We start from the raw sequence: 144,179 nt of genomic DNA, 5'->3' as shown, positions 1-144,179 counted from the left end.
CAAGTGGGGAGCAAACCAAACACCTAAGTATTTGATCTTAGATGGTTGCCACGAAAAACCTGAATGTTCAAAGAGATTTTTTTGACAGAGAAGATTTAGAGGCAACATTTCGACATTAAGACGGTAGCCAGAAACATCGGAAAAGTAAGAAACCTATTGAAGGAAGGAAGGAAGAAAGGAGTGCGAATCAGAACAATAGAGAAGAATGTCATTGGCATAAACCGAAAGTTTAACTTGCTGGGAACCAAAATGAAAACCGGAAATGGTATTGTCCTGTCGAATCTTGGTGAGAAAAGGTTCTAGGGCTAGAACAAATAATAGAGGAGATAGTGGACAACCTTGTCGAACACCTCTTTGAAGTGCAAATAATCTGAAACCATACCATTAACAAATATTGACGCGTGAGGGCCAGAATAGAGTAAGAAGATAACAGAAATAAATTTGGGTGGAAAACCTGCCCATTTGAGAGCCTGGAACATGAAGTCCCAACTAATCCTGTCAAATGCTTTCTCAGCATCAGGAGAAATAGCGACCAGAGGATGGTTTAGTGAGGGCGCCTTACTTAGAATATCAAAAAAGACACGCAAATTATCAGAAGAGAGGCGTCCTTTAACAAAACCTGATTGTTCAGGGCCAATTAAATTAGGTAAAAGGGGATCCATTCTAAGAGCCAAAATCTTGGCAAGAATCTTATATTCAGTATTAGCCAAGGAAATAGGGTGGTAGATCTTGCATAAAGAATGGTCCTTATCGTCTTTAAGAATTAAACAAATCAAGGCTTGCTGAAATGTGCCACTTGAAGAACCTTTGTCAAGAAAAGATTGAAACAAGAGTAAAAGCTTTGGCAAAAGAAGTGAAGCGAATTTATTATAAAATTCAATGCTGAAACCGTCAGGGCCAGGGGCTTTCCCATGTCATAACACCGAGACGGCATGAGAGATTTCTGCGAGAGAAATATCAGAATCGAGAGCACCAAAATCAACGTGATCAGAAGGAGGTGAAGGAATAGATCGCAAATAGGAAAGAAGGTCAGATGAAGTAGGAATGGTTTCCAGAGTGTAAAGTGTTTTGTAAAAAGTGACAAACTCATTTAAGATGTCTTTATCTTTGAATAAAGAGGCACCAGAAGAATTCTAAATGGATTCAATTTTCGTTTGTTCTTTCCGTATTTTCAAGTAATTGGCGAGTAGTTTCCCCATTTTATTTTGACCCCCATAATAAACGGGAATTACTTTTTAATAAAAAATTGGAAGCAGCATTTGTGGTTAATTTGTTAAAAGTAAATTTGGCCTCAATGATGTCTTTAAGGGAGGATTCAGTATTGGAGGAATAATATGTAGGTTCAAGTTGTTTGATTTTAGTAAGGAGTTGAGTAGATTGAGCTTTCAAGAGCCTTTTCTTCTGTGAGACAAAATTGATGATAAAACCTCTATAAGCTGCTTTAAAAGAGTCCCATACCATAACAAAATTGTAATCAGGGGTATGATTAATCAGAAAGAATTCAGTGGCAAAAGCATTTAATTTTGTACATAAAACGGGTTAAAGGAGTAAGGAATTATTGAATCTCCATATGCCTGAATGGGGGGAAAAAGGGAATGAGATCAATATCAACATGAACAGGGAAATGATCCGAAATTAAAATGGAACCAATGTCAGAGTGGATAGTATGTTGAGATAAAGATTTGCTAAGAAAAATGTAATCAATGCAGGATTGTGAGTGATGGGAAGGAGAGTAAAAACTATATTCTCTAAGGTCGGGATGGCATAATCTCCAGATGTCTACTAGTGCATTATGATGAATAGAAGTAGTGAATTGGGAGTGCATTCTAGATGGTGAGAATTTAACTTTGGAATGTCTGTCTAGGATAGGGTCAAAATATGATTGCAATCACCACCAAAAATAATATACTCATCATTAAGCGTAACCAACTTATGAGAAATGGAAGGCCAGAAGAATTTGTGAACACCAGTAGGAGCATAAACATTGAATTTAACAATAGGAATCTTATCTATAAGCAATTTAACAATCACCCAACGACCATTGACATCTTATTCATGAGAAACTGTAGAAACATTTAACTTTTTATGGCACAAAATCACAACTCCATTTTTCTTACCCGCAGCTGGAGAGATAAATACATGTTCCACCCAACAACGTTTGAGTTTCAAAGCTTCAGTCTCTGAGAGTTGGGATTCTTGAAGAAGGGCAACATCAGTTTTTAGTTTGGCTAGGTGTGATCACACCCGTTGCCTTTTAATTGGGTTATTTAAACCTTTAACATTCCAAGTGGTAACCAGGAAGGTGATTTAGAGAAAAAATGTAAGCAGTAGTATGCTTACTAGTACAAAAAAGATAAGTTGTAGAGAAAAATGCAAGAATAAAGAAAAAGGAACTGAGATAAAAAGTGAAAAAGAGAAAAAAGGAGGGAAAAGAGACAGAGTAAAAGCGAAGAAGAAGACGAAAAAAATGAGGAAGAAAGAAAAATGGTGAAATGACGGAAGTAGAGTTACAAAATAAGTACAGAGAGTTAAATTGATGAGAGCCAACAGTAGAAGTTGGTGGATGAACAGGTGAAGAAAGAAAAACAGTAGAATAGAAAAAAGAAAATATGAACAAGGAAAACAAGAAAAGTAAGATAGCATTGAAATGCGTAAAGAAGAGAAAGAGCATAAAGGACAAAAAGACAGTACAAGTTAAAAACAAATAACTGAGAAACATACCTACAATACAAAACGAAAGCGAGGGTGACGGCATCACAAGACGACGATGACAACAGCAAGAACAAACAACACCGAACAACCGCTACACGAACGATAGAACATCACATAGCAAATGGGGCACATCGGGAGGAATTGAAGGAGCACAGTACCTAGAAAAGGAGAGAGAAAAAGCAATAAGAGTGGAGAGGAAACATGGGGAAGGCTTACATAGAATATAATTCACATCACAACCAAGGGAAAACATATCAGCAATCAATAAAAGCAAACAAACAGAGTAAATGGCGAAGGAACTCTTGTAGGGCCGCTGGGTCTTCAAAAGTAGTAGTTTTTTCCTTGTAAGTAACCTTGAAGAGACATGGGTCGAGTAAACCAAACCTCGCATTAAGAGCACGTAGCTGTGGGCACATATCAAAAAACTTTTTCAGACGATCAGCTGTTGCTTTAGCTACATCTTGTGAGAGAAATAAACGATGACCTTCCCAAATAATCTGCTTCTTAGATTTGGCAGCTGATAAAACTTGTAAGAGCTCAGTGTATTGTAGAAACAGCATAATGACACCTCGAGGTTTGTTGGAAGTTTTTGGACCAAGTCTATGGGCTCTTTGAATGTTGAAAGAGGAGGAGGCAGATAAGTCCAGAATTTGTGGAAGAAAAGATTGAAAAAAGGCAGTCGGATTTGATCCCTCCAAAAATTCTGGAAGTCCATAAAGGCGGAGGTTGTTTCTGCGATTACGATTTTCCAAATCTTCCGCTTGTCTCTTGAGCTGCAATATATCTGCCTCGATAGAAGGTATACAAGAACAGGAGGACTGAAGAGAATCAGTTGATTGGTCCACAAGAAGAATACGAGAATCCAGTGAAGACCATTTGTCATGCAGAAATTGTAAGGTCTTAGTGGTGCAGGAAGGCACTCTGGCATGTCCAGAAATGCAGCCTACTAATTGTTCTATTGATGTTGCTAATCTACAGCCAACACAATCTATCAATAACAGTAAGTCAGCAAACGCCCGCAACCTAAAGGAACTAACTAATAGTCAAGATCTTAAGATTTTAAGTTGGAATGTCGCTGGCCTCGAATCAAGACTGGCAGACACTGATTGGTTACATACATTATGTGGCATAGACATAATAATGTTCCAGGAAACATGGGCTACAGGCGACCTACACATAGAAGAGTATCATTGCATTAGCGTGATAGCATCTAAACCCGACCTTGGCCACTCATCTGGCGGATTATTAACTGGCGTCAGGATAACCGCCAGAGGAAGTATTAGGGTAATACCGAACAATAGTCTAAACATACAGATAACAGAATATAAGAGGCGGGTACCCCTATATCTAATAAATTTTTATAATTATGATTTTAACTCGGTTCCTAACAAGAACTTTGTTGAACTTTTTCAAATTATATCAGAGCTAGCCCAACAACATGCCATGGGCGATGATATAGGGATTCTCATTGGAGGAGATTTTAATGCAAACATTTTAGGGGCATCTCAAGGCATGGACAAACTCCAAGCTGAATCAGTAACACAAAGGAGCTTAGAACTAAAGTGTTTTATTGACGAACATATTCTTACTAATGTAATGGATTTGCACCATATCCCTGCAGAAGAACAGATACCGACCTTTAGAGGTAGATACTGCTCATCAACTATTGACTATATCTTTACGTCCCATGCCTAGTAGATCGGGTCACAGAGGCTAAAGTTCTACCTACAAGCTTTGGAGACCATAACCTGCTATTAGCAGCCTTATGTGTAGGAACTAGCCCCATGTACGCCACCGCTCATGGGGCAAGAGACATTACTCCCTCAACAAATAACTTAAGGCTAAAATGGAGGGGAGTAGACAGCGGTGGTATATTAGAAACCGTGCTAGCAGAACAAGGGCTTCTGATTAATTCCTGCATATGAATAGATGGGAGTCACATAAGGAAAATTGATGAGTTCGTAATATTATGTTCTGTAATAAAATCCCTTCTGTCAGTGCCATCACACAAGGTAGAGAGAGAACCTAGATGGTTTGATCACAGCTGTTCAGAGGCAAATAGGGCCCTACATTAGGCTTTGTCCTCCAAACCTAGGTGACCAGTGGAGATAAGAGCGGCTAGGAAGACATATAAAACCAAGATGGGTGAGCGAAAGCCCACCCTTTTGACGGAGCATTGGGAGGCTTTAGTTGATTCCGCAAGGGGGAAAAATGGAAAATCCTTCTGGCCTGCGGTTAGAAATATGCGTATCTCCGGCCAACATTTGACAACAATTAGCTGCACTGTTTCCAGCGACTTATGGTAGAACCATTTTTCCAAAATCTATGCTGCACCCTCAGAAAAGGAATCCTGTAACACACCAGGACAATTATGTTGTCTACAAATTACGCTACATGAAGTAGAAGTAGCCATCAAACAGAGCCTTGGTAACAAGGCACCTGGTCCTGATGGCCACCCAATAGATATTATTAAGTGGAAAACGGATCTTTGGGCCCCAATTTTATTAAATGTTTTTAATAGTGTGCCCCTAGCACCCATGCCCGATACCTGGTCAACTAGCATCATCGTGCCGATATACAAAAAGGGAGATAGATCTGACCCGATCAATTATAGGCAGATCTCGCTGTTGGACAACACGCTGAAGATCCTGGGGAGGGTACTTTATAATAGGGTCTTGGAATGGACTGAGGATAGCGAGATATTGGATCCGTGTCAGATGGGATTTAGAAGTAAGGTTGGCATGGTCGAGCTGTGTCTAAATCTCAAATTAGTAATTGGTAAATATAACATTGCTCGATCCTCACCGATCTACCTAGCTTTCATGGATTTATCGTCCGCATTTGACTTAGTCAACCGGGCGAAACTCTGGACCATTCTGCTGGACTATGGTCTAGATGAACCTGTGGTACACTTTCTGGCATTTTTACATACTGATCTTAATGCACGAGTAAGGATTAGATCGGGCGGGGAAACCTTGGGTGTGATTAAGGTGGGACGAGGTGTTAGACAGGGGTGCATTTTAGCACCCCTGCTTTTTATTATTTATTTCAATGGGCTGAGTAATTCCCTAAGGCAGGCCACTTCAGATGTACCAAAAATTAAAGGGAAATTATTCCCAGCATTACTTTACGCAGATAATGCAGTCCTTATGGGCAGCACCACTAATTCCCTGCATATCCTGGTAAGAACCTTCATTAAATACATGGATGACCTGGACCTACGCGTAAATTTTAAAAAATCTTTTATTATGTCGTGTGGCCCAGGGAAGCGACAGCTTAACTCCATTTCAGTGGAGGATAATAGATTATATTCTACCAGCTCATTCCCATATTTAGTGATGGTCTTTGCTGTGAACGGCTCGTGGACTGGCCATTTGGCCACTCCACGAGCAAGTTCTCAAAGGCCATCAACTCAATCCTCAGCCTACCACGCCCGAGGAAAATAGGTGCCACTAAGGCCATTTAATTTCTTTTAAATTACAGTGTGCCCGAGTAGTCACCTATGAGGCAGAGATATGGGGACTGGCAAAAAACCATTGCATCCAATTAGAAGAAAAACGATTTTGTAGGAAAATCTTGGGTGCACCACCTTCCACTTCAGAGTATATATGCCATAGGGAACTCAATATGCATTTTATCTGTGATTTTATTGGGACAAGACCAGCGTTATTTTGGCTAGAAATGATATGTGACTGTCTCAGTTGTGATAAAGGTATGGAGATCCCTTGGCTCTCAGGAGTTTATAAAAGCTTAAGTAGTGTGGGCAAGGGCCATCTTTCTTGGATGCCACTAGAATTGTGCCCAGCAATAAAATGGAGACACAATCAGCAATATATGCACTTTACTACACAAAGAGGACAAATAAGGCACTCAGTAAATCAACTGTGGTAGCATATATGAATAAGGAAATGTATAGGTATCCTTTACCTCTTTACCTTATCTTACCAGTGACTAATTGGGAAAGATCACTTCTGTTTCGTCTAAGGGCTGGAAATGTTAGGGTTTTGCTATTTTTCCCCCTGGGTTATTGTCCAAAAGTGCATTGTAAACCCTGTCCGTGTGACGGAGTGAGCACACCAAATGGTTTGCACTTCTTCTTCTTCTTCTGTAAATTTTATTTAAAATATGTTAAATGGTTTTTAACTCCGTATTTTAGAAAACACCGACCCCTATCCTTGGGAGAATCATATTTGTTGTTGCTCTCTATGGACACTGAAGAATTAGTGTTCCGCAACAGCACTTTTCTGAGACTCATTATCCGCACTCGTAAAATGATGGAAAACCCATGAACTGTTATCTTGTCTTAATTGTCACAATAATCTGCTGTAAATTTTGAAAATCTGTATAAGTTTTTATTGGGATTTTATGATATTTTGTCACGATTTGACTTTTATGATTTTTTTTATTCGAATAAAGAATCTTGAACTTGGTCTCCTCCATGAACGGTTTAAGGGCACATATTTCCTCTAGAATAAAATCCATGGATGACGAGGCTGAAGAGGAGCCTGGAGAGGGAGGGTCTTTCTTCGAACGCTTTGTGGACGCTGTCGTTGCGGAAAGTTTACTTGAAGGCTGCATTTTCGAAGTTGTTCCTGAAGAGGAATCCAATTTCTGTGGGGGAACGCCCTCCATTTCTTGAGAATTGGAGTCAGAATCAGAACCAATAGTAGGTTTACAGGAGTAGAAAGCTTAAGGTTCCACAATTTCCCCATAAATATGCAGCAATATATCGTAAACTAGACTCGCAATAACTAGATATGAACTGCAACCCAGCGCCAGAAAATAGTGTCAGTTAGTGAGAAGGAAGCGCATTCAGAAAGTGTGCAGGTTGGTGGCAGTCATAGGGTCAAAAAACAAGAGAGCAAAACACATAAAGTTCATTGAAAGGCATATGAAGTAGTTAAGGAGTTGAAACTCTGGAGCCTCGCCGTAACAAACAGGCAATACTGAGCAGAGCAAAGGACATAAGCTTCATTGAAAGGCATTCAAAGGAAATGAAGATCTGTTGCACTGGTATGACGCTGCATCAGAGAAGCGCTTATGAGGAGGTTAATGCCCAGAAAGGTCACTAAAAGGCAACAAGAAACAAAGAGTCAAGACTCCAGGGTGCCTTTGCATCAAAATAGGTAATTAAAGTTATTTATTAGGAGAAAGAAAGTATTTCACACAGCATCGCGCCTCAAGCTAGAATGCCGCGAAAAAGAGAAACAAAGAAACACAATGGCGGCCGAAACCGGGGTGCCGAGTTTCACCGAAAAAACGGAGCAAGGAGGTCAAAAAGTCTCCAAAGGCACAGGGCTAGGCTCACCTCATGTCCAGATGCCCAAAATTAGTCCGTGGTGTGTGAAACGCCCGAAAATGCCTCTAAAAAGCATTCGAGAGCGGAGGTCGCCGACGGAGCTCCGCAGTTATGCCGCCATCTCGGATGCTTGATTCCGTTCTGGGAAGAACATGGCTTTTGTAGTTCGGACTGGACTGTTCCCATGGGGCACAGGGTCAGAGCTGATTTGCATATCGCCATTTTCTAACCCAGGGTGGTGTGGAGTGCAAAAAAACGATGGATTTGGGCCCAGATCTTTGGACTGGGGTGAATGTGTGACATTGATCCACATTCGGTCCATCACCTGTTTTGTTTGCCATCTTGTACGGCGCGCAAGCAACTCCCCCGCTGGCGATATATATTTTTTAACGCTAACAGCGGTCAGCGATAATTTTCGCTGCCACTTGTTAATATGCTCCTTGGCTCCTTAAGCAGTGGCAGCTGCAGAGCTTTGAAAGGGGTGGGGCACATGAGATGTAGCGACTGAGTAAAGTGAGGGAAATGGGATTAAAAAAGCACACTTTAAAGCTGAATTCTCATATATATTTGCTAAAAAAAGCCATAGGGTCTGAAAAGACATGTATCAAATACTTACGTATTTGCGGTGTTTACTAAGCACCCCTGCGTTTCCCGTAGTGCTGGCGCTGAGTTCAGCTGCCTAGTGCCTATGCAGGCACCCTTGCACCATAGTGCAAGGGTGGCTGTATTGGGGGGAAGATTGTTTATGTGCAGGAAGGTGTGCCTTCCTGCACATAAACAATCTTCTCATGTTCTGCTTAATGCAGCACACATCTAAGTTGCAAAAAGCCATTTTTTTAAAATGACTGTTTATGTGCGGGACGGGGAACCTTCCTGCACAAAAACAGTCATATGAATTTTTTTTTTATGATTCTTTTTATTTAACAAACAAGAATCAGCGCTGAAAGATGAATCATGTGGATAAGTTATGGATAGGAGGTGTTCATTTGGTGACATTTTGACAATACATAGCAACCATCAGAATAAAGCAGTGGTACATCAGGGGGTTACATTCCTTGTGGTGAGTAGAAGACATCTAAGCTAACTCATAGGCAATTTGCTGTTTCTATGTGTTCTGCACAAGGCGGCAGACATGGAAACAGCAAAAATGAGGAGAAATACAGCATTTATCCTCGTTTTGGCTGTTTAAGACTAGGTTTACCTGGTCTTAATTTTGGCGCTGCCTCCTATTTACACCACCCTTGTAAATAGGGGACAGCGTCAAAATCAATAGGTGTTGCGGTGAAATGCCCACCATAACCGCCATTTCCCTCCGCTTTCTTGCTAAATACAGCTGGAAATGGTGCCTTATTTACAAGGCAGCGTTAAGCCACGTTAAGTGGCTTAATGCTGTCTTGTAAATAAGGCGAGGCCCCTATCGCCATCACAACGTCATTGCACATTTGCCCCTGAGATTCCTTGTGTTACTTTGCGTCAGGTATGTGGTTGAGCGGTGTAAGGGGACAGGCTCCTAAAAACACAAATGCTTTGTTGTTTATTTATATTTCTAGATCAATAGACCATATCTCTATCAAGCTGGGCCCAAGGGTGGAGTTTACATACAGAGATTTTGCATCAGGTTTACATTACTCTTTTAATGCAGACCTGACACAAAATCCTGTGTGGTTATTACAGAGAAGAAAATAATGCAACAGACCACAAAGTGCTACCTTGTGTTACTTTGCATCTGGAATGCGCTTCGTGGGAGGGTCTTCTGCGTTCCTGTGAACCCACCACGAATTTTAGAGCGAACTCATATCCACAAAGACTCCCTGAGGCCGGTGTGATGAGGAGAAATATCTTTATTGCTCCTTGTTATGTCATCTGTGCATTTGTGCTGCCATGCTGCACCTGCATAGAAAGAGGATGCAGCCTCGAAGGATAGCTCTCCGTCTTGAAAAAACAACACTGAATACAACACAAGCACCCTGGAGCTATGAAACAAGGAAGCCTGTGTTGGCACTAGGCACATCAAGATAAGTGCACATTTGTCTCACACTTCTGTAAGTTGTGTGCTTCTCACCACATACAACTCACACCTCCTGATTGCTGCAGTGGTGAATGTGCATTGAGTTAAACATTGTAGTTCATATTTGACCCTTCTAATGTCCAATCAAAGTCTTTCCCGAGTCATACAACTTTTTCAGGACTTATCTTTATTTGTGTTTGATGCAGTTGGCAAGGTGGGAATAATGTCAGCTCAAGCAACTTATCTCTATTTCCATATCTTGTTTTGTTTGTTTTGTATTTGTACAAGATATTAAGGACTATTGTTGTCTTTTCTTGTAACGGTTAATTATTTTATCAGAAATGTTAAAAGACACTGTTAGAAATGGGGTTGCCAATTCTACAGGGGGTAGCATGTAGCAGAGCGGGTAGGCTAAACTTCAGAGAACATGTGTGAAGCATCCGCACAGTACCCACAGACGACACACCAGGCACACCACAAAAGAGACACAACACTGCTTCTGGTTAAGTGTTGTATTATCTCCAACCTGCAAAGGTCAAACACAACAATAGCAGTAATCACAAGGGGGCGCCAACTGGCGCCAGAGCAATGAATGCAAGGGGGAATATTTACAAGAGAAAATGGGCAGGAATAAAAGGTTAAGTCCGTGAGTCCATGGCTTAAATAAAAATGTGTTATCATTGGCATGAAACCTTAGGAGAATACGTGAGGGAAAGAAATACTAATGCTGAAACCCAAGGTCAATATCGCAGGGCGAACTCCGGCCTTAATACTTGACCTCACCTAGACGTAAGCTGTAGGCGTAAACTAAAGCATTAGACATAAAATACACACTAGGTATGGAGGCATAGCCACACAACAGGGCCTGCATCCGCGTCTCATGTGAAAAGAAACAGGCTGCACCTGGCCTTAACAACTGGCATAGACATGCAAATGTAATATCAGGCCTGGGCTTGCATAATCACGCCCACCCTGGGGCACATACCTTTGGCACAGAACATATCAACAGTGGGCATAACACTAGGTATAACACAGCCGGCCTGGCCTTAGCACCTCCTGCAAAGAAAGAAACAATGGGTGCATAACATTGACATCGGGCCTACAACCTCAGTAGAAGGACCTCGGGGCGTCAGGCAGGAGCCTTATCCATGGGCAGGAATCATGGTGCTCATAAGAATGGCAGAGCACACATACACACTGGCTCAACTAATCATGAGTAGGGGCGCAGTGACCTAAGCACCCAGCCTTAACCGAATAGGGGATTAAAAGCACCTCCGGGTGACATAAAAACACTAGGCACCCAAGACCGGCATTCCCCCCCCCCCCCTTAACAGTGGTATCACACATGAGGCAGGACCATCTGTAGCTAAACTTCCATAGCCTGACTTTCCCTATTGGCCTGGAATCAGACAACTCACTACTGCAGGCACAACCCAGGTCCCTGAACCACCCGGGGCCCACACCTCTGAGTCTCTGTCCTGGGTCTACTGGCCCAACGTTGCAGGTGCCCGCTGCCAGGCGGGGCACCTGGAGAACAATACTGTTTCTGGGGGCGGCAGTTCACCACAGAATGCTGGCACAGAGGGTTGGGCATTCTGTCCATCACCTGTTGTTTTTGCATTTGTCACCCCGAGTGGGACGGGTATGCTCAGACGTGAGTCCCGTGCTCCCCAGGCCACTGGAATCAAGCTACCCAGGCTGAAGAGGGCTGAAAGCCCAAAACCGGTCCTTGGATGCTTGTTTTCAGTCCAGGGGGGACCTGGCTTGGCAGTTTGGGCTGGACTGTTCCCATGGGGCATAGGGTCAAGACTGAGTTGCATATGGCTGGGTTCAAACTGGAATGGCATGGTGAGCAAAAAAACAATGGCTTTAGGCCCAGATCTCTGTACTGGGGTGAATGTATGACATTGTTCTGCATTCTGTCCATCACCTGTTGTTTTTGCATTTGTCACCCCGAGTGGGACGGGTATGCTCAGATGTGAGTCCCGTGCTCTCCATGCCACTGGAATCAAGCTATCCAGGCTGAAGAGGGCTGAAAGCCCCAAACCGGTCCTTGGATGCTTGTTTCCAGTCCAGGGAGGACCTGGCTTGGCAGTTCGGGCTGGACTGTTCCCATGGGGCACAGGGTCAAGACTGATTTGCATATGGCTGGGTTCAAACTGGAATGGCATGGTGAGCAAAAAAACAATGGCTTTAGGCCCAGATCTCTGTACTGGGGTGAATGTATGACATTGTTCTGCATTCTGTCCATCACCTGTTGTTTTTGCATTTGTCACCCCGAGTGGGACGGGTATGCTCAGACGTGAGTCCCGTGCTCCCCAGGCCACTGGAATCAAGCTATCCAGGCTGAAGAGGGCTGAAAGCCCAAAACCGGTCCTTGGATGCTTGTTTCCAGTCCAGGGGGGACCTGGCTTGGCAGTTTGGGCTGGACTGTTCCCATGGGGCATAGGGTCAAGACTGAGTTGCATATGGCTGGGTTCAAACTGGAATCGCATGGTGAGCAAAAAAACAATGGCTTTAGGCCCAGATCTCTGTACTGGGGTGAATGTATGACATTGTTCTGCATTCTGTCCATCACCTGTTGTTTTTGCATTTGTCACCCCGAGTGGGACGGGTATGCTCAGATGTGAGTCCCGTGCTCTCCATGCCACTGGAATCAAGCTATCCAGGCTGAAGAGGGCTGAAAGCCCCAAACCGGTCACTGGAATGGCATGGTGAGCAAAATAACGAGGGATTTATACCCAGATCTCTGTACTGGGGAGAATGTATGACATTGTTCTGCATTCTGTCCATCACCTGTTGTTTTTGCATTTGTCACCCCGAGTGGGACAGGTATGCTCAGACGTGAGTCCTGTGCTCTCCATGCCACTGGAATCAAGCTATCCAGGCAGAAGAGGGCTGAAAGCCCGAAACCGGTCCTTGGATGCTTGTTTCCAGTCCAGGGAGGACCTGGCTTGGCAGTTCGGGATGGATTGTTCCCATGGGGCACAGGGTCAAGACTGATTTGCATATGGCTGGGTTCAAACTGGAATGGCATGGTGAGCAAACAAAAAAATGATGGATTGAGGCCCAGATCTCTGTACTGGGGTGAATGTATGACATTGTTCTGCATTCTGTCCATCACCTGTTGTTTTTGCATTTGTCACCCCGAGTGGGATGGGTATGCTCAGACGTGAGTCCCGTGCTCTCCATGCCACTGGAATCAAGCTATCCAGGCTGAAGAGGGCTGAAAGCCCGAAACCGGTCCTTGGATGCTTGTTTCCAGTCCAGGGAGGACCTGGCTTGGCAGTTCGGGCTGGACTGTTCCCATGGGGCACAGGGTCAAGACTGATTTGCATATGGCTGGGTTCAAACTGGAATGGCATGGTGAGCAAAAAAATGATCGATTTAGGCCCAGATCTCTGTACTAGGGTGAATGTATGACATTGTTCTGCATTCTGTCCATCATCTGTTGTTTTTGCATTTTGCACCCCCAACACAGTCTGTTTGAGCCCCACACTCAAGGGGCTCTTGGCAATGTCTCCGTGCTTCTGCTCCTCGCTCTGGGCTTCCTGGGAAGTAGGGTGGGAGGCAGGCACCAGACAGACACAAACACTGCTCCCTGAGCGGAGGTGGGGTAGGCTCCTGCCCTATTTACAAGGCTGAGAGGCGGCAGGATCTGGCGCGGTATTGCTTAGGAACACAAAAGCAGCCTCTTCCAGCTGCGCAGCGCTAGCCACCACACAGCGCTTCTCCTCAGCCCAGCTCCTCATACAGCGCTTCTAGATCACAGCGCTTAGCAGGCAGCACTTATCCAGGGCCAGGCAGCCCTTCCAACAGTCCAGCGCTTGGTTGAAGCGGTGCTCTGCAGGCACACACAGCAGGCAGTACCGTTCAGGCACTTCAGGACTACCCAGGGCTTCTACAGCACAGCGCTTCCAGGATTATAGCGCTTGGCATGCAGCGCCTCCTCCAGAACCAGCACGTCCAGGAGCACAGCGAAAGGGGGGCAGACAGTCCCAGCAGCAAAGCCCCAGGGTAATACCCCTCACCTCCAGGGGGGTCCCAGATGCTCCTTCTCTTCTGCGTGATTCTTTGCACAGCACAGGGACCCGGCAGCTCCAGGGACCTAGGAGGGCCCTCCTTCTTTAGGGGCCCGGGGGACAGAGCAGTAGGCACTACTAGGCCAGGTCAGCAAGTAGTGGGGGCATCATCAAAGCAGGGTGGTAAGCTCTCACCATCCCCACTGCAGCGTGGCCCTCCTCCTGCACAGCAGTCTGAACTCCTGAAGTGGGGTTTCACAAGCCCTGGGGACAGTAGGGGGGGTCCTAGATGGGTGCAGGGCCCAGCACACAGGTCTAAGTGGCGGTATCCCCTGGCAGCAGGTCCCCTCACATTCCTGTCCCAGCTCTGTCTCTGCACATCACATCTCTACTGCTCTCCCTATACCAGAAAGGCTGGAAGCTTCTAGAAGGTCCCTCCAAATGCTGGGATTGCTGGGTACCAGACAACTAGACCACTAGCCCACCTCAGACAGGCGAACTAGTTCTAACTGGCTCAGGGGGAGGAGTAGAGAACCCTGGGTGCCAGGCTTTCCCTCCAAATGCAGGGGTGGCTGGGTACCTGACAACTAGAATGCTAATCTCCTGCAGTCAGGTGGCACAACGCATAGCCATGGCAGCCATTTCAAATGCAAAACACAAATGCAGCATAGTTTTTAGATCCCATTGCGCAGTCTGATCATTGTCAAGCACCTGATTTGAAGGATTCATCTTAGAGGTATTTTCCATGATTGCCTGAGGTTGCTCTTGTGTAGTCTGCAGCCTCATTGCGCCTATTATAAGGGGCTGGGTGGCAACTGCGAGAGCGTAGGAGTATCCTTTGAGAGAAGGACGACTGCATATTGGTTTCTTCTATACGAACAGCATGTACTACAGAGGAAGCAGCAAACTCCAAATTTGAAGTTTGCTCGTTGATGGACAGTCCCACCAACATAGCTACTGTCAGTTTAAGTTTAGTAAAAAGAGAGTAATCTTTCATCTTCTCTAGAGATGAGGACATGGAATCTTCAATCATGAAGAGATCTCCTTTTTCCCACCTTGTTTTTAAATGCTGCTTTTAATACCTCTTCCTTGTCTCCCCCAGACCCCATTTCACCATTGGATAAATTGGACAGTTCACCTTGCGCCAGGTCCTGCGAGATATTCAAGATTAGCGTCATGGTTTTCCCAGCCGCCTGTCCCTGATCCAACAAATCTTCCTCGGAGCTTAAAGGGATAGTAACTGCTACTGAATCACAGCACGTGTTTTGACTGCACTGTGCCAATGCCATCTTCATTTGAGTAGTTTTCAAGCCAAAGGCTGTGTCTACATTCATCATAGGATGTGAAACCTTGAGCTAACAGTTTTTTAAATTCGATGGGGACCAGCGACCGACCCACTGCCAAGGCGCCCTTCTAACTATGACACCCTTAGGAGGCTACCACTGGTGTGAAACCAGGTTGTTCCTTGAGGCAGACCTGGAAATCCTTAACTGAAGCCCAAAACAATAGAAAAGAAAGCCAGCTTCAAGGTGCTTAACGAAATGACAGCCGTTAGGATAGAGACTGGCCGCCGACTTACTCAAGCCAGCTGATCCTACCAGACGAATGAGGTCATATGAAGCAGGTGAGTCTTCACAGGAGGCTGCACACTGCTGATATATGCTCAAGGTAGCTGGGCACTTATGAAAGAACAGCAAAGTTTTACTCTGAATTTTTCCCTGAAGTCCTCTCAGAAGAGACTGCCAATCGTCATTGGATTTATAAAGTAGAGAGCGCGTGTTTAGTCAGGAGATAGTTGCTTTCTTTATATATCAAGCAACACAGGAGGCAAGCAGGCACACATGGCTCCAGTCAATAAATTGAAGCACAACGGGTCTATCACATCCCAACAACAAAAAGAAAATATGCAGTAAAGATCCATACTCTCCCTCAAGCAGAGAGAAATGCAGAGAGCAGAGAAAAAAGTAGCCAAGTCATTGCTGCTAATCGGGCAGTCGTCTGCCGATGTCCTCTTCTGTAAATTCCAAAGCCAAAAAAGATGAGAATCGGGAACAGCCGCGACCAGCATGGCAGCAGCATCATGCCAGGTTTCACATACCCAGAAGAGATGAAGCTGAGGTAAGTTGTGGGAAGATGGTGGAGCACACTAGCGGCAGAGATTGTCCATTGGTTTGCCTGCCGCCACCTGTCTGGTGGTGGTAGAATGAGTTAAGTAGTGGTACACTGTCCACTGGTGATGTTAGCTTTTTCTTTGAGTGTCTGGTGGTCGTTGTACAGGTTGTGCAGTAGGGGAACAACCTTTACAATGCAGTTGTTATACCGACGTACGTTTACATCGCTGCCATTACAACGCAAGTCGTTACAACAACTTGGGCTGGATGGCGCTATACACAAAGGACTAGTATGATTTACTATTCCAATATCTTCCCGACTGCTACGTAGGCTGGAGTTGAAATAGTAAATCATACTATTCCTAAGTCCAGCGCAAGTCATTCTAATGACTTGCGTTGTAATAACTGTGATGTAACGTACCGCGGTGTAATGACCTTGTTGTAACGTCACATATTCTAGGCAATATTGCAATTTTCCACTGATGCTGTTAGCTGTTTATGAGCAGGTCAGGTGGTGGTTTAACCAGTTATGTAGTGTTACTATGTCCACTGGTGATGTTACCTGTTTCTTTGAAGGTCTGGTGGTGGATGAACCAGTTGTACAGCATTACAATATCCACTGGTGATGTTACTTATTTGAAGGACCAGTGGTGGATGAACCAGTTGTGCAGTGTTACAATATTCACTTGCGATATGACTTCTTTGAAGGTCTGGTGGTGGATGAACCAGTGGTGCAGCATTACAATATCCACTGGTGATGTTACTTACTTCAAGGTCTGGTGGTCGATGAACCAGTTGTGCAGTGTTACAATATTCACTTGTGATATGACTTCTTTGAAGGTCTGGTGGTGGGTGAACTAGATGTCCAGTGTTACAGTTTTCACTGGTGATGTTACCTCTCTGAGGTCTGGTGGTGGATGAACCAGTTGTTCAGTGGTACAATATCCACTGTTGATGTGACTTCTTTGAAGGTCTGGTGGTGGATGAACAAGTTGTGCAGTGTTACAATATCCACTTGTGATATGACTTCTTTGAAGGTCTGGTGGTGGATGAACCAGTGGCGCAGCATTACAATATCCACTCGTGATGTTACTTACTTCAAGGTCTGGTGGTCGATGAACCAGTTGTGCAGTGTTACAATATTCACTTGTGATATGACTTCTTTGAAGGTCTGGTGGTGGATGAACCAGTGGTGCAGCATTACAATATCCACTGGTGATGTTACTTATTTGAAAGTCTGGTGGTGGGTGAACTAGATGTCCAGTGTTACAGTTTTCACTGGTGATGTTACCTCTCTGAGGTCTGGTGGTGGATGAACCAGTTGTTCAGTGGTACAATATCCACTGTTGATGTGACTTCTTTGAAGGACCAGTGGTAGATGAACCAGTTGTGCAGTGTTACAATATCCACTTGTGATATGACTTCTTTGAAGGTCTGGTGGTGGATGAACCTGTTTTTCAGTGGTACAATATCCACTGGTGATGATACTTCTTTGAAAGTCTGGTAGTGGATGTAACAGTTGTACAGTATTACAATGTCCACTGGTGGTGTTAGCTGTTACTTTGAATGTCTGGTGGTGGATGAACGAGTTATGCAATGTTACTATATCCGCTGGTGCTGTTAGCTGTTTCTTTGAGGGTCAGGAGGTGGTTATATCAGTTGTGCAGAGTTACTATGTTCACTGGTGTTGTTAGATGTTTCTTTGAGGGTCTGGTGGTGGATATACTAGGTGTGCAGTGTTAATATGTTAACTGGTGCTGTTATCTTTTTCTTTGAGGGTCCGGTGGTGGTTGACCCAGTTGCGCATTGCGACTATGTTCACTGGTGCTGTTATCTGTTTCTCTGAGGGTCAGGAGGTGGCTGTATTAGTTTTGCAGAGTAGCAATATTCTACTTGTGCTGTTAGCTGTTTCTTTGACGGTCTGGTGTTGGTTGTACCAGCTGTACAGTGTTACCATTTCCAGTTGTGATGTTAACTTTTTCTTTGAGGGTCTGGTGGTGGTTGACCCAGTTGCACATTGTGACAATGTTCACTGGTGCTGTTATCTGTTTCTTTGGGGGTCTGGTGGTGGCTGTAGCAGCAGACTAGGATTGGGTGGAATTTGCTGTATTTCATAAAGTCTCAATGTGATTCTGCAGCGTTCTCCCAATAGGCAGACAATGCACATCGAACTGCACTTTCATGCCCGTAATGTGTTCTATGCTGACCATTATGTATTATACAGCCTGCACCTGTTTACTTTTCTCCTGTACTGCTTTTTGTTCTGTCCAAACCAATCCAGCTCCTCTGATCACTAATTCATAATCCCAACTCTTCTATTCTATTACTTTCTGACTTTCCCTCTGTGTTATTTATGTTACTATGTGTTTTGTTTTTTTGATAACCAAATCTTATTCTCACTTTGCCATGACAAATAAACAATCGTACCCCATCTAGATTTGCACACTGAATTCCAAATCTAGATAAACAGGAGAAGGATTTCCCCTCACACAATCAAATCAGAGCAGCCAAGTTCAGAATAAGTCCAACATCGATCCCATATCTTGGCATACTTACGGCAGCAGCCCCTTGCCTGGTAAATGGGCTCAAGTTTGGAACACCAGTCTATTGCCAAGTGCAAGTCCTCAATCTTGGGAGGGTTTGTGGTATTCTAGTAGCACGCTATGTCAAGTTTAGCAAGCAACATACCCATGCCCACCAACATGAGCTTTCACCAGGTTTCTGCAAAGTTCGCCAAGATTCCCGGTAGCGGTAGTTTATGGGAAAGTTTGACTGGCCTCTCTAATACTTCGGTCAGTACCCTGCCATGGTGTTGTGTGGCATTTTAGGCTCTAAGTGAACTTTCCCGATTCATGCCCTTATATAAGTACAATTCACATTGCCCTTATATAAGCATAGAAATCACCCCTTATTTAGACATAGCCCATGCAGACCATATACAGGCATGGCTACTTTCGCCCGTACCAAACGTCACAACAATTTCTTGGAAAATCGGTTTAAGCAGTTAGGGAATTTCCCCTTGCTCGAATATTGATTTGTCCAAGAACTCATGCACTTTGCAAAGAACAACTATTCCCTAGGGGTTCTTTCCTGAAGTTATTATGCCCGACTTTACGTCAAACTATGACATTCCTAGACACCTTCAAGGTATAAGCATACCTTCACTTGCTCTAGCAAGACACAGTGGTTCGGAACAGTTTGATTATCTACTTGCCCGACGCAGCTCGCTACAGCAAGTACCGAAGGAAGCCGACCCTCCAGCTGACGCACTGATCAGGAAGCTGTCTCTTCTCCTGCCGAGAATCCAACTCCAGTGTTTCCAAGCTCCCCTTGCGGGGTGTTAGGAAATCGAGTCCCGAGACTGAGATACCAGACCTCCTTCATTCCACCTGAGATATGGAGCTGATTAGAACCTAGAGAAATCTTGGATAGATTCTTGGCAAGGAACACTAAACCTAGGCTACACAATACTTACTCCTTCCCGCGTACTAGACTCAGGTTAGGTAGATTGAGTAGGCATATTTTAGAAACACCAGTTGAGTATTTTTTGTCATTGTTATTTATCTATGTATTTATATGGCTTAGAAACCATACAATGCTCTTACAGTATTTTTTTTTACTATTGTTCGTTGTACACATTATACTTTGCAGACTGCATGACGATTGTAGCAGTTAACATTTTTTCATTGAGAAAGAAGACTGTTCAATAACCCCTTTTTATTGAGAACGCCTGTCTCTCTATTTCTCTGCAACTCTGTAGAAATGAAGCATGCATGATTGACTGAGTGAAATACTTATCTATTGTTTCCGTGACTCTAGAGATATATTTCCTATTTTTGGGAAACAAAGTTGTCATGTTTATGCAGTTGTCAGAAACGAATCCCTTCTTGTGAATTCAAGAAAGTTTCTAGTGACCTCTGAGCTAGCTGGCACTCACTATTAAGTTTAATATATTTGTTGGAGACCTAGTCGACCGCAGTCCTACATCTAATCTATAGGGTATTATTCCAATGTGCAGAGCCTATTGGGAATATAGGAACTACACTACGATGGTACAACTAGTACTAGTCAATACTGGGACAAGACCACACCATACCACATGGTAAACATCAGCGTTTGAGCATTTGAGCCTTCACACAGGATACATTGTGAGGTGGGTCCCCTACCTGACTTTCAGAGGCACATTGGGGTAAGGTTAATAGCAAGCAGATAATGGAGCTGGATGAGTCGCAGGCAGAAGGAGATGATAACTGTTCGGGGGCATTCATGTATCTCTTCAATCTGCATTACCAACTAGTCTACCCAAGCTTCCTATTTTTGTTTGGGGAGACAACATTTATCAGGGAAATTGATGATCAGTGATTTACATAGCTGTGAAATCCCTTACCTTGTGTGTCCTGAAGCAGTTTGGCCTTGAGTGGGTTATATTTGGGGGGGGGGGGGGGGGGTACAGTGGTCACAGCTGTCGGTACTTGTGGAACTCTGTAGCGGAAAGTGAGAATTGTGCTTGCAAATCTTGGAATGTTAAATGGATAAAATGTAAATGGATACTTGTATAGCGCACTAATCACCTGCAAGGGTCTCAAGGCGCTTGTACGAATACCGCTGTGGAACCCATCCTGGCTTTCCCTGTGAGGCGTCCACTCCTGGGCACCCCCAAGGTGGAGGCCAGGCATCCTTAGCGTTGTGGGGGCCGTTGTGGAGATTAAGCAAGCTATTGCCCAGAGTTGCAGAGTGGGTCTCAATGATTGGAATAGGCACCGAGGTGAGAATTATCAGGTCCGTGGAATTTTGAGTCCAAGACCCGCCGAGGCGGGGAATTGAACCCTGGTCCCAGGCTAGACCTCTCAAATCACCCAGGTATGGAATATCAATTCTGTCCCATTTCTGAAAACCTTCCAGGCACGACACTTGTAAGTCTTTGCCTCCTCCGTAGAGGGGTTTGTTGGGTGGTTCTCTTTACCCAACCCAGTTGTTTCAACGCCATTGACAATGTAGAAAAGAGCACCCTGGTAGGTTCTCGGAGGAAGCAGGGGAGAGGGCCCCTGTAGAGCAAATGACGTACATTGTACGGACCAAGCAAGGAAACCTCTAGTGTTTATGCTGGGTCTCCCCAGCCTCCATTCATCCAGCCATTAATAACCAACAGTTGCGAGGCCCACTAACACAAGTGGAAGTCAAACACGCCCAGGCCCCCATTGACGATTGATTGCCAACATTTCTTTCAGGCAATGTGAGGGGGAGTGCCCCACCAAGAGCAAGGATCAAATTATTGCCATCAAATCCTGGGACCATGCCACTGGGAGATTATATTGGCAGTTTGGCAGAACATAACAAAATCTCATCAAAACAGTCATTTTGAATAGCGCTACTCCGCTAAAAACTGGGAGCGGGAGGTCCATTTCAATTTGGTCAGAAGTCGGGGGAGATTAAGGGACCAGGTCAGGGTGGGATTCACTGAGGCACGCATACCAAGATAGCAAAGACATTTTGACAGGGATTAGGTGTGACTTGGCCCTGTTAGTGTGTAATCCTGAGACCTTCCTGTAAAGGGACAACATTCTCATCACTCATGGAGCTGAGTCATATACGTTCATCAAATAAAGGAGGATATCACCCCCTAAGGCACTATTGTGTCCTCCCCTCCCCCTCACTAGCATTAGCCCTGTATCTGTGCAACAAATCTGACAAGCCTCGCTAGTGGCGCGAATATAAGGGTGAAGAGCAACGATGATTAGGGGCAGCCCTGCCGAGTTCCTTTGCAGATGGGAAGGGATCTGATAGATCCCCATCGGCTTGCACCTGTACAGAGGGGGAACAGTATAAGAGTTTTACTTTTTGTGTGAAGCTCGGGATGAAACCAATGCGTGGCCATTCTTAGTCTAAAAATGTCCAGTCACCAGAATCAAAGGCCTTCTCGAAATTGATAAGCAAGAGGGCGTGCAACTCTTCAATCTCTGTGTGTCCGTCCAGCACCATAGACAGCCGTCTAATGCAATGCCTCATGCTGCACTGTCGCATTAAGTCGCGCTGATCAGGATGGATGAGGTCCATGATAGCACTTTAGAGCCTGCAAGCAAGCACCGTTTCGAACATTTTACAATTGTTATTAATAAGAGAAATCGGGCTACAAGAGGCACAGTGTTCTGGGGTACACAAGGGTTTGTGTAAAATAACTATGGTGTCTAGATACAATTCCGGAGGGATCCTGCTCTAGTCCTCTAACTCGAAATAGAGATCTAACAACCGGGGCATGAGAACATCTCGATATTTACCAAAATATTCCACCTGGAAGCTAAGTGGGGTGGAGGTCTTATCAGGATTCAGCTTGACCAGAGCTTCTCCTACCTCCTCCAGTTTCAGAGTGGTGTCCAATTCCGCTCGCTGGAGCAAGGAAAATAAATGGCGGGAGGATATCCGCCAATATTGAGGAAGCAGTTGGGACTGTGGTTTGGAAGCATACACTGTCTGATAGTAATCTGCAAAGGCTCACCAAGGCCTCGGCAATGGCCGCTGCCATGTGGTGCTTCTCACCCCCATTGCCCATGACTGCGCGCACTATCCTAGAGGGCATATCACGGTTGCCAGGCTAATGAAGTAATTTACTAGACATACCTTAAAGCTTATAGACCTGATGGAGGGAAGCGAGCCAACATTATTGGGCCTTTACCAAAAAAAAGGTGTCGTAGGAAAGACCTGGATACCTCCAGCTGTCGAGAGTAGGTAGTGTGGGCTTGTTGTGCATCACTTCACAAGTTGTAGGGTTTGTATTTCTAGAGCAATTATTTGGCAACATTTTTCATGTTCCTGGTTACAGATAAGAGATTTTGCCCACCCCCGTATTGTGGCTTTGCCCACAGCTCATAGTATGCCTGTGGAGGAGATAGATCCCTAGTTGGATTTTAAATTTGCTGTAACCTTCTCCCCAAGGCATTCAGAGTACTGGGTATCAGCTATAAACTAGGCATTAGCTGCCTAATAGGTCTTCAGGTTACTTATGAGTTGCCTATGTGACGATGGACTTGGAAATGATCAGACATACCGCGCAGAAGAATCTCCATCAAGTGATAATAAAGACATCCGTCACTGGAAGCAGCACCAGATCAATAGGAGTGAGGGTTTTGTCGGTTGTAGACATATGTACAAATGTCCTCTCCCCTCCACCCATCGCAGAGGCCTAATGAGGTCATCCAGGATTACCAAAAATTGGAGCCACTTATCCGGTGCACTGACGGTGGTGGAATCGTGCTCAGGATTCAGAACCGCAAGAACGTCACCCCTATGATGGTCAACTAGGGGAGAAGCCCCAGGAACAGAGCCCAGCAGTCATCCAAAGCTCCCTTGGGAGACTGTGGTGGGATATAGACACTGAGGAGATTTTAGTGGGATCCTTCCAGGATCCCCTGCAGTCCAGATTAAGGCCCCACCTCGGGAGATGCGTCACGTTGCATAGCCCTGCGTCACATTATACCTGCGTCAGGTAGGCATTTCAACGCAGGAAAGTCTCATAAAAGTGATGCAGTGAAATCTAAGATTACACTGCGTCACTTCTAGGATGCCACTGCTTCAAAACCTTAAGCCTGCTTGAAGCAGGCATATGGAGTGACATAGTGTAGTGGGAATAGGCCTCAAAATGCCTTGCTGGAGTTGCGTTGTCCTTGCGACACAACTCCAGCAATGCGCGACTTTCTCCCCAACAGATGTATCAGAATTTCTGACGCATTGGTCAATCCTTGCGCCATTGTGGGCCGTATTGTTATTATGGCCGATCCATAGTGGCACAAGGGTTTCTCAGAGTGGCGCATGGAAAGGGACGCATCTCAACAGATGCGTCACTTTCTTGTAATTCAGCCCCCTATTTTGTAAATGCGATGAGGGCAGGGTTCCGAGGGTGCATCAGAGTGGATTAAGTTCACGATGGTTGTGATGTCTTGAATCCAGAGCTGTTTCCATACAGATAGCCGGTGGTGTTGGTGTGTGAGTGGAGGTGGTTGAGGTTGGTTGGGGGTCAAAGTTTCTGTAGATATCAGTGAGCTTTTGATGAAAGTAGTCCACTAGGGTGTTGCAAAGAGCTTGGGAGGGGTGAATCAATGTTTGGACAGAGGTCAGAGAGTCTGTAGTTGAGGGTTTCTCCAATGGTAGTCTTTGAGTCAAGTCTGATCCAAAAGTTGAGGTGTTCCATGATCGGCAGGGTGTTGTCTTCTGAGGGGGTGCATTGATGGGTGTTTTTCTGCAAGATGGCGATGCCTCAGCCGTGTCTGCCAGTGCGGTGTAGCAGCTTGTAGCCGGAGGGCATCGCAGTGACCATGTCGGATGCCTCTCAGGGGCTGAGCCAGGTTTTAGTGATGAACATGACATTGGGGGCGAGGGTGGTTATGGTGTCCCAAACGTCCATGGTGTGCTTGCACAGGGATCGAACATTGAGTAGCGTGCAGTGCAGTGGAGCATCAGGTCAGCAAGACACACATCACTGGAGAGCTGGTTTTGTACATAAAGCTGCAGTTCTGACATGTGAAGGGGCCTTTTGTGGTTCTGTGTGTTATGATGCAGCAGTTGGTGTCTCTCTTGGGGCTGAGGGACTGAAGTGCATTGGAGGTATATCAGAGAGAGAATCAGGGGTCCTGGCGCTGGGTGCAGTAAAGGCATGGAGGGGCACAGAAGGGTTTGCCTTTAGCGCGCTGGTGGAGCACCTGCTACCCGACCAATTTGCGGCCTCCATTAAGTAGTTCCTGGGGTGGGAGGGGCACTGAGAGGCAGCAAATAGGGAAAGGAAAACAGCGCGAGAGCCGGTGGTACAAGGGGCACACTAACTATGCAGGAACCACAAAGTTGAATTGCCTGGGGAAGCAGGGGACCCACAAACAATAAAGATAAAGGGCTGACTAGCGGGGAACGGGGACACACAACTATACAAAAAGCAACTAACTGATGGGGTGATGGGGGTACAGAAACTAAACAAAATAAGGTAGACTCGGGGGCACTGACACACAGGGCAACATAACACAGATCAAGGCAGCAGGTAGAGAGCTGCAACAGCGATAAGAGGGGTAGCTGGCGCAGTTGAAACGGAGCAAGTGATCCTCTGCAGAGGAGGTTCAGATGTGAAATCTGTGTGTACCGTTATCTGTGCTTTCATCGATAGGCAAAGCCATTCATGACTCCTCGGCAATCTTGGGGAGCACATCCATGAAGGAGCAACCTCCTCCTTCAGAGATGCTGATGGACTTTCCAGACCTGCCTCTGGGAAAGGGCCCAGGCCTCCTGCTTTCTGAAGACTCAACCATTTGTGATTGTAAGGGGAAAATATTGACCACTTCATTGCTATCACCATTGCTGATGATATTAGCCATCTGAATGTGGTCTCAGTAAGAGCCAAATATCCCTTTAAACCTGCTAAAGCACTTATCACAAGGTAAAGCTCTGGGACCATATCTGAACGGCTTTCTTTCTCCTTTCGGAAATGTTCCATATTTTGTAACAAAGCTGTGATTGCTGGAACACTAGCAGTGCAGCAATTTCCAAATCCTTTGGCAGAGGAAGAGATTTGGCCAGTGTCAAGGAGTCCCAAGGGCTCTTGGGGCTCTCAGGTGCACCAGAGGAAGCTGGAGGATAGAAGAGCCATACCAGCCTGGGTGAAGACACCAAGCTGAGCATTGTCCATGGCGTGCATGAAGCTGCACTTCTCAGGTGACCCTGAGTTATGTTTGGGTACCAGAGGCAGATGTAACCTCATCTAGTGCCGCTCAACGTCTGGCCGAGCTAGCTCATCCAATCCTTGTTTTCACTTTGCATTCTACCGCTTGTAGTCTTGTTGTTATAATGTTGTGGAATGCATGTTATGCTATTGCAAGTATCACCATGACAGGATCAGCTAATCAGAATTACATGGGAAAATCTAAGCGCTCCGTTTAATGCTCTCTCGCACTATTCAAATAAAATTTACTCAATGATACCCACATTCGAGTTCTGTCATCTTTGCACCTGTCAGGAGGAACTGGTATGATCATGTTAGTGTCTGACTCAAATATGAATATTACCCGATGTAGGTAAATCTGATTTACCGACTCTAGAATACCGAATTTTACTGATTCGGAATTCTAGATTCGGTAAATCAGATTTACCTACATCGGGTAATATTCATATTTGAGTCAGACACTAACATGATCATACCAGTTCCTCCTGACAGGTGCAGAGAATCAGATGTAGGAAAAAATTCGGTAATTTTTACCGAATCGGTATGATTCGGTAATTACTGAATCGGTATCTACCGACTCGGTAATTGCCATTGATTCCTATGGGCCTCAATGTCAATTACCGAATCGGTATTTACCGAATTGTCAAGGGGGACAGGGTGTAACTTTGACACCCTGTTGCAACCCTGATTCTGTATGTGTGCCACATGGCACAGGTGTACATGCACAGATGTGCATGTACACAGGAATTCGTTATTTACCATGAAATACTATTTCATGGTAAATAACGAATAATTAAGAGCCTCTGGCACTGTATTCAGTGCCACCTACATCTAGATTTACCGATTCGGTAAATTTACCGATTCGGTATTTTACCGAATCAGTACATTTACCGAATCTGTAAATTGTGAGTCCCCTACATGTCAAAAACCAAATACCGGTCGGTAATGGCCGAAATCGGATATTGCCGACCGGTATTTGGTGCCCTACATCGGGTCCTTAGATTGAGTTAAAATGCACCTTTCACAGTGCAGTGGCAGAACATACTGACTTTGGTAGTTCATGCACTGTGATTGCTTGCATAATGAGTTTTTGCAAGCCTTCAATGCATGCAGCCCTGGCTGCTGTGCCCAGAGAACTTTTATTGCCAGACACAAAAGAAAAGATTTAGGGGGAACATTGATTCCTATTCGGTGAGCAAATTACAACCTCTTCTACAGAATTCATTCTTCTACACCCCATTTAAACAATCACAAACTCTAAAAAAATATATGTTTTAAGGGCATATTAACTAACCCTGGGCAAAGCACTACAGTGCACTGGCAGACTTTGCGAAGTTTGCGCAACTTCGCACTACGCGTGCTGCACGTAGCACAGTGTAAACACGCGAAGTGCAGCGTAGCGTAGTGCAGCGGTCATTTTTTGCTTGTTCGCGGTCCTCAACGTCATGTTCGCGACCGCGAGCAAGCAAAATGACATCCCGGCGAGATTCTCAATGCGGGGAGGTCAGGTTTCTTATTGTGAGTGGTTGCGCATGCTCGCGACCACTCTCAATGAGAAACTACCAGTTCGCGTTGAGAAAGCTGCCGCTCGAGTAATAATCTACTCGAGCAGCAGAAAACTACAGCTCACACTGTGCAAGATGCCGTTTTCAAGGATTGCACAGTGCCGGATGCTTGTCCGCACTGTGCAATCATTGAAAACGCATCTTGCACAGTGCAAACATGCTACTACGCAGCTCGCGTAGTGCTACGTGAAGTTTGCTTAGTGCGAAGTGCACTTCGCGTAGCGCTACTTTGCGAACTATGCCCACCCCTAATTATTACCAGGGCCATGATATAAAATATTGCTGCTTTTGCGTAAAATTGGTGATAATTTTATTGCCTTATCAGCAAGGCCACAATATCACGTATTTTGCTGATTCTGCTCCCGTTTCCATCACACCTTACTTTGCATCGCTAATGAGATGCAAAGTAGGCGTGTCTGTGGAAACGACACGGGTAAATATCGCAAAGGCAGCTTCGCGATATTTACAACGCGGGGAAGTGATTATTTTAATGGCGCTAAGTATGCCTTAACGCAGGAATTCAACATCTGTTAATTTCCTGACTAAGGCATACCTAACATGGGAGGTGGATTCATGTGATACGACCACAGGGTCGTATTATCAAGCATATCGCCGTTTTACATGGAACATTGCTGAACAACCAGCGATGTTCCATGGAAAAAGGCAATATCGCTGGAATATTCATCGCCATGGCGCTAAACGTTGTTAATACTATACTAGCCTGGCGAAATATTCCAGCGATAGAAAATAATTCGGTATACAAGGTCAGCGATATTTATCGCTGCCTGTTGCAAATAATACCCTTAGTTTTCAATTTTTGAAATGAAATCTTTGTACATGAAGGCCCTGGCCCTTTGCCTGGTCTAGCAGCAGAAACCACGTACTCTGCACTTTGGAAGAAGTGTTGTGTGTATGCACACAGAATGTGCGGGATTCGTAAACCTGGTGTTGACACTGCTCACTTGCCTCCACAGAGTACACCCTTTCTGAGTGCTTCTGGCCTTGTGCATCACCCTATGCTTTTCTTTCAATGTTATCTCTACAAAGTAAGCACAATTATTTTAACCACTTATCCTTATCAGTTTTCAATGCAGCTGCCAAGCTGAAAAAACCTGCAAATTGAGGCACTAATCTGAGTTCTTTGGACTTTCCCTGTTTTTTATCTGTAAATGGTATCAGAGTTTAAATAGTTTATTGTGACTTTGCTGTGGTATATTTTATTACAAATCGATAAGAAATAGAAAAATCAGTTGCCTAAAGTTTTGATTGAAACATACACTGGATTTTGAAAGATCAGTGGTTGGATTATTTACAGGGGGAAGCAAGTGGCCCCTTAAGTGAGACCATTGATGCCCCTGAGGACCAACCAGGGGCAAAGATGACCTTTGTCTTCTTGAGAGATACAGCAAGGAACCAACACACCCTCTTTGACATTAGGACTGGGCGGAATGTGTCATTACACCTTCAGAATTGGTGGAATTTGATGACTCCACAATAGCCGTGTAATGTGGAGTTCTGGCCCAATCGGCGCGTGGCTGAAGTGCTTCCCTGCGGGTTCCAGAAATGTAAAAAATGTTTGCCAAGCGGGTGGTCACAAGCTGTCACGGTCAGAGGGCTGCTTCTGCAGTAGAGTTGCTGCTACTCGAGTAGATTTGCCGCTTCTCAAGTAGATTTGCTGCCACTGGAGTAGATTTTCTACCCGAGCGGTAGCAAAATCAAATTGAATGGCCACATGCTCTTGTGCACTTCATGCTGCCATTCACGCAGATTTTTTAACTGATGCTCAAGCCAATGGAACTAAATTGCAGCGTGACATGCAAATTTACACCCATTTGCGGAGTTCCGCAGAATTTTGAAAAGTTTTAATGTAACTCAACAGACTTCCACGGAGTAAAACTTTGCAAGTTCAGCCCACTCCTATTTGTCATAAAAAAAAAAGAAGGCAGGGTAGGAATGAGTATGGGTGAAATATGCTGTACAATCGGAAACTGATGCGCCATTTGTGAATTTTGTTAAATATGAAGTATACTAATATGGTGGTGTTTCCTTTAGCATTAATTTTTTCCCAATTATTTTGAGATGGGAATGACTGACTCGAGCAGAGGAAAGTTTCTCCTTGCACGACTTTCAGACAACAAGTATGCCCTCATGTGTATCTTTCATGGGAGGTGGCGGCCAATGAAATTTTACACCAAGCTTTCATATATTTTGTGCAAACCTTTGCAAACTTCGCAGACACTTGCACAGGATCTTATAACGTACAATGCTCAAGTTCGATTTTCTAAAGCTATACGTGCAGTAAAATGCAACATTCCACAACTCGTTAGTCTGTTAAAATAACCCACTTCTTAGAGCACATTACTCACCAATATCCGCATTGTACATCAAATACTGAATACTTTTCACCTGTTAAATTCTGGAATATATGACCTGCCACTATTTAATGAAAGGTGAGTTATTTTACTCACCCAGTGATTACTGGGAATGTTAAATAACAGTCAACTTGTAATTGCTACCCCTGTGCAAAGAAACAGGATATATCATAACTGAGTGACATCTTGGTGTAAGGTACGTCAATCAAGTAACTAACATGTGAAAAAAGAATATTGGGAGGGACTGATATCCATTTGCCAGGCCTCATGTTCTCAAAAAATATGTGTCCCTCTGAGGCCAGAGGGTGTCCTTAGTTATATTATTTTCCAAGACTCATCACTACAGAAGAGCCTCACTCAGCAGAGGGGTCACCTACACACAAGCATTGGCAAAGGGAGATATTCAATAATCTGCACTATACACTTTGACTGATTCATTTCACTAGCCCATTTCTGCCAGCCAGGGGCCCCCCTCTTTTGGTCAAGTCTTTTAGAAATGCAGCAGTTGGGACTCAACTAGGTAAACCTCAGGATTACCTTGGCAAGCATCGTAAATTGGCACCATATCTGAGATATGTCTACCACTGATGAGCTGCTTTGACCTGAAGTTAATGATCTTGAGTTGGAGATTTCCAAACCAAACCCCAGATCACAGGGTAACATTAGTTCCTGTTCTAAATACTAATGCAGGTATAGCATCTTTGAATCTATGTGCGAAAGTAACTGTTTCGGTCCTTTCTCAGTTATGACCTTGTAAATTTCGCTAGTAACAACTACATCTGTTAACAGTTTAATGTGTTCCACAAGCATTTCACTGACAGGACTTTCCATCTTTACTGGTTCCAGTTGGTTGTCATAGTCTATCTGGACCCAAAGCATTACCCTTCCTTGAGTCAGTCTTTGCTTCTCGGCTGTGTTACCAGTGGAGACTCAAATGTACAAAGAAGCCTTGGCAAATTATTAAGAAAAGAGTTCACATGTATGTGAGACATGATTGGAAAACAAATACACCAACCAAGGAAAATGCCCATTGACCAACAGCTGCTTCAAAACCTTGAGAACAGTCCTCAAAGTTATGATACAAGTGGCCTGAGGCACAAGGCATTTTTTAGGTCCTTAATGCCCCAATATTCTTTTTGTTTTATGCAAACATGAATCTAAGAATTTGCAGCATCACAATTTAGGTTTGCAATATGGTCCTTGAATGGGCTGTGTTCGGGTGCTCTAACAGTCTTCTTTTCTTTGTTTTTTGTATGTTTTTTAGACTGATGTGTAGAAATACATTGTTCAATACTTATTGAAACATCCTTGGCTTGTGGTGGTGTGCACTTTTGTTAAGGGTTGTCTGTTAGTGTGAAGGGAGCTAGGTATCTTATAACAATGATTTAGATATTAAATGCAATTAGTTCACTCCTTTGTTGTTTATTAGGATTCTAACTTTGCTTTGTAGCATGTCATTCATGCTACTGGATCGTTTACACCCTCTCGGGTGATTGGTGCACTATACTAATCAGCGTAACATAACTTATTTAGGTTTAATGTGGGTTACTGAGTGCCCAAATCTTAGCTGTTGGTTGCTTTGTTCTATTTCTAGGGCTTTCATGATCTTGAGGGTAAGTTAGGTTCTTCCGAGGGTGGCTGGGAAAGCATACCTCCATTCATCTAATGTGTTGTTGCTTTTGACTTCTTGAGCCATGGCGCTTTCATAGACATTCCACCATGGCATTTGGAAGTTGGGTTGGCATCTGTGTCTGGAGCGGTGCAGTCTGCCAACCCAAGATTCTGTAAATTAGTGAAATAGGGGACTTAGTTTGTGTTCTATCAGTGGACTCCGTATAAGAAAGTTGTAGTGAATAGCTACCTTTGTTTAGAGGCACATAGGCTGGTGTGATTAATTTCTTTAATACACAGGCAAACTGACTGTTGCATATGCTACACTTGATGCATATTGCTGGAGATGTCTCTAAGTGCTTTGATTAAAGGGGTGGTAACCACCTTGAATGGCTGTGTAGGTATAGTTTTAGTATTGTTTGTACCAAAGCTTGTTCAAAGTCTATTATTAGTTTGTAATAATGTATGTGGGGAGTAGTTGTTTGTTTTAATTTTCTTGTTTTTTAGTAGTTTGCAATATGTGCCACTTTGTTTATTAGGTAGCAAGGCGTATGTGAGGGGTATATTAGTGATTTGATATCTACCATGCATGATATAGATCTGAGTGAATGGTTTAAGACATATTTTGGGCATAACATTCAAAATGTTAAATGTTATTGGCTTAGGCTTAATAGGATATTTGCTGAAGCAAATATAATAATGCATTTGTCATTATTTAGGTTCTCATGTGGATTAAGGGTTCATAATTATGTGTTGTCGTTAAGTGTTCAGGAATTTGGATGTCATTATTTTTTTTACAGGACAGCAGGAGTGTCACTTGTGCCTTTTTTAGTTATTATGCATTTTAAAACTGATATATCTGGTAGCTCTCCTGTGATTTGTAGAGATACTTTAGGGATATATTTTTGAGCATATTTTTTAGAATTTTGATTGTGGGCTCTTGGCAACTAGTGTTTGCCTGTTTTAAATCTTAAAACACTAACCTTACTTCAATTTTGGGTGACATTTAGGGGTGGTTGTGTTCTCTCATGTCAATACCATCCTTTTTTGTAGAAGCCCTCCAATACCATGAATTGGAATAGTATTTTGTACATGTCCAATTAACATTTTCGGTGCTTGTTCTATCTTAGCTAAATAGGAACCCATTTGTTTTTGGTGTGGTAGGTGTTAGACTGTTCTGCTTCTATTATATTGTATATTAATTAAGTTCCTATTGTTCTTGAATAATTTACTTTATGGTTGTTTTAACTGGTTAATGTTCTTTTAGTTGCATTGTTTTGCATAATTTATTACCTTTTATTGTGGATGATAATTAGTGTATATGGTGAAGGCTGATTTATATTTCTGTGTTCTTGTGCTATTTTGGATGCATTTTTTTGTTTAATTGTATTTAATAATGTTTATGCTTTATATTACATTAAATGTTGAAAGCATTTTTGTTTTTTAATTATTTGGACGTTTGAAATGTATTTTATTGTTTAATTTAAATAATGAAGTTAGATGATTTATTGATTTATGTAGAATTTAATTGTATGTGTTGTGTTAATAGAATAGCTTTACTATATTATTGTGTAATTGTTTGTGCTATTAGTGTAGAGGATATTGTGGTGATCGATATTTGAGATGTTTTATTTATAGGTAAGAATATTTTTGTTTAGGATATTTGTGTTTTCGATATTAGTAGAAATTGATATTTTTAGCTGCCATATTTTAGTCATCGATATATGTGTTGTTGGTTATAAAGCATAGGATAGCAAGAGTTTTGTAAATAATATATTTTGGGGGATTTTTTGTGAATCAATATTGTTTTCATCGAAGTTGTCATTGATCCTACATTTGTCACCTACATCATTGTAAGTTTCAAAGTAGTTCCTTATCACATTCTGCAAGGTGCCTTAGTTCTGACAATGTGACATAATATAAACACATTCCATTGGAAATGTGCATTTATGTATTGATAGATTAGACTGCCCTTGAAAGTATGTTCACGTTCTTCCTAAACTTTATCTGACCTATGCTACTGACAAAAGTGTGCTTGCGTCACTAACATTACTTAAAGTTACAGAGATTAGAAGTGTTGAAAATGGTCTCTTATCTGGGCTTTTGATAAGATTTTTATCTCATATCTCACTCAAACCTTCTTATCAGGCTGTGAAGGTTGTGTGAGGGGCACCCACAGCAGTATATTAGGGACCCTCTTGACTTTGCCCTTCACAGCTGAAAGCCTGTGTCTTGGATTCATTCTGATACTTTGGACAGAAGTGAGAACCATGAAGTGGCTGCTGCTCCTGGGGCTGGTGGCCCTCTCTGAGTGTGTAGTCAGGTGAGTAGTTACCAAAAAGCTTATTTCAGCAGAGGGTTCTGTGGGAGGAAGATTGAGATATTCAGTCCCACAGTTCAGACTGAAAACTGTGCCACAGAGACTGAAAGACTGACATAGAAGCCGCCCTCAGAAGTTGTTCAACTAAGGGCACATTGAAAGGGAATTTGGCCATGGCTGTGCTGTGACATTTCTGTATTGCTGATCGGATTTCCATGAAATATGTAGGGTGAGAACACGTATGTTATATACATGAGATACTTTCTCTATAGCAATTCATGACATTTCTTTTGCAGCTTCTAAGCAGAGTGGGTTGCAGGTGCTACTATTTACATTTTAATTGCTGTCATATGATGATTGATCGAACTTGGAAGAATACGTGGCATAGTTATTCTTTTGTATTGTACACAGCAGGGCTCAGATTTAATAAAAATCATGCAACATGGCACAGCAAGTAAAGTTCCTGGGCTGCATTGCATGAACATGAGAGAGCAGAGCTGTTCCATATCTACTAAGAGGTGGTGCTGCTCTGACTTTGCTAGGCCCAGAGGCTCTTTTAGCTGCCATGTGCAGATTCAGACACCCTTGCACCATAGTGCAGAGGTGCATGTGTTGTGGTAAGCATAGATGTGAATGGGATGGACCTCCAGCACAAATGAAAAGTGGAAAAAACAAAGACATATGAAAACATTTATATATTAGCACAAATCTCTGTGTACAATGATTTGTCCATGGGTATGTATGTCAACACCCATAATTGGGTGCATGGCAAAGCCGATGCACCATCCAAGGAATGCCACCTTTACTCAAACTAATTAAAAAAAAAGCATTGTGCAGCTTTAGATTACTTTTGATTGTTATTCAAAGCAGATCACAATTTGTGTTGAATTATAAATCCAACACTACACTTTGTGTCAGGTTTATGTTTTACAAAATAGCACAACCTCAAAGCAGTGGAGGGATATAAAGTGCTGTTTGTTTGCAAAATCGCTTGACACCCAGACCTGACAGCTGAGCTACAGTGTATAGTGATATTTCTTGTGTTCTTGTCAGGCAGCGATTCAGGTCGTTAAAAATAATGAATGCAAAACGTATATGAATGAAACCTTTGCATTTCTAAAATGTGCCCTAAGTAGTGAGTTTGGGATTAGTGCTTATTTGTACAGCTCTGAATTTGGGGTTACCCATACTATCAAGTGATTTAGGCAGCCTTTTCCAAAATGTGTTCTTTAATGCACACTAATTTGCATTTAGAGGTCAAGACCTGACAAAATTAAATTGATAAAATAAATGTTCTACTATGCTATATTCCCACACTTGTCCTGATAAAAGCAGTACTCACGTGTGTGGGTGGACCTGTCACCTACAACTTGAAAGGATGAAAAAGCAATGTGAAGACATCAAGGTTTTATTTACAAGCCCCTTGCACTGCCTAAAAGTGTTGCACCGGTGGCGCAAGGGACTTGTAAATAAGCCCCAACATTGTTTGCCTTGCAAATTGACTTATTTGAGTGATGTGTGTAGCTGTGGTCGTTGGGCCTGTTTTAGACCAACACCCAGGGAAACCTACTTTCTCCTGACATTTCTGAAAACTGGATTCCTAGAGGAGTGCAAAGTGAAGCAAACCCTCTACATTACTACCCACAAAACCCTGTAAAAGTCAAACTTTGGATACAATCTCTGTGACACAATATTTCGAAAATGACCTCTATACTGCTGATCTGAGCAGAGGAAGGTGCTTTGTGAGTCCATAACCCCTGTACCCCTGCACTGCCGATCTGAGCTGAGGTAGGTGCTTTGTGTGGCCCATGACCCCTGCACTGCTGATCTGAGCAGAGGAAGGTGGTTTGTGAGTCCATCACCCCTGTACCCCTGCACTGCTGATCTGAGCAGAGGAAGGTGCTTTGTGAGTCCATAACCCCTGTACCCCTGCACTGCTGATCTGAGCAGAGGAAGGTGCTTTGTGTGTCCATAACCCCTTCACTGCTGATCTGAGCAGAGGAAGGTGCTTTGAGTATCCATGACCCCTGTACCCCTGCACTGCTGATCTGAGCAGAGGAAGGTGCTTTGTGAGTCCATAACCCCTGTACCCCTGCACTGCTGATCTGAGCAGAGGAAGGTGCTTGGTGAGTCCATAACCCTTGTACCCCTGCACTGCTGATCTGAGCAGAGGAAGGTGCTTTGTGAGTCCATAACCCCTGTACCCCTGCACTGCTGATCTGAGCAGAGGAAGGTGCTTTGTGAGTCCATAACCCTTGTACCCCTGCACTGCTGATCAGAGCAGAGGAAAGTGCTTTGAGTGTCCATGACCCCTGTACCCCTGCACTGCTGATATGAGCAGAGGAAGGTGCTTTGTGAGTCCATAACCCTTGTACCCCTACACTGCTGATCAGAGCAGAGGAAGGTGCTTTGTGAGTCCATAACCCTTGTACCCCTGCACTGCTGATCTGAGCAGAGGAAGGTGCTTTGTGAGTCCATAACCCTTGTACCCCTGCACTGCTGACCTGAGCAGAGGAAGGTGCTTTGTGTGTCCATAACCCCTTCACCCCTGCACTGCTGATCTGAGCAGAGGAAGGTGCTTTGAGTGTCCATGACCCCTGTACCCCTGCACTGCTGATCTGAGAAGAGGAAGGCGCTTTGTGTGTCCATAACCCCTGTACCCCTGCACTGCTGATCTGAGCAGAGGAAGGTGCTTTGAGTGTCCATGACCCCTGTACCCCTGCACTGCTGATCTGAGAAGAGGAAGGCGCTTTGTGTGTCCATAACCCCTTCACCCCTGCACTGCTGATCTGAGCAGAGAAAGGTGCTTTGAGTGTCCATGACCCCTGTACCCCTGCACTGCTGATCTGAGAAGAGGAAGGCGCTTTGTGTGTCCATAACCCCTGAACCCCTGCACTGCTGATCTGAGCAGAGGAAGGTGCTTTTTGTGTCCATAACCCCTGCACCCCTGCACTGCTGATCAGAGCAGAGGAAAGTGCTTTGTGAGTCCATAACCCCTGCACCCCTGCACTGCTGATCAGAGCAGAGGAAAGTGCTTTGTGAGTCCATAACCCCTGCAACCCTGCACTGCTGATCAGAGCTGAGGAAGGTGCTTTGTGTGTCCATGACCCCTGTACCCCTGTACAGCTGATCAGAGCTGAGGAAGGTGCTTTGTGTGTCCATAACCCCTGCACCCCTGCACTGCTGATCAGAGCAGAGGAAGGTGCTTTGTGTGATAACCCCTGCACCCCTGCACTGCTGCTCTGAGAAGAGGAATGTGCTTTGTGTGTCCATAACCCCTGCACCCCTGCACTGCTGATCTGAGAAGAGGAAGATGCTTTGTGTGACCCATGATCACTGCCCCCCTGCACTGCTGAGCTGAACAGAGGAAGGTGCTTTGTGTGTCCATAACCCCTGCACTGCTGAGCTGAACAGAGGAAGGTGCTTTGAGTGTCCATAACCCCTTCACCCCTGCACTGCTGATCTGAGCAGAGGAAGATGCTTTGTGTGACCCATGATCACTGCCCCCCTGCACTGCTGAGCTGAACAGAGGAAGGTGCTTTGTGTGTCCATAACCCCTGCACTGCTGAGCTGAACAGAGGAAGGTGCTTTGTGAGTCCATAACCCTTGTACCCCTGCACTGCTGATCAGAGCAGAGGAAGGTGCTTTGGGTGTCCATTACCCCTGCACCCCTGCACTACTGATCAGAGCTGAGGAAGGTGCTTTGTGTGTCCATGACACCTGTACCCCTGTACAGCTGATCTGAGCAGAGGAAGGTGCTTTGTGTGGCCCATGACCCTGCACCCCTGCACTGCTGATCTGAGCAGAGGAAGGTGCTTTGTGTGTCCATAACCCCTGCACTGCTGAGCTGAACAGAGGAAGGTGCTTTGTGTGTCCTTAATCCCTGTACCCCTGCACTCCTGATCTGAGCAGAGGAAGGTGCTTTGTGTGGCCATAACCCCTGCACCCCTGCACTGCTGATCTGAGCAGAGGAAGGTGCTTTATGAGTCCATAACCCCTGCACCCCTGCACTGCTGATTTGAGAAGAGGAAGGTGATTTGTGTGACCCATGATCTCTGCCCCCTGCACTGCTGAGCTGAACAGAGGAAGGTGCTTTGTGTGTCCATAACCCCTGCACTGCTGAGCTGAACAGAGGAAGGTGCTTTGTGTGTCCTTAATCCCTGTACCCCTGCACTGCTGATCTGAGCAGAGGAAGGTGCTTTGTGTGGCCCATACACTGCATCAAACGTTCCTTGGGTATTTGGCAATGACATGTTTTTTTCCACCTCATGGTTTCAAGTGGCACCATCATGAACCTGCGCCTCACTGTTGACCCCTATCTGAAGTCCTTTGAAAACCTTGATGGAAAATGACCCTGTTATCAGGAGAGATCCTCAGACCTATATAGGCCCGTCACTTCTTAAAGGGAATCCTTGAATGGGTGAGGTGCTCCTGTACTATCTGTCTTCTACTTACTTTGTTTTCCTTTCCCTCAGGATCTCACTGACGAAAGGGAAATCCCTCCGGGATCATCTGAGGGAAGAGGGAAAGCTGAGGGATTACTTGAAGACGCACGAAGAAGTGGCCAGTAAATTCTCACAGACCGAGGACGCTGTAGTCACCTATGAGTCAATGTGGAATTACTTGGATGTGAGTAAAATCGACCATTTCAGCCATAAAAACCCTTCCTTTAAAGGGCCCCCGGAACCTGCCATGAATGCATGCATGCATCTTTTTCTTGTGGACCCTATGAGCTGTAGTGTCTGCCCATAGACAATGAAAGGCCCAGAGGTGTCTCAGAATTTTGGGGAAAAGATGAGGGTAGAGGTGATTTACTTGTCTGTCCATTGTACTCTTGTGTTTATAGGAGGCGGTAAAGATGATCAGAAGGAGCAGATGGGGGTGTGGTGGTGGGGGTGGGCCTGTGCGGGATAGGGGTGAGTGTGTGGTGTGGTGTGGTGGTTTGTGTGGTGTGTGTGTGTGTGGTGGGTTGTCAATGAAGGTGCAGGCTACACTTATAATACATATGCATGAAAAGTGACATAACTCCATGTGTGGCTGTTCAGTGATCATTGTTAACACTTTTGGATCATAACACTCTGTACTTCCATAAATGTAGGGTACCTGTCTCGTGTTCCTGCAGACAAAAGGGCAAAGAGTCTAAAAAGTGTTTGGCAGACTATATGATGCAAACCAAAGTCTGCCTAGAACTTGGGTGCAGTCAAAGTCAGTAGGGACCCACATTAATGGGGAGAGCAAAATGTAGCATGTCCACCTAATGTAGAGGTGAAAATATAAAACAGTGTAGCATGCCTTGTATCCTGAAGCGTAGGTGGTATGAAACAACTTGATCGGATAGTAGTGGGTTGCTGCCACGATGAGCCACTGGCACCGCTCTCTGATGAAGAACAGCGTGTGAGGTCCCTGCTTCTGAGAACCTGCTCCAGGGAGTTCCACAAGCTGTGTATGCACAGCACTGCTCATGTGTTCCACCAGGTGTGCACACAGCACTGTTCATGTGTTCCACCAGGTGTGGACAAAGATGAAGGCACACAGCACAGCTGTTTTGTTCAAACAAGTGTGCTTGCACAGCACTGCTCATATGTTCCAGCAGGTGTGTGCACACAGTCCTGCTCATGTGTTCCAACAGGTGTGGGCGCAGGTGAGGGATGCAGAGCACTGCTCATGTGTTCCACCAGGTATGTGCGCACAACACTTTCATGTGTTCTATCAGGTGTATGCACACAGCACTGCTCATCTGTTCCACCAGGTTTGGGCACACAGCACTGCTCATGTGTTCCAGCAGGAGTGGGAGCATGTGAGGGTGCACAGCACTACTCATGTGTCCCACCAGGTGTGGGTGCAAAGCTCTGCTCATATGTTCCACCATGTGTGGGCACATGGCACTGCTTTTGTTTTCCACCCGGTGTGGGCACACATTACTGTTCACATGTTCAACCAGATGTGGGTGCACAGCACTGCTCATGTGTTCCACCACGTGTGGGCAGACAGCAATACTCATGTGTTCTATAAGGTGAGGGAATATAGCACTGCTAATGTGTACCCACCAGTTATGGGCACAGAGCACTGCTCATGAGTTCCACTAGGTGTGGGTGCACGACACTGCTCATGTGTGCCACCAGGAGTGGGCACATGGCACTGTTCATGAGTTCCACCAGGTGTGGGAACAAAGCACTGCTTATGTGTTCCCCCAGGTGTGGGGAAGCAGCACTGCTCATGTGTTCTAACAGGTGTGGGCACGCAGCACTGCTTATGAGTTCCAGAAGGTGTGGGCGCATGGCACTATTCATGAATTCCACCAGGTGTGGGCACAAAGCACGGCTCATGTGTTCCCCCAGGTGTGGGGAAGCCGCACTGCTCATGTGTTCCAACAGGTGTGGGCACGCAGCACTGCTTATGAGTTCCAGAAGGTGTGGGCGCACAGCACTGTTCATGAGTTCCACCAGGCATGGGCACACAGCACAGCTCATGTTTTTCACAAAGTGTGGTCGCACAGCACTGCTCATGTGTTCCATCAGGTGTGGGCACACAGCACTGCTCATGTGTTCCATCAAGTGTGGGCACACAACACTGTCCAGTCACCAGAATCTCCTTTTACAGAGTCCCTGTTTGGGAGCACTGCTTCCATGTTGACATGTTGCATTCTAAGAATGTGGTAGTTCCTCTTTCTTATGGGTAGCATTGTTCAAGTTCCCTCCTCCTCTTTACTTATTGTGTCTTGCATTGGCACCAAACTCTGAAATAGGCTTTATGGAAGAGTGTGTGCATGGTATGTTATTTTCTCAAAGAGCATACCATGCTGCCATAGGCGGTCGGTGGTGTCTTCAGGCTTCAGTATACTCCATACAAGGATTTAGGGGCTCAATTGTGGGAATGTCACACAGTGAATGACATCAATTGACCTTTCAGCAGCGTCTGACAGGGAGAGGGGAGGAATGTGCCATATTTAAGGCAATGCTGACACATTCATGTCCTATCCCTTGTGCTAGCACCCTTTTGGCAGCCTGGTGGTAATGCAGGATTGTTTTGGGGCAGGAAGGGACACTTTTCTTCTTAAAAACAATCATTGGAGGCATATTCCCTTTTCTATGTGGACTGCAGAATGCAGCCTGCATAGAAAGAGAGAGAAACACGGAGAAATAGGTATGTTTCTCCTTGTCATGGCTCCCCTGGAAAGATTTGAGATGTTGGCACATCCCAAGGTTTACAAGTTCTTGGAAATCCACGGAAGCATGGGGACAAGCGCAACACTCATGGAATGCCTCCCCAAGGCAGAGTCATTCAATGCAGTGATTTGTGCTGTGTTGCATTACTCCAGATTTTTGGAGCCACTCAGAGCCACACATGCCTTCAGAAATCTGTCTTAAAATTTGCTTCGCTCTTGCACCATGTTACATGGTGCCAGAGCGATGCAAGCAGTTTCATAAATAGGCCCGGTGTATTAATTTTATTTGGTGTTTTTGGAAGGAGCGACCCCTCCGCCTCAATTTGTATGGACACTTTACATTTATGTCTCTCCTTCATGTGTCTCTTCTCCAATAGTGGCTGCCTCTCATAAAGGGTTGTAGGGCGGGAAGGCAGTGCGCTGGGGGAGGGCAGGAGGGGATGATGGGTTACTAATCATTTTTAAAACGTATCTGACGCCGTAGTCCACCTTTGTCGTCGCACCTGCAGGCCTTTTCCTGGATCCCAGCAGCCCTGGGGACGGATTCCGAGCCAATCCTTGAGGTGCAGCGCATCACAGGTTTTGGTCTGAGTGGGCTGAAAATATGTCTTGCTCAGACCAGGGAGAATGTGGGGATTTCTCCAGTCCGGCTGCTGAATGCAGCCATGCTGGAGAAACCTAAGTGCGCATGTTTGTTTTTGTTGGCCTGAGACAGCTGCCCACACACAAATGAGCACTTTGGGAGTGTTGAAGATCTCCTTCTTCACACTCCCATGCCCCGCCCCTCCATGCACAAGCTAGCAAACTAAAATTAGAACCATGCCAGAGCATTGTTTTATCTTTCATTTGCTGGCTCTGCGCCAGACAGTTGGGCTACCCTTCTCCGCCATTGCAGAGGAGCCGCCACTGCTCTTCTCTGCAGTGACCCTCCCTAGCGATCCTTCGAAAATCTGTATTGAGTATAATTCTCTTTGTGATGGGGCTATTACTCAAAGATGTATTAAAACATAATTTAAGCCTGAGTAATGACATCACCTCTACTTACAGTTCAGCACGACTGACGTTAAGATTATAACCCTGGCCAATGTTCCCACCTTTTTTCTTTACAAGAATTTGAAAATAAGCAAAATATAATATCCTTTGGTTGGAAAGAGCACATTCCAAATGACAGACTCAGATCTGTGGATACGTCAGCTTGCGCAGGGCACTTGCCTCAATGCTACATCTTGCAATATTAGGGTGGGGTTCAGAGTGAGGACACAGATGTTCCAAAGAGAAGAGCGACCTGGGCCATCAGGACGTTAGTAAACCCCCTGGCATTGGTCACTCTCAGGGGGTGAAGGCTGGTACAGAGTACCTCCACCAGGAAAAACAGCGTCTCTGAGAAGAAGCACTTTGATGCACTAATACCTGTTTGCGCTGACCTTACACCTGCGCATTGTCCATCGTGGAATATGAAGCACTGGGACATCCGCCGAAAATGCACTATTTGCCAGAATTATGTGAATAATGATGTGGGATGTTGTGAACCTCAGAATGTTGTGACTTTACTTAACCCCTTCCATGCTGATGACGAACCCCAGCCGTCATGCACTACGGTGCTCGTGTGCTGATGACGGCTGGGGTTCGTCACGGCCCGCCCCTGTTCGTGCTGTTTACAGCACCCCAGGGGAATCGCGGCCGCATGGAAAGGGTTAAAGATAGAAGGAAACCTCATTGAGAATATTTACAAGTTTTAGAACAAAGGGGCACATGCATCATTCTAAATACCGATCGCAAAGGGGCAGATTCACTGAATCTGCCCCTTTGCGACCGGTGTTTTTGGAAAGGGGCGACCACTCGGTCCCCCCGAACGTATGGTGGAGTGCCTCGATCCCCCCGGGAAGCCATTTTTGGGCGGGAGGCGTGTCTCGGCTGGTATGCCCGAAGCGGCGTAGCCGGGGCGCGCTTTTTCCCGCCCTAGAGTGGGCTGGCCTAGACACCGACGTAGCCAGCCCCGCCCTAGGGGCGGGCAGGGGCGGGTTCTCGCCCGCCCCGAAGACGGATAAAAAGAGACGCAAGACCAGAAGACGTCCTCTTGTTCTTGTGCTCCGAAGCTGCACCTCCTCGCTACACGTGAGCTCGGGACAGAACGAAGAGCCAATTTTGAGCGTTTTGATCCTTTTCTTTGTCTTCTAGATACTTCCTCGGGGAGATGCCCCAGAAAGGCGCGAAGAGAATGACGACCGACCAGATGGTGCGGGCCCTTTGCAAAGAAGTGTCCGACATAAAGAAACGGTTGGCAGAACGGGACGGGGAGGAGGGTACGGGCCCTGCGCCGGCTGGAGGGAGACCTAAGAGGCCGAGAAGGGTTCCAGCCGGTGGAGACGTCCCGGTTCCCTCTGCCCCGCTCGAGGCGCCGACCCCAGTACCGATCGAGGGGAATCCAATCCCTGTTGTCGTCACCCCGACACCCAAGGGAGACATGCCCCCCGAGCTGGCAGCACAGCTAGCAGCATGGTTGGGGGATAGTAGTGATGGCGCCGCGGCTGCCGAGGCACAGGCGCTGATGAAAGGACTTCGTGAGAAAAGGGAGGCGGCTAAAGACAAGCCGCAAGCGGCAGAAGTCGCGTCCGGTTCAGGTAAGCGGCCATTGCCGATTGCAAGGGACGAGTCAGCACCCTCTCGTAGAGAGAGACTGGGACAACATGTGCCTTTGGCTATAAAGGAAAAGATCTGGTCTGGGGAGTATGTGAATATTTTCTCCTTGCTTGTTGACCATTATGATATGGAGCATGTTAAAAGTCAGAAGGACTTAATGCATCCGAGTGTTTGGCGCGCAAAAATGGCCGCCTGTAAGGTGAATGAGAATATTGGCAACTGGGGCAATGCGTGGGGTATTTTCACATCGATTTTGGGGGGTCGTAGGCCCGAGTTGCTTCCTGAGTTTCCCGTTTATCAATCACGAATTATGGGGTACTCGACATCGTATCAAGGTAACCATTGGTTTTGTTATGACAACCTGTTCAGGAAAGAGAAGGAACATAACAAGAGTTTGACTTGGGATTGTTACGATTCTATAACATGGGATAAAATGAAAGAATCGGGAATGTTAAGAATGCCATTGGTTGGGAGCAATGTTATTGATTACTCCCGCCAAAATGTGGGGACGCCCTTTCGTCCAAGTACGAGCACCGACGACCAGTCAAGGCCCGCAGGCAATACAGGGAGAAAGGGTTTCTGTTTTAATTTTAACAAAGGGAAATGTACCAGGCCTCCGGGATTGTGTAAATTCAAACACGAATGTAGTACGTGTGGGTCGTCCCATCCTGAGTCATCGTGCAGAGCCAGAACGGGTGAGAATGGGGGTAAGGGGGGCGCCAAACAGGTCTAAGCTTGGCCGAGGGGCGCCGTTACCAACCCCGATTGATACCTTGGCAATGATTCCCTGGCTCAGCGAATACCCGGATCGTACTTCTGCCGGGGTGCTGCGGAACGGTTTTTCACATGGTTTCCGCATCCCGGTGGGGGACTTTCAGGGGGTAGGGATGTGCAAAAATCAACTTTCCGTGTTGCAACATACATCTGTAGTGCATGAGAAAATTCAGAAAGAGGTTAGCCGGGGACGGGTTGCCGGCCCGTTTAGTGTACCCCCGGTACCGAATTTTGTTTGTTCTCCGTTAGGGGTGGTCCCCAAGAGGGACCCAGGTGAGTTCCGTTTGATCCATAATCTGTCTGCTCCACATGGTCTTTCGGTGAACAACGCAATTGATCCGGAAGTTTGTTCGGTGCGATACGCATCGTTTGATGAGGCAGTAGCCATCTTGAATCGCCTGGGGCCCGGGACGTTGATGGCGAAATCTGATATCGAGTCAGCGTTCCGGTTGCTCCCGGTACACCCAGACGATCAGCGTCTTTTGGGATTCGGGTTCCAGGGGTCATTTTACATGGATAGGTGTATGCCAATGGGTTGCTCTATATCATGTGCTTATTTTGAGCAATTCAGTACTTTCCTGCAATGGGTGTTTACTAAGAAAACGGGTTTTCGAAATGTAATGCACTACCTTGACGACTTTTTGTTCCTGGGCTCCGCCGGAAGTCCCGAATGTGCCCAGGCCTTAGATGAATTCTGTGTGTTGATGGGTCATTTTGGTGTGCCATTGGCAACGGGTAAGACTATGGGTCCCACGACTTGCCTCGAGTTTTTGGGGATCGAGTTGGACTCAAGGGAGGGGTGTTTCCGTTTACCAGCTAGCAAAGTGTTGAAATTCAGGACAGCCCTCCAAGTATGTTTAAATGCACCTAAGGTTACACTGCACCAGTTGCAACAATTAGTGGGAAAGTTGAACTTTGCCTTGAGGGTGATCCCAATGGCTCGCCCGTTTTCCCGCTCGATTGCCCAATCAATGGTTGGTTTAAGAGAAGGGCATCATCGCACGAGATTATCGGCCGAAGTCCGCCAGGACATGCGGATTTGGTTAGCATTTTTGGCGGACTTCAATGGCCGAGTCGTCTGGAACAAGCCAGCCGTGTCCTCCGAAGAGCTTGGGCTATGGACAGATTCAGCAGGAAGTATAGGTTTTGGCGCCATCTTCGGCACAAAATGGTCTGCACAAAAGTGGCCCCTATGGTGGCACGAGAAGGGGCTGACGGGTAATATAGCTTTCCTTGAACTATTTCCCATTCTGGTGGCCCTGAGAACATGGCCAGACGGGTTCAGAGATCATTCTGTCGTGTTCTGGTCCGACAATATGACCGTGGTAGAATGCATCAATAGTCAGGCAGCCCGTTGTAAATTGATTTTGAGGCTGCTCAAAGAAATTGTCTTACTGTGTATGCAACTGAACGTGATATTCAGAGCAAAACATGTCCCAGGGGTGATGAATCAGGCTGCTGATGCACTGTCTCGTTTTCACATGCAGGCTTTCTCGGGTTTCCTTCCTTCAGCGGACCCAGAGCCGGCACCCTTCCCCGAAGCTCTCTGGTCTCTCGGTGCCCCGAACTTCGTCACCTCGTGGGAGAGAGTCTAGCACCCAGGACAAGGAAGGCATATGAAGGGGCGTTTCAGGCCTATTTAGCCTTTTTGGGGGAAGAGAGAGGGGGACTGTGGGGGCAGGAAGAGTGTGTAGTACTTTTTCTGATGTCTTTACGTAGGGCTGGGAAATCGGTGGCTACGGCCCAAAGGCATCGTGCCGCCATTTCCTTTGTTGCCAAGGCCCATGGCATCCAGGACCCGACAGCGTCTTTTACGGTACAAAAAGCGCTGCGTGGGTGGCAACGCCTAGAGGGTCGCAGAGTAGACGTAAGACGACCGATAGGTCTGGATAGGTTGGCCCAGTTACTGGCCTCACTCCCTAACACGTGCTCGTCCCCTTTCGAGACCTGTTTGTTCCGGACTGCATTTACGCTGGCATTTCACGGGGCTATGAGAGTTAGTGAGCTGGTTGCAAGGAACAAACAGGATGTGTCGGGGGGCTTGTGCAGGGAACATGTCCGGATCAGGGGCGATGCGATGATTGTCTCCTTTCTCAGGTCCAAGTCCGACCAAGACGGGAGGGGGGACTGCACGATCATTCGCCGGACCCCCGGATCCTCCATGTGTCCGGTACAGTGCTTAGAAGACTACCTAGCACGAAGGGTGGCATCATGGGGGGGGACATTGTTGAGGCATGCAGACGCCACCCCACTGACGAGGTTTCAGTTTCAGCGGGTGCTTGCAATGGCCATTGCCGCAACGGGCTTGGACCCGGGCGAATTTGGGACCCATTCCTTTCGGATAGGGGCTGCCACTGAAGCTACAGCCAGGGGTCTTAATGTAGAACAAGTAAAACGTGTGGGGCGTTGGTCCTCCAATTGTTATAAGAGGTACGTGCGATTGCACATGTTGTGAAGCTGTAATCATGTACTCACGCCTCTTGTCTTTGTTTGTTTTCAGTTGCGCAAGCCTACGAGGCAGGGCGGACTGTGCAGTCGACCCAACACCAGGCCAGCGGTTGCACATCACCGGCTGTAAGGAAGGAGGTGTGGGTCGTGGGCCACTCATACGTGAGACGGGCCGCGGACGTATTCAAAGCAGGTGACATGGTTCACGTACCTGGGGAATACGGGTACAGAGTGTCCTTCTACGGAAGGGGCGGTCTCTGTATTGACCAGTTTCAGGCATTTTTTGAGGGTTTGTTAGAGCGGATGAGGTCACCGCCGTCCATAGTCATAGTGCATTTAGGGGGTAATGATTTGGTCACTACCGGTAGACGACTTCTCCTGGAGAATATGCTTTCCACGGAAAGTTGGTTAGCAAGGAGAGTTCCGGGGTGCATAATTGCGTGGTCTCATATGATCCCACGAAAAGTATGGCGGGGGGCTATCTCGATCCCTGCTTTAAACCATTCTGTTAGAAAACTGAATAACAAAGTGAGTAGGTTGTTCCGTTCCAAGACATTGCATTCGATCTCGCATAGTTGTATTAATGATGACAGTATGTATCTGGGGGATGGTGTGCATTTGTCGAGGGTGGGGAATGAGTTACTCATAGGAGACTTCTTAGCCTGGTTAAAATCATTAAGACATGACCTTTAGGTAGGAGTTTTGTGGGGGGTCCGGATAGCCGGTCAACTATCCGGACCTGTGGCGGTAAGGTCATGATCGGTGAGCACTAATTGGTAGATCCCTATGAGTGGGCGTCACCCAACACGGATGGGAGCGCTCGGGAGAGGTGGCCATTGGCCCCTCAGTGGGGAGGCGGTCCCGTCTAAGGGCGGGTCGCCGGAAGTAAAGGAAAGGCGGTCAAGGCCCCTTCCGTTGTAGGAGGGGTTACAGCCCCCTCCTGGGGAATTTCCCGGGGCCAGGGTCATCTGCGACGGCAGATGCGGTAAGTTGTGTGGGATGGGGGGAGGTCCACGATACCTTCTAGATACCACACACAAGTCTTCGAACGACCTTTAAATGGCGTCGAGTCTTAAGTGCCCCCGTCAAGTCAAGGGAAATTGTTAGTAGTTGCACTTGAGGTAAGCCTCTGTGCTGTCGCCCCTCACAAGTGGGAGGGGTAAGTCTGGTTAGGGATCTTGACACCGGTTATGACCTTGCCGTTGGCCCTTAACGTTAGGATGTACAATTTCAGTTTTTTCTAGAGAATGTTTTTGTTGGATGCTAGTTCGGCTAGGAGAAACTCTGTATTAGAGAATATGTTAAGGTGAGCCAAACATCGCAATGTGATAATGAAATTGTACATAAAATGAAACGTTTAATGTTTTTAATTTTTTGTTTTAATAAATACGGCCGGGGGAGGGTCACTCCCTCCCCACATCCAAAAACTTCAAGAACTGTTTCCGGTTTCCCTTCCTTTTGGGGATTGTGTTGAGAGGGGGTGGCGGGTATCTCAGCCATATGGAAAGGGGCGACCACTCGGTCCCCCCGAACGTATGGTGGAGTGCCTCGATCCCCCCGGGAAGCCATTTTTGGGCGGGAGGCGTGTCTCGGCTGGTATGCCCGAAGCGGCGTAGCCGGGGCGCGCTTTTTCCCGCCCTAGAGTGGGCTGGCCTAGACACCGACGTAGCCAGCCCCGCCCTAGGGGCGGGCAGGGGCGGGTTCTCGCCCGCCCCGAAGACGGATAAAAAGAGACGCAAGACCAGAAGACGTCCTCTTGTTCTTGTGCTCCGAAGCTGCACCTCCTCGCTACACGTGAGCTCGGGACAGAACGAAGAGCCAATTTTGACCCACCCACCAGCCCCTGAGGACAGCAAGTTGTTGTGCAATAAAGTGAATTTATAAGTTTGTTTTTCCATTCCGTTTACAGGCTGTGAAAGTATCAGTTTGTTGTTGATCATAATAAAGTATGGTGAATATTGTGTAGTTTGTTTCGATTAAAATGATTTGGTGTAGTGTTGTATTTTTTAGCATGTTCCTTCGGTCGTAGCGACCAATGTTTTTTGTAGGTTTGAATAAAAATTGTCGTATTTATTTTTGGTAGGCGGTAAGGTCATGATCGGTGAGCACTAATTGGTAGATCCCTATGAGTGGGCGTCACCCAACACGGATGGGAGCGCTCGGGAGAGGTGGCCATTGGCCCCTCAGTGGGGAGGCGGTCCCGTCTAAGGGCGGGTCGCCGGAAGTAAAGGAAAGGCGGTCAAGGCCCCTTCCGTTGTAGGAGGGGTTACAGCCCCCTCCTGGGGAATTTCCCGGGGCCAGGGTCATCTGCGACGGCAGATGCGGTAAGTTGTGTGGGATGGGGGGAGGTCCACGATACCTTCTAGATACCACACACAAGTCTTCGAACGACCTTTAAATGGCGTCGAGTCTTAAGTGCCCCCGTCAAGTCAAGGGAAATTGTTAGTAGTTGCACTTGAGGTAAGCCTCTGTGCTGTCGCCCCTCACAAGTGGGAGGGGTAAGTCTGGTTAGGGATCTTGACACCGGTTATGACCTTGCCGTTGGCCCTTAACGTTAGGATGTACAATTTCAGTTTTTTCTAGAGAATGTTTTTGTTGGATGCTAGTTCGGCTAGGAGAAACTCTGTATTAGAGAATATGTTAAGGTGAGCCAAACATCGCAATGTGATAATGAAATTGTACATAAAATGAAACGTTTAATGTTTTTAATTTTTTGTTTTAATAAATACGGCCGGGGGAGGGTCACTCCCTCCCCACATCCAAAAACTTCAAGAACTGTTTCCGGTTTCCCTTCCTTTTGGGGATTGTGTTGAGAGGGGGTGGCGGGTATCTCAGCCATATGCATTTGGGATGCATCAACCCAAATGAAAATTCGCAATTTAAGTAATCGCAAAATTTGCGATTACCTAAATTGCAAATGCATTTAGGGAATCGCAAATTGAGATTCCCTAAATGCAATGCATCATGCAATTTTAAATCACGATTTCGCAATTAGATGCCGCTCATTACCATCAGTTTGAAGTTGATGGTAATTTGCGAAAACTTTGAAAAATGCACTGAAGGTCAATTTTCAAGGTTCCATGTTACACACACACATGTCCTTGGGAAATGTGTGTGCGCGAAACATGTGATCACATGGCAATTTCAGGGGTGCATCAGGGTGTCCTTTTGGCACCCTTCCACTCTTGAAATTTCATGCGCAATTTAGAAGTACCTATTTGGTGCACATGCAATTCCCATTTATTCCTATGGGTATCTAGGGCCATAGGAATGAATGGGAAGCTATTCCCTAAATTTGATTCGCAATTTGCGAGTTGCAATTAAAGAATGTGCTGGAATCACAATTTTTGTTTGCGATTCCTACATCCATAGGAATTGTGAATCCTTAAAAATCGAAAATTAGGAATTGCAATTCCTCACTTTGATGCATGTCAATCAATCAATCAATCATGGAATTTATATTGCGCACTACTCACCTGGAAGGGTCTCAAGGCGCTAGGGGGAGGGGGTCTGCTACTGCTCGAACAGCCAGGTCTTGAGCTGTTTCCTGAAGGCGAGGTGGTCCTGGGTTAGCCGCAGGCGGACGGGCAGGGAGTTCCATGTCTTAGCCGCCAGGTAGGAGAAGGATCTTCCTCCGGCGGTGGCTCTCTGGATGCAAAGATCGACGGCGAGGGCGAGGTTCGCGGATCGTAGCAGGCGGGTGGGCGTGTAGAAGGTCAGGCGGTCATTGAGGTACTTTGGGCCTAGGTCGTGGAGGGATTTGTGTGCGTGGGTGAGGAGTCTGAACGTGATCCTCTTGTTGACATGGAGCCAGTGCAGGTCTCTCAGGTGGCTCGAGATGTGGCTGCGAAGGGGGACGTCCAGGATGAGTCGGGCGGAGGCGTTCTGGATACGCTGAAGTCTTTTCTGTAGCTTGGCTGTTGTACCGGCGCAGAGGGTGTTTCCGTAGTCTAGTCTGCTGGTGACGAGGGCCTGAGTGACAGTCTTCCTGGTCTCGGTCGGGATCCATCGGAAGATCTTGCGGAGCATGCGGAGGCTGTGGAAGCAGGATGAGGAGACGGCGTTGACTTGTCTAGTCATCGAAAGGGAGGAGTCCAGGATGACGCCCAAGTTGTGTGCGTGGTACGTTTGCTTGGGTGCGGTGCCTAGGGCCGGGGGCCACCAGGAGTCGTCCCATGCGGAGGGCGACGGTCCCAGGATGAGGACTTCTGTCTTGTCCGTGTTCAACTTCAGGCGGCTGATGTTCATCCACTCGGCGACGTCTTGTGGCCCTAAGTGTGTGCATTGCGGGTGTGAGAGTAGAATATAAACACATGAAAGAGTCGCAATTCTGCAAATTGTAATTTATTTTCCCTTAATTCTCCTTCAGGTGGTCTATTATGGCACAATCTCCATTGGAACTCCACCTCAGGCCTTTAGGGTGATGTTTGACACGGGCTCCTCCAATCTCTGGGTACCGTCCACAGACTGCAAGAGTCCTGCCTGCAGTAAGTATGTGAATGAACATTGAATTGGCAATGGTGAGCTGCAACATCTCTCACAAAGCCTGCTGTACTGTGAATCCCTCACTTTATGTCACTCTTTATCATTGCGACTCCTTGAAAATGCAGATACAATCACACAAACATGCACGCACACACCCACACACACAAATACCCATACCCACACATGCACACCCACACATGCACACACACAAACACGCACACACACACACACACACATACAAGTGCACACATACACACACACACACACACCGAAGCACAGACACATGCACACACCCACACATGCACATTCACTCATATAAGCACACACATGTGTGCACACACTCACACATGCATGCACACACACAAGTTCACACACACACATGCACACCCATGCATGGACACACACATGCACAAACATGTGCGCACACACTCACATATGCATGCACACACACACAAGTTCACACACACATGCACACCCTTGCATGCACATGCACAAATGCACACCGACACATGCACACTCACACATATAAGCACACACACTCACGCAGACACACACACAGACACACAAGCACACACATGCACACACCCACACATGCACACTCACACATATAAGCACACACACCCACGCAGACACACACACAGGCACACAAGCACACACATACACACACACATGCACACATGCACACACATGCACATACATGCACGCATACACTTACACATGCATGCACACACACACAAGTTCACACACACACATGCACACGCATGCATGCACACACACACCTGCACACCCACACACACACACACATGTACATACACACATGCACATACATCTCCTGTAGCGGAATTTGAAACAATTTAAGTTGTGCTGCGTGCTGTCTTCTACCTAGCAGCTGGTCCAACAATGAAACACAAACACACATACATGCATGCACACATGTATACACAAACAAACACACACATGCATTCCATATAATGAAATGAAATACAATTTAAGATTTGTTGTGTGCTTTCTTTTACCCAGCTCCTGGCTTAACAATAGGATACTACACACACATCTGTACACAGGCACACATACACACAACCACGCACTCATGCAGACATTCTATGTAACATAATTAAAATCAATTCACACTAGCAGATGAATGGGGTGGATAAATAACATTTAGCCCCAACACGAGGATTGCTGTTCAGAAGTGTCCACTAGAAGGTACTTATGCATCAACAAGATTCACTTGAAGGCCTTGGAGTGAAGAGTGCTCTCGGAGGCCGGTGGCGATAAAGGGATGTCTTTTACCTTGAAGGGTGAATACTGGTCACCCCTAACATGTTCCTGTTACATTAGCAATTCTAGCTAGCTGGTGTATTACAAGAATGTTCACACAAACAAAATGTGGGTACATAACTCACATTCAAAGAGTTTTCAAAGGAATTGGGGAGAGGAGTTGACCTAATGGCTAGGGCGTTCGACCTCGAATCTGGGGAACTTGGTTCGTGTCTCCGCAATGGCGCTGAACATCCTGTGATTTTGGGCAAATCAATTAATCTTTCCGTGCCTATCCAAAATGAATGTGTCCTCATGTAATGCAACTGGTGCTATGTAAAGCGCTCTGATACCCGATTCGAGTCAAGTTCGCGCAGCACAACCTGTATTTAGGACTGTACATTAATAACTTAGTAGTCTCTTTAGAAGAACCACCATCCTTAGGATTGCTACTAGAGAATGCATTGATTAGGTACTTGCTCTACGCAGATGGCCTTGCCTGCTCAGTTAAAGCTCTAAAAAAGAGATTTCTGTTGCACAGTACTGCAGCATAGAGTGCCTGAAAATAATTAAAACTACCACCAATCCAAGGCAATGGTCGTCAGAAAAATCATAGGTGAAATAATAACAAAAAACAGTATCTGGTAAAGGAGGACATCTAATTAATTACACCTCGGGCCAAATTTATCAAGGTTTTGTATTGAACTAGTGCCATGCATGGGGCGCAAGGGCAACACAAATCCTAAGTGCGATGTGTCATGCCTGCATTGCTTGATACATCTGGAGTAACACAACATACATCTCTGCGTTGCGTTACTCTGCCCCAGGGAGACACTCCATGGGAGGAGCGTGGGTGTTCACACACCTCCAACCTTGGATTTTGCTGCATTTCCAGATTTACAATCAGTGGTAGACCTGGGAATGCTTCCACATTTTATACCTCCCCTGTTAAGGCATAACAGGGAGAAATATATTTATTTCTCCTTATGTCTTCCTCTTTCTACCTGTGCTTCCTTCTGCAGTACATATCAAAAGAGGAAAATGCTTGTGCGGATTATTTTTGTGTAGAAAGATGTTGACCGTTGTACCATGATGCCATTTTGTCTGCATTGACGATAAGCAGGAAAAAGTGAGCCAGCGCTAGGAAAGGACAGGAATGGGCATTATAATGTTAAATATGGTGCATTCCTGCAAAGAGAGAGGGGGATCAGCGAGGGAGACAGAGACAAATAGAGGCATAGAAAGAGTAGGCTTGAGAAAGAAAAAGATAAAAAAGACGTAGTGAGAGTAAGAGGTAGAGAAAAAATGTGACGGCCACAAACAAGCACCTAAGTTCAAGAGAATCCTAAATGTATGACTTTGTTTGAATGGTAACATTATGACCACACCTCACCTCAGTACTTGGTGACTGTTTGCATCCAGTTTGGTGCACAGTTTCTTGACTTAGTGGCCTGATTTCAATCTTGGCGGATGGGTTACTGCATCACAACGGTGATGGATAGCCAAGCTGATGGGATTTATATTTTGCCGTTTGGAATATCAGTTACCGTTGTGACAGAGTAACCCATCCTTCAGGATTGTAATCAGGACCTCAGTGGTGCAAACTTTCAACACTCCTGACTCCCTTCCTTCTCCTGCTCCACACAGTTATCAGCATTTGCACCATCCTTGCACCCTGAATCCTAATACAGTACTTTAGGGATCGCATATGGTTGGGCGGCCCCTTCTATAACGCAGGTCACTTAGTGCAAACTTAGCTCCGGTGCGACCTACATGGAGCCGATAGGGGTCTACTCACAGATACAGGTGTCAAGATTCACCTATATAGAATTAACGCAGGGGGGAGTAAATGAGAGAATCTTTCTCCTTTACAATGTTTCCATATTACAGATGCAGATGTAGAGGCAAAGGGGCCAATGAGAGGCCAACTGGCTACAGGTTCTACAGAGTCAGTTCAGCCATGACTGCAACACTTATGAGTGCAAAATAAGGCCCCGGTCTTCCAATTGGTTGCCCTACAGGCAAGTGCAGTCATTCAATACACTAACCTCCAGGGGGCTCTGACCCCCTTTGAAAGCCAGGCCACTTTACTCCTGGAAAGGAAAAGGCAGACCAGAGGCTTCAAATAGCCAGCCTACCTTAAACTTTAAGGAAACAATATAACAAAAAGATAATCGACTCCAAAAAAGAATTTATAAGGGCTGAATTGGACAATGCCATAAACAGACCACGAAAACTCTTCGAGATTCTAAAACAACAGTCAAATAAACTAACCAAAACGGCTCAAGAGAACCCAAAAAACCCCATAAGCTGCGAGGAATTCTCCTCATTTTTTACGGAAAAAACAAAACTGCTAGAAATTGGGCTCACAAGTGCAGCGGCTAACCTCACGACCCTTCCCTCATCTAAAAATGAGGCTAATGCGTCAACGGAGGATCTTCAAACAAAAAATATGGCTACTTGGGACACATTTGAACTATATGACCAGGGAAAGATCGTCAAAACGCTAGCAGAGCTTAGACCGAACAACCACTATCAAGACCCGTTACCGGCAAAATGTGTAAGAAAAATCAGTCACACTCTAGTTCCGATCTGGACTGAGATAATAAATGCCTCACTTGTACAAGGAACCCTCCCTGACTGCCTAAAAACTGGGCAGGTTGTTCCCATCATCAAAAAACCAACAGCGGATGCAACAGACCCGAATAACTACCGACCAGTGACCAACATCCCTTTACTGGCCAAACTCATTGAGAAATGCGTGCAAGGCCAACTGAGTCAACACATCAATAAGTTTTCATTACTTGATGACTGCCAATCAGGTTTCAGAACAGGGCACAGTACCGAAACTGCGATCCTACATATTGTTGATGACGCCTTACAAGCCCTTGACCAAAATCATGCGTGCCTACTGATCCTTCTAGACTTGTCATCAGCATTTGACACGGTAAATCATGAGATCCTGATGATCAGGCTACAAGACAGGATGGGTTTATCTGGAAACGTACTGAAATGGTTTAATTCCTTCCTGCAGAATCGGACTCAACTATTCCTGGTCAATCAAGCAATCTCCTCCCCATGCCCTAACGCAATCGGGGTACCTCAAGGCTCAACGCTATCCCCAGATCTATTCAACTTATATGTAGAACCCCTCACGGAGATTCTTCGAAAATCGCAGATCTCCTACCACATGTATGCTGACGACACGCAAATATATATGAAGATTGCCTGCAGCGATGATATTGACCTAATGAATACAACTCTAAAGAAAGCGTTGCAATGGCTAACAGCCAATCACCTGAAACTTAATGCCAACAAAACAGAATTCCTGTTAATCTCACCGACAAGGAGTCAACCAGAGGTAAAGGAGTGGGCTAAATTGGTGACCGCGCTTAACTGCACTCCGACCCTAGTTAACTCAGCCAAATCCCTAGGAATTACATTAGACGAGAACCTCGTCATGAAGGAACACATTAACTCTATGGCGAAGAGTGCCCGTTTCCACTTGAATTATCTAAGAAAACTGAAACCCTTTATCTCAGAAGCGGATCTAAAACTTGCCATCCAATCGCTAGTTATCTCGAGGATCGAATATGGCTGCACCACGTTAGCCGGCCTACCAAAAACATCCACTGCACCATTAAAAGCCTGCCTCAACGCAGCGGCAAGACTCATCACGGGAACGAGGAAATTCGATCACATATCTCCTCACCTGAAGGCACTAAACTGGTTACCTTACGAAGCTAGAATTAAAATGAAGATAGCCTGTATCACCCACAAAGCGGTCCACTACAACACGCCTAGATATCTAGCCAAGAAAATTAAGCTATCAGGAGGTAACAGACCAACTAGAAGCGCTAAAGATTTGCTATTGCAGCCGGCCTTCTTCCGGAAGAAAAAGACCTATGACCGAGCATTCTCCGGAGCCGCCCCCAGAGTCTGGAACTCACTCCCTCCTAACATTAGGAAGATTAAGAATATTGCAACATTTAAACGAGAACTGAAATGCCACATGATGAGTAAATACCCTACATAGAGATGCCTACAGACCATTAGAATGAACATTTACGCCAAAAAGCGAATCAGACTCATCATGAATAAGCTGAAGATCAATAAGACAATTGACTGAGTACAGCTCAAGCCTCGGCTGTACACTTTTACTGCTACCTCATATTTATGTGATCTCAACCACTGTACCTCACACCCTTAAGATATTACCTCTACCTTACTTTGTTTATCTTTGATCCTTGCTACTAGCTAAACGTATTCAACTCTTATTACTAACTTACTCAGGTAATTGTACTGATAATAATATGGAACCCTACCTCACCGAGCTGACTGTATGTCTATGACACAACCGAAACTCTATGAACCTCTAAATGCTAATTGCACAGGCGTTATGAATATATTTATCTATTCACCTATATACCTAGATAGCTTATCACCTTATACCTTCATATCTGCTTGCTGCTATAACTGTTATAATTGTTATTACAATGTCAATCTGTAATCATCTATGTTAAGCGCTCTGATACCCACGGGTCTTGTTCGCGCTATAAAAAACTCTATAAATAAATAAATAAATAAATAAAATAAATAAATAAACTAAAGCCCCATCCCATGTCTACACTGAAACAATGCATGTTCTGTGATACAACACTTTCCCCAGATGTTCATCTGATGCACAGACTTAAGTCTTCTCTGCACCACATAGTGGGACAGAGCGCCCTACACATCCTCTGGCCCCAGACCGCTAGGCAATTCGGGCTCCAGCAATATCCTCAGTACTCCTTCCTCATCCAAAAATTCTATTAAGGAAAAACAAAAGGGCTCCAATAAACAAACCAGACTTACGTAAAACTTTCTGGTAGACTCTGGCTATAGAGCACTAAATGGGGGGTTGGCAGAAGATCAGCCCACTGCACCAATGTATCAGGGAGCTGTGGCCTCCACCATCATAGACTACACTTATGTGCATTACTCATACTTCAATCTTTGCATAACATACGCTAGCATTCAGAGGCCTGACAATGACCATGATCCTCACAGGTTAGTAGTGAACATTAAATATGATCGGTGGAAGGCCCGGGCAGTGGCAAACTGTGACCGAATGATTGCTGTCAATGGCAAGAGGCTCATCTGGAACAGCATGCTTAAAGAGAAAGCCTCAAATCTGGGCAGAGCCTTTGCATCATATATTAAAAGAGATTTTGCTCAATTGAAGACAGGTGGCGACCGGACGAACACCTGGCAAATCATATTAGAGAGCATATTGTTAGTTGTGATGACAAAGTTACAAAATGCAGGACCAAACACCTTTTCTCATCTAATGGTCAGCAATTAAATGAGTCAAAGAGAATGTATTAAGTTGGTGCGGCATACCCTAAAATGTTTGTGTCTAAGGATCGTGACTTCAGATTTCAAATACCAAAGAGGTAATTCAAGATTAGAAACACACTGATAAAACGGGACGGTGAAGATAATGCCTATGCAAAATAGTTCCATGCCATTTCATCACGAATGGAACAAGCATTTTGGTCTTTGGTGGGATATGACACAAGCTCGTACAAGCAGGCAGATGATCTGTTGGTTTCAAGTAAGAAATGGGAAACTCCCATAAAGTCCCTGTACAAATCAGTAATCACTTGCTCCTTCAAACCACAGGTAGAACTTGGAACATATCCGGATATTACAAAGGGGGAGATATCAAAGCTAATAACACGTTCTCGCTCGTCCAACGCAGTTGGACCAAATGGTTTACCTATGGATCTGGTAAAGTTAGATATTACTTTTTAGAGCACACTGCTAGAACATCCATTCTCACATGTTACTAAGGCTGGAAAGTTGCATGTTCTTGAAAAGGGGCGATTGCTCATCTGATATATAAATGAGGTGCAAAACAAGATTCAACCAGCTATAGATGAATACTATTCCTAGATTTTGAAGGCAAGATGTTTGATAAGCACCTTCAAAATATGGCTTTGGGCAGCAGAAAAAACATTAATTCCATCAACACATATAGGATTCTGCGTAGGCTCTTCAACAGTTGATAATATCACAACACTGGCTCTAATTGGGAAAAAATCCTATATACTGAAAACAACGCTATTCACCTTTTTAGAGGACTATTCCACGGCTTTCGACAAAGTAAACCAGCAATGGATATGGGACAAGCCTATAAAGTGAGAAATAGATCCTAACTTTCTGCACTTTATGATTGAATTGCATACGGAAACATGCCTACAGGTAAAGCTATCAACTGACAATACCCTGTCTTCTAAATTTTGCACTCAGAACGGTCTTAGACAAGGATGTGTCCTTGCCCCTCTATGATTCTCCTTGTACATAGCTAACTTAATCGAGTCATTAAAGTCAGATCAGGGTATTCCTCCAAAAATAGGAGGTATAAAAATAACACATTTGGCGTACTCCTATTATCTGTTGATCCTGTCACAGACGCCAAAAAGACTACAGTATCAACTAAACCAGTTAAAGAGCTACTGCTTGGAGAATGGATTAATTGCTGATCTGTCCAAAACTAAAATCATGCGCTTTGGGCAGCAAACTAAAGCTTCTAGAAGACACTTAAATTGAAATGGTATACAATATGACTATCTCAAAGTGACTTTCGACAGCAAGCTATCATGTGGTCAAACCATTTGGCCACTAGGTAAACAAAGATTACCAGATGGTTTCTAAGACTCAATAACATGTTTGACAGAAAAACTATTAGGCCAACACTTAAAGCCTTAAACATGAAATTAGTTCCATATCTACTGTAAGCATCTCCTGCACTGAATCACAGGGTCATTTCCAGTCTCGATAAACTTTTTATGCATCGTGAACGCAATTTATGACATCTATGAACAGCAACTCCCCACTGTGTTATAAGACTAGTTTTTGGTGTAAAATCTTTAAAATCACTCCACTATGGAAGCACAATAAATTACATCTGCGAATGTACAAAAGCAGCCCCAACTTCACTAAAACTTGTAACATACCAAGAACTGGGTACATCTATATACAAGTATATGGATTTGCACATGTTACTGGTGAGTTTAGAATCTGATGACCTACTTGAACTACAGACACTAGGGCAAATGAATCGATCGGTCTGGAAAATCCCCCTCAGTGATACCTTTACTTCTAAACAGCCAAATCATACAAGCATGTGGACCTAGTTTCCAATATGTACTCTATTAAGAGGCAGGAATATTTAGGATTGGTAAGGATTTTGTTCCGGATGAAGGTCCTGTTGGTGTTGTTTTGTCATAGTGTTCTTGTAAGTGGTGAGGTCTTCTGTGGTTTTGTTGTTTCTCCATTGTTTCTCGAAACGTCTGTAGGAGCGCCTTGCTTCTTGGAGGTCGGTGGATTACCAGGTGGCCTTAGGGGGGCGTTGACTGAATCCCTTTTGCATATCAAATGTATCTGTCCTAAATTGATGTTGTTATGGAAAAAATACTTTTATGCATTTTAGAAATTGTATTTAAGAAACAACACTTTTTAATGGAAATTTTAAGATCAGATGCACTAATTAAGTATGTCCTAAAGATAAACCGCATTTTTGAAATTGTGGTCTCGGAGTTAAGATGCATTGAAATTGGCTGCCTGCATGTAACAGTTTAGAATCCTATCACTTTAGAAGCTTATTTACACTATGTGTAATGTTTTATATCAATTATTGGAATATTCGGCTGATAGTGTTTGGCTATAACCCAGACCTTGTTCATTCAGACAAGATGATCAAATTACTATGTATTGCAATGGCTGTCCCCAGATCTCTTTAGCTTCAGAGATGGTGAACGGCTCTTATACACTCTAAAAATGATTGGTCCGGAAAATGAAGCAGGTTAAAAAAGAAATTGGCGGACTTAAGAAGTTTGAGAGGGTCTGGGCACCTTATTTTGATTTTGGTCTCAAAATCTAGTTTATCTCTCAGGAGATCTTTTCAGCAAGTTCAACTCCCATGTATTGTAATCAGAATTTTAATTTATTATATGACATTTCATATTCTCTTGTAATATAGGTATATTAATCAACACAGGATGAATTGGTATTTGCTTAAGGTTTCTAAGGTCTAATCTTTGTTTAGTTTGTGTTAAATATTTGGCAGTCGATGCTGTTCCAAGATATTATGCATTTCATTTTTCAAATTCCAACTTAAATGTTTATATTGTCTATCTTTTATTGATTTTAGTATTTAATGTTCTCAGGCTAATCAGTGCTATTTAACAATTCTGTATTATTTGACATATTTAAGGAATTTTATGGATGTATGTATGGATAAAAAAACTTTTTGTTATATGGATTTCAATAAAATAAAATATATTGTAATATTTGATTAATTCAATAAACTCTACCTACTACTACACTGTGGTTAGTGCAAAATCAGGAGACTGACTTCCACAGCTATTGTGAACAAGCTCTGTACAAGGTTGTAGGCACAGCTAGGAAAAAGGCATTACCCAGATTGTTTATTTTAAGCACCATTTGGTGTCTTTCTCAAAGCTGTCCGTTACCCCATGTCCCATCTCCAAGGTTTGGAGGGGGTTAGTTTATGGCTGCAAAGCTCTCTTGCCACTTTCTGGTGCATTCAAGATATCTTGTGGCTTCAATTCCTTCTACATCAAACACACCTTTATTTGTCAGTAAAGACAGAGAGATGCTTCCTCGTAGGCTTAGAGCCTGTGTTCACAGCTGGAGTTCAAGAGATTGCGGATGCATTGTATGTGTTTATATAATATTTGTAAGGCGCGACTATCAAACCAAGGGAGCATCATGGCGGCAAGCAGGATACTATAGAATGCTCAGAAAGATAATGCAGAGCTCAGATAAGTGAAAGGCACAGGGAGTCTGTGGGTCTACAACTCCATGTTTTAGGGATTTCCTGATGTTTAGTTCTGAATAAATGAATTGGGGCTGGCCAGGGAGTAGATTTCAGGCTTTGGTCCCTAGAATGGCTATCGATTCCTCCCTTTGTATTGCATCTGGAAGGTGGAGGCTTAAGAAGATTTTCTGATGAGGATCTGAGGAGGCGTGTTGTCACATAAGCCATAAACCTAGCCATTAGGTATTTAGGTCCTGATGCTCTATAAGCTCTAAAGGTCATTACCAAGATCTTCAATAGCACTTGTTTATGAATGGGTAACCAGTGAAGTAACTTTAAAGCAACTGAGGCAGAGGAGCGGCTTGGTAAGGCATGCTGCTGTATGTTCGACTGTCTAAAGTTTTTTTTAGGATGGACTTGTTTGTGTCTACAGGCTATTACAGTAGTCCAGTCTAGAAGTAATTAGGGCCACTGCCCCAGTCTTTCTCGCCATACACATGAGCAAGAAAAATAACTTCTTCCTAGGTTCTTGAATACATCCATCGTGTTAGAGGGGGGAGGAGTATCCTTGGGCCACCATAAGCTAAGAATTAAAATGTTGGACTTTCCTCGTAGCATGATCTCAGTGTTTGGGTATTACATCTCAGGTGATTACATTGCATCAAGCGAAAGACTTCTGTGAGACATAGTTGGAAATTCCCTTCTACATTGGTAGAGAGTTTGTATAACACTAGAAATAATTGAGTATTATCAGCATGAGAGATGTTTTCAATATTAAAAGATGATATAGATTCTATAAGGGGAGCCATGTATACTTAAACTGCCCTGGGCTTAGGGTAGGAATCCTGCAGGACACCAGAATGCAAACGTTTCTCTGTTGACTGGTAGTGACCCAGAGTGACTACTTGCCTCTGGTTGGTAAGGAATGACTTCAGCCAGGCTAGGGCCAGGTGGAAAATGCAGCAGGTCTACAGAAGGCGCACCAGCATGTCATGGGAGACGGTATGAAATGCGGATAATAAATCTAATAGAATCAGCACTGCATTTTTTCCTTATCCAAGGCAAATTTGATGGTCTCCATAGTGTGTTATAGTGCATATTCCATAGAATGTTTGGGCCTAAAAGCCAATTGGCTCAGATGCAGAATATTAGCCTCTTCTAAGAAAGAAGTCAGTTGATTATCGACTAATTTCTCAGTCACTTTACTGAGGCAAGGAAGTAGGAAAATGGGCTGGATTGGTAACTTGTTTTTTTTTAAGGTGGTTTGATTGCCGCGATTTTCCAGTCCAAGGGTACTTCCGCAAAGGAGAGTGAGGAATTCATTATTTGGTTAATGACTGAGTTGATGATCTCTATAATAGTGCGCAGTACCTCCAAGGGGCAGGGGTCAAAAGGGGAATCCTGACTTGCAAGCGAGAAATGCTTGGCATGAGTGTTCCACGCTAATGGTGTAAACTGATTGAAGAATTGGTCTATCATTCTGGGATTCTGAAGGGGATATCATCTTAAAATCAGTTTTTATATTTTCTATTTTCTTTGAAAAAAAATTAGCAATTTGATTACAGAGGGTCTGTGATGGGGGATGTCACGTTCAAGTATTTTAGGGTGGGTAACTAATTTCACAATTTTCAAAATAGTTTTTGAGTTTGAGTCAGCAAGCGTAAGTAGTTAGTATAGTGGACTTTCTTTAATTTGTTGATGGTAGGCTTTGAGAGCCATTCTTCATTGTATTAGCTTCTCTAATTTACAACCTCTTCGCCATCTACACTCTAGCTGTCCACAATGTAGACGTAACTCTGTCAGCTTTTGTGTATACAAAGGAGCTGAGACTTTGGTAGGTAATTTTTGTTTTGAAGGGACTGGAGTGACAAAGGTATGATTATGCGTAGATATCCAGGAGTTAAAGTGCTGGGTGTCTAATGTTGGAGTCCTTGATAGGATGGGCCTTGGATCAGGTGCATCAGTGCTGAGGTCCTGATCAGCTTGCATTTCATTCAATTCATGCACAGTTTTGAAGATGACCGAATTGGGTCCCAAATGGGTATTGGTGCTCTGACGTCTAATCCCAGAGGGGATATAATTGTGGTTTGGCCATGATAAGGTAACTGGAGAGTTAACCTTAAGAGTACCAAGGTTTAAGAAAATCCCATTGAGCGTTTGTCCAGCACAAGGTGTGGAGGGAGATACCCACTTATCGAGACCCAGGGTCTCTAAGGTATCACAGAAATGTATAACTCCGCGTTCGGTATTACAGTCTAAATGAAGGGTAAGAACCCCGAGTAGGGTGAAGTTCAAATATCTAAGAGTGAGAGGGCTTAGGTGTCTAAGAAGCGTACATTTGGAACTGGTGGGCGATAGATCAAAGATCCAGAGAAGGAGGCTGAACATTCAACTTGGGAGCAGAAGCCAAGACTTTCCGCACCTTTAGGACATGTACGTTTGAATGTAGAGCATTTGAGTGTAATGTTATATATTATAGTGACCCTTCTCCCGTGATTCAAGTCTATCTTGTCTATGTAATAGATATCCAGGGAGGAGGGCACGGACGATGCCCAGACGGCTTCTTAAGCCATGTTTCCATGACAAAAAGGCAGTCTAGGTTGAGACCTAAGACCATATCATAGATGTTTTGGACGTACTTACACAAAGACTTTCAGGTGATCAATATTGATAAAAACAAATGGTGTTTCTATGTAGATTCCATCATTTCTAATGTTTGCCAATCTACTCTCTTGTTACCAGCACAGTTTCCCTACGGGTAAGGGTTGAGCTTTTCACAATGGCGCACTAGAGCTGGAGAACAAAAACAGATCTCAGCCATCGGTTCAAAGCAGGGACTCTGTCAAGGTTTCACAAAAGACAAAGAAGACCACCAATGGGAGGCATGAGCTGGAGTGACAGCCCCAGCACCTTTCCATTGAAAGAGAGAGCAGCAAATGGTCAAATGTGGTATAATTCAAATGTTCTTAGCTGATATGTGATCTTATCTTCCATTTCTTTAAGCATTAAACACTTCTATATCCTCAGACAATCACTGGCGTTTCGATTCAGCCAGTTCTTCAACATTCAAGTCCAACAATGTCCAGAGTGTCCTTCCTTATGGCATGGGAACCGTGTCCGGAGTCCTGGCCAATGACACTGTCCAGGTAAGTGGACTGGAGAATGTGCAAGAGTTTTGCAGAATATGACCATGTCTGAGATACACGTGAGACTGAGAACAGAAACCAGGGTATCACTAGGGCTGATTGTTTTTTAATAAGGAAGGTGTCCCTTCCTACACAAAAACAATCATCCTTGCAACGCAGGCACACTTGCACCATGGTGCAAAGGTGTCTGGGTTGGCGCATGGCATCCAATTGAGCGCCAGCGCAGGGGAGAGCTCAGAGATATGTCAAATAAATGTACATATGAGCATCCCTGTGCTTTGGAAGTAACACAGAACAGCACAGCCAAATAGCTTGCGGCACAGTGCTGTGTTACTTCCTTGTAAATATGGCACCTAGTCCCTGCTTTACAAGGTCAGTAAACTAACTGCTATTGCCTGATAAATCGATACGATCTACTTGATGATAGCGGCTACTTTGAAAAAATGTCCACCAGGAAGATGAAAGCCAGGGTACCCTGACTCTTTTCCCTGTCATATTTGGTAACTCTCCTGCTACAGTGCTTCAGAGTCCAATGTGAAGAGAAAGGGATGCACCGATGGGCATATTATCAAGGAATGGTGTTAAAATTGGGCTTGATAATACACCCTTGTTCATTCCCATAGAAGCCTATGTTCTGATACTAACACGGGCTTCTATGGGAATTACAAAGGGCGTATTATCAAGCCCATTATCGTCGTTTTATCGGCGGTTTCCTGCAGATAAAACGGCAGTATTCTTAACACCGGTCCTTGATAATATGCCCCCTCATTTGGCTCTTCAAAGGGCCACCTTCAAAATGAACCTTTAATCTGATTGGAGAGGTGATTGAAAGCCATCAGGGTAATCTTAGAGGGCCCGATTCACAGAACTAACTTAAGACAAAATCCTAAACTTACTACTTTTGGTATTCACAGAAGTTAGGATTTTGTCTTAAATTTGTCTTAAGACAGACTTAAGACAGACTTAAGACAGAATCCTAACTTAAGTCTGTCTTAGGTCTGTCTTAAGACAAAATCCTAACTTCTGTGAATACCAAAAGTAGTAAGTTTAGGATTTTGTCTTAAGTTAGTTCTGTGAATCTGGCCCAGAGTGCACAAGCTGAGGCTTCTACCCAAAGTAGGGGCCGATATGTTCTAGCAGAAGAAAACAAAGGCAAAAAAAACATTTGGCTGTAGGTGTGGTGGCACAAGCCGGATAATGCAGATTGGATGATCTTAACACACTCCCTCTAGCAACTGTTTCTATAGGTTCCACCAGGGCATAGATCCCAGAAATCACACGTTAGCACAGACGAACATACTTGTTCGGCTTAAAATATGCGGGCAATTTCAAACGTAGCGCATCTAGGGAGATGAGTCACGTTGTAAAGCCCTGCGTCACATTATACCTGCACCTTGTATAATGTATGCAGGGTGGGCGATCCCATGCTGGAAATCTTCATAAAAGTGACGCAGTGAAATCTACAAGATTCCACTGCGTCACTTCTAGGATGCCACCACGTCAAAACCTTACGCCTGCTTGAAACAGGCATAAGGAGAGACGCAGTGTAGTGGTGCAAAGGTTTCTCAGGATGGCGCATGGAAAGTGACGCATCTCTACAGATGCGTTACTTTCTTGTAAATCTGCCCCTCAATATTGGGGATTATTTACAAACCCCTTGCGCCACCTGTATGTCACTTTTCCAGTGTTAACAATGAGACAAAAGTGGCGCAAGAGGCTTGTATATCAGCCTCACTGTGTTTAATAACAAACATATACCATATTTACCTATATTAAAATTAGAAGCAGGCTTTGGTGCCTGCTTAGGGTTTTTGTGCCCCCAAGCGGCAGAGGTATTGAAATTGAGGCAGAATTTACATGAGTGTAGAAGTCTGCAGCAGCTAATCACAGCCCATGAAAAAAGTGCTGGGATCACTCCTCAACCAGGACACACTGGGACATAATCACTAGAACCCCCAGAGGGGGATTTGAAGTACTCGCAAATCATGATACACTTTAGTTTTATAATTTATCAGTTCTATTGAGACTGAATTCCTAATTTCTACTGAATTGTTGCAATCCTATGTTGTAATCCATAATAACTGCCTCCATTGCATCTTCATTTTTATTGTAAATTGATGCTTCAACAAGATTCTTTCTGCTGGTGTCAGAGTAGAGAAGTTCCTTCCTTTGCAAATGAATTATCTCCAACATAGATTTCTCGCCTCAGGTGTTTGCAGATGGGTGTAATACCTGTAATGCCTTCACTTGTCCTCCCCTCTGTAATTCATGAAACCGATCCTCCTCACCATTGTCTATTACATGCAGATAACCTCTCAAAAGACACCTGGGTCATTCAGGAGTCACCCACTGCTGTTTCCTTCCTTTGTCCTCATGAATTCTTAGCAAACTTTCTTGAAAAAATGTAAATCCTGAAATAAACAATAGACAATGGAGAACTCACTGAGAATATGTTTACCCTTTAATGTTCTAGAAGGAGACTCCTAATCTCAAAACAACCTGACCCTTGGCATCATCTACCTTTGTGCCTTCTTATGCCTGACCCAAGTTAGCGACGGGGGTGGGATCAAGGATTCCTGTTTTCAATGACTGAATGCCTCAAGGCTGGGGGTTTCATCAACCACTCAAACAAGGGGGGCCCTGAGGCAGATATGAGGCAGAGAGAGCAGGGGAACAATCAAAGAGCAATCAAAAGAGACACTCTGCTGAATCTTTATGAAGAGAGATGCATAACGCTGAACAAAGTTCTAAGCGATAAGCGGCATAAAGGTAATGTCCAATGCAAATATGATTTAATACTTGAGAGGTGGACCAGATGCTTAAAAAAACATCCAAGCAGGATCGCGGCTTGTACACATCCGAGAAGCCAAGCACTTTCCCTTAATGCCTCATATCGCTTAGAACTTTGTTCCGCATTATGCATCTCTCTTCATGAATATTCGGCTGTGCCCATTTTCCTCTGGACAAAGTCACATGCTGGCCTTATTTTGGAGCCCTTCATGCATTATGTATTAATTTGCGTAATCACTCTGTCTGCCCTTCAAAGACATGGGTAGTCGCTCTGGATATCTAACCCAGGTGCTTCATATTTCCTTTGCTTGCACACAAACCTGTCGCCCTGAAGAAGGTGTGACCCAAATGTGGGTCTGACAACGAAACGCGCATCGGCGCTGGAGCCCCTGTTCCTCCCTTGTTGGCATCTCCCCCTTGGATAACAAATCTGACTATTTACTGTATCAGTGCTTTACAAAGACAACCAACTGATCTTGGGTTTTCCTTATCACCCTAAACTATCTGAATTTTCTATTGTTGTAAACCTTTTCTTGGATTAATTGATTGTGTAAGGCACCATGTATTGCATTGTTATCTGATGGAATGTTTGAGTATGTTTGAGTCAGCGTTTGACTGTTTTTTGAAATTTTGTGTGTGTGTGGCTTAGGATGGTTGTAGAGTTTGTGGAAATGTATTGTCTTTTATGTTTTTCTTACTATGTTGACCAAAATATCTAAATAAATATGATATCCCTAACTCACAAGTATTCCTTATTATAATTAAGATGGGTACCCTGTTCTGGACTCTTTTTATCTATATCAGTGACGTACAGCACTTCATAAAGAATTTTCAGGCAGAGTGTCTCTTTTGATTGCTCTTTGGGGGTTTGTCAAGCGGTGTGTTAGAAGGGATGTCCTGTCTTACTCACTAGGTTACATTTCATGTACCTGCTTTTTCTTTTCTTTAATGAAGGTATTCACATATTAAATTACAAGATAAGTCTGAACATTTTCTGATTTCTTTCTCCTTTGAGGTTGGAAGTCTTGTGGTCACCAACCAGGCCTTTACTTTGACCTCTGCTGAAGACAACGTCTTTGCCAATTTTCCTTTTGATGGCATCCTGGGACTGTCATATCCCGATATGTTTGGTGATGGAACGACCACAGTATACGACAACATGTGGAAGCAGGGTTTAATCCCAGATAACCTTTTCTCTATCTACCTGAGCAGGTAGGTGACGTTTCCTATGGTAATAAGAAAAGGTTGAACAGAGTAAGATGTCAATCAAAAAGAAGGATTCCCATTTAGAAGGTGAGAACATAGTGACGTTTTATAAAATTAATACCTTCTAAAAATTATTAATAAATATATTATAATTAAATTACTTCCCAACCTATTCCCCTTCAAACCCACAGCCCACAATGAAGACAGAGTTTCCTCCCCACCAACATAGTGGTCTGTCCACCCGACTTAGATGTGGTCAGACCACAGTAAGGGCCATCAGAGAATTGGCTGTATGCCCATCTGCAATATTAGGATAGGCGGAAATATAACTGTATAACATCAAGTGAACCTCTACTGATTTATTGATTGAATGTTTATGGTCACTAACTTTGATTTTACCAGAAACACTTGGTTTTCTGATATCAAAAGCCTTGTCTTGATGTCTGAAATAAAAATGTTATGTCATTAAAGTATTTCAAACTTACAAAGTAACTTTTACGACTCAGGGGCCAATTCCGATCTCGCTTGGAAAGCCCAATGGCCGACTCAGTCCCATAGAGCTTTTCGACCGACTCATGATCCGGGGCTCTGAGCCACAGAGTATGAAGCACTGCAGAGCTGACGGACTCAGGTCGCTTGGAGCCCCATTGACGTCAATAGGAGCCTGTTGTGCGTCGCGCACATAGGCTTCCATTGTGAAAAATGTACATCTTGGAAAAGGGGGCCACCTGTTGCATGTTTGCGTTGGTGCCCCCGAAAAGTACATGCATGGGTCCCGCTGTCCAAGTCATATGGCCCCGGGTGAAGGTGGGTCAGGCGCAGACCCCCGAAGAACGCTTCCGGGAGCTTTTTTGAGCCAGAGGCTCTGACTCACACCTGCAGCCCGCAACGCGCATCGTACTTGGCCACCCGGAAACCGTACACATTGCACTGTATGCGACAGACAGATTTGAGTTGCTCGGCAGGCATCGCTGAAGGGTACAAGTCGGTCATGGCATGAGGCTTGAAGCGCATCATACTTGCTCGATCATACAGCTGAACGAGTCGCACAGAAATCTCGAGAACAACTCGGACTCACTACTGACGGATGCCGCTAAGAGCCCTTCCGAGCGAGATCAGAATTTGCCCCTCGATCTAAATTGTAAAGAGGAGGGTGTTTGAAAAGGAAGTCCCGTCCCCCTCTCTTTCGGTAGCCAAAATGTAATGTATTGATGATTTGGAAGAGCAATTGTGTACACAAATTATCAATCAGTTCAAGGCGCCGGACTCAGTATGGAAAATGACTCACAGTGGGGAAGCTGTTCCTCTAGGCCCGCATCCACTTCGAATCATGACAAGTGGCCTCAATGTATCTTGACAATGGTGTAGGGGACCTCTGCATAATCGCTGATGTCGTTTGTTCCAAGTGAAATTTTGCTTCCTAAAATTAGTCAATGTTTCTATAACTGAAAAAGTTTTTTTTTACAAAAAATGTGTTCACTTGGAATGAATGTGAATGCAAGGATAGGAGGTCTGCTGTTCTTCTCAGGCCTCCACTACTGTGTTCTCAGGCATTTGCAGAGGTTTATAAAATTCCTCTTTCCTCATTTTTATTCATGAGGCAGGAGGTTGGCGACCTCCTATGAATGTCACTTATGTGCAATTATACACTAGTCACATTGTAAAGTGCATGCCTATTTTCAAATCTGTCGGTGCCATTTGTTCATACTGGTTTACAAATGGGGCTTAGTGCATGCACCTCACTGTTATTTCAGTCACATTGTAACATTAGCAGGAGGTGTTTGTGAAACACTGTAATTGACTCTCTGTAGAATACCCTGGTCCAATTCAGAAGGGTAAACTTAGACCTCAGGCGTAAACTTAGACTTCAGACCAAGATTTATCTTAGGTAATTGGGCCCTTATGTCTGACTTTTTTACAAATGGTTGCAATTTGTATGCAACTATCCAATTGAACACGTTAACTAAAATAAACACCTCAAGAAGTCACCTGGCACACCCATCTTTACAGAATGCCAACTACACATCTTGAGTATTCACAAAGGTATATTTACACTTTTGTGCAACTTTACTACTTTTCCGTATTCACAAAGGTAAACTGAGACCAAAAACCTCAATTTACCACTTTTCGGTATCCATAAAGGTAAACTTAGACCAAAAATGTATCTTTCCTAGTAGTAACTTGCCTTTGTGAACTAGTAAAGTGCAGTGTGAGGAGTGTCCTCCGCTGTTGGGGCTGTTGACTCTGCCGATCAGTGTGGTACTTGCAAGGGAGAGGGTGACTGATGGAGACTGTCCAGTCACAATACTAACCACACTCTATGTTATTCCACTCTATGCCACTGTACGTCAGCACACTGTATGCTATTTCAGTGTACGCCACTCCACTGTACGCTACTCCATGCTCCGCTGTTATGCCATACAGACAGACACCACAAATTAATTGTACCAATGAATAATTCTAGAAAAGAAAATAAGCAGTTTTTAAATTACAACTTTGCATTTATTTATGCAATGGTTTATTTGCATATTTTTTCAACATATTGAGTCATATATATTCAACATTGTCATGTAATTGTGAAATCATTACATTTCAAGAGCTCTCAGTGAGGAAGGTAAGGGAAGTGTGAGAGTTGTGAGGGACTGGGTAAAGGTGTGACTGTTTAAGAACATCGCGTTATAATCAAAAAACGCCTTTACAATCGAAGTAGTATGAGAGTTTCCAAGTTACATCACACATAGGTTGAAACAATTCTTTTCTTTGAATCCTATGGTGTGTTAGGTTGGCGTAGTCTACGTTTCGACCCCCATGTACGCTAAAGGGTTATTGATGCCTCATGTTGGGGTCTTCGTCAGGACAGTGAAAGTAGAGAGCCTATAAGATAATGCGGAGGCTATGATTAGATCACTGTGTGGTGAGCTGTCTTTGAAACAGAGAAGAGATCGAAAATTACATACATCAAAGGACAGTAGACATCTGTGCCATCCTTGAAAGGGCCTGTGCGCGCTCCTGGAAGTTCTGGAATACATAATATAAGGAAAAAGTCTCATGGGACTAAATTTGGCTCGGGCGCCAAGTTTTGTCGACTAAAAAAAAGATGAACTGGGGAAGACTTACTTGGACAGAATTCCTCATTGGAAAATGGACATCACTGTGTCAAGTGTGGTTTCAAAAGATCATTCCTTGGGTTCAATGCGCAGCGTGCGCCGTTTTGGGGAATTAACAAGATTGGGCAACTTAGTTGTAAAAGAGGATTGCATACTGGTTGATGGCTACAACTATCGTGAGGTCAAAAATAACTGGTAAGTGGAAACCGGTATACCGACATTTAAAATGGCAAACCACAAGACTGAGAGAAAAGTTCACTCTCGTAAGTTATGGTAACATTTGAAATATGGGTATTGAGTATATCGTTAACGGGCCTGCCTAGCATGCAGGGATATCCTGGTTAATCTTACCTCTTCGGCGTACAAATGCCGCCGTCAGAGCTCGCAGCTATCTCGATGAATCTGCGGATGCTCGCGGTGCCGCCGCTGGATACTGACGGTGGAAAGGAGGCTCGCCTGCTCTAAGCCAATCACGGCCGGCTATTGCCGAACGCCATTGTCACCGCGCAGTGCGTGAGCAAGGGAGCGTCTGTAAAGGTGCCCAGAGGAGTTTTGTTAGGCAGCGAGGGATTGGGTTAAAGAGTAGTTGCTTAAGGAAAGGAATTGTCGGTCGATTGAAGAATAAAGCAGTGTTTGTATCGAGATTGTGTTCTGACTGGGCAAGGATAATGGCACATAAAGCAGTCTTTACAAACGCCGAATAGTACAATGTATAGATTCAGGGAAATATGCATACTCAGTAGGGATCACGGTTAAAATACATGGATCACATCACAAAATGTACATTGTAATTCAATAGTGATATTAATATCCGACTGTGCATCGTTTGAGAGAAATATACATATTTAGTAGGAATCATGGTTAAAAGACCTGGATTGCATTGCATGGTATATAGTATAATACAATGGTGATGTTAGTCTCAGACTGCTAGTATGATGTATTAAACCACAAAATGTGGAACATATAGGTGGTTAACTCCCAATGGGTAGCAAGACACTTAGTGAAAATGATAATCATAACGTACGTTGTAGTTGCAGATGTCAGACATCTATTGGGACTAAGGCAATAGCGGAACTAAGGCCATTTGTAAACCTTATGATATGAGTACTCAGGTTTTATTGGATAAGTCTGAGGGACATAGTGTTTATTCTGGGTTTTGACCCGCCATTTGGGCATAGTTAGCATCTAGTTCATTGAGCCCTCTGTTGATAGTGTTCAATTTATGCATCCATTTGCATTCTCTGATGTTCAGGATGGAGTTCAGATCACCTCCTCATGGTCCCAGGGAGATCTTTTCCAGTACCACCCATCTGATTGATTCTGGGGTGTGGTTTTTTCCCCTGAAATGATCCACAGGTGGTGCCCCAGTCGTTGAGCAACGAATCCTGCTGCAGTGTTGGAATATTCGATTTTTCACCTTTTGCTGGGTTTGACCAACATACATCAAATCGCATGGGCATAGAATTGCGTAGATCACTCCACTTGTGTTGCAGTTTGTGAAAGACTTCAGATCTATCGTAAGGTTGTTGTAAGTTATTTGCTTGGTTTCCCAGCATGTTGGACATACTTTGCACGTAGTGCATCTGAAATGCCCTATAACTTCTGGTAGATTCCATAGTCTTTGGATAGTACTACACTCCACTCTATAGCACTACACACTGCACAACTCCACTGGTTGCCACTCCACTGTAACACACTCAACTCTACTCCACTCTACTCCACTTCACTGTAATTCACTTTACGACAGTACACTGTACAACAGTACACTGCATGACTCTCTCCTCCACTTTACTGTTCCACACTCCACTTAATGACAGTCCACTTGATTAAACCCCTGTTATAGTTAGGAAAACTTTACTTTCTAAACAAATAAAACTAAAAATATGCAAACATTTAAATTTGAAAGTTATAGTTATACCTTAAATTTATACATCACACAGCACCTTTATATTAGTATAGCTTTATTGATTCTTTAACTCCAAACTAAACTTAAACTACACACAAAAAATGCAATTTGCAACCTTATCTGTATTACTGTAATTTATAGTTTATGCAACACCTTCAAACTAATATAGCTCCTGCAGCTCATGCACTGTGCATTTAACCCAGTAGCCCACTACATTAACTAAAACGTGCACCTTCTCCATGCACAGCTTAAACCGTTTTCTATTATATCACTTCTACCTTTTAAAATAATAGTTATTATACTAATAGTTATGACACCACAAACAACATATCTTGACAGAAGACAGTGCATTGTACAATCGTGAGATATAGTTAATGTACTGTGGCTACTGAGCTTCGGCGATTTATGTTTTGGTGGATGTAAGCTCTGTCTGCAGTTGGGGAGCTGCTTGTCCACGGAGGGTCCTCTCAAGTCAGTTAGAACTGGTTTAAATGCCAATCACAAGTCTGCGGTGGGTGTGGTTTCAGCCAAAAATCTGCATATGTACTCTTGCTACTCTAATGACTTGTGCTTGTTTTATGTAGGATAAATAAATATACTAGGCCTGGGCGGTAAAATCCGCTCCGGTGGTGGAAATTGTGGAATTTTGGCAATTCAGCAATCTTTGGAGAACGCAGAATTGCTTAAAATTCCGCGATCTGCGGCGTAGCAGTTTTTTTCCTTGTTCGCGCTTTCAAAATGTATGTTCGTGCATGAGGTAGCGACTCATGCGTGAAGAGTTTTCCTATCCGTTCGCGTGCGCCATGAGATTTTGGTAGCTGGCTGCACGATCCTGCAAAAGTGTGCGATCGTGAACACGGCATTTTGATGCGCCATCGGACATCTCCGTTCGCGAACAGTAAACACGCATCGTAAACGCGTGAGACAAGTGAAACAATATGGCTGTGCCAATTGGCGACCACATGGGCAAGTTCACCAGATATTTCCCCCCTAGCACGCAAATAGTGTCCCCGAACAGGAAAACCGCATCGCGAACAGGCAGAACAATGGCGCGTGCTCACAGAGATATTTTAGATCTTTGCGGAACTTTGCGGAACACGACTACGCAAATTCCACCCATGCCTAAAATATACCATAGCTGGTTTATAGTGAGGAATGAACATTTATATTTATAATAAATGTCTATTTTTGGGAACTAATTTTAGGTGTATCTGTTGAAGTGCAAGGGCAAACACAGTCACTTAAAGCGAAAACATCCTCCTGCTGGAGAGGGCTGGTCTTTTGATTTATATCCTCTGCTTGGTTGGGAGGGAGTATAATGTGAGAGATATGACAACAGAATACTGGTGAAAGAGTATTGATTGGGAACCCCTTTATATGTAGGCATATATTGTTTCATATATTTTTAGAAAACATGAGGCTGGCAAAACAGTTAAAGCTGCCTTTAGGCCACACTTAGAAATAGGGAGGCAGGTCCATCTGAGTTGAGGGTCCAAAACCATGGCACTCACAGAGCCTGGTCTTGTGTTCAGAGCTTGATGAAGCTGCTGACATCTATTTAGAAGAAAATTACAAAAAACAATTTGATGGACAGAATGTAGATCAATGTCTTACATTCACCCCAGTACAAGGATCTGGGGCTAAATCCATCATTTTTTTCACTCCACACCACCCTGGGTCAGATAATGGCTTTATGCAAATCAGCTCTGACCCTGTGCCCCATGGGAACAGTCCAGTCCGAACTACAACAGCCATATCTTTCCCAGACCGGAATCAAGCATCCGAGGACCGGACCGGTTTCGTGGTAACACCTCTCATCAGCCCGGCTAGCTTGACTCCAGTGGTGTGGAGGCCCTGGGACCCACGTCTGAGCTACCCCAGTACACTCAGGGAGAAAATTACAAAAAACAATTTGATGGACAGAATGTAGATCAATGTCTTACATTCACCCCAGTACAAGGATCTGGGCCTAAATCCATCGTTTTTTGCACTCCACACCACCCTGGGTCAGATAATGGCTTCATGCAAATCAGCTCTGACCCTGTGCCCCATGGGAACAGTCCAGTCCGAACTACAACAGCCATATATTTCCCAGACCGGAATCAAGCATCCGAGGACCGGACCGGTTTCGAGGTAACACCTCTCATCAGCCCGGCTAGCTTGACTCCAGTGGTGTGGAGGCTCTGGGACCCACGTCTGAGCTACCCCAGTACACTCAGGGAGAAAATTACAAAAAACAATTTGATGGACAGAATGTAGATCAATGTCTTACATTCACTCCAGTACAAGGATCTGGGCCTAAATCCATCGTTTTTTGCACTCCACACCACCCTGGGTCAGATAATGGCTTTATGCAAATCAGCTCTGACCCTGTGCCCCATGGGAACAGTCCAGTCCGAACTACAACAGCCATATCTTTCCCAGACCGGAATCAAGCATCCGAGGACCGGACCGGTTTCGAGGTAACACCTCTCATCAGCCCGGCTAATGTGTGACATTGATCCACATTCGGTCCATCACCTGTTTTGTTTGCAAATTCCGCCATAAGTGCGCTGGGGATGCCCAGACGTGGGTCCCAGGCACTCCACACCACTGGAGTCAAGCTAGCCGGGCTGATGAGAGGTGTTACCTCGAAACCGGTCCGGTCCTCGGATGCTTGATTCCGTTCTGGGAAGGACATGGCTTTTGTAGTTCGGACTGGACTGTTCCCATGGGGCACAGGGTCAGAGCTGATTTGCATATCGCCATTGTCTAACCCAGGGTGGTGTGGAGTGCAAAAAAACGATGGATTTGGGCCCAGATCTTTGGACGGGGGTGAATGTGTGACATTGATCCACATTCGGTCCATCACCTGTTTTGTTTTCATCTATTTAGAAGAGGTTTAGACCGTGCCACAGGAATGTTGGCATTGTGTGAGAAATACCTGATGGAGGCCATGCCTTTTAGATGATAAGTCTCCTGGTATTCCACAATTCTGGAGCACTCTGAAGTATCCTTGAGGTGATGTGCAGCACAGTATAAAACATGGTTTAGTAGCAGAGGGGGCTGATAGCAATGGCAGACTTGTGGAGCACGGTGAGATGTCTCCTATGTGTTGCATAAGTAGCTGATATATGAGTTGTGTTTATCAAAGATGGTGCTGATGTGCTTACAGGGGTGATATTTCTAAGATGAATCATGCCCCAAGTTTTGAGTGTTGATTAGGTCTCTTTGAAGGAAAAGTGGGACCGGACGTGCAGTTGTGATGATTTTCTGTTCTTCGCGTGGTGGTGTGGATGTGCACATGTGGGGTACATGAAAGCACCATGTCTACATGAAAGGTAACACTAGAAATGTCATCAGTTGATTGTCTTATTGGGAAATGTTCTCAAATTTATCTTCACAGCTACGGAGAAAGTGGAAGTATGCTGACCTTTGGTGCAATTGACCCCTCATATTACCTTGGAAATATCTACTGGGTGCCTGTCTCGAAGGAGCGATACTGGCAGATTAATATGGAAAGGTACTGAAATGAAAGCATGAATGAATGAATGGATGCTGTATCCTGCTGTTAGATATGAATACAAAATAAATCAAACAGCAAAAAAGTAATATTGTAAATTAGGAAATACAAACTGCGGGATCTCGAGAAAATGTAAACTCAGGGCCTGATTCACAGAACTAACTTAAGACAAAATCCTAAACTTACTACTTTTGGTATTCACAGAGGGCATTTACTAGTCTTAAATTAGGATTTTGTCTTAAGTTAGGATTTTGTCCTAAATTAGGATTTTGTCTTAAATGTGGATTGTGTCCTTAATTAGGCTTTTGTCCTAAATTAGGATTTTGTCTTAAATTTGGATTTTGTCCTAAATTAGGATTTTGTCTTATGTTAGGATTTTGTCCTAAATTAGTGCATTGTCCTATATTAGGATTTTGTCTTCAGTTAGGATTATGTCCTAAATTAGGATTTTGTTTTAGATTAGGATTTTGTCCTAAATTAGGATTGTGTCTTAAGTTAGGATTTTGTCTTAAGTTAAATTTATGTTTAACTTAAGTTTGTCTTAAGTTTAATTGAAGATAAAATCCTAATTTAAGACAAAGACCTAATTTAATACAAAATCCTAATTTAGGACAAAATCTTAATATAAGACAAAATCCTAATTTAGGACAAAATCCTAACCTGAGACAAAATCCTAACTTAAGACAAAATCGCCATGAAAACTTTGGAGGAAACTAGTAATATGCTTGGGCCAGCATATTGCTAGCCTCACACCACCGCAAGACTGCCAGGGATCGCAGATCCCTGGCAGTAGCAGTGGATCTGTGGCAGTCTGACTGCCTTATTCAGAATAAGCAGGTGGACCGTCCCCATAAGTAGGGTGGTCCAATGGACTGCCGTAGTCATAATAAGGCCCAATATATTTTTCTTAAGTAGACCAAATCTTCAATACAGCAAGGGGTCATTTGTGTAGATCCTGGAAGATTTTCTCAAAGAAACTAAATGGTGAAATAAAAGAATAATGAAAATGAGTGGGAAAAAACAGCTATTTGTGACTGCATTTCCATCTGTAACTTCTTGTCACAATGGCCTATTTACAAAAACAATTCACCGTTATGTCCATCAGACACTTCTGGACTCAGCGATATATAGGTTTTGTAGGTTACCCAAAAACCCTACAATGCTTTTTCACTGTGTACCGACTATAAAAAGAATGAAAAATGGGTGTTGTAAGAAAGTCGATTATTAGTTGTGGTGTTTGAGAAACCTCGCCAGGGAATAAATTCACTATCCTGTATCAGGTTCAGTTAGGTTACTTTAATTTAAACTGTAGCTCTGTCCTGAGTAACTGCGGCACTGAGCAGTCAGCCTTAATTGAAAGGACATCAGAGTAAACAATTATCAGCACTTAAATGGTAATAAGTAAGAGACAAAGCACAATAAACATCCCACTCCAAATTCATAAAACTAGTATATATTTTTATCTTTAAATAGACATCATAAAGACAAACTTCAATTGAAGGGAGCTGGAGTTATGATTTTTTAAAACTGTTTATAAGACACTGTCAAAGTTCATGCTGACTCTCACAATTAGAAACGTTTCTGGTTCTTTTCCTTGTCTATGGATTAGTTGACTGAGTCGTCTGCAACTTCAGTGTGCAGTTTGAAGTAGGTGAATGAGTGAAGTCCAGTGGAATGGTACAAACCTTTGGTCTTGGCTAGAACTGAAGGCTATCGACAAACCTGCAACACTCTGCAGTGGTAGCAATCTGAAGTCTGTGTACCGGGGCTTTGACAATGATAGTGTGATGAGTGGCAGTAGCATATGAAAATCTGGTTCTTTAAAAAAAAACATTATCCTTGAGCTCTAGACACAAAAGTTGCAATTCCTACTGGAGCTAGAGTAAATTATAGCACCAGCCATGGGTCCTGGAACTTTTAGGCACCTTGCTGGGATTAAAACTCTATCACCAAGAGCACACGAGTGGGGTCCAGGGCAATTCCTGTTGGCACAGGTCAGCTGAGCTCTGCCGAGCAGGACTTCTTAAGCGTTGTAGGTCCTGGAACTTTGAGAGGAGGCTAGTCAATGAGCCCTTGGAGTCCATTTTCTGGTCCTTGGCATTAGTGAAAAAAGATTCAGTCCTAGAGGTCTCTCTACAAAGTCAACAGCAGGAGAAGAAACCTTTCTCTCTGAAGTTATGTCTTTGGTTCAGCAGATGCAGCCTTCTTTTCTGAGGTAGACAGGTACAGCAGGAGCAGCCATTCTTCTTTCCTTATTAGGTCCAGAAGTGCTCAGAGGAAATGATCCAGGGGTTTCACCTTTAACCTATCTCAGGTTTGTGAATTGGAAGAACTCCCTAACCAATCGGGCCAAAATTCCTAAGGGCAGCCCTAACCATTGTTACATCACTTCCTTGTGGATTGGCATGAAACAATCGCACAATGTGTATCTCTGCCCAAATCCAAAATATCAGAACCCGTCTTCCCTGGGTCTGAGGTATTGCCACACCCTTGCGGTGTGTCTAGTTTTATTGTCATACTCCTCCTGGAAAAACAGTTCTAAAAGTGTTTTTTTTCTCTCCAGGTATGAAAGCCAATCTATCTACCTTGTCAAAGGAAAGGGCAGGCTACAATGTGACTCAGGGACGGCTGCCATTTTGAAGTTGGGCCATCTCTGGCCATGCTTTCAGGAGGTCAAGCCTCCTCTCACCAACATGCCCTTTGTTATCCTTGCCTCAAAGAGCAGGAAGACAGCAGGTGGTCACAAGTGACATCTGCAATAGTTACTCAGAAATGACTACTAAAGACTTGAGACAAGAAAGGGGGACTTTCTAAAGTCCCCTCAACATTGCCTTAATTCTCACTTTGTCAGGTTTAAGGTAAAAAATGTATTTGATACCTTGAAAAAATATACTTGATTGCCCTAAATGGAAATTAGCACTTTGTGGTTGGGCTAGTGTAACCATATGTTAGCCAATGGGACAAACAGTCTTGCTACAGTGAAAATGACAACAAGACGTTTAAACTGTCAGTGCATGTAAAACACACTAAACATGTCCTGCTTTTTTAAATCTAGCACCTTGTCTCATGGACGTATATGGCTTACCTTAGGGTGACTTATAACTATTAAAAGTAAGGATTGGATTCAACAAAGCAGGTATAGTTTAAAAGCTCAACAAGCTGAAGGGGTGATATTACAGACATTGAAATACACATTGAACTGCTCAAAAGCAGCGCCAGGTCATATAGTTGTGTTGAATCAGTGTGTGGGGCTTGACCTGACTGCTATAGTACCCCTATAGCTCCTTGTTGAAAATAGTTTAAAAGCTGCCAGACGCATGTGCACTGGCAGGTCTCGAGCCATGTTTTCTCCGTATCACTGCAGTAGTGTTACGATAAGCCCTGCATTCCAATGGTGACATTTAACTCCCAGGCCCTGGGTATACAAAGTACCATGTAATAGGGTCTTATACGTAAGTTAAATATGGTAGGTAATAGGCAATAAGAGACACAGCACAATGGCTGGGGTCTGGGCAGCATGTTCCAGTACTCCTCAGAGTCTGAGAACCATCAGCATTATTCTAAAAACCTGGGGCTGATCATATTTATTTATTTATTTATTTATTTTTAATATTTATAAAGCGCAGCATATACCCTTGGGCGTCTTGGCGCTAAAAAATCATTTGTTTACATTCGGAGCATGATGCTTTGGGCCGGATGAAGAAGCAAACTGGCAAGGTGATATAGTTATTGAATAAACAACCAGTTCTTCAGGAGTTTACGGAACTGAAGGAGGGTAGTGCTTTGCCTGATGTTGTGAGGCAAGGTGTTCCAGAGTCTGGGGGCCGCCACCAGAAACCGACGGTCATACTAAAAATTAATTTATTTTGAGGTATGAAAGAAACCTATGTACTTCAGAAATGTACACAAGCTACTGAGTTTAGGGACAGTGGTTATTCGCACACCTCTGTCTTTGAGGTTCTCCATATTGTCAGGTGATTTAAAGGGAAATGTGCTCAATGTTTTCTTTATTGCACATTCACAAATGCTGAGAAATTCAGTTGGTAACACCAAGTTTTCTACTTTTCTGCACCATACATTTCGTGTTGAAAATGGTACCCCACTTAAGTGGCTGGGCATAGAGCCTGCACTCAAAATGCCCAGAAATGCAACCTGGAGACACAATATTTCACCCGGGAAAATCCACCCTTTAAAAAAAATAAAATAATAAGCTGTAAGAATGAACAAGAGCAGTTTATTAGTCAATTAAAATCATAAATATTGCAAAAGCCATACAATGTAAACATATTTACCTAAAAGGATTTAAAACTAATCAACCATCAGAAGCAAACTACATAATTTCTTAATAGTCATACAATTTTATTTTTTATGTCCCATCATAATTCTAATTACAAATCATAATACCAATATGCACAGTTTGGAATTGCTTAGAAAACACCTACCTACAATCTAAAAATATTTATCGATCGTAAACCAACTTTTTCAATTCTTGCTGAAGGCCTCGTATATAAAAATGCCTATGAGTAAAATAAAATGTTGTTGAAGTGCCAAATAATACAGCAGGTTGTCAATTTACTCTAGTCTTAATAAGCTTCTTCGCTGATTTACAGGAACGGGACAGATACATATAAAGTGTTGTAGAGTTTCAGTCCCCTGATGACACAGGTGGCAACTGTTGCCTTTACCTGCACCACCTTTCCTCCATTTTGGAGGAAGTCTAGTCTAAGTATTTCACCAAGTCTTAGTGTCCGGACTGTCTGTTTTACCTTCCAAGAGTAAGGATTCGCTTAGGCTTAAATAAGATTTCAGTGCCAGCCATCCGTGAAGGCGTCTGAACAACTTTTCTTTGACCTCGATCCGGCTTTGGAGTTTATTCAACTTATTTACCATTTTCTCAAAGATTTGCCCAGACATGTTGGCATCCATAGATCTCCCAGCTCTAGCCTCTCAATGCTGTTCTCAAATGTTTCCTATAGGCTCCATTCCCCGCTGGAGATTAATTTCGGTCGAAAGTGATTACCCAGTGTCTAGTTGGCAGCTGCGCGCAGTTTGTGGCGGAGCTTTACAAAGGCCGCAGGTCTGGAAAGTGACCCTTTTGTTATTGAAAACTCCAGCTGAACTTGGGCAGGCGAGGCAGATCAGGGTAGCCGAAAGTTTTTTTATACGATCTTATCACTAGTTTGCCAAGGAGGATGACCTCAGTGCCTAGCATTATCTCTGATCCATGTGCAGTTTTTCTCTTTAATATGTCGATTAAAAGCAATCACATTTGCTGTTTGGCGGTTTACTTCCAGGCCATTCCTGTCTGTGCAAACGCCAGACAATAGAGAAGCCATTGAATGCCTGTTTGTGTGTTACTGAGTAGTAATAAGTCATCAGAGTAGACAATTATTGATAGTTTGTTGTCCACCCAAGCTCGGGCATGTGCTGTCAGCTCATCTAACTTTGTGGAGAGATCTGCAATATATAAATTAAACAAGAGGGGTTCTAACACACAGTATACAAAAAGCTAGCTGTAGATTTTTGGCCCTAGCTCAGCCACCACCTGGGAAAACCTACTAAACCCAGACATTTCTGGAATTTAGATACAATGGGTTATCCGGTATGGTTCTCATTTGGTGTTCCTACCCACAAGAGCTTGAAAACATCAAATCTTGGCTAAAAACTCACATTTTCCTCAACATTTCTGGGAGGGAATATTCTGGCATCTGAAGGGATCCACACATTTCTTACACTTATCATTCCTCCAAGTCTCCCAATAGAAATGATACCTCCTTGTGTGGCTAGGCTTAGTGCTCACGGCAGGATACTACCCAAAATGGCCGCTTCAAATTTTCCAGTGAAAAGTAAAACTAACCCATTTTATTTTACAATTTGGGTGGGTGTAGGCTTTTGGCCCTAGCTCAGCAGGCACCTAGGAAAACCAGCCAAAGCAGTCTGGAAACAAGACACCCATGGAATTTCACCTTGGCATGACTTGCGTGGCTCGCACCAGGTCTTCCAACCCAGAAGCATTGTTGCTAAAAACAAATATTTTCCCCACATTTCTGTAACTGAAACTTCAGAATCTGCAGGGATTCATAACTTTTGCTACCGTCCGGCATCCCTCCACATCACCCAATACAAAATTTACCTCACTTCTGTGGGTGGGTCTTGCGCCCACATTGGGAACGGGCCCAAAGCACAACCTGGACACCTCACATTTTTTCAAAGAAAGCCAACCCTCTTTTGCAATCTGGGCAGCTGTGGATTCTGGGAAGTAGTTCAGCCAGTCTTTTCATGTATGGGAGTTTCATCCCTAAACCACATTTCTTTGAAATTGAAGCTGAAATTTAGTAGAAATACTTTTTAGGACAGTGCCTGCTTGTCATTTCCACAGGCCACAGGAGGCAGATATGGTTAGACGAAGGGGAACCTTGTGAAATAATGCCCATGCTTTATGACACACATGAGTGTATGATCATACAAGAGTGCTGTGTACACAGATAATCAATTTACAGTAACATGTTAAACTTCCCAGTGAAAACCTAGTGAACCAGCAGAGTTTGTCTCTGTATCCACTTTGTAGGGAATGCAGTGTAGGGGAAGGGTTAACATTCTCAAATATGAATTGTAGGTTTTAGCCTTGTTCATCAGATCTCTATTTCTACAGAAGATTACATGTTTGAGGTTAGGATATACAACACATCTGGAGATAGTCTAAGGCAGAATGAATTCATTACAAAGTATTACAAAGTATTACAACTAGTAAACAAAAAAGGATATAACAGGTCCTGCCAGGGCATTTGTTTCTGGATGAGTTGATGATATATAAGATACTGTTTAAAATGTACATGAGATGTTTCATTATGTGACTTTTATCTCCAATGAGGTGCCCAGATCAGGTGATGGTGCCTCGCTTACCAGGATGAGAAGCTCTAAAGATGTTAGATCTATTTCTCACAAAAGAGGATTATAAGGACTTAACTTAATTTTTTATTTGCCTCTTGAGAATTTCAATTGATATTAGTCTCTTCCTTCCAACCTCAGCGTCTCCGTGAATGGAAACATTATCGCCTGCGACGGAGGATGTCAAGCTATTGTGGACTCGGGAACAACTATGATTTCTGGTCCTAAATCTGGAATTGCAAATATCCTCAATGTTATTGGAGCAACTCTGGACTCTAATATGGAGGTAAGTGTCAATAGCTTCCTATTTCTGGTGTGTGATAGTAGAATTAACAGACATTTCAGCTGGAAGTAATTGTTTTCTATAAGGATGGCCAGGCCCTTAATGCCAACAGTTTAACAACCCATTGGTCAGTGAAAAAAAGATTATTTCGATCAGGAAACATCACTATAACATTCATTGTTCAATACACTTAAACTGACCTGTTAACGACCGTATTCCATCTATATGTACAATGTTTATTTCTACTAAATAGCAAAGCTAATCTAGAGATTTATTATTCAACTACATTGAGGTGATATAGTCCCTAATGTCCATAAAACCTAAACCTACATGGAAAAAATGACAGTTGTATCAATCATTTAGTTAATAAATGTCCTAGACAGTTTCTAAGTCTAATAATTTCTCCATAAATGTTTGATGCTGCAAAACAATCTAGAGCACAACAAATTCACTAGAAATGTCCCACAATTCCTAGATACCAGTAGCTGTATGGAAGGTACAAACATTTCCTACTTGGGATTTAATGCATTCAGCACAAAAACCACAAAGGTATACCCAATTTATGCTCGGCAGAAATTCACAAAAGGGTTCCTTACAGGTACAATGACTACAGAGAAATCAGCAGTCTTAAACCCTACACAAGAAGTAGGAAGTGGATTTTCCAAAGCATGGTTTACCTTGGAAGTTCGGGAAACCCAGTTGCATGTAGGGCTGTGGGAATTCACAAACTCTGATCCATTACCCTACTATCCAACAAACAGTTAGAGACTACCCGCCTTCCAATATGGGAATGGTAATGGATCCTCACCAGATTTGTCAGAGATGTAGGGCTTTCTCTACAGGGATTTTTTTCACTGAAAAGAAAAGCATTTGCACATGAAGCTCCATTCCTTTGTGGAGACCGCTATACTATGAGGAAGTCCTTATGGGGGAGTAGAACTTTCTGGGACATGGATGAATGAATGAAGGATTGAAGGAATGCAATTTGTAAAGTGCATGGCTCCTTCAGACAAAGCGTCCCGGCACTGACATGAACTTCTACCAAAAAGGTATGTTTTCAACTTTACATGTCTCACAACATTTGCAGTATTCTGCAATGAAACCTGCATCTGGGCCAGCCTTCCTGGCATACTATTGGGTGTAACAGAATAAAAGAAAATGTGGAAAATCTACTTCCATATATAGGAGTAGTCAAATGGGTGTTTATTGAATACATTATTTGTGCATATATTTATATCTTGATTCTCCCTTACATGGACAACAACAACCATAAATGTGAAGGTCTCAATATTTGACTATACCAGGGGTCACCGCTGGTTTATTGTGTAGTACCAGTAGCTCTCACACTCCTTCAGCGTAGCTTGCAGCCTTGAGTTAATTTTTTGCAAAAATGTTCCGAGCCCACAGATGGGCCTTGGCATGAGGGTGCCGTTCAATATCCCAAGCAAATGACCCAAGTGGTGGCTCTGTGAAATACAGAGCCCTTGGCCCCCAACTTTAATAGGGTGGTGCATCTTTCGCGGTCGGGGACGCCGCATCTAATGAAAGCTCCAAAGTTCCCTATCGGAACAAAGACGCACTCGGACATCCGCTAGCACCAGACTTTTAAAGGGTAAGAACAGGACCGGCATGCCGATGCAAATAACAGCTTTCATGTCGGGTTATGCATGCCTGACGCCTTTCAGTGCTGCAGCACTTTATCAGAGGCTTCGAAAGTCTTTTGTGCCTATTTCGTGTTCCAATCGTTGGAGAGAATACTGTAAGTGCCTATTTTCCAGAGCTATGCCAACACCTGGTGGAGAGTGAGTTCTCTGTCCCCAGGGAGCTCACATTGGAGGCAGACCTTTTGCTGGATTCCAGAGGGTCTGGAGAGGCATTGGGGAGTGATCCCAAGAGGAGTGGTTCAGGTATCTTCCAAACCAGAGTGGGGAAAGAGGTGCAGAGTAGCCCAGCAAGGTCCCAGTGTAGTAGGAGGGGTATAGGAACTCATGCCCTGTCTCAGTGGAGAAGGAGCGAGTGTGGGGCTCCATGCCACAGGGTGCCCGAAACCCAGTCTCAAGGCCTGGCATGTTCTCTAAGGGAACACCAGGTAGGGAGCCTAGGCTGTCCTGATGGGCCGCCCGTTGAGGGGGATCCCCTTGTGTCTAGTAAATTGGGAGCGTTGGTAAGTAGGCCTCCATCATTTCTAGTTTCTGGCAGTGCCACTCATAAGTGGAGGGTTCCGAAATTCAGAATGAGGGGTGAGAAGTGAAAGAGTCCCCAGTGGAAGAACCAATGGGCTGAGTCACTGGTGAATGACCATGGTCACACCACTTCTGCCTGGGGGATCTTCTTCAGGCGCTGTCAGATAGATATGGGTCAGGAGATCTTTGCCAGGCAGACTGTCACCCAACACATGAGTGGTGTGTCACCCTCGGGGGGAGGCATATGTGCTCCCAATGAAGTCCTGGTGTGGCGGGCAAGTGTTCAACCGCAGGGGTTGATCCCTGGGTTGGGAAGCCAGGTTCAGCTGCTGTCAGACCTGAAGGGTGGGGCAACTGTAGACAGTGTCCTGACTGGCTTGTCTTCTGGGGGTACCGCTCCTATTGGGAGGGAGCAATACTCTGGAAAGGGGTGCAGAGGGAGGGAGTTCTCGCCTCTGACCCCGGTTCAACTGGAGGGTTTAGACCCTAGATTAGAGTACCAGGTTCAGGATGTCCCCCTAACTTGGCCGCCCAGTTGCAGGATAGAACCCCTGAACTGGTGGGCGAATTGTGCAATGGGCCCTGGAAATTCTGGAAGGGGCACCACTCCAGCTGGGAGGGTACAGAGACCCAACAAGGAGGAGGAGGACTGGGTGTGGGAAAGCTCACCCCAGTCTCTTGTCTAGCCGCGGGGTACAGGCCCGGGGCTGGTGGGTCAGTGTCAGGATATCATACCTGACCTGACAGGAGGGAGAGTGGAAAAAGGGTGTCAAGCACCTGGGACTTTTGCACCCGCTATCTGACACCACAGAGATTTGAGAGCCCTTTGAGGTATATGGCCTTAGTCATATCCCTGACTACTGTCAGTGGCCACTGTGGCTTGCTGTCTGTCTGATAAGACACACCTGTGAGCAAGTTAAGGTTAGATGCTGCACCGGTGGTGTCCACTTGTGAGGAGAAGGGTTCCCCTGGATTAGCTTGGTGGACCTTGAGAGTATGGCCAGAGGAATTCCAATAGGTTCAGATTGGCGTAGAACTGGAGAATGCCCCTGCAGTTGCGGGCCAGGTCCAAGTTTTATCGCCCAAAGCAGAGAAGCCCATCAAGGTAGAGATTGGTCTATCTTGTGTTATGGCTGGAAGGGGGTTGTGTTGTACTTGGCCCTTTTTGCAGGGTCATCCCTGAACCTTTTGCCTTCCTCCTATATTTTTTTCTGACCTGTTGTTGGCTCTTTTATGACTCTGGGCACTTTACCACTGCTGATATGCTAAAGTGCATATGCTCTCCCTATTGTAAATTGATGTATGGATTAGTGGCTCCATTATTGGCTGATTTGGTTTTCTGATCAGACCCTAGTACAGTGCACTGAGGGTGCCATGGTCATGTGAATCAAATGCTGGTGGTGGACTTGCAGCACTGGTTGTGCAACTCACAGAAGCAGCCTGTAAAAGAGTGTCTCTGGTCTGCCATTGCAGAACCTGTGTGCAGTCTGGTACTGCCATGTTGACTGGGAAAGTGCACCCAACTGCCAGTACCTAAACCTTGGCACAAGGGCAGGGTGCATTGTAAGTATAAGAGAGGAAATTCCCTGCTGTGTGTGGCATGTTCTTATGGTGAATTACAGCCATTTTTGTTCTTCACTATTGCAAGGCGTACTGTTCCCCATAGGCCAGAATGTGCAGTTTGATTATTACATCTTACAATCCTAACTAATTCAGGGAACCAGGTAGTAATTTGAGTTCAGTATGCCTGAATACAGAGTGATAAAATTCCTCTTTTAGTGAAGTTGGTTTTAACAGTCTGTGTTTTAAAATATCACTTTTGGAAAGTATGTATTTTCTTGTCTAACCATCCAAGCCTGCCTCTGCTAGGTTGTGTATTTCTTGACTGGAGTTTGAGTTACAGGTGCTGGGGTACTCCAGGAGACAGGGTGGGTCAGCACAGGACTGAATAGAGAAATCTGCATGTAGATGATCTGAGTTGCCCCTGAGACCTGAATAGGGCTGTGCCTTCCCTCCACAATGCTGGCTCCACCTCCTGTGGTGTGTCTGATGTCCCTGCCCTGCGCTGTAAAAGGAAAGAAGGAGGCATGTAAATAGAACGCTCCAAGACTGACCAGAACTGGTTTGGACTAGGCAAAGGTCTCTCCGCCTTCAGAGAACAAAGAGAAACTGTGTATAAAATCGGGGACCCAGATCCCAGAACTTTAGATCACTTTTGGGAAACAAGAAGAAACCTTTGCTGAGGAGAGTAACCAGAGAGACTGAGGAGAGACTATCCCTAAGCTGGAGTGCTGCTTGGGTGATTGGCTTTCAGTGGTTGCCTAACTGCCAAAGAAAGGAGAGAGGAACTTTGTGTGTACTTTTATCCACTTGTGAAGGTTCTCCAAGGGCTTGAGAAAGAGCTTGCATCCTGCTGAAATCTCAGGGACAACAAACTTTACCAACCAGCTCCCCAAGAGTTCTTTGGAAGTGCCTGCAGTTGTGTTGGGCCTTCTGAGAAACTGCGTGTCGCAAGGAGCTGGAAGTGCGACTCACTAGGAAGAAGCGTGTCACCGCCGCAGCCGCTGTTGTCGCATCACTGGAGAAGGGTGTCACCACTGCAGATGTCGCTTCACATGGCAGAAGCGTCTCGCAACACCGGAGAAGCGTGTTGCCACTGCATCCGCTGTCGCCGCATCACTGAAGAAGGGTCTCACCAATGCAGCTGTCGCATCGCATCGCATCGCATCGCCGAATCGCCTCGCCTCATTGGAGAAGCACATCGCAGGGCCTGTCGCGGCTCTGAAGAATCATTGAGTTGCTGCGCGGCTGTCGAGCGTGCACGCATCGTGCTGCATCAAGAAGAAGATGCCATCTTTGTTTTCATTGCACCGGATCTTCATCGCATCACGACTTTCCGGGTCGCACTGCCATGTAAGAGCAGTAAGAAACCGACGCATCACCGTCAGTTTCTTTAGATCACTTTTGGGAAACAAGAAGAAACCTTTGCTGAGGAGAGTAACCAGAGAGACTGAGGAGAGACTATCCCTAAGCTGGAGTGCTGCTTGGGTGATTGGCTTTCAGTGGTTGCCTAACTGCCAAAGAAAGGAGAGAGGAACTTTGTGTGTACTTTTATCCACTTGTGAAGGTTCTCCAAGGGCTTGAGAAAGAGCTTGCATCCTGCTGAAATCTCAAGGACAACAAACTTTACCAACCAGCTCCCCAAGAGTTCTTTGGAAGTGCCTGCAGTTGTGTTGGGCCTTCTCAGAAACTGCGTGTCGCAAGGAGCTGGAAGTGCGACTCACTAGGAAGAAGCGTGTCACCGCCGCAGCCGCTGTTGTCGCATCACTGGAGAAGGGTGTCACCGCTGCAGATGTCGCTTCACATGGCAGAAGCGTCTCGCAACACCGGAGAAGCGTGTTGCCGCCGCATCCGCTGTCGCCGCATCACTGAAGAAGGGTCTCACCAATGCAGCTGTCGCATCGCATCGCCGAATCGCCTCGCCTCATTGGAGACGCACATCGCAGGGCCTGTCGCGGCTCTGAAGAATCATTGAGTTGCTGCGCGGCTGTCGAGCGTGCACGCATCGTGCTGCATCAAGAAGAACACGCCATCTTTGTTTTCATTGCACCGGATCTTCATCGCATCACGACTTTCCGGGTCGCACTGCCACGTAAGAGCAGTAAGAAACCGACGCATCACCGTTCCTGCGTGTAAGGAACCAACGCATTACCTTCCCTGTAAAGCGTTATGCATCCTAAGGTACATTGAACTCAAAGTGTAGCATTTCAACATCTAAAGAGAACTAAGCGAATTCTACCATTTTAAGTACAGTATTGTGGATTTTTGTCGTTTGTGCTCCTGTGTTAAATCTGTATGAAGAATACTTATTTTTAATATACAACTGGTGTGGCATCCATCTGTAGTGTTGTCACTGGGTTACTGTATGTGTTCACAAATGCTTTACACACTGCCTCTGAGTTAAGCCTGCCTGCTCGTGCCAAGCTACCGAGGGGGTGAGAAGGGGTTATTTTAGGAGTGTACCCTCTTACCCTGACTAGACACAAGGGTCCCTTTTTGTCAAAGGTACCTATCTCTGCCAACTAGAGACCCCCAAATCTAACCGATCCCAATCCAGTTTTCCCAATTTTGAGACAATCTGACAGCATGTCAGTACAGAAGATGTAATCAACTTGCTGTCACTGGAGCAGATCCTATTTATGTTAAACAGTTTCCCACTGGTACATATTGATGAATTCAGAAGCCACTACTTTTCATTCAAGGCAGATAGACCTTCATGTGTTTTAACCAGTGGCAGACTATACCCAGGGACCCCAGGACCCGATGGAACCACCTGCTCTCTAAAGCAACTGAATTCTAATCTAGGATTTAAAAGCAAAGAGGCTATCACACTAGACGCTGACCCTTGTTTGATGATAGCCAGGGGCTGGGCATCTGCATGGGCCATTAGTCACACATTTCTCAATTCCATGTTTGATGGCAGCAGTTATATACATTTTTGGAGCGTCTGACTTGCCATTTCTAAACAACTTCAAATTATTAAATTTACTTTTCTGTTGCCGCAAGATATCTATGATATTTCCATCTTACTTATGATAAAATGTTCTCTCTTCTTCTTAAACTTTAGTATAGTGTTGACTGTTACACTATTAGTGATTTACCGGACTTGTATTTCACTTTCAACGGGAAGGCGTTCAACGTGCCTGCCACAGCCTACATCAACCAGGTAGGTGATAGTCAAGCTCTTTCCATCCTTTCAATCTCCTTACACCACTCTTCTCTCAGAAGGGTGGCCCACAGCTCACATAACATGGCTGCTTGAGCTGGAGTTTTCTCTAACTTCACCCCAAATCTATCCAAAGTTGTTACCATCTTTGTACCCTTCCATTGCTCCTTGGTTAATCCCCTCACACATTCCTGTTCTTTCTCCTGCTTGCTATTTTCTGTTTCTCCTTTTTCACATATCCTTCTATCTGTGGTGTCTCATCTTACCTCTCTCTTCTGTTTAGTAAATCTGTGTTCTGTGTCATCTTACAACTATGCTGCGTCTCCTCCATCTCTTTCCATTCTGCCCTCTCCCACTCCTTTGTTCTCTGTTAATTCTCCTATCTCACTCTTCTGTTTTGGTTTTCCCATGTCTTTCTGTGCTGTCCCCTCCAATCTCTGTTTGTGTCTCTCCTTTCTCCTTCTATCTTAATGCTCTGTTTTCCCATATCTATATTCCTTCTCCTTAAAAATCAGTTTTTCATCTCATCCCTCTATTCTTTCTCTCTTTTCTGCTCTTCCTATATTTTTGTTTTTGTCTGTTTACTTCTATATTTCTGTTCTTCCACTCTTTTAAATGCTTTTTTTACTGAAATCTCTCTGTATCTGCACCCGATCCTCCTATCTCTTTGGTCTGTCTCAACAAATATTCCTGTTTTCTCTGCTTCATCTCTCTGTTGACGTCATCCTGTGTTCAATATCATCCTATCTCTGTGTTCATTTAGTTACCATCTCTGCACTGTCATCTTCCATTGCTCTCTGGTTTGCCCCATCCTACAGCTTAGTTATTTCTTCTCTTTTATGTCTTCTGTAACATTGTAGATCTCTGTTCTATCTCAACACTCTGTTTTGTCTCCTCTCATAACTGTGCTGTCTCCCGCCATTGTCCTCTGTATGTTTTTATCTTTATGGTTTGATCAAGCTTGCACCAAGGCCGGGCAAAATCTGCATAGGTCGGCAAGGAAGGATAGGGAAAAGGCACTAAGAGAAGAGGCATCGGATAACTTAGAGTTAGAAGCAGCCTCCAAGAACTGTAAAGATTTTTGAAAAGTGATTAACGCTCCTCATTTTAAAAGTATGACTGATCCTTCTCTAGATTCTCACGTTAGTGAGGATCAATGTGTGGTCCATTTCGAACAAATTTTTGACTCAAATAATATCTCAGGAACAGAATGCCCAATTGTAGAATCACCTCAGAGGGTGCGCTTGACTTTTTCAATCCAGGAGGTAAGTAGGGGATTGGCAAAGTGCTGTAATAGAAAGGCACCAGGTCCTGATATGGTCCCCATTGTTTTTTTCTTTGGGTACCAAGACTTATGGATCCCGTTACTAACTAATATTTGTAATGAAATTGTAAAATCTAACCCACTGACCTCATGGAGGACTAGTATTATTGTTCCCATATTCAAAAAGGGTGACAAAGAAAAGCCCCAAAACTATAGACCAATTTCATTGCTGGATACCACGGCAAAACTAATGGGCCTCCTACTTCTAAATAGCCTGGAAGAATGGGCTGACGAAGAAAGTATTCTGATGCAGGCCCAATATGGAGTCCAGAGTGGCAGAGTCTACACAGATCAGGGCCTCAATCTAACCATGATGATTGATAAATATACTAGAGCCAGAACAGGTCAGGGTCTTTCTGGCTTTCATGGATCTCAGCGCAGCATTTGACCGGCAGATCCACTCCCAACTCTGGAAAAGAATGGCTGAATTGGGGGTGGAGCCTTCAATCATTACTTTTATCCGGCAACTCTTTCTGATGCCACTGGGAGAGTAAGATTTGGGAAACAGGGGGAATGCACTCCCCCATTTAAGATCTGAAGGGGTGTCAGCCGGGGGTGTGTCCTTGCTCCATTCTTATTTTCTTTATATGCAAATTGTTTCAAAGCCGCACTCTGAGGAGTAACAAGAGATGTTCCCATGTTTGATTCCCTAACGGTACCTACTCTCGCATATGCTGATGATGCTGTGTTAATTGCATGGACAGGGGTGGCCTACAGCGAATAACAAATGCCTTTGTATCCTTCATGTCATCCTTGGGCTTAAGGGTCAATGAAGACAAGTCTTTTGTAGTAGGGAGGCCTGTGGTAAAGAGAGCATATAAGTTTATGAGAGGCCAGAGGAAACTAAAGGTGGTAGACTTCTTCTCATATCTAGCAGTTTTTTTTTGTTTTTTTTTAGTGTATCTTATATAGCGCACGGCTACCCCAACGGGGTGTCCCGGCGCTTGCATTGGGAACCCGTCCTTGCTTTTCCCTGTGAGATAACCCGTACTGGGCATCCCCAAGGTAAAAGCCAGGCATCCCGCCGCGGGGGGCCGTAGTGGAGATTAAGCAAGCTATTGCCCAGAGTTGCAGAGTGTGAACCCATGATTCGAGTAGGCACCGAAGTGAGAATTATCAAGTCCATGGACACTTGGGCTCAGACCCTGCCGCGTCGGAAATTGAACCCTGGTCCCAGGTCTGACCTCAGCTTCCGGGTATGCCTCCTCTAACCATTACGCCACTAGCAGTTCCTTCGACAACAAACAGAACTGGGCAAATATGGTGAAGAATAGAGCACTGATGATGGAGAGGAGTATGGGAGCTATAATGGGTTTCACAAAAAGGCTGGGTTCAGAGCCACTTAGTCCTATAATTAAGATTTATCAGGCAAAGTCACTTTCATTTGGTACTATTGGAGCAGGGATGCGGGTTATGGTTCCGGTAACCCATCACCACATTTTAGAAGGCAAATATTTACAAAAAGTACTCGCCCTTCATGGTTCGAGTTCAGATTATATTTAACACCTCGAATCAGGTCTACCTTACATAACAGATGTTATTAAGTTGGCCCCAGTCCTCCTATGGCATTCTGTAAGGCGAGGTCCACAGTAAACCTAAATCAGATTATAATTAATCTCTCTGTTCTTCCGCCCTTCTCAATGCTTTCTACTGAAATCTCTCTCTATCTGCTCTGGTTCCTCCTATCTCTCTGGTCTGTCTCTACAAATATACCAGTTTCCTCGGCTTCATCTCTGTGTTGTCCTCACCCTGGGTTCAATACCAGCCTCTGTTTGGCCCCGTCCTACCTCTTAGTTCTTTCTTCTCTTTTATGTCTTCTGTATCATTGTATATCTCTGTTCTATCTCAACACTCTGTTTTATCTCCTCTCATAGCTGTGCTGTCTTCTGCCATTGTCCTCTGTTCTGTATGTTTTTATCTTTGTTTTATGATTGTCTGTTCTCTTTGCCTGGTTCCCTCATCTATGCTTGCTCATTCTCCTGTTTTCACTATGTTTTGTGTCCTGTTATCTCTTTTATGCCTACTCCATTCTCTGTCTCATCCATTCTCTCTTCTCTGTGTAATCTCTCTTTCAGCTATATTGTTTTACATCTCTGTTTCACCGCCTTAAATATCTTTCTCTTCTGCCCCACTCTGTGCCTTTGTTCGTCCTTCTAGCTCCCAGTTTTGATCATCTTCCCATCACGTCTTCCTCCTACCATCATTCTATGCTTTCTCTTTATTGCCTATTCTTTTCCCCATCTCAATTGTTTTCTTGTGTGTCTGTTTTATTTCTCCTCATGTTTCTTCATTCCATCTCTTCCTATGTTTAAATTGTGTTTCCTCTAAGTTCAGATTTTCCCCCTAGATCCTTGTTCCATCACCTTATACCTCTTTACTCTGTCTCCTACAACCTCTTTGTTTTGCCTCTGGAAATCTCTCTGTTCTCCCTTCCAGCATCACTGCAGTCTCTCACCCCCTCTAGACTCTCACCCCTTCTGGTTCACGGCATATATCTATTCTTGTGTTACCATCTCTGAGCTGTTTCTTTCCATCACTCCGTGTCTGGTCCATTCATATCTCTCTTTCCTTTATCCTCCTATGTCAGTGTTCTGCCTTCTCCTGTCTTTTTGGCTCCTTCTATCTTTCTGTCCTCTCATCTGTCATCTTATTCTATCTCCTCTCCTTCCTCCCTCTCTGAGCAGTCTGCTGTTACATCTGGTTTGTTCTTATCTGTCTCTGTGCTGAGCCTGCTGTGCCTTCTATCTCCATTTTGCCCTCTCCTTTCTCTGTTTTTCTGTTCTATCGCTATTCCGTCTTCTTAAAACTCCTATATTTGATATACTTTCTTTCTGTCCTATCTGTTCATCTGTCCCTTCTTTCCTCCTTCTTTCTCCATTCTGTTTCCTGTTATCTCTATATTTTTACTCCTTCCCCTATGTTGTGTCACTATCTACGTTCTTGTTCTGTCCTTTTTAGCTTCACTATGTCTCCTCGTATCTCTGTTTCATCCTACGTCTATACTCTTGCTCTTCTTAGCAGACTGTTCTCTGTACAACTCTGCCTCACTTATTTCTCACCCCTTTCCTGCTGTCTGTCTGCTCCCATCTCACTGTTCTGTTTCCAGGCATCGGCCTTTGGTTTGTCCTACTACCTCGCTGTGCCTCATCTATGTGTTGACATGCTTGGTTTATTGAAGAACTTACACTGTCCAGAAAAAACTGTAAAATTCTGGAAAGATCCTGGAGAAAATCATATGACCTCCAGCCAAAACATTATATAGAATAGCTGTCAAATCATACCATAAGCTGGTGCGTAAAACCAGAGCAGCACATTATTCCAGTCTGATCACAACTAGCACTAACTGTGGTAAAACAATATTCTTACTGCTAAAGGATCTGACTACACCACCAGCGGAATTCGGCAATACTATTTCCTCTAATCAATACTGTGAGAAGCTGGCGACCTTCTTTCTGAAGAAGGTCGAAGACATGTATCTAAAGTTTGGACATGATACTTCCCCTAGTGTCTGCAGGAGGAACGTTTATCTGGGCCCTGAATCTGCCCTTCTCGCATCACTTCCCCCTATTCCCCTTAATGAACTTTGAGAGACTAGTGGTTAAAATCAAATATGGATCCCCTGATGATCCCCTAAAACCAGAGGCTTTCAGGAAAATTCAATATGATCTTTTACCTGCATGCCTAAAGTTACTCAATCTATCTCTCTCCACCGCGATAGTGCCTAAGTCATGGAAGCATGCTAAAGTGGTCCCCCTGCTCAAAACACCTACTCTCGACTGCTACAAATCAGAAAACTACCGTCCGATCTCATTACTCCCGTTTCTTTCTAAGATTTTGGGAGCACATGTGAACTCCACGTTAATGCAATTCGTAGAAACTAACAATATTCTTGACCGCTCACAGAGCAGCTTCCGACCACGGTATAGCACTGAGTCGGCTCTGTTAGCTCTGCTAGAACACCTCATATCCGCACTAGATGCCGGCAGCACATCAGCCTTGGTGCTGCTGGATCTAAGCGCGGCATTTGACATAGTCTCACATGAAATCCTGCTCCTCTGGCTGGAGGGGATAGGAATTGGAAATACTGTGTTAGCATGGCTCTCTTCCTTTTTGTCCGATCGGACGTTTCAAGTGACATCTCCCCCTTTTTCCTCTCATGTCCACCCTCTCCGTTGTGGCGTTCCCCAGGGCTCTGCATTGAGCCCTATGCTCTTTAACATTTATATGAACCCTCAGGCCTGGATGGCTAAGGCACAAGGAATTTCCCTGTTGTCATATGCCGAGGACACCCAACTGATGATCCCCTTGTCCAAAAATTCCACTCAAGATAAACAAAAATTTAAAGAAGATATCTCCACCGTAGCAGAATGGATGACAGCCAATTGTCTGCAATTGAACTTTACCAAATCAGAGATCCTTTTGGTTGGCAGTGATTCTCATCTCTGGACAAATGAATGGTGGCCTTCGGCATTGGGTAACCCCCCTGATCCTAAACCCATGGTGAAAAATTTGGGCTTCATACTGGTTAAAGATCTTAATCTTGAAACACACACTAAATCAGTGGCCGGGAAATGCTTTGGGATATTACGTGGCCTGAGACCGATTTTGGGTCTATTTGATGCCCAAACATGCCAGTTGATTATTCAAGCTTCTATCCTGGCCCACCTGGACTACTGCAATGTGCTCTTTCTAGATAGAATAGAATAAATCCATGATTAAGAGATTGCAGCGGGTCCAGAATGCGGCAGCTTGCACCATCTTTGCCCTCCTGAAATTCAGCCATGCCTCTAATCTTTTCTGTCGTCTTCATTGTCGTCTGTCGTCTTCATTGGCTGCCTATCGAACAGCGTTTTAGCTTCAAGACGCTCTGTACCACGCACAATATACTGTCAAGAATAGCCCCAGACATTCTAAATGATCTGTTCACTTTGTATACTCTATCGCGCGCGCTGCGATCGGCGAACAAGTGTCTTGCATGTACTCCTTGTATACGTAAAGCGAGATCTGGTGGCCGATCATTTAGATGACTGGCACCCACCCTCTGGAATTCTCTTCCCTTTCACATCCGCGTTAACCCTGATCACCAGATTTTTAGACGCCACATCAAAACCTGGCTCTTCTCTCAGATCTAACCCATGCTTATGTCTTCTGCCTTTTCTTGCTCCAGCGATGGGACACCTTTTTGCCGAGGTAGCCATGCGCTTTAGAAATATTTTAATCTAATCTAATCTTATCTTTCTATTATGTGTCCTGTTTCTCTGTATTCCATTGTTTTGCTTCTCTCATTTATTTCTACCCTTTTACCTGTTGTACCTTTTATTTCCGTTCAACCTCTTCAATTCTCTCTACTCTGGCTCCTCCCGCATCTCTTTGTTCTGTTTCCTTCTAGCTCTTTGTTTTTACCTGCATACATCTTCCCCCCCCCTCTCTCTCTCTCTCTCTCACACATGAACAAAATCTTAATGCACAAGTTTGATTTTGTAAAAAGAAATAAATATTTACCTAACACTTTGAAAGTTTTCCAAAGAGTAAAAATGCGGACATATGACTGTAACCCCAGGTCTGTTGGAGCATCAGGGTAAGATTTCAGCCAGCAGAACGGGCGGGCGCAGCCAGTAGCCAGTGCAACATGATGTGGGCGGGCCATCGGCATGTTGCAGAGATGCTCCTACGTTTGTGGTGGAATACCCTGTCTGTCAAATTCTAATTATGACCCACAGTCTGAACCAAGCAAGGCATAAGAGGGTCACCATGCCGTGGCAGCTTTTTTGGGCAATGGTCGCCATATCTTGACAATAGTTTGTACAGAGCACCCTGCTTGATTCAATGTGAAATTGTCCACTCAAGGAGCTCTACACAAATGCTTGACCCCCACTAACCCATTCAAGAAAACACACAGTGCATGTGGATGGAAAAGTACATTTAATTTTATATCCTGCTGGGCAGCAACACACATGACAAGGAGTAATTCAGCTGTATATAATCAATGTATTGAATCATTAAGTCGATCTTGCTAATAGATCACGCTCTTTCTGTCCTCCAATAGAACACCTGCACCGCCAACTTCATATTGTCCCCTTCCAACCTGCCGGATACCTGGATCCTTGGAGATGTCTTCATGAGGGGGTACTACACCGTCTTCGACAGAGCTAACAACAATGTTGGCTTTGCCACCGCCGCCTGAATATAGCACCTTGGCTCGCCTGAGACTATGGAGTAGGCAACATTGTAATTTTAAAAAGTGTGACTGTGTATACTCAATATGGTCTCAAGTGAATAAACAGCCATTCTGAAGCATAAGTTCCTTCTTCGTTTGTTGCTTCTGTCGAAAGATTGTGGTTGAACTTAACCCAAAAATGCAGAAAGATGCAGCAATGAAACCCCAGTCTCTACAGTGCTTAAGATGCCCACAATATGACATGTTTGATCATCATCAGGCCAGGCCAGCATCATGTCGCAACTGCCTGCAGTATGACAAACATGTACAGAGGTTTACATGGCTCTGCTACAGACATCCCCTGTATGACTACAGATGTCAGAAGTATGACTACAGATTACTACAGATGTTGACAGTATGACTACAGATTAATACAGACATTCACAGCATGACTACAGATGTCGACAGTATCACTACAGACGTTAACAGTATGACTTCAGATTAATAAAGACGGTCACAGTATGACTACTGATGTTGACAGTAAAACTACAAACATTCAGAGTATGACTACAGATGTCCAGAGTTTGACTAGAGATTTCTACAGACATCCACAGTATGACTAAAGATGAGTACAGACATCCACAGCATTACTACAGATGTCCAGAGTATGACCACAGATGTCCAAAGTATGACTTCATATTTCTACAGCTGTTTACAGTATGTCCCTACAGATGCCCATAGTATGACTGCAAATTTCCACAATGTGACTACACATGCCCATAGTATGACTACAGATCAAATCACTACATATGTCCACAGTATGACTTCAGATTTCTACAGTGGTCCATAGTGTGTATGACTACAGTTGTCCATAATATGACTAGAAATCACTACCTATGTCCACAGTATGACTATAGACATCCACAGTATGACTATAGACATCCACAGTATGACTACAGACATCCACAGTATGACTACAGATGTCGACAGTGTGACTACAGATCTCCACAGTGTGACTAAAGATGTAGACATTATAACAACAGACATTCAGAGTATGACTAGAATTTTTTGCAGACGGCCATAGCATGACTACAGATGTCCATAATATGACTAGAAATCACTACATATGTCCACAGTAAGACTACAAACATCCACAGTCATACTGTGGACATCTGTAGTCACACTGTCGACATCTGTAGTCATACTGTGGATGTCTGTACTCACACTGTGGATAAGTAATAAATCTAACTTCTTTGGACTTGTGCGTGGACTGTGGTTTGTTTGACGACGCCCGAGTGCTCGCTAAGGAACGCCGTTTGTGGAGGGATATATATATATATATATATATATATATATATATATGTAAACCTATACTATAGATATAAAAATACATTATATATAATACGTTTTTTAAATAATAATTGACACTACATTAAATATAACAATACTTAAAAGATTGCATAGCGTAAAAGATAAAATTACTATTTCCACTCCAGTAGGGAAAGCGTTGGGTAGCGGGAGCGTAAAAATTGCTATCCTCACTTCAGTGAGTGCAACAGTAGGGAAAGCGTTGGATAACAGGAGGGTAAAAATTACTATTCCCAATCCTCTTTCTCCAGTAGGGAAAGCGTTGGATAGCGGGAGGGTAAAAATTGCTATCCCCACTCCACTGAGTGCAACAGTAGGGAAAGCATTGGATAGCGGGAGGGTAAAAATTACTATTCCCACTCCAGTGAGTGCAACAGTAGGGAAAGTTTTGGATTGTGGGAGGGTAACAATTATTATTCCCACTCCAGTGAGTGCAACAGTATGGAACGTGTTGGACAGCGTATGGGAATAATTTATTATACCCACTCCTGCAATATAATTCAAATTAATCAACAATTAATAACTTTTTAAAATGAATTTACCTCCCACCATTTTCCCCTATAAACATTATCTACAATATTGAAATATATTAATAAATTAACATAATTAAAAATTAAATAATTACAAATAACAATCAAAACTAAATTAGTTCACACAATTAACACTATAGAATATTTTAAACAAATTATAATGTAACAAATAAAAAAAATACATACGAATAAAGTACTTTCTACCCCACTCCCCTATCAACACTCAACCCACTGATAAAAAAGTACACAATTAACATATTTACTAATTAATTGTTAATAATTAGTATCTAATTAATTGCTTATTATTAAGCAAAAAATACACAATTCACATAATTACCAATCAATTATTAACTGTAATTAATCAACTTATAATTAATCAGTAATACATTAATAAACTTAATTAACAACATAAATTATTAAATATTAAATTATTAAGTAATACAGTAATAAATTAATTAATTTCAATTACATTACTTCCCACCCTATTTTCCAATAAACCCACAACCCGCTACAGACTTAAATTATGCAAAAAAGTATTTAACATATAATTAGTTAATTCTGAATAATGCTAAAAATTTATATTATAATTAAATTACTTCCCACCCTATTCCCCTATGAACCCGCAACAGGCTATGGAATTAAATTACACACAAATTAATTAACATAAAATGTATTACTTTTACAAAACTCAAACATACATGACAAAAATAAAACATACTTTTAACACATATGCTAACACTTAAAATACAAAAAAAAATCGATATTACTCACTTTGAAATTATGGAAATCGATATTTTTTACCTGCATTTTGATATTCTGCAACACTATATTTTTGCAATTCGATATTCCATCCATTCTATATTTAAAAAAACTCGATATTCTGTCCAGTCAATATTTGTTTTTCGATATTGTGACTAGTTACCTTGCTACAGATGTCCACAGTCTGACAGCATATTCATACAGCTGTTCACAGTATGTTCAGACAGATGTCTACATTATGACCACAGACATCCACAGTATGACTATAGACATCCACAGTATGACTACACATGCCCACAGTATGATGCAAGATCACTAAAGACGCACACACTATGACTATACAAGACCAATGTATGACTACAGATGTCCAGAGTATGATCAGAGATGACTACAGATATCAACAATGTGATTAGAGACATCCAGAGCATTACTTCAGGTTTCCAGAGTATTTGCACATGTGTCATAGTATCACTGCAGGCGTCCAGAGTATGACTACGGATGTCCAGAGTATGACCAGAGATCACGAGAGATGTCCACAGTATGACTACAGACATCGACAGTGTGAGTACAGATGACCACAGTATGAGTACAGATCACTACAGACATCCACAGTATGGCTACAGACGGCCACAGTATAACTACAGATTCCTACAGACGTCCACAATATGACTACACATTTCTACAGATGTCCACGGTATGACTTGATACGTCCACAGCATTAATACAGATATGTCAACATTATGAGTACAGATGCCCACTGTATCACTACAGACATCCAAACCATAACTCCAGACGTCCACAGTATGGCTACAGACATCGACAGAGTTAGTACAGATGACCACAGTATGAGTACAGATCACTACAGGTGTCCACTACAGATACATCAACATTATTACTACAGATGTCCACAATATGACTAAGGATGTTCACAGTATCACTAAAGATATCCAAACCATGACTACAGATTTCCACAGTATGACTAAAGTGGACTACAGATGTCCACAGTATGAGTAGAGATGTCTTCAGTATGGCTACTGACATCCACAGTATGACTATAGAGGAGAAGATGTGGCATTAAGGCTAGAGTGGTTTGTCCTCAATGCTGGGAAACCATGTTCATGTCTCATCAGGGACGCTCATCATCTTGTGATTCTGGGCAAATCACTCAATCTTCCCATGCCTAGCAACAACAAAAATGTGTCCATATGTAACGCAACAGGTACTCATGTAAAGCGCTTTGATACCTTGGGTCAAGTTTGCGCTATATAAAACTCAGAGAAAAAAAAAATGTCCAGAGTATGGCCACAGATTTCTACAGACATCCATAGTATGACAGCAGAAGTCCACAGTGTGACTACAGATGTCCATAGTATGAATAGAGACTAGAACGGATGTCCACAGTATGACTACAGATGTCCACAGAATGACTACAGATGTCCACAGTATGTCTACAGATGTCAGCACAATCACTACAGATGTCCACAGTATGACTACGGATGTCCACAGTATTATTTATTTTATTTTATTTATTTTAGAGGTTTTATATAGCGCTGGCTGGACCCAGGGGTATCACAGCGCTTTACATTTTTGAGACAAGAAGGTCAATAAGACAGGGAACATACATAGCACCAGTGTATATATACAACATATAAGTCTCCGCCGGACAGATTTCAAAATGATAAATATGGGAAATAAGCACACCAAAATGTGGAAGAAGTGATAATCAAAAATATCATAAGGCACAAATTAACCTCATGCGCGCTAGCAGAATTCTGCTCCTGCGCTGAGATTTTTAAAAACGCACTTTACGTGACGAGCTGGGCTCGTCATCAGCGTGCGAGGAGGCTACGCCATGACGAGCCCAGCTCGTCATCAGCGTGGAAGGGGTTAAAAAGAGAGCCGGAAAAATTGCGGATAGGGAGGTTAGTGGTCAGTTGGGTAGGTAAGAAAGAGAGAGGGAGGGGCAGAAGTCGGTGGGGTTTGAGTGGATGAGGGCTGAGGGTGGACAAGGGAAGAGGGGGTGCAAGGAAAAGTGAAGGTGGTAAACATGGATGGGGAAGTGACGAGGAGGAAGGGCGAGTAAGGCTGATGAAGAGAGGGCGGATGCATCTAGGGTCGTACAGATGTGGCCAGTGGAGGAGAACAGATAGGGATTAGGGTCCCCAGTATTTATTGAGGAGATGTAGTTTGAGTTCTTTTTTGAAGCTAGAGGAGGAAGGGTTGCAGCGAAGGTCAATTGGAAGGGCATTCCAAATGCAGTGAGCATTGCAGGAAAAGGATCATGACTGAGTGGTTTTCTTCTTTAGAAGGGGGATAAGAAGGAGGGTGTTAGTACTTCTCAAGAAACGGGAGCAGCCGGCTTTAGTGAGTTTGTTAGAGAGGTATGTCGGAGTGTTCTGATGGAGAATTTTGTGTGTAATGCAGGTTGTTTTGTAAGTGGACCTACCTTCAATGGGGAGCCATTTAAGGGTTTTAAGGGCAGGGGAGATGTGGTTGAATCGCTTGCAGTCTGTGGTAAGCCTAGCTGCAAGGTAAAGCACAGATTTAAGAGGTGCTTGGTGGATCTTGGGAATTCCGGTGAGAATGGCATTGCCTTAGTCGATGCGAGAAAGAACAAGGAATTATCCTGCTAGTTTGAAATCATCAATAGGGATGAAGGGCTTAATTTTCTTAAGGTGGCAGAGAGTAAAGGGGGGTCCTTTGGCAGAATTGTTGATGTGTACCTTGAGGGTTAGGAGGTTGTCAAGGGAGATCCCTAGTGATTTGACTGAGGAGGACAAAGATAAGGAACAGTTGTGGGCATTAGGTCTGGGATCCAATTCTGAATGGGGAGCTGGTTATTTTTAGGGGAAAAAGAATAATTTCAGATTTTTTAGGGTTGAGTTTGGGGTTGTTAATGTGGAACCAGGCTTGAATCTTGATGAGAGTGTTGTTGAGGTGAAGGATGCCAGCATGAGTTTTAATCTTTTAATAGAGTTGGGTGTCGTCGGCGTAGAGATGGTAGTTGATCCCGGCTTGTTTAAGAATGAGTGTGAGGGGTTCCCTGAAAAGGGTAAAGAGAGAGGGAGAGAGGATGGATCCTTGTGGAACTCCTAAGGAGATGGAGGTAGGGTTATATAGGCAATTTTGGACTTTGATTTGTTGAGAACGGTGTTGTAGGTATGAGACAAACCATTTGTGGGTCGTACCATTCAGGCCGAATCGATCTCTAAGAACATTGAGCAGAGCATAGTGGTTAACCGTATCAAACGCTGCAGAGAGATCAAGGAGGATCAGAAGGCTAGATTCGCCATTGTCAAGTGAGTGGTGGATGTCGTCAACAATGTTTAGCATGGCGGTTTCAGTGCTGCATCCTTTCCTAAAGCCAGATTGATGGGGGTCTAGTAAGTTAAAGTGTTCAATGTGTCTATCGAGTTGAAGAAGGACATATTTTTCCAGGGCTTTAGTGAGAAGGGGAAGGTTGGAGATGGTACGAAGGTTATTGAGGTCGTTTGGGTCTGCCAAAGGATTTTTGATAATGGGGGGGATTTGGCCAAGTTGCAATGAAGTGGAGACACAGCCGGTGCAAGGGAGCTATTGATAAAAGAGGTCCAGGAAGGAGTGATAATGTGTTTAAGGTTTTGGACAAGTTTGGAGGGGAGAGGGTCTTTGGTGTGGGAGGAAGGCTTAAGTTTGGTAATGATTTTAAAGACGTCTCTTTCAGTGACTGGCTGGAAGTTATGAAATGAATGAAATGAAAGGAAAATGGGATTTGTAAAGCGCTACAGTTGCCCTGCGGCGTCCAGGCGCTGAAACTAAAACAAAGGATGCCCTCAAAAGAACAGGAGGTTACTAGTTACTGAAACAGAAAGGTTTTGAGTTGTTCCCGGAAACTAGTTAGGTTGGAGTTATCTCGCATCTGCAAAGGGAGGGTGTTCCACAGTTTTGACACATTGTATGAGAACGAGCGTCCTCCTGCTCTGGCTCTAAAGATTCTAGGAATTTTGGCCAGTGATGCGGTTGAGGATCGAAGCCCCTTGTTGGGCAGATAAGGAGAAATCAGGGAACAGTTGATTTCTGGACCCTTTTTCCAGAGGGTCTGGTGGGCAATGCATAGAGCTTTGAACTTCGCTATGTCCCTAACAGGCAACCAGTGTAGAGTTCTTAAGCCAGTTTTTATTGAAGTCCTACGTGGGACTCCCAATAGCGCACGGGCAGCACAGTTTTGAGTGCGCTGGAGTTTTTGCAAGGTGTAGTCTGGTGCTCCGAGATAGAGGGCGTTATTAAAGTCCAGGCGGGATTGAACAAGACTCTGTATGATTATTTGTCTGGCCTCAAATGGAAGGAGGGAGAGAATTTTTTTGATCACCCTAAGGAGGCCAAAACAGGTGGCTGACACCTTGGTGGGATGTGTATTGAGGCTCAACGACTTATCGAGCCATACCCCCAGGCTTTTGATGTTATCTCTAGGGGTTGGAGCCGCACGCATACTCGCGGGCCATATCAGCTCCAAAGTAGAGGGGGCCGCCGGGCCCAGGAGCATGAGCTCGGTTTTGTCGTCGTTGAGCTTCAGACATGAGCTCATCATCCAGCTGATTACATCCTCCAGGCATGCCGCTAGATTGGGCGGTGATTGGAGGCCGCTCTTCTGCGCAAGGGAGACCACCAGCTGGGTGTCGTCCGCATAGGAGATGATGTTAATACCATGCAGACGAACAATCCCAGCCAGCGGCCTCATGTATGCGTTGAAGAGCATAGGGCTCAGGGATGAACCCTGCGGGACTCCGCATCCCAGAGGCCTGCTAGATGACAAGGATGTGCCGTCAAAGACCTGAAAGGTTCTGTCCGATAGAAAAGACTCGAACCAGACCAGGGCTTCTCCGGACACTCCTAGGTCAGCGAGACGGTTCATTAGAATTTTATGATGTACCGTGTCAAACGTGGCACTCAGATCGAGGAGGATTACTGCCACTGACCCCCCCCGATCTAAGATCCGTCTCGCCTCCTCAGTTACAGCCAGTAGAGCAGTCTCTGTCCCATGCATTGCTTTTAGGAAGAGGATTAGGATGATTGGAGTCCAGGAGATTGGAGGGCAAGGGGGGTGAGGGAGTTCAGAGTTGTGAAGGGTAGTGGTGAGTGTAGTGGGAGCTGTGATGGAGGGGGGATATTAAGAGAGGTGTTCGGAATGGCGGTAGGGATCGCAGTAGAGAGGAAGGATTGCTCAATTTGTCTAATTTTGTCTGAAAAAAAGAGAGCTATTTCTTCACATCTAGTTGTCGAGGCCAGTGGGACAGGGGGAGCGGAAGCAGTTTGATTGCGCACAATGTTGAATAGTTCACTTGGCCTATTCTGTGCTTGATCTAGTTGTGACCTGAAGAAGGAAGTTTTTTTCTAAAGATGTGTTTTTTGTAGGACGATCTAGCAAGTCTGAGGCGGGCCAGGTTAGAAGGAGAGGGGTGCTGTCTCCATAATCCTTCAGTCAGTCTGAGTCTGCGTCTTTCATTATTTAGCTCTGTGTTAAACCATGATTTGGAGGGGATATTTCTTTGTTTTTTGAGTTTGAGAGGGGCTAGAAGGTCGAGGGTATATATAACTGCTTTGTTATAGATGTCCACAGTATGGCTACAGATCACCAGCGTTGTCCAGATTATGGCTACAGACATTCACAGTATGACAACAGATGTCCACAGTATGAGTGCACGTCAACAGTGTGACTACAGATCACTACAGACAGCCACAGTATGACTAAAGATGTCCACAGTATGACTACAGACACCCACAGTATGACTATAGAAGTCCACAGTATGACTTCAAATGTTTACAGTATGCCAGAATTGTCACTACTGTGCCAGGTTGACCTGCATCATATCAAGGAATCCTACAAAATGTCAAAAGTGGCCACCTTATGCCACAGCCTACATTTTGCAGAGTGGGCACCATTATGCTTCATTAAAGATGTTGCGGCATGTAATTTGGCCTCTCGGTTTCTGACTATCCACATCATTTCTTAAGCCACTGGACCCTCTTGCTGGCTGACCATGGGCTTGACAATGTGTGCAAACTGCCCTGCAATTCATATCTTCAGCCAACAAAGGATCAGTGACAGAACATCGACAGACAAAATATCGAGAGGACAAAATATTGAGGTCAAAATATCGACTGCAAAAATATCGAGTTCCTATCTTCAAACAGGTAAGTACAAAAATATTGACTCCAAAATATCGAGTGTAAAAAATATCGAATTTTTTAAATGTCTTAAAAGTAAATTAAAAGTAATATAATAATAAATTACATTAATTTAAACATAATTAAAACACTTAAATAAACGTAAAATTGAGAAATAATTAATGTAACTTTAAAAAATATATATATATTTTAATATTTTTATATATTACCTACTGGCGGTCGCCAGTAGGTAGTTATAGTTAGGATTTTTTTCAATGTTAAATCTGAAAATTCTATTTGGAATAACTTTGGCGCCGGTTGACGAATCTGCCTGAAAATTTCCTCAAAATGGCCTCGCGGCGTTCCGGTCCTTCCCTGAAAGTTTGGGGGGGATTCGTCAAGCGGGGGCCGAGATAAAAGGGGGGTCCCAAAACGCGTTTTCCCCATGTTAATTTCCATAGGGCGGTCGATTTCACTTTTAGCCCGAACGGCTGAATGGATTTCCACCAAACTTGGCAAAATTGTAGGGACTGGTAGCCCGATGTGCCTTTGCTATGTCTCAAGATATGTGCTCCAGTGGATTTTGAGTAATTAAGGTTTAAAAAAATATATATATCTATAGCCGCGCTCCGGTACGCGCACCGGTACGCGCACCGGGCGCTTACCGCGACTTGCGCGCAGAAAGCTGATTGGCTCTGGGATGTCTGTAAACATTCTAAACAGTCCGGAGCGGCCGCCATCTTGTGTCTCGGTAGGATCGAGACACGAGAGGTGGCCAAAACAAAGAGGGAAATGACCATAAGGGGGCAGAGTAGACCCCCCTTGACCCCCTAGGTTTGATGTGGGGGCCATAAAAGGGCCCCGCGGAGCAAAAAAAAAATAAATTTTTTTTTTGATTTTCGCGGGGTGAGCGCCCGGTACGCGCACCGGTACGCGCACCGGTAAGCGTACCGGGGAGTGTACCATGGGAAAAAAGAATGACAGTTTTAAAAGTAGCTGTTTAAAAAAAAAAATGTTTTGTTGTTTTTTTTTATACATACACATACATATATATATAAATGCATATGCATATATATATGCATATATGTGTATATGTGTGCGTGTAGAGAGAGGTAGAGAGGTAGAGGTGTAGAGGTAGAGAGGTAGAGAGGTAGCGGTAGAGAGGTAGAGATTAGTAGAGAGAGAAGAAGAGAGAGGTAGAGAGGTAGAGAGTAGAGAGTGAGTAATAGAGAGTAGAGAGTGAGTAGTAGAGAGTAGTAGAGAGCAGTAGAGAGAGTAGCAGAGAGTGAGTAGTAGAGAGTAGTAGAGTGAATAGTAGAGTGAGTAGTAGAGAGTAGTAGAGAGTGAGTAGTAGAGAGTGAGTAGTAGACAGTAGTAGAGAGTAAGTAGTAGAGTGAGTAGTAGAGAGCAGTAGAAAGTGAGTAGTAGAGAGTAGTAAAGAGTGAGTAGTAGAGAGTGAGTAGTAGAGAGTGAGTAGTAGAGAGTAGTAGAGAATGAGTAGCAGAGAGAATAGTAGTGAGTAGTAGAGAGTGAGTAGTAGAGTGAGTAGTAGAGACTAGTAGAGAGAGAGTAGTAGAGAGTGAGTAGTAGACAGTAGTAGAGAGTGAGAAGTAGAGAGTGAGTAGTAGAGAGTAGTAGTGAGTAGTAAAGAGTGAGTAGTAGAGAGAGTAGTAGAGTGAGTAGTAGAGAGTAGTAGATAGTGAGTAGTAGGGAGTAGTGAGTAGCGAGTAGTAGGGAGTGAGTAGTAGAGAGAGAGTAGTAGAGTAGTAGAGAATGAGTAGTAGACAGTGAGTATTTGAGAGTAGTGGAGTAGGAGAGAGTAAGTAGTAGAGAGTAGTGGAGAATATTCCAAAGTTTGGCACAGCACCACTTTCACAATGAGTCCAATCAAATCATATCACTTAGAGTCCTTATTGAAGCGCTGAATCTTGGTGTATATTCAAATGCTTTTATTTTCCTTAAGTTTATGTACCACAGCCAGCCGAAAGGTTTCGTTCTGTACAACAGAACTTCTTCAGGGCGTTCTTATTTCCTTCAAGTTATGTCGGTATCCAGTTGTCATATAACTAGATATTTCTTCCAAATGTTAGACGAGACATAAGTATATTCTTATTCAAAGTGACTAGGTATCAATTTTACCCACACAATTCGGGCAGACTTGAGTAATTTATAGCATCCTCAAAGTCAGTCTTTCAAAAATTCCAAAGTATAGGACATGATAATCCAAATCCAAATGTTTCTCAAGAAAAGTAATTTACAATCGTTCGGAATATCGGTGTTTGGGCAGATATGATCCAGGGACCCCCAGTATGCAAGGGGAATTAGTCCCCCCTCTACAAACGCGCCAGTGGCCTGCATTGCAGAGAGGTGTAACAAGGGTGTGGCCTCATTACACTTCTCTGCAATGCAGCTCCCTCGCGCATACTGGAGGCTCCTGGTGGACCAGTTGACCCCAGGGACCCCCAGTATGCAAGGGGAATTAGTTCCCCCTCTGCAAACGCGGCAGTGGGCTGCGTTGCAGAGAGGTGTAACAAGGGGCATAGTCTCATTACACCTCTGCAATGCAGCCCCTGGCGCATACTGGAGGTTCCAGGTGGGCTAATTGGCCCCCAGGGGCCCCCAGTATGCAAGGGGAATTAGTTCCCCCTCTTCAAACATGCACGGGGGCTGCGTTGCAGAGAGGTGTAAAAAGGGTTGTGGCTTCATTACACCTCTCTGCAATGCAGTCCCCTGGCGCATACTGGAGATTCCTGGTGGGCTTTCAGGTCTTATATAGTTAGGAATTAGCATTAAAAAAACCTTTGAAATTCACTGAAAAAACCATAGGTTTCACACCAGTTATAGTTAGGAATTAGCATTTAAAAAACCTTTGAAATTCACTGAAAAAACCATAGGTTTCACACCAGTTATAGTTAGGAATTAGCATTTAAAAAACCTATTAAATTCACTGACAAAACCATAGATTTCACACCATTTATAGTTAGCTGGAAATTTTACTGACATAAAACCATTGAAATTCCCACGTTATAGTTAGTTGGACTCACTATAACTTGCGCGCCTGTAATGCACTGCTGATGACGTCACATATTACATCACTCATGACATGGTCAGTGACATCACTCATGACATCACTGATGACACCATCCTTGTGACAGAGTGACAGACCTAATTTCAGTGTAATGTAATGCTTGAAACACATATTCAAAAATAGAAACAAACATTTTCAAAAAAATGGAGATACCCAAACCAGTAACAACAACCAATTCAGTAATTCCACCATCTATATACACATCCACTCATTCACCAACAGTTCTATATAGTCACTCATATATATACTCACTCATCATATGTAATGATACACCTATACATCCTGTTACACATCAGCAGTCATCCAAAAGTTACTCACACACATACTCACACATGCAAATAAACTATTGAACATCCATTTATTTGCATATACATTTATATACACACTACCACCTTACTTCTAAGGAAACTTACCCATACTTACTCTCTTAAACAATCACTTATAGAAACACATACTTATTTAAACAGGAACTCCTACAATCTCTCACTATATATACTATACTCACTTATATACATCAATACTCACATATACTAGATTAAAACATATGTCGTTACTAATGAAGACACTAGTGAGACAGTCATTCACTCACTAACACACACATATACACACTCATCCACCCATACAGTCCTGCACATATGCTGTCTTCAAAACACATACAAACAGTGAGTCAGTCACCAACCCCTGCAGCCACTTATACACAAAGAGAAACACTGATACAAACATTTAAATATTTAAACAATACTCGCTAATATATGTATTCACTAAGATACACGTAATAAGCCAGTTACCCAACCAATTTTTTTTTTAAAAAACATCCATTTACACACTTATTTAAACATTTATTCTTCCATCGACCTTTACAAATACATATATAAAACAAATTTATTTTTCAGAAAGACACACATTCACTGGATGGTGTCATCAGTGATGTCATGAGTGATGTCACTGACCATGTCATGAGTGATGTAATATGTGACGTCATCAGCAGTGCATTACAGGCGCGCAAGTTATAGTGAGTCCAACTAACTATAACGTGGGAATTTCAATGGTTTTATGTCAGTAAAATTTCCAGCTAACTATAAATGGTGTGAAATCTATGGTTTTGTCAGTGAATTTAATAGGTTTTTTAAATGCTAATTCCTAACTATAACTGGTGTGAAACCTATGGTTTTTTCAGTGAATATAATATATATATATATATAAATATATATATATATACATATTATTTACAAAACATATACAATATTTTTACCGTAGGATAGCGAAAGGGTTACATTTACTGTAACAATTCCAGTGAGTGCAAAAGTAAGGAAAGCGTTGGATTGCGTAGGGGTAAAAATTACTATTCCCACTCCAGCGAGTGCAACAGTAGGGAAACATTGGATAGCGTAGAGGTAAAAATTACTATTCCCACTCCAGTGAGTGCAACAGTAGGGAAAGCGTTGGATAGCGTAGGGGTTTAAATTACTATTCCAACTCCAGTGAGTATAACAGTAGGGTAAACGTTGGATAGCGCAGGAGTAAAAATTACTATTCCAACTCCAGAGAATGCAACAGTAGGGAAAACATTGGATAGCGTAGGGGTAAAAATTACTATTACCACTCCAGAGAGTGCAACAGTAGGGAAAGCGTTGGATAGCGTAGGGGTAAAAATAACTATTCCCACTCCAGTGAGTGCAACAGTAGGGAAAGCGTTGGATAGCGTAGGGGTAAAATTTACTATTCCCACTCCAGTGAGTGCAACAGTAGGAAAAGCCTTGGATAGCATAGGGGTAAAAATTATTATTCCCACTCCAGCGAGTGCAAAAGTAGGGAAAACATCGGATAGCTTAGGGGTAAAAATTACTATTACCACTCCAGAGAGTGCAACAGTAGGGAAAGTGTTGGATAGCGTAGAGATAAAAATTACTATTCCCACTCCAGTGAGTGCAACAGTAGGGAAAGCGTTGGATAGCGTAGGGGTAAAAATTACTATTCCCACTCCAGCTAGTGCAACAGTAGGGTAAGCGTTGGATAGCGTAGGGGTAAAAATTACTATTACCACTCCAGAGAGTGCAACAGTAGGGAGAGCGTTGGATAGCGTAGAGGTAAAAATTACTATTCCCACTCCAGTGAGTGCAACAGTAGGGAAAGCGTTGGATAGCGTAGGGGTTTAAATTACTATTCCAACTCCAGTGAGTGTAACAGTAGGGTAAGCGTTGGATAGCGTAAGGGTAAAAATTACTATTCCCACTCCAGCCAGTGCAACAGTAGGGAAAACATTGGATAGCGTAGGGGTAAAAATTACTATTCCCACTCCAGTGAGTGTAACAGTAGGAAAAGCGTTGGATAGCGTAGGGGAAAAAATTACTATTCCCACTCCAGTGAGTGCAACAGTAGGGAAAACGGTGGATAGTGTAGGGCTAAAAATTACTATTCCAACTCCAGTGAGTGCAGCAGTAGGGAAAGCGTTGTATAGCGTAGGGGTACATTTACTATTCCAACTACAGTGAGTGCAATAGTAGGGCAAGTAAATACTTCTTATTTAAATATAAATAATATAAATCGTAACACCAATTACAACTTAATTAAAATATTTTACAATTGTGTAAAATATATTAAATAATCAATTTAAAATACAAATAAAAAATATTTAATAATAAAAATTACTTACTAATAGTAATTATTTACCTATTAATAATAAAATAATTAACAATATTTTTACCATAGGATAGCGAAAGGGTTACATTTACTGTAACGACTCCAGTGAGTGCAAAGTAGGGAAAGCGTTGGAATATGTAGGGGTAAAAATTACTATTCCCACTCCAGCCAGTGTAACAGTAGGGAAAACATTGGATAGCGTAGGGGTAAAAATTACTATTACCACTCCAGAGAGTGCAACAGTAGGGAAAGCGTTGGATAGCGTAGGGGTTTAAATTACTATTCCAACTCCAGTGAGTGTAACAGTAGGGTAAGCGTTGGATAGCGTAGAAGTAAAAATTACTATTCCAACTCCAGAGAATGCAACAGTAGGGAAAACATTGGGTAGCGTAGGGGTAAAAATTACTATTACCACTCCAGAGAGTGCAACAGTAGGGAAAGTGTTGGATAGCATAGGGGTATAAATTACTATTCCCACTCCAGTGAATGCAACAGTAGGGAAAGCGTTGGATAGCGTAGGGGTAACATTTACTATTCCCACTCCAGTGAGTGCAACAGTAGGGAAAGCATTGGATAGCGTAGGGGTAAAAAATATTATTCCCACTCCAATGAGTGCAACAGTAGGGAAAACGTTGTATAGCATAGGGGTAAAAATTACAATTCTAACTCCAGTGAGTGCAACAGTAGGGAAAGCGTTGGATAGCGTAGGGGTAAAATTACTATTCCAACTACAGTGAGTGCAATAGTAGGGCAAGTAAATACTTCTTATTTAAATATAAATAATATAAATAGTAACACCAATTACAAATTAATTAAAATATTTTACAATTGTGTAAAATATATTAAATAATCAATTTAAAATACAAATAAAATTATTTTATAATAAAAATTACTTACTAATAGTAATTATTTACCTATTAATAATAAATGTAATTACTTACAATTAAATTACTTCACAAGCTATTCCCCTAAAAACACACAACCCACTACAGAAATTAATTTAATAAAAGTATCATCATTATCAATAAATCAATTACAATAAATTACAAAATATATTTTAATTAATTACAAATTAATAATTAATTACGATAAATTCTAAATAAATACCAATCATTAAAATAAAATATTAAAATAATTATAATTAAATTCCTTCCCACCCTATTCCCCTATAAACCCACAACCTGCTACAGAAAGTAAATTGCTAAAATTAACATATTTATCAAATAATCAAATAAATGTAAGTACCAATTATATGTTTATTAATTGTCAAATAATAATTAATTAACAATTAATTCTAAATAAATACCCCAAAATTAAATTACATATTTATTTAATAATAATAAAATTAATTCCCACCCTATTCCCCATATATACCCACAACCCACCACATAAAACAAATTAATAACATTAACATATTTATCAATTTATCAATTACAATTAATTACTGATTATATTTTAATTAATTGCCAATTTTCAATTAATTAACAAATAATTCGAAATAAATACCAATAACTAAAATAACATTTTTAATTTATTATAATTAAATTACTTCCCAACCTATTCCCCTATAAACCCACAACCTGCTACAGAAAATAAATTACAAAAAATAAAATATCAATCAAATAATCAATTAAAATTAATTAGCAATTATATTTTATTTAATTACCAATTAATAATAATTTAACAATTAATTCTAACTAAATGCCAATTAACAAAATAACATATTTAATTAAATATAATTAAATTACTTCCCACCCTATTCCCCTATAAACCCACAACCCGCTTCAGAATTATATTACACAAAAATTTGACATTAATATTAACTTACCTTAAATTCGATATTTTTTTGTCTATATTCTGTCTTAGTCGATATTATGTCCATTCTATATTTTTGATTCGATATTATTGCTATTCTAGTCGATATTAATTTTTTCTAGTTGATATTTTTGTAGTCTATATTATGTCTAGTCGATATTATGTCTATTCTATATTTTTGACTCGATATTATGTCTAGTAGAAATTAAAAACTCGATATTTTGACTAGTTACCAAGAAACATACCAAACAGATATGACATTTGACCAAAATTCTTCGATATCTTAAGTATTGCATGCACGGAACTGCTTTTGATTAGAAAACTGTATCACAGCTAATAGTTCAACCAAATCTGTGCTCGTTATGTTTGGGTCCAGGAGCTATACTAGTAAATGTCTGATTCTCCATAACGTTGGACTTAAATCTGGAGCATAAACCCAACTGCAGACGTATCACGGATTGAAGGAAGACCAAAAACCCTCAGGGATTCACAAACATTGCCTATAACTCTGCACAGTTTGTGTGACATTATCTCATAAGACAGAACATGCAGCCACAACAGACCTGCCATACTGTTCTCTGTCCCTCTACATCTCGAAATCTATGGTATAATGTATGTCATCATAGAAAAGTTGAGCAAAGACATACCCTTTTTTACCAACTCAGAGAACTTAACTAGATAGAACTTCACTTTCATAACATAACAGGAGAAGAGACCCTAAGAAACTGAGCAAGGGTTTTTTAGAAAATTAGGACTACGGGGGCGCACTGCCTGGGCTAAAACGTTACAAAGTGTGTGGAAAGCAAGGGTTTCGTTGTGTAGTGCGTAAAGAGCAGACGGCAAAACCTCCTTAACCGTCTAAACAAGTCAAAGACAAGACAATTTTACAATGAAAAAGCTCTCGCAACTACATATGTATATATCAAGACAAGGTTCAATGACCAACAGTAAAAAAGAAAACGCAGAAGCAGGTTCTTTGGTGTGAGACTTCTTGTTACAGCAAGTTGTTTACTTTTCTCCAGACTTTTGAGAAAGAAATCGCCGACACGTGTTTCGTCGTGTATGGGTGAGTCAAACACGACTCTTCAGGGCTGGTAATACAAAACAATGTGGGCAAATTTTAATCTAGACATGTAACTTTTAATACTGCATATGGTGACCTAAGTGCACTCCAACATGCAGTCTGATGTGCGTTTCGTGTTGTACATGATAGGTGAAAATTGGTGACAATACTTGCATATTCAGGCAAGTGCTCGGTCTGAAGTGCTAATGTGCACGCAGTGAGTGAAATTAAAAAAGACCTAAGTGTGGTCATGATTCACTCGTACACAGTGGTCCTGAAATTAAGAGGGTGTCCGTTGTGATGGTGAATAAACATGTGAGATGTACTACATCTTTGCTTCTGATATATAAGTTAGGAGGTGTTGTTTGTGACCTCACAGCGTGATAGTGAAACGTGCCTATAGTGGGTAAAGATCCAGAGAGTACATAATCATGCAGCTTCTGATGATCTATAAGTAATGGTTATTACCTTGAACTCCCAATACCACTGTGTGGTTGGAGTAAGTCTGGGTCTTTACAAGCTCTGTTTCAAGCTAAGTAATGTTAGGGAAGCAAAAGAAAAAGAGACTCATGAGGAGGCTTCTAAAGGAAGAAATGATTAAAAGACTTCAATAAAGTCTTGGGCAGCACAAAAAGCTATTTCTTACCAAGGGTATTCTGTGTATACAAACACAGACGAGGCTGGTTGAAAGAAAGATCAATGGTAGTATATGAACGAGGTTATCATATCTCTTTTAGTAATCCTGTAGAGATAGTGTAGCGCTATATGTAAAAAAGGGGGGGAGATAGGGAAATCATGTATTAATACCACATAGCGCTGGTAGGTAAATCAATACAATGTATGCTGGCTAAAGGAATGTCTTGTAGTGCCTGCCCAGGTAATCACGAAGGATCGTGCTTATTACCTAAATGAAAAAGGGGGGGGGGGGAGTTTCCTTTACCTGTATCCCGCTATGCCTTCAGGCGGGAAGCCGGGAGGGGATTCCTATTCCGTGCCAAGTTTGAAGAAACGGGTAAGTTTCTTCTGAGGCGGTGTGCTGTAGAGTAAAGTTTAATTATGGTCAGTAGACTGTCCGTGGGGACCTGCGTTTAAGAGCAAGCACACTCTAAAACTAATCAACAAAAAACGGCTATCTGTGTGTAGCTTCGCGGAGTCGGAGTAGCACTTACCCGCTTCTTGCAATCCCTCCTCTGTCTGTTCCCGGCGGTCGTCTCTCGTGTACGAACACGTGACCCCGGGAGAGGAGGGATTACATAGAATTGAAAGGACATAGAGAGGTCCTCACGGCGATGCGTTTACCAGCGCCATTGTTAAAGGGTAAACTGTACAGGAAAAGGAGGGCGTCTTCGAGTTAAAACAAGGTCTATATCGGAGTAGTAATGGCAATACACTAAAGTGTTTAGCGATTTGAAAGGGTAACGTTACTTACATTTATTCCTGTTCAGGAATAAAATTGTCAAAGTGAAACTGGCAAAATAAGTCAGTTCCATCAGTCTCTCGTCATCCGATCATAGTTAGAGACGACCTCATAAAGTAAAAAGTTATAGCGTCCAGCATGCACAATCAACCCAAAAGTGGTCGGATCATTCTTGATAGGGTGCATATTCAGTAGAAAGTGGGGTGATATGTGAGAAATGTGACAACACAGGGGGGACACATTCTACCCCCGCATATTTAAAAGTATATTGACATGTTTATACCAAATTTTTAAATACAATTGCGTGGAATCTTCAAAAAATTTCTTCTAACATATGGTTAGCCAATCATAGATATAAGTATGTACGGATGGACTTCATGACAAAAAGCATTTAGCTCTATGACATAATACAACATACAGGGTTGTCCCAATAGATCAAAACACAGTAGTGGAAAAACATTTAACTCCTAAAAAGAGAAAACACTTTCATATTTTCTTATATCATTGGCATCATGGAGTTCAATATTGTTATGTGGGGAAATTGCGCTTTCCCAAATCAGTAAATGACGTGCACCTAGGATCCCCCTAGTGAGATTCTAATCCCCCAGAAAATACTGTAGCTCAGAATCGTAGTTAAGCCCATGTTCTACGCTACGTAAGCGCATGATCCATGTCGCCTCCCTACGTCTGAGCATCAGTTCACGGTTACCCCCTCTGATATTGAGGGGAATTAGATCTATTCCAAAAACACGTACTTTGATGTCGTCCTCATTTGGTTGGCACTCTGCCACATGAAGGGCTACCGGGTATCTAGCATCCCTTCTTTGTATAGCTCTCATATGTTCAGCTATCCTTTCTTTAAGGGTCCTGATGGTGCTCCCTACATATATTTTACCACACTTGCATTCAATAATGTACACCACAAACTTGCTGAGGCAAGTAATGTTGTGTTTGATCTGGTAGACCATACCATCATGACTTACAAAGTTTTTCGTACCGTGTTTTCCCCATATACACATCGTGCAAAATCCACATCTGTAGAAACCTAGGCCCCGTGTAGAGAGCCAGTTCTGTGTTGTGGTGTTGGCGGGAACGGTAGGACTCAGTTTATTTCTCAAGGTAAAACCTTTCCTATAGGTGATGGAGGGTCTCTCTGATATGAATTCTTTCAGTGTGGGGTCCCCTACTAGAAGTTTCCAATGTCTATTCAGACTCTTTCTAGTGTGCTGGTTTAATGCGTTAAATTCTGTTATGAATCTGACGTGTTGGTCAGAGGATCTCATTTCAGTACGTGTTTTTAGACAGTCAGGTCTTGTGATGGCTTTTGTTTTCGTCTCAGCTTTCTTGAGGGTGGTTTTCGTGTAGCCTCTGTTTACAAATCTGTTTCTCATGTTTGTGATACAGTTGTCTAGTTCACAGGCTTCACTACAGTTTCGTTTGGCCCTGAGAAATTCCCCATAGGGGATTGATTTTTTCTGATGTTCAGGATGAAAACTAGAAGCATGTAGTATAGAATTGCATGCTGTAGGTTTTCTGAAAAGTTTCGAGTGTAGGTGATTGTCTTTAACATAGAATTCCAAATCCAGAAACTCTATACTGGTTAAGCTGTGATGCATGGTGAAACTGATTTCCCAATTGTTGGTGTTGAGGTGTTCAAAAAAGGAATTGAGAAGTTCCTCAGTTCCGGACCAAAGGAGAAAACAGTCATCTATGTATCGGCCCCAGAAGACTATGGAGTCAGTGTATCGTCTCCCTTTGGTGCCCCAGATAAGGTCAGCCTCCAATGCCCCCATGAAAAGATTTGCAAAAGAGGGTGAAAATTTGGAGCCCATAGCTACTCCTTTCTTCTGCCTGTACCATTTCCGATCAAACATGAAGAAGTTATTCTCCAAGATGATCCTCATCATTTGAATCAACATATTGGTATGTGCCCATAGTGAAGCCGGTCTGTTGGACAGAACCTTGGTAATAGCTGCAATTCCTAGGTCTAGGTTAATGCTGGTGTATAACGACACCACGTCCAAGGTGACTAGTATAGTGTCTTTCTGCCATTCAATATCCGCCATGATGTTAAGTATATGTTTAGAATCCTGTATAAATGAAGGTAGATTTTTCACTAACGGTCCCAAGAAGAGATCTACATACTCAGCGATTCTCTCGGTGGGACCCCCGATCCCTGACACAATAGGTCTGCCAGGTGGGAATGGTTTATCCTTGTGTATTTTGGGTAAAGTATAGAGCCATGGATGTGTAGGTTTAAGAACCTTGAGATAGAGATATTCATTGTCATCTAAAAGACCTGACTGTTTCCATTGTAGCAGTTGTTCATTTATTAGTTTAGTGAGTGGACCTATAGGGTTGTAGTTGAGTGATTCATAGCAAAGACAATCACTCAACTGGTCAAGGATCTCATTGTTGTAATCAACTAGATCCATGACCACTACATTACCCCCTTTGTCAGCCTCTCTAATGATGATATTGGGGGTTTTTTTGAGAATAGAAAGTGCCGAGCGTTCACCCCTAGTTAGATTGTCCTTGTACTTGAATTTGGTGTTAAGGTTTCTGGTGTTAATTCTGTCCAGGTCATCCAAAACACGTTTGTGAAAGTTATCAATATTGTTTCCCCCCGCTAAGGTGGGTATCCACCTGGATTTGCTTTTCAGACCACTCGTTATGCTATAATCTGTCTCCACATCAAGTTCTTCAAGTAACTGTTCCATTTCCAATGGGCTATCCTCTCTGTCAGTTAACGAAAGAAGCAGGTGTGTTGCTTGTACATCTTTAATGGTTAGTGGTACATCGTCAAATACATTAGGAACAAGGGTAGGTTGTCTCTGTAACTGTTGCGATCCCGCAAAATATTTCTTGAGTTTCAGGTTACGTGTAAATTTGAAAAGATCAATTTTAGTTTGACACAAGTCCCCTGTGGCATATGGATTGAAATTAAGACCTTTGCTTAGTAGGGAAATCATATCTGGTGTCAATGATATCGAGGAGAGATTAATGACTTGGACACTATCAGCAAGTGTAGCTAATTCCTCTGTGTCCCCGATCTGAGTTTTCTGCGATATTCCTCGCTTGTTGCCGCGTTTACCCCTATGGGGTTTGGGTCTACTGCGGCTTTTGGAGGTTGGGTTCTGTTGCCCTTCCTCACTCGCTCCACTTCTAAAAAAAAGGTTGAGTTGATCGGTTGTGCATTGGCAAGAATCTCATTCTCGATGTCACTGAGTCCAGTAGAGCTCAGAGAGGTGGTGCTAGAGTGGGCAGAGTTGGAAGTGTCAGGTCTATTGGGTTGGGAACTATTCTTAGGTCTGGGGATCAATGAGTCGTATTTGCGGTCAAAGGTGTAAACCCTCCCATTTTTGTAGTCGGCCTCGTCCCTCTTGATTTGGCGAGCCTTTCTATTTTTTATTTCTGTCTGGTGTTTGAGCAAAATTTCATCCAACAGGGTGTAATTTTTTACGGTGGCCTCTGGTTTATTTAGGTCTTTAATCTCTTGTTCTATGTTAGAAATTTCTGTCTGTAGCTTAGCGGTTTTCCGGTCAGCACTTTCTATAAGGATGTCCATGAGTGTGGTAGAGTTTTGATTTAGTGAGTCTTCCCACTTGACCATGAGATCTTGGTCGAGATCGTCATAAGTGGGGAAAATGTGGGACCGTAAACCCCTCGGAACTATCTTCAGTCTCAAATAGTGCTTCAGAGTGGCCCCATCCCACCATCTAGAATTTTCTTGTTTTTTTAATTTTTCTAGTTTCACAAATTTATCTCTAAGACCCTCAACTCGTGCAGGTCCAGCTGCGGCCGATGCCTGGTGTGTGGGCATGCCTTTGGCCAGGTTTTCAAAGAGATCTGCCGCTGCTTTGTCTCTGTCCATTTTGTGTTGGACAAAAGAATACTAAATGTGAATTATTAACGTAAAAAAGGTAACGTCGAGGCACCCAATCCTAAAGCCAATCTAAGAAACTGAGCAAGGGGTTTTTAGAAAATTAGGACTACGGGGGCGCACTGCCTGGGCTAAAACGTTACAAAGTGTGTGGAAAGCAAGGGTTTCGTTGTGTAGTGCGTAAAGAGCAGACGGCAAAACCTCCTTAACCGTCTAAACAAGTCAAAGACAAGACAATTTTACAATGAAAAAGCTCTCGCAACTACATATGTATATATCAAGACAAGGTTCAATGACCAACAGTAAAAAAGAAAACGCAGAAGCAGGTTCTTTGGTGTGAGACTTCTTGTTACAGCAAGTTGTTTACTTTTCTCCAGACTTTTGAGAAAGAAATCGCCGACACGTGTTTCGTCGTGTATGGGTGAGTCAAACACGACTCTTCAGGGCTGGTAATACAAAACAATGTGGGCAAATTTTAATCTAGACATGTAACTTTTAATACTGCATATGGTGACCTAAGTGCACTCCAACATGCAGTCTGATGTGCGTTTCGTGTTGTACATGATAGGTGAAAATTGGTGACAATACTTGCATATTCAGGCAAGTGCTCGGTCTGAAGTGCTAATGTGCACGCAGTGAGTGAAATTAAAAAAGACCTAAGTGTGGTCATGATTCACTCGTACACAGTGGTCCTGAAATTAAGAGGGTGTCCGTTGTGATGGTGAATAAACATGTGAGATGTACTACATCTTTGCTTCTGATATATAAGTTAGGAGGTGTTGTTTGTGACCTCACAGCGTGATAGTGAAACGTGCCTATAGTGGGTAAAGATCCAGAGAGTACATAATCATGCAGCTTCTGATGATCTATAAGTAATGGTTATTACCTTGAACTCCCAATACCACTGTATGGTTGGAGTAAGTCTGGGTCTTTACAAGCTCTGTTTCAAGCTAAGTAATGTTAGGGAAGCAAAAGAAAAAGAGACTCATGAGGAGGCTTCTAAAGGAAGAAATGATTAAAAGACTTCAATAAAGTCTTGGGCAGCACAAAAAGCTATTTCTTACCAAGGGTATTCTGTGTATACAAACACAGACGAGGCTGGTTGAAAGAAAGATCAATGGTAGTATATGAACGAGGTTATCATATCTCTTTTTAGTAACCCTATCCTCAGCACTTCTTAGCTTTGACATGCATTCCATGTCACATCTACAAGACCAGTATAAGGCATATTTGCTCATGTATGCAGACAATATGCAAAAATATAACCTCTTGGGAAAAGTCTCAGAATCTTGTAAAAAAATACACAGTGTCTTGATGACATCTAGAAATACAACACAGCTCTCCAATCCGAGGCTAGGGGAGGAGATAATCCTAACATTTGTCTTTACTCTTGAAAGGTAACTCCTCATAGTATAAAAATAATCATTTCAGACCCTCATGGATTAGTAGCACGCTTTACAAGCACTCTGGTTGATTGACTGATTGACTGTTTTTATTGGAATAGGGTCCATACTGATTTGCATTGGCTGGGTCCAGACTGCAGTGGCACAGTGATCAAAATGGCAATGGACTGGGATGTGGCCCAAGTAATTACCAGTGGTTGCGATTCATTCAAGCATTCCATCCGTCAATTTCTGTATCCTTTAGCATGTTGCCCCACTTGGGATGGATATGCCCAGGCACGGGTCCGTTCCACACTCTGCACCGGAACCAAGCTACACCCAACGGAAGAGCTCTTATAAGGGCTAAATGAGCAGTGGGTTGCTTTTGATATAGTTAAGATTGGACGTGGCCCAGCAGTTTGGCCTGGACTGTTCCTATTGGAGCAGGATCAAGATTTATTTGCATATGGCTGGATCCAAACTGAGGAGGCATGCTGTGCCAAACAACAATAGACTGCAATGTAAATCCATCACATTTGTATACAGTAATTCACCTTAGCTCTTTCAGATCAGACCCACTCCTTAAGAACAGCTGCCTGTGTGCCAAGGAAACTAGGAAAACCCATTGATAAAGAAGTCAGAAATCGCCATTGAAGGAACTTCCCTCACTCTTGTGCACTCACAACCTGATGTTTTAAGGGTTTACATTTTGGAAAAGGTCCTGATAAAATAGGCCTATGCGATTGTGGGGAGTTCTAACTACTGCGAATCCAACAGAAAAATGTGAGTTTTTGCATATTGTGACTTGTTTTTGTGATACCATAATATTGATGATTAATTTGAAATTTGAGTATTTTAAAATGTTATGCATTTAGTGAATGGTTGCAAAACAGGGAATTGACTCTCAATGAACCACTAGATCAGCACTGTCTCGTCCTCCTGCTTTCACATGCTCTGCCTGCCCTGGAAAATCTTACGTGAATCCCCACTGAGACCAGGAAAAAACTCGCCCACACACTCGTCAGCAGAAGTCACGACAACGGCAATGCACTCTACGCCACCAGCACCACACACAAACTCTAAAACAAGCTGCAAAACATCCAAAACACCTAAATCAGACTCATCCTGAGCATCCGCCACTGCAGCCACATCAACCGCCCCCTGAGAAGGAAAACAGTGTTTACAACGCTGGCACTACCACGCAGGTACATAGCAACGCAGTCGTGACAACGACTGCATTGTTACTACGCGTGCCATTACCTTGCAAGACGTTTCAACGACTTGTTCTAGGTGGCGTGCAAAACCAGGTAATGTGTTGGATTTTAAATCCAACACCTTCACAGCTGTTGCGCTAACTGGAGTAGGAATAGTAATTTATACTATTCCTAAATCCAGCGCGCCACCTAGTGCAAGTCATTGAAACAGCTTGTGATGTAATGCCACGTGAGCTAACAACGCGGACATTGTAACAACCGCGTTGTTACCTACTGTGTGCTAAAAGCATGCTTCGTGACGTGCTACGTTCCCCTGAGAGACCTCCACTGGCATCCAGTCAACAAAAGGAGCACCTACAAACTCCTCACTCACATCTACAAAGCCCTCCACAACACCTGAGCCGCATACTTCAACCACCGCCTCTCCTTCCACACTCTCATCTCATCAGACATCTCTGCTCCACCCAAAAGGCAGAGGCCACCATCCCACCGATCCTCAGGACCACTGCTAGAGAAAGATCCACTAGCAGTACCTCCTCATCTCAAGCAATCTCCATCTCTGCCTCAATTCAGGAAGGACCAAAAGACCGGGCTCTTCAACTGAACAGTAGGCCCCACCCCCTTTCAGCACCTTGAGACCCATACAGGTGAGTAGCTGAATAGAATAACGAACACCCTGCCAGGGTCAATTAGAAGGTCCCACAGGGGGATCCTTACATAGGAGTAACGGGTGACAAGGGACACCTATCTGAGAAGTGTAAGAATTAATTTGAGATTCAATCCACTTTCTTGGAAAAATATATATATACTAGCAGCCCGTCCCGACGTTGTCCGGGTATGAATTGCTGCCGGCCAGTAGTATATTGTTTTGTAGGATTTCGTTATGATAGCATTTCTTATCTGAGACAGGCCTGTGAAACGCTCCGACTTATAGTGCACTGCTGATGCACTTAAGAGTGCGCGTTCAGTAGTGCGTGAACTTGATTTTCCCTACTTTATTTTTCCTTGCAATATTATATAGTGCTAACTCGACAACATGGCATGAGCACAATGTACATTACAGAAGAACACATTCATTTGTGGTAGGCACAGGGAGACAAAGCGATTTGCCTGGAATCACAGGATGTTGAGCTGATGCCGAGATTCGAACGTAGCTCCCCAGCTCTAAAGTTCGCAATTCTAGAACTTGTTGCGGGAGGTGTGTCTAAAAGTGTATGTCGGTGCTGGCCATCAATGAGAGAGACCTGTGCATTTTTCAAATCGGTGGTGAAAAAATATGAGTATGTTGCTGGAGATGTGGGCCGCCGTGCCACCAATGTACTTACCGGGGGAGGGTAAACACCCATTATTCCGCAACTTTCTTTCCGCATACCATCACTCCGCATACTTTCATTATGAAAGTACCATGACTCCGCAATGCCATTATAACGCATGTCATTACATTTTATATGCTTTTACCACGCATGCATTTACAATGAAATTTGTTGTAAATGTATGAATGGTAAAAGCATGTTTTTTTAAAATGTTTAGATAAGGTAAGTATGGGTATAGGGGTATATGTTTTGGGGTACTGAGGTATATGTTTTGGGGTGTTTGGGTATTTTAAGGGTTCAGATATAGTTTTACGTTATGTGGTACAGGGGTAGTTTTAGGGTTTGGGGATAGGTATGGGTTTTGGGGTACAGGGGTATTTTTAGGGTTCAGGGCTAGGTTTGGGTTTTGGGGTATTGGGGTATTTTTAGGGTTCAGGGGTAGGTTTGGGTTTTGGGGTACAGGGGTATTTTAAGAATTCAGGGCTAGGTTTGGGTTTTGGGGTACAGGGGTATTTTTAGGGGTAGGTTTGGGTTTTGGGGTACAGGAGTATTTTAGGTTTCAGGAGTAGGTTTGGGTTTTGGGATACAGGGTTATTTTTATGGTTCCGGGCTAGGTTTGGGTTTTGGGGTACAGGGGTATTTTAAGGGTTCAGGGCTAGGTTTGGGTTTTGGGGTACAGGGGTATTTTAGGGTTCAGGGGTAGGTTTGGGTTTTTGGGTACAGGGGTATTTTTATGGTTCAGGGCTAGGTTTAGGTTTTGGTGTACAGGGGTATTTTTAGGGTTCAGGGGTAGGTTTTGGTTTTGAGGTACAGGGGTATTTATAGGGTTCAGGGCTAGGTTTTGGTTTTGGGGTACAGGGGGATTTTTAGGGTTTAGCGATATGTTTGGGTTTTGGGGTACAGGGTATATTTATAGAGTTAAAATGGGTTCGTGTTTAAGGGTGTTGGGGTATTTTAAGGAGTAAGGGTGGGTTATGATGATGGGGTGCAGGGGTATTTAAAGGGAGCAGGGTGGACACCCGGAGCTGGAATGTACTGAACCTGGGAAGAAAAAACAATGAAATATTGGGCACAACGCACACTTTTTTTTCCGTAATCCCGTGCCCCGCATACGCCCACGCCCCCAGCACACGCCCACAGCACACGATATGAGACATGGCATGAAGGGCGGAACGTACCACACGCCTCCAGCGTTTGTCACGCGACCAGCACACACCCACAGCACAACGCAGACACGCCCACAAGGGACTACTTCCAACGCTGAATTGGGTGTTGTGATTGGTGCTGTGGTTCCTGAGATTACCCGCCTCAAATGTTTGTGCTCTCTCTTTATTATATTAGTATGGATTGGTGAATTCTTTGTCAAATAAAAAAAAATTGAGAGAGAGAGAGCAGTGACTGACCATATTCCTGTTCTCTGAGCTTTACGTAATGCTCTTTCCTTTCCCTTGTGCCCAGAGCCAGCGAGGTCACGAGACAGGAGGGGATTAGAAGAGAGCAGTCAATGTCATTGCTCATTTTTAGCCTGCAAAGCAACTGTTTGTAACCCCTGCTTGAAGGAGGCAGCCCGGGTCAGTTTTCCTCCTGGACACTGAACTCGCTTGACGACTTCAGTTCTGTGTTGTGGCAGTGGCTGCTGATGAAAATGAAAATCGTTTTATCAAGTGATAATTTTAAAAGTTACGTGGTGGGTGGGAAAGAAATTTTATTTTATTTTTTTTGTTAGCCACTGGTCGCTCTGACTCCATATTTAGTTTGTCCTTAATTTTGAAGTGGTGCCTATGACTGTCTAAGGTTTTCTAGTTGAGTTACTTCTAGGCCTGATGCAGCAACACCTAATCCGAATAAACAGACTCTCGCTAGTAAGAGCGATAGTTTCCTTGCAGGCATCAGCCATTTACCTTATAAAAACGGGACAGATATAAAACGAAGAAAAAGTAGTCCCCTTTGCTGAAACAATACTAAAACGCCCAGGTTCTTTCCCGATGTCATCACGCAGACGTCGCGGCCGGCGCGACTTGCAAGGGACTACTTTATTTTTATTCCTAATTTTTTAAACAACATATATTTTTTATTTTTATATAGCCTATGTCCTTCTGCTTGCCCTGAGGTTTTGAAAGATGTCTTGGGTGTTTGGATTGGTGGTGTACTTTTCGAGTTTACCTGGCTCAAAGGACACAGGGGCATATTATCAACAAATAGCGATATTTATCGCTAAGTATGGTTAGAGAGAATTTTTTTTATCGGTAAGCATCGCTAAGCATCGCCTATTTTTATTGCTTAGGAACCTTGCTATTATCAAGGTTTATCTCCTAAGCGATAAAAATCGGCCGAAATGCATGAATATCGCTGAAAAGTCCGCGATATTCATGCATTATCGAGCTAATGCTCTTAGCCATGTTATCCACCTCCCATTGGATAACATGGCTAAGAACTGCTCCTGGGCAGGTGTTAGCTTTTGGAGATATTCGCGCTTAGCGCGAAAATCTCCAAAAGTTGATAATAGGAGATAGCGATGTTAGCGACTGTTTCCAGTCGCTAACATCTTGGCACGCCCACTTTGCATGTCATTAGTGATAAATATCACTGACATGCAAAGCGGGGCCCAAGATGGTCGCTATCTCCTATTAGCTGTTGCTAACTGGTGTTAGCGACAGCTTGGTAATAGGGAGATAATTTTATCTCCGCTTTCTTGGCTTTTAAAGCCAAAAAGCGGAGATAAACCCCCTTGTACATATGCCCCACAGTTCTCTTTTTATAATAGTAGTATAGATAGATATACGCATGCACGAATATGTATGCATGTATGTATGTAAGAACACATTTGTAAGGCTGCACATAAACCGGGACAGGTCAGGCCAGACCAGACATAGAAGTAAGACTAAAAAACTTTAGTTCTACTTTTATTTCTAGCCTGTCCCGGTTTTTGATTTTCAAAATCTGGTCACCCTAAATGTAATCGTAGCTAGATAATGTACTGTGTTTTTATGCATATAATGAAATTAGTGTGCAGTTGGGTGTAGTTCCCAATATTGCCCACGAGATGGCAATATGGGACCATAAATAATTGCTCACTTTTAAGTCGCCATGCAAACTTGTGCTGTCGTTACAATGTTCTGTCCTTTTCCCTTTACTACCAAAAGCCAGTTTTACAACGTGCTTCCAACATCACCTGCTTTTAAAGGCCTGCAGCTGTTCGCTTTCCTCACGTGCCGCAGAGTCAACAAGGGAGGGATTTAGAAATGCACTCCGAGTGGAGCCCTCATTCGAAGCAGAGTAAATGTTTATACCAGACGAGGTTAATGTAAATGTGGCAGAAACTTCCGTCGGATGCATGCATTAGACACCATTAAGTAGGCAATGTATAGAGAAGATGTGAAGGCATGCATGCTGATAGGGGAGGTAAGCACACAAGGAAGGGACTGACATCACGAGCCGACGGAACTACAAAAATGGCCGCTGTGATGTCATTTTGTAGTCCCGCGGGCCGTTTTTTCACCGATGGTCAGTGTTGCAAGCTCCAAGGGCAGTGAGTTATAAAATACGAATAAACAGACTCTCGCTAGTAAGAGCGAGAGTTTCCTTGCAGGCATCAGCCAATACCTTATAAAAACGGGGCAGATATAAAACGAATAAAAAGTAGTCCCCTTTGCTGAAACAATACTAAAACGCCCAGGTTCTTTCCCGATGTCATCACGCAGACGTCGCGGCCGGCACTACTTGCAAGGAACTACTTTATTTGTATTCCTAATTTTTTAAACAACGTATATTTTTTATTTTTATATAGCCTATGTCCTTCTGCTTGCCCTGAGGTTTTCAAAGATGTCTTGGGTGTTTGGATTGGTGGTGTACTTTTCGAGTTTACCTGGCTCAAAGGACACAGTTCTCTCTTTATAATAGTAAGTATAGATTATTTACAATACTTCAAAAAGATATACATTCTAAATGAGCAAGAACTCATAAAATTTCATAAGTGCAACACATTTTTTTTGAAAAACATTATTTCATGTCCCACATATTCCCTCAGTCACTCAACACATGTATTCTCATTCACAGCTTCAAACAATCAACTCATTCATACTACACTTTTAAATTAATACATAGCAGTCTGGGGAAGGATTTGAACAATGGCCCCTAGAGGCTGCAAAAAGAACATGGGGTCACGGTGCAGTGGATGGTATATATATATACCTTAGGCGTGACTTACTTGGATGGCACCTATGCAGCACAAGCTTTGATATACCATCCACTGCACCGTGACCCCATGTTATTTTTGCAGCCTCTAGGGGCCATTGTTCAAATCCTTCCCCAGACTGCTATGTATTAATTTAAAAGTGTAGTATGAATGAGTTGATTGTTTGAAGCTGTGAATGAGAATACATGTGTTGAGTGACTGAGGGAATATGTGGGACATGAAATAATGTTTTTCAAAAAAAATGTGTTGCACTTATGAAATTTTATGAGTTCTTGCTCATTTAGAATGTATATCTTTTTGAAGTATTGTAAATAAAATATATATATTTTCCAAGAAAGTGGATTGAATCTCGAATTAATACTTACACTGCTCAGATAGGTGTCCCTTGTCACCCGTTACTCCTATGTAAGGATCCCCCTGTGGGACCTTCTAATTGACCCTGGCAGGGTGTTCGTTATTCTATTCAGCTGCTACTTTTCCCCTTTCCTGCCAGCATCATAAAGTCCCTTTGGGGAACCCCCTTCTATTTCGACCATACAGGTGAGTAGTCGTGCTTTACAAGAATTCTGATTGATTAATTGAATAATTGATTGATTGAATTTGCATGTACAAAAGCGTTTTGGGGCTATTTTTGATATTGTCTAGCGTGTTACGAAAGAAGGAGGCTTCTCATTGATGATGTTTTTTTATAATTCGTGTGTTTTCTCCTGAGCTGACCAAGGTGTGCTGTGGAGGTATAGGTTTGCCAGAGTCTTTCTCCTGCTCTGAGCTGTCTTCTTTCCGAGTTGAGGTCTTTGTTGAACCATGACCTCAATGGCGTGTTTTTCATCTTTTGTTTAGTTTCAGACGGGCTACTTGGTCTAGCATCGAGGACATTGTTGAGTTGTAGTGAGAGGTGCGTTCAGTGGTCGAGAGGTTATCTGATGGCGGGGCGTAGTGACAGCATTAATTCTTTAAGGTCCATCAGAGGAATGTTTCGTATCCATTGGAGGGTTTTTTGCATATGAGTTGGGCTTGGAAGCACTTTGTTGATGTGAAACAAAATTATGAAGTCTGACCAGTCAACTGGTAGGTCTCCATCTGCTGCCAAGCCAAATCACTTATTAAATGTACAACTATTCCAGAGCAAGCGTAGTTCTAGCTAAAGACAGCTGCACAGGTGCTAGTTCCACAAGGTAATAGAAGTCTGCACTCACACTCTAATGGTCACACTACTACAAATGTGTCTGTACACTAATAGGCTTATGAAAGACTTTTTCATTGCCTGGAGGGTAGAGAGGGAATTGGGTTGGAGTAACTCCTCCCAAATGAAATCACTATACCACAAAAAATACTCCAACTGACCGGGCGATGGTCAATCTGAAAAGCACTTAAATGGGAGGACATGAGCATTCAGTGTACGGGAAAGTGTGTACCTTCACCAACAGGTGCGGAAGGAAAATATTCATTTTTGGTTAGTTACCCTCACACACCCTAGTGGTGTCATGCTTCATCATCGGGTCACCCCGACGCCTATAAGTCGGGCTGGGCTCAACCACAGTGTTGGGAGCTCTTTGAAGTTTGTAGAAGACCAGGGGGACTAAAGATGTAAAAAACCTTTGACAGAACCCCAGTTTCCACTTATTTTTGGGTCTGTCAGGGTTAAAAAAATAACTTTAAAAGCTGGTCGATATAGGAGTATTATGGTCCTAAGACCCCAGTGCCAACATGTTTCTGTCCATATGTTCAAACACCAAGCAGTGGCGGTAGCCCGAACATGTTTTAGCCTCATAAAAGGACTCAGACAATTCTTTGACCTAATACCACTCCAGGCATGGAAAATGGCTGCAGTAGCACTTATGACATCACGCCTCGACTACTGCAACAGCCTATATGCAGGGACAAATAGGACGGTCTGCCACAAACTGCAAATGGTACAACATGCAGCGGCAAGATTGGTGCTGGGATGGAACAGAAGAACCTCAGCCACAGCAGCAATGGACATACTACACTGGCTGCCGATCCTGAAACGGGTCCTTTTCAAAGTCCTCTTAATCACCTTTAGGGCCTTTCATGGGAAAGGACCCAGCTACATCCAGAGTATGTTTAGACATTACTCCCCCTTGCGTAATCTTGGATCTCAAAAAGCCAACCTCCTGACCATCCCCAACTTCAGACTAAAAACCAGAGGAGGAAAGGCCCTGGCAGGTCTGGGCTCCAAGGCCTGGAATTTTCTTCCGCCGCCCCTCCGCCAAATTGGACAAGAAACGGTCTTTAGAAGGGCCCTAAAAACCTGGATATATATTCTATCCAACACCATGTGCAAATCTCTAATCTGATAAGGCAGTTTCCCCTCTGTCATCAGCTAGACTTTTCCTGCTCTGCCTAACCCTTTCTAAAGCGCCAAGATGCTCCTTGGAGTGCAGGCAGCGCTATACAAGAATATTTTACATTTACATATGTGGCCTTAAAGGTCTTCGACTTTCTTCAGGGCTCGGGTTAGCATCCCTGGGGTACAAAAAAGTGTGGGTTCCCTTTCCTGTCAGTAAAAAATGGGCTGCTCCTTATGTGTGTGATAAATGATTTGTCTATCACATCCAATTTCTGTGGAGTCTCTGTTTCTCATGGGACCGTGAGGCCACGTAGGGGTAGCTCTGTAGTCAAACCTTTGTCAAGAGTCCTGCCCCGCCTTCAAACCTGCTCACTCTCAGTCCCTGGCTTTTGCAACAGGGTTCAGAAAATACAGGAGGGTGACAGCGAAAGGTTTGTGGCTGACACAGCAGAGAGGGCCTAGCTCAAAACATACAACCATGCAGACAGCCATAACTACAACTGAAGTTTCACTGGAGTTCTGTGAGCTACTAGAGTCTAATCATTCTGTTTTCCATCTCAAACATGAAAAGGAGACATATATGCCAGTGTTCTGACCGACTTTTTCGGCCCTTCCTTGAGGGAAGGTGATTGGAGGTGACTTCAGTCTACTATCATTCTAATGGAAGGATTAGAACCGTCAATAGAGCCTATTCACAAGGCGTGTCGATATAATTCCATACCCTTTTCCTTAGATCAGGGCTTATAAACTTATGTTAGGGGATAGATTCATTAGTATTAGTGATAATCCGTCCTTTTGTAAGAGTGTTAGTATACCTTCGATGGGGTTATGCTTATTTCGGGCCTTGTAGGCCTCAAACGGGAGAGACTCCATCTTTCTTTCTGCCCCAGCAGCTTGAGATGCTTCTAGGTCAAATGTAATGTTTTAGTTACGAGGTGTTGTTCGCTTGGAGAGAACCGGCTCAGGCTGGCCCTTATCGAAAGACTGTATTTTTCTCCATTCCGAAGACACAACATCAGGCCGGCCGGCTGGGAACGTGTCCTTGGTACAGGGAGGTACAAGAATTTGGTGGGCGGCAGGTTACTGGCCGTAACTTTCCATGAAGGGACAAGCTTCCATATTAGTGAAAGCATGAGGCAGTGAATGAGTCAGTCTGTACACGGCAGCTAGCCGTTAGCATCAATGCCATTAATTATTTCAGGGCAGACGGTCGCCATTTTAAAGTCTGAGACAGATCGAGAAGCTGATACTCTCTTGGAAAGATTGAAGTTATTTTAGCTGGAGCAGCTGGCGAGCTTTGACCTTTAAGATCAGAGCATTCAGAGTGAAGCAGTTAGTTAAGAGAACGAATGCCAGAGTGGCTGAAACTGAGTTATAAGATTGAAGCCGAGAAGTGAAGATGGTCCGCGATTGAGAGGAGAGAGGAGTAGTGCAGAACAGCCAGAGAGAAAGCAGCTGATGAGAGGAAGGTTCCAGTGACTTGGAGGGAGGCGAAGGAGACAGAGCATAGCGGTGCAGACATGTATCCGTGACTGCAGAGGTTTGACCTTAAAGACGAGCCAAGGCACAGACGAGAAGGGAACCCAGATGACTGCTGAGTCCAGACTTCAAATTAATAAGGTGACGTTGACCCTTTCTTAGTAGCGTGCACATTCTAACCTTTCATTTTCCTTTGCAGGCTATATGTTATAGTATAGTGTTATATTGATATTGTTGTTATGATAAATAAAGTACCCCAGTTCTTAGTGAACCGGCATGTGCCTCTTATTCTTATATGAAAAGGGAACCTGTTCTTCTAGTCAGTTACTATTACGCGAACGGACGCAACTCCCGATCAGGTAAGCCGTGATTGAATAATGAGGGAGAGAGGAGCCCTTGAAGTAGAGGATAAGTTGCATATCATCTAATTCGGTTATCGTTGTGACTCATAATATCGTAGTATTCTACCCTTAGTAAATAGCAAGAGATTCCCCAATATGGAGAGCTAATGGTATTCATAGGAAAGTGATCGTCGTAGGGATACGGCGTTATACCCACAGGATTGTAGCTTGTTAAGCGAGCACCAGGGGGGACACTGGTGTCTATACCCACAGGATTGTGGCTTGTTAGATAAAAGAGAGTACCAGGGAGGATACTGGTACGTATACCCACAAGATTGTGGCTTGAGTGAGCACTGGTTGTGGCCAGTGTGTAATGGCATATAATCAGAACTGCCCCAGGGTAGAACGGTCTGGGCCTGAGTTGCTGCGAGACTAACTGGTATGAGTGTGATATTGTAGAAAACTTGGGCATGTACATTGCTAATTCCCCATCCTTGGGTAGGAGACATAGATACCTTTTGTAAATAGGTCCTAAGGAGGGAGGTGATTACGTTCCGGCTGGGTTGGTGGTGCTCTGATGAGTTGATTCTATCTGGTCCGAGAATCCGGTCGTTACAGCCAGGTAAGCAGCTTTAGGTTGTTGAGCAGCGCCTTTTATAGGGCTACCGGGAGAAGGCACTTTGCACTTTTAATAGAGGTTTACTGAGCCAAGATCACTGCCTCTCTGCTGTATGGAGCAGATTTTATGGATGCCTCTAAAAGGGGATCTTTAAATAGGACGGAAGGCCGAGTTCTTAGAAGTCTTGCTTCAGTTAATTCAGCATCTTCCGTTGCGGTTCTAAGGTTGGAATTCAGGCTGAGAAGTGTTTTTGTCCAGGGTCTTGGAGGGGTGGTGTGCTGGGACGTGTGCCCTTTAAAAAGTGATTATGGCTCATTAAGGTCCTGTATTAGGAATGACATTTTGGATGGCCTAAAAGAGACCTCATTAATCTATAGAAACTTGGAGGCAGCGGCAGATATGCCTGAGTTCAGGGCCGGCTTTCGCACTAGTGGTGCCCGGTGCGACAATCATTTTTGGCGCCCGCACCCCATGATTGTCTCCTCACATTCATTCACTTCCACCCGACAAAAGTGCCCCTCATCTCTATAATCATAAGCTATTGCTAAACACAGCACCCCTCCCTCAGGTCGGCGCCCCCTCAACCGGTCAGCGCCCAGTGCGGCTGCACCAGTCGCACTGTCCTAAAGCCGGCCTGCCTGAGTTAAACTCATGCTTGATGGTTACTTTGACAATGCAACGATTCAAAGCTAGCTTAAAACAACCACGTGCTCCCTGGGTTTTCACCTGGGCAGGGAGGCCTGTATCAAACAAAGGGGCTTCCATCCTGCTTCAGACTCCTTCCTGATAAATAAAGCGCAGCCTTATATCCCACACGGTCTGAGATGTTTCTGGATCCTCTTGAGGCAGGGTTTGCTTCTGGTGAATCCTCTTTTGGCCAAATGGTCTGGTTCTTCGATGCTTTGTCACTTGTGCCAAAATGGTCCCTAGATCTTAACCATCAGCCAGATTCATGAAGCTACCATTTTGCGATTAGCAAATAGCGAAAAATAGCGTATCGCTATTTGAGAATCGCAAAATGGCATTCATGATAAAAAGCGCGGAAAAATTGCGATTCGCAATCGATCGCAATTGGCGATTGCGATCTAGCCGCAATCGTTAAATAATCGCAGTTTCGGCAATTTCCCATGCCGAAATTGCGATATCGCAAATAGCGATATCGCAATTAGCGATCTCGCTAACTGCGAGATCGCAAAAACGGGAAGGCGCATTTCGAGCCCACTGATGACATCACAACCAGGAAGTAGGCTCACCACACCCACAAACCGAACACAGAGCCAGGGAGTGGCAGCAGGAAAGTTTGGAGCTCCAAAAGCAAGACCCTGCAGCACCCCAGCCTGAAGGAAAGTTCAGAAAGATGTCCCAGGATGCAGCAGGGAGCAGTGGGCAGGAGAGGAAGAGGAAAATGAAATTTTCCGAAGCTGAATTGGAGTATGTAATTGAGGGGGTGTGCAATGACTATGGGAAGCTGTTTGGTAAAGACTCTCGGAGGGTGCCAGAGCCCGAGAAGCGCAGGATCTGGCAGCGCACCTGCGCCAAGGTCAATTCTGTCGGTGTCACCCAGCGCTCCATCGACGACATCAAAAAGCGCTGGTATGACCTGCGAGGACGTTCCAAGGAGCGGATTGCTTTGCGGCTTGGGGACCAACTGGGCACCGGTGGAGGGGATGCATTAGCCACACCTAACACCCCATTGGAGAACATGATTGAGGAGACCATAGCGCCAGCAGCCTGCATGGGGGTCATTCAGCTGGACTCCTCTCGACCCGGCCAACAACAAAGTCAAGGTAAGTGCCATGCGACTGCGACCCAGTCCCCTAACAATGCCCATATGTCCTGAACTAGCACCATGACATCCCCAAATATGCAGACCAAGCTCACCAAAAAAGCCCCATTGCATTGTGGTACTTGCAGTGTAATCATGAGCCCGCAGTCAGCCCAACAGTGCCAGAGCACTCATTGCTAAGTCTAAACAAAACCCAGTCAGGGAAAGCAAGGCTGCGTGCATGTGTTAAATTTTCCTGTGCAAGACACATCACATTAATCATGTACCCTTTCACATTACAGGTGCAGGTGATCAAGCCAGTGATGCGCTACACATCGCTGAGAGCCCGGAGGACACTGAGGGTGAGGGACAGTCCTCCCAACAACCTGGCACATCACAGCAACCAGCATTGCAGCCAGCACCACTCACAGCACCAACACCCCGTGCCGACAGGGCCACCCCTGCAGCCACTGCAGTGCAGCCAGCACCAGCTACAGCACCAACACCCCGTGCCGACAGGGCCACCCCTGCATCCACTGAAGTGCAGCCAGCACCAGCTACAGCACCAACACCCCGTGCCGACAGGGCCACCCCTGCATCCACTGCAGTGCAGCCAGCATCAGCTACAGCACCAACACCCTGTGCCACCACAGCAGTGGTACAGGCTCCACCACCAGCGCCTCGGAGGCAGACGAGGCACACACCAGCTGGCAGGTCACAGACCATCGCACAGAGGCGCCAGCAGTGCCAGGGCCCTGCAGGCACCGGCAGGGCACTAGAAACACCAGACCCAGGCCTGGTCATTTAACGCCGCATGCTGGCGGTGCATCGCACGCAGGCACGCCACATGGCAGCAATGCTTGCACAGATGCAGGCAAATGGACAACATATTGCCCAGATGACAGCAGCTGTGAGACAGAACAACCAGCTGCTTGTCTCACAGCAGGACATGACCCGTCGACGCCACCGCCAACTACTGACCCGCCTATCGGCCTACACTAGGTCTAATCATGTTGTTGGCCACGCCACATCTCAGCTGGCACGTTGGTCACTTGCTATGCAGGCACAAATGGTACAGTGTTGCCAGGATGTGGCCAGGTCACTCGACCTACTCACTGCAGCTGTGCTTGGCAGACAGGCCACTGGCCAGGAAGAAGCAGAGGGTGGTGACGACGCAAGTGAGGCTGCGTCGACCAATAGCAGTGCCTCCTTACCACCGTTGCCTCCACTTCGCCGCAGCAGCCGGCCAACATCAGGGAGTAGGGCCAACACCGTCCCTGAGAATGCGGAGAGACGACTTGGGGCGTCTCGTTGTCAACATCGCTGAGGACTGTAAAAATATGAGGGAGGCCATGCAGTCGAGTCCTGCAAACACCCTACCCCAGCATGGGGAGGTATGGAGGAATACACTCCCCATCAGACAATTTGTTTTTTGAAGGCCTATTTATTGTGATGTAACATTAAAGAAGAAAGGTCAAACTTCATACACACTCATGTCATTATTTCATTCGTCATGCATGGGTGCAGTGTTGTGATAGTGGTATGTGTGCACTAGAAACAGTTTGTAGTGATGTGGTTGCAGATCCCTGTGTCCTTCCGCAGGATCTTCTCCGCGGGCATGACGTACATGTGGAGGTGGCCGGCAGTGGCGTCACTAGGGGGGTGCGGGGGGTGCGGACCACACCGGGTGTCACCCCATCGGGGGTGACACCAATCTAGTAAGTTAGCTGCCTGCCTGGCCGCCACTACTGCTTTAATTAGTGCATAGTGCAAGCGCACCGCGCACGCCACCCCGCACCAAACGCAACGCACGACGCACTGCACCAGAGATGTATTATGTGTGTGATGATCACTGGTCACTGGTGGTGCGATGCGATGCGGATGCGTGCAGGCCGGCGCGGCGTACGCCACGTATCCAGCAGTTTGAGTCCCAGGGCCGTCAATCTAATGAGCACTGCCAATGATGACGGCCCTGGCCTGGGACAGCCCCTGCGCCGCGCGCTGTGCGCAGTGCGAACCTGCTGCTGACGCGTCACGGCGGTCACACGCCCGCCAGAGGTCGGAGACGAGAGTACATGCACAGTGGTGCGTCGTCGTGAGAATAAACAATTAATACCGACGACGATATCACCAGAGACCACCATCATTCTGTTCTTCTGACTTTTGATGATATCGTGATTGGATTTGCGAGCGCCGTCGTGGTCTCTCCAGTCTCCCCTTCAAATTTGGGACGGTGAGGGAGAGAGAAATAATATTTATTTATTAGAATACTGCATGAACTTACTAAGTTAAAAATGTGGCAGTGCAGTGGCACACAAATGAACTGATCATAATTCAGTTAGCACATGCTTTTTTTACTGGCACAAACGAACGAAAACACGGCCCTCTTCCGACGGGTGCACCACCAGGCTAAAGCTTTCTTCCTTCCTTAGTTGGGCAGTCACGATAGGCCTGGGCCCGGCCCGCCCCACCACACCTCATGTCATGTGCCCCCCGCTAAGTGCAACTTGTGAACGCTGATTATTTGAAAACACGGTGTAGACAGTCACAAAACAAGCTCTCATCACCACCTAGTAACCAGCGCAGGGCTCTGAAAGAGATTATCCTTTTAAATCAGCACCCTCGATGTGGACATGAAATCTTAGACCGCCAAGATGCAGCCAGGCTGGCATGTGGGAGAACTGACAAAATAAGGACTTTCTTAGCATTCAGCTAGGCCTTCTGTGCTGCGCACTTCCTCCCAACAAATGCAGCCATGTCGAGACTGTTGTTCTAAAGGAAAAGGGTGCAACTCATGTATAGGAAGTGCTTTCCTGCTGTACTGTACCCTGCCAGCCGGTCAGAGGGAGCCTGTTTATACCAAACATCAGGAGCGGGGCCTGCCGCCTGCATGCTAATTCTAAAGGTCTCCCCAGTCCCCACCCTTTCTTAAGTCGTTATAGGGGTGGGGGGTTCAGACATTTAGTATCACAGGCACCACCCTATGACACGCTAAAGTCGGGTACCTTACCATCCCAGCCCCCACAAGGTCTTGAGTCGGGGCCACTCGAAAAGCAGTAACCATTGAAGCCCACCTTTCAGCCACCATCAAGCGCCACTGCCGGACACCTGTCTGCTTCACGCTGCCCTGTAGGGCGGCAGACCCTGAAGCCGGAGATCTGGGCTGCTGTCTCAGCAGGGAGGCCCAACACAAGGAGCTTCTTTCGGGCCAAATCGCACATCTCCCTCCCTGTGCCTAAACGTGAAGGAGCCCCCCTGTAATATCTAGGTGAAGAAACAACTCTCTCCCCCCATCTGTACTTGATCAATCCCTTCAATCGTTGTGAACACAATGTTGTGCAGATTCAATACAACCGGTATTCGCACATTCTATGGGTTTATAATGCTAAACGGAGGGTGTTGTTTCCGCAGTGTTCATCGTGTCTCTTTTGTAAAGCAGTACGGATGTCTAAGGTGGTTATTTAGACAGACCATGTTCTGTCTGGATGTACAGTGGGCGTTTTGTTTCACAAAAGGTGTAACCCATGCTCCTTCTAGCACAATAGGAATGCAGGCACTGAGGCACATCTCATGGTGTGCCCAATGGGGGTGATGCTCTACAGAAAGACTATCAGATTTTGTGCACCTGATCCTCTTCAGATTAACACAGTGGGTGTGTGGACAAATCTACCTGGGTGGGAATATAACAATACACTCCAGTTGACAAAAAGGGCACCTTGGCAGATCTTTTGAGTGAGTGTTGCTGGGGACTGCGCGGTAATGGCATTTGGTTTGCTTTGATACTTGCACAAGTGCCACCATTGCCTACAAACGTAACGTTTGTTCTTGTGCTTGAGTGTCTACCATATATTGCAGTATTATACCTCTTCTAATTGTACTTTGTTTTCTCTCGAGCAGACTTCACTTTAAAATAGTTTATTGGGATTAGACTGTAGACAGCTGTAAGATAACTCTTTGGTAGTGAATACACTTGCTGGCGAGATCTGTGTGCAGTCTAGTTACAGGCCGGCCTGACTCATACAAAGTATAAAGAGACAGAGTTAATGTGATGTCATGATGTCCCAGCTGCAAAGTGAAGAATGAACCATGCAGGTCACAGATTTGTATTTTACGTAGAAAGCTCAGCGAGTTACTGCTTTCATTGCAGACATTCTTGAGTGAGATAGGTCTCAGGTTACCATCCTTGTAATATACCTGCTTAATGAATTATGAACCATCTTTAAGGAATTGCATGCTAACGGCAAGGTATAAGTTTAGAAACCGTGCTTTTTGCTAAGTATTTCATTATTCAAATTTTTCACAAAAGTGTTCCTTTAGTAATAAAGGCGCATTAGTAATTACTTTTATACACTGTTATTAGTTTAATTACTTGTGTAAATAATGCATCTGGCATTGAGACAGTGGATGTGAAGCTCTTACATTCAGGGATTGGAAAATTCAAAACCTTCCTTCAGTCATAATTTATCTTTTAAGCACTTGTAACATGCACACATGTCACTTTTTCCTCCTGTAATGCACCGTTTGCAACCTCATGTATTTTGTTTGCTCACAATTATCACTTTTGCCTCTTGTATCTTAACGTTTGCTTTTATAATTTGTTCACTTGTAATTTTCTCCTCATGTTTCATTACTATTCTTATTGTGAAGCGCTCTGACACCTTTGGGTAAAGTCCGCGCTATATAAAAACGCATAAATAAATAGAAGAGCCTGTCCGGCCACGCCCTTCCAGCCTCCTAGGCTAGTCCTGACCCGGGCGGTGCACTATGGCCTTTGTAAATATACAAACTAAATTCACAAGCGTTACTAAGGATTCTGTATGGTCCCGTTATTTGCCGTCTGTGTCCACTGGCGGAGGAGGTCCATGCGGTAAGTCGTGAGGGGGTGACACCATGAGTTACCCGCACCGGGTGACACCAACCCTAGTGACACCACTGGTGGCCGGTCTTCCCCTTCAGATTCACTGCCAGAGATGTCGACAGGTATCCGGCGCTTGGTTGCCATGTTATTTAGTATTGCGCAGATAGCCACAATGCGGCAGCACACTGCTGGACTGTAATACATGGCCCCACCTGTCTTGTGCAGTATGCGGAACCTGCTCTTGAGCAGGCCAAATGTCTTTTCTATGCAATTCCTTGTCCGTATGTGTGCAGCATTGTAACGCTGTTGCTGGGGTGTGGCAGGGTTGAAGTAAGGGGTCAGGAGGTATTCACGGAGGGCGTAGCCACTGTCACCTGAATGAGAGGAGCAGATGGTGATTGGCTGTGCTGCGCAGTTACTTCATAGCAATGTGACATTGTTGACAAAGTGCACTTACCAAGTAGGTGTCCTTCACCGAACTCCCCCCTGACAAGTCGTGAGTGGAGGCTGCTGTGCCGGAATATGAAGGAGTCATGGGTACTCCCTGGGTACTGGGCCACAATGTCAGTGATGTATGTCTTAGCATTGCAGACCATCTGTATGTTCAGGGAGTGGTAGGACTTTCTATTGCCGAACATATACTCCGTGGCAGCTGGTGGGCAGATGGCGACGTGGGTACATTCTATGCATCCGAATAGATGTGGAAAATGGCCTACATTGTAGAATTATAGCTTGGTCAAGTCCAATTCCTGTTGGCTCGTGGGAAATTTGATGTGACGCTGTAGCTGGGTGAGCATGGCGTCAACGAAAGTGTGGAGGCAGCGTGACATGGTGGGCTGGGATATCCCCCCAGCAGCCGCTACTATCCCCTGGAAACTCCCGGAGGCCAGGAGGTGCAGGCTACACAATACCTGCACTTGTGTAGGCACCGCATTGGTACGACTTGTTGGGTGCTGCATCAGGGGGTCAAGGTCCTGTATTTGCTGCATTATCATTTACCCATTCAGCCTATATTTTGCATATATCTGCTCTCTGGTTTGGCCCAGCAAGGTGACCTGCTGGAGGAAAATTCTGTCCTGGATCCTGCGTCTCCTCTGTGCTGCTCGCTGTAGCCTTCGACGCCTCACCACCATGTACATTCCTGGCATTGTGGCACTCCAAATGCTGTTGCTGAAAGTCCTTATGTGTGATTGGTCAGGCCTGAACCTGTTGCTGATGGGCCAACGGTTTTTCAAATGTAATTTTTTCATGGCTTTTATGGTTACCACCTGATTTGAGTTCTCCTTAATTTGCGCCGCCCAAACAGCGATTTTTGGGTTTTTCGCTATTAGCGATTTTTTATGAATGCCGATTGCGATTATTTAGCGAATTCACAATTTATTTTGCAGAATCCGTGGTTTGTCGCATTTTCCGATTCGCTAATGATCGGCTACCGGGATTCCGCGATTTTTATTGCGAATTCGCTATTATGTGTTAGCGAATTCGCTATTTTGATGTTGAATGCCGATTACGTCAATTGCGCCCGCAATTGCATTTTCGCAGCGATTGCGGGCGCAATTTCACTTCATGAATATGGCAGCATGTCCTTTGTGGTTGGGCAGCTCTTTTATTACACCGGCAGAAGTGTCTGAGGCTCTTATGTTTGCAGCTGTCCATCCTTTGCAGCTTCAACAGTCTTACAGTCCCTTTTTGCACCTCCACTGAAATGTTTTGTTACCGAATTTCAAACTTTTTAAAGTGTTTTTGAAAGTAGCATTAATCATGTTTCAGTTTGAATGATATTGAGGTTGTTACTGATGCTCGAGCTGGATTGTTACCGGTCCAATTTACCTGCATCTTGTTCTTGTTGCTGCTCATGTATTTGATAGAACTTATTCATTATATTGGTTTCCACATCTTGCTCTAGTGACACAATAGTCTCCACACGTACTATTAAGTACTTCATCTTGCTCTTATTCACCTATATTCTTGCTATTGTTGTGATTTATGTCATGTACTTATTCTGTAGTGTTTGCACAGTTTGCACTAATGGTGCGATAGACACTTTATGTGCTATTAGGTGCAAAACCATGTAGTACACTGGGAAACTGTTAAACATGCTATTTAAATGGGGCCATTTTTTGTGTTCGCTGCACCAACTCCTGGGGTTGTTTTATGTGTTTTTGAACCATAACATTGCATTTTCTGTATATTCTTTCTATTTTCTTTCTCACATTCATGTGTTTTGAGATTTTATGTGGATCTACTCAGAGTTCCGTAACATACATAAACTTGGACTTGAAACCTGTTGATCAGGAGGGATTATCTGTGCTCAGCATGTCGGATCCTTTGCCAATGCTTGATGGAGTGGTACCAGAACATCGCAATCAAGTATATGCTCTGATTTATAATACTAATTAAAATTATTGGTAATAAAAATACCTTACCATTGGAGTGTGGTAAATAAAATAATTACCCTGTCGGAATTTCTATACATTAACAAGGATCATGCATATAATGAGAGGCACAGTCCGTGGTGTCCGATTCAAAAGGGCTTTAATTCAGTAACTCGAGTTAAGGGAGAATCGGGTTCCATCACCACTAAGGATCAGGAAGGATCGTCATCTGAACTTTATTCACAGAGTGCATTATTCATACTTAAAACATACATTAACTTGCATAGAGAAGGCGGAGCGCTCCAGGCGGAGCAGGAGAAAGAGAGATAAGAGCACATGGGCGTGTAAGAAGGCGTACACGTGGGTGTTCCCTTGAGGAGTCATAGGTGTGTCATAGGTGGGTGGATACATGGAGGGGGTCTGCATGGTCAGCAGGAACCTTTACCCTACTTGTGAGCGCAACTTGGTCATGACGTGAAATTGACATGTAACTGGGGGAAGCTGGGGGGAGCTGACTTTCATGCTAGTAGAGAAGCCTTGGATGTCAGGACAACCTGCACTTCTGGTATTATCTGATATCTTGAGTTTGGAGGATGTATTATCTGAATTAAAGGTCGCTCGAGCAAAGGCTGCTCATCACTAAGAGCTAGTGTGTGCATATATTTCTTCGTGCATTGCGTGGGGCCATGGGCCTTCTATAAATGTAAATCACTTGAATGGAGACAGAAAGGCTAGGCCCCATCTTCTGCAGGCGGGTTATGTTTACCATTTTCATTAAGCAGGAATGTGTTTCTGTGGAACAGAGCAGATAACTGTAAGCAAAATACTGTCTTGGCAGGCCAGGCTGGGCACCTCTCGGCTAAGCAGGAAATATGTGAGAGGTCAGGGATACATAGCTAAACTGTAGCTTTCAGAGTGTCAGGAGGTATGGAGCCTGAATTCGGGTCCTGGCCCGGCTGAGCCACAAAACGGGTTCATCTCGACTTTTAAACGTGCACCATGTAAATACATTGGCAACATAGGCCTCAGTGCAGAATTAATGTTTCTTTCATGGAGGGCTTGGTAACTGACATTCTAACATTGGACGGA

The 144,179-nt window shown here is 43.9% G+C and overlaps 1 protein-coding gene across 1 annotated transcript; it reads left to right on the top strand.

The window, feature by feature from the left end:
• The first annotated feature begins 33,623 nt into the window (after nucleotides 1-33,623).
• On the top strand, nucleotides 33,624-98,668 carry LOC147693263 (pepsin A-like). The gene is made up of 9 exons (XM_086933205.1): nucleotides 33,624-33,717; nucleotides 38,190-38,343; nucleotides 51,111-51,228; nucleotides 64,341-64,459; nucleotides 68,265-68,461; nucleotides 76,854-76,970; nucleotides 84,000-84,144; nucleotides 90,952-91,050; nucleotides 98,421-98,668. The coding sequence occupies exons 1-9, from the start codon at nucleotides 33,665-33,667 to the stop codon at nucleotides 98,556-98,558; spliced, it is 1,140 nt and encodes a 379-aa protein (XP_086789331.1). The 5' UTR covers nucleotides 33,624-33,664; the 3' UTR covers nucleotides 98,559-98,668.
• The last annotated feature ends 45,511 nt before the right edge of the window (nucleotides 98,669-144,179 follow it).

Source organism: Lissotriton vulgaris, chromosome 8 (genome assembly GCF_964263255.1).
Source record: "Lissotriton vulgaris chromosome 8, aLisVul1.2, whole genome shotgun sequence".
NCBI lineage: Eukaryota > Metazoa > Chordata > Amphibia > Caudata > Salamandridae > Lissotriton > Lissotriton vulgaris.
Note: the sequence above shows the minus strand (reverse complement) of the source record. Positions and strands in the feature narration are given on the sequence as shown.

Excerpts from the sequence above, each read along its gene's own strand:
- LOC147693263 (XM_086933205.1), top strand. The coding sequence starts at position 33,665 with ATGAAGTGGCTGCTGCTCCTGGGGCTGGTGGCCCTCTCTGAGTGTGTA. Across the intron at positions 38,344-51,110 it reads CAATGTGGAATTACTTGGAT|GTGGTCTATTATGGCACAAT; the intron begins GTGAGTAAAATC and ends ATTCTCCTTCAG. Across the intron at positions 91,051-98,420 it reads CCACAGCCTACATCAACCAG|AACACCTGCACCGCCAACTT; the intron begins GTAGGTGATAGT and ends GTCCTCCAATAG.